The 144,179-nt window shown below is 40.7% G+C and overlaps 1 protein-coding gene across 1 annotated transcript; it reads left to right on the top strand.

The window, feature by feature from the left end:
- The first annotated feature begins 88,497 nt into the window (after nucleotides 1–88,497).
- Bod1l1 (biorientation of chromosomes in cell division 1 like 1) lies at nucleotides 88,498–143,739 on the top strand. Its single transcript, XM_059275815.1, has 27 exons — nucleotides 88,498–88,734; nucleotides 93,806–93,930; nucleotides 98,422–98,612; nucleotides 99,093–99,704; nucleotides 100,341–100,490; nucleotides 103,158–103,324; nucleotides 105,063–105,174; nucleotides 105,706–105,844; nucleotides 108,280–108,352; nucleotides 110,124–116,133; nucleotides 118,014–118,078; nucleotides 119,050–119,134; nucleotides 120,570–120,613; nucleotides 121,954–122,014; nucleotides 123,603–123,673; nucleotides 124,419–124,494; nucleotides 125,914–125,993; nucleotides 130,752–130,827; nucleotides 131,518–131,588; nucleotides 132,435–132,510; nucleotides 132,598–132,632; nucleotides 133,912–133,957; nucleotides 136,214–136,263; nucleotides 136,360–136,438; nucleotides 137,191–137,344; nucleotides 139,662–139,802; nucleotides 142,508–143,739. The coding sequence occupies exons 1-27, from the start codon at nucleotides 88,498–88,500 to the stop codon at nucleotides 142,623–142,625; spliced, it is 9,144 nt and encodes a 3,047-aa protein (XP_059131798.1). The 3' UTR covers nucleotides 142,626–143,739.
- Nucleotides 143,740–144,179: the final 440 nt, after the last annotated feature.

Below are 144,179 nucleotides of genomic sequence, written 5' to 3'. Positions count from 1 at the left end.
CCTGATAAGAGAGTAAAGGCACATACTCTTAAGGAGTAGCAAGACCTCATCCATACACATTAGCATTTGCTAGTTACATACATACAGGACAAGATGCCTAAGACTACTAGATCAAACTGGCTGTACCTAAAATCTAAAGTTGGATCAAGTACGTAAATCTACTCTTTACTACAGGATTTTTCTAGGATTGGGATTATTTCAAGGTTCTAAGCAGGTCTTCCATCCTATTATGGATACATGAGATGTTTTCACACAAAAAGATTTTTAACATTGTTGCTTTTCCAATATTCATTAAATAATGGTAATATCTACTATAATGAAAGATGTCACATACAATATATTGAGAAGCCCAACCAGCTGTAACGGGAAAAAGACCCAGTATTGACCAAGAAATCTGACAAGAGGAAACTTAACATACCCCATTAGCACAGAGTTCTCAACAGTGATGTCTTCTTTGAAAAAGCAATCTTATGTTTATCATAGAGTTATTAGCCAAGTTCAGAATATAAAGAATAGAACAATGCAAAGTAACAAAATTAAAGTGAAAAAATTTCACAGTTAAAAGGAAAGTTTCTTTATGGAGCATTTAAACTTAATGTCTAGTATGTTGTTGTACTGTAATATATAGTATATAATGTAATATGTAATATATAAATAGTCTGGTCCCTATCCCTGGGAGGTAGCTCCTAAACGTTTTGTAATTCATGTCCTTGGTAATACGAATGAGCAGAGGATCTTCTGCTAGACATAAAAGAGCTCTTTCAATCATACCTGAGCTTATGCTAATGAAGTTGACTCTTGGTGAACACCTAGATGACTTCAAGGTGAGGCACTAATTGCCAAAGGAACCAACCATATAATTGGAGGGTTGGATCTTAAAGCCTCCTTTCCCAAAAATCAGTAATGTGAGTGGGATTTGGGACTGAATTAATTACCAATGACCAAGAATTTAATCAACCATGACAATGTAATGGACACTCTGTCAAAACACTAAAAAGTGGGGCTTAGAAACCTTCCCAGTTAAACTGAGCTGTGGTGGGGCATGCCTTTAATCCCAGCACTTGAGAGGCAGAGGCAGGCAGATCTCTGTGAGTTTGAGGCCAGTCTAGGCTACAGAGTTCCAGGAAAGGTGCAAAGCTATGCAGAGAAACCCTGTCTCAAAAAAGAAGAAGAAGAAGAAGAAGAAGAAGAAGAAGAAGAAGAAGAAGAAGAAGAAGAAGAAGAAGAAGAAGAAGAAACCTTCCCAGTTGATAAATTCATGGACATATTAAGAAGGTCATGTGTCCAGACAAGATGAAAGCAATTTTCTTCTGTACTTATTCTCTGCAACCATGATAGGAATCCACTGCAGGTGTCAGACTGACCATACTGAGGACTATCTAAAACGTAATAAAGCACTATGTATGTATGTGGAGATGTATCTAGAGAAGAATGATGTATGAGATGAAGGACTGAGTGGGGAAAATCTAACCTTGAGCGAAGATGATCAGAAACCACTCAATCAAATGGGGTAAATCTCTCTGTGTCTCTTTTCTTTCTCTCTCTCCCTTCCTATCTCCCTCCTTCTCTTCTTACCTTCCTTCCTCCCTCTCTCCCTCCTTCTCTCTCTCCTTTCCTCCCTTGGATTTGGGATACATCTCCTGACCTTGAACATCAGATCTCCAGATTAATCTATTTAAACTTGCACAATGGCATCCCAGGTACTCAGGCTTTGACCTTAACTTAAAGTGACACCATTGACTTCCCTGGTGTGAGTTTTCTAGACTTGAAGCAAGCCACGAATCCAATATCCTGCTTGCACATCTCAATTATGAAACATCTTGGCCTTCATTAGGACATGAGCCAATAAATTCCCTTTCAAAATCTACTTCTATCCAGCTGTTTATCTATCTATTCACACACAGTTTCTATACTTTAAAAATAATTTATACAAAAACATGTACATAAAACTAGAAACAATGATGAGGCGGATTAGTAGGAAATACACTGTTTTCAATAATTTTTAAGTAATTCTGCTTCAAATTATATGTACATATTATACAGTAATTTAGACAGATAATAGATTGATCAATGACATAGATAGATAGATGATAGATAGGTAGGCAGGCAGATGATAGAAAGGTGGGTAGATAGGTAGGAAGGTAGGTAAGTAGGTAGATAGATAGATAGATAGATAGATAGATAGATAGATAGATGATAGGTAGATAGATGATAGATAGATAGATAGATAGATAGATAGACAGACAGACAGACAGACAGACAGATAGATAGATAGATAGATAGATAGTAGCAAACAGACAGAAAAATCCTATTGTTTGAGTTTCTCTGGAGAATCCAGACTAACAGAACATCTCCTCTATTCAGTGGCTCTTGAAAATAAGCTAGTAACAAGGAAATTGCTTTCCTGAGTTCTCAGAGCCATTCCACAAAATAATCAAATCAGAAAAGAGAGTCATGGGAACTACCAACTGTATATAGTGAGGCTGCAATTGGCATCTGAAGTAGTAGTCTTGTAGAGAAACCCCCAGATAATCAGATAGTGTTAGAATTGAACTGAATCACTGGCAATTGAGTTGGTGTACAGAGATTTAAAGACTTGGTTCATGTAGAGAGTTAAAAAAAAACTATACATTTGGGGATTAGAAATTATCTGTGAATAAAATAGAACTTAGAGTTCACATTGTTAAATTAAGTTGCTAACTTAAAGAAAAAACTAATAACCATGTTAGTTGGGTAATATAGAAATAAATATCTTTAAATGAGGCAAGAGGATTCTTTGTCTTAACAATTCTTCAGAAAAATGACTTTATAGACACGTTACAAACATGTATGGCTGTGCATAAAAAGATTTACGTAAAGAAAGGTTTGATTTGTCGTTGTTTGCATTGAGCAAGGAGAAAAAGTACAAGACAAATAGTCTTTGAGCCTGCACACACAATGTCAAATTGATGCAAGCAAGTGCCAGCCAGCAATCCCCTAGAACAGTGAATAAGATCATTGATTGTGCTAGTAGGTCCAACAAATAGTGTTCACTGAAAGAGACTGAGATGGGAGAACATAACTGCAGTGATCTGCCTCAATTTTGTTTCATATTATATGTCCATGGTTTTGCAAGAATTTACACAGAAAGTTCTACATAAATAGAAAATGAACATTTAGGCTGACCTATTTATTCTTCAGTGGGATGAACACTCTAACATTCATAATTTTGTACTATTTGTAGTAAGTATTTCAAAATAATCATTCACTTACTTTTAAAAATAGAAAAGGTTATATTTTTAGGAAAGAAAAAGGAGAGGCAAGAAATTTAAAGTAATTGTAAATGTAAAACAGAATTCCAATAGCATTGGAAAATAATTCTTACAGCTGAGCAAGGTGGGAAAGGCTGAGCAAATTGACCTCAAATTTCAAATTCATCTCAATTGATCAAGTAACCATCACTCACCAACCATGACAGATGAATGTCATCAATGCAGAGCATGACCAGCCTGAGTACTTGAAATTGCAGAATGAAACAAAAGAATATTTGGGCCATGTCCTCATGACACATAACAATGTCCTGAAATCAAAAGCAGTCAGGCAAAAAGATCCACTTACTCCCTGCCTACATGATACCTTCTCAATCTCAGTACAGTGAATGAACTACTGACTACTATTTAACATGCTATGTGGGATTTCTCTGTTCACATAAGCATGCCTATTGGTATCATTCTTGCTTGTTTCATGTTTAAGCTGTTATGGTGGTGAGACTTTATGGGGGAAAGGTCATGAGGCCCCAACACTACACCAAGAACCACAGGCAACTAAGGAATGCGGAAAGTAGAAGAAATAATCTTTCCCAGGGAAAAGCATGCCAAATTGTCCAATACCAAATGATCAGTCCCAGAAATACAGACACACAAGTAACATTATACAGACTGAGCAGGTTTATCTATTGAGAAATGTATATATAAACATATAATATATGTATACATGTGTGTATGTAACAAAAATTAATGTAAAAAGAGATAATGAATTTCAGAAAGCAAGATCCAGTATATGGGAAGGTTTGGAGGGAGAAAGGTAAGAAGGAAACAATTTGATTATATTATAATCTCAAAAAATATAAGAAATGATTTGTAAAATGGCTTGTGGCCACCAAGAATGGAGAAACATGATCTCTATGTTCAAACAGAAAAATAATATTAACAGCTGTTTGAAATTATAAGTGATAGGACGTTTAGGAAGAATAATAACCCTCTTAATTTGTGCCATGTTCATTTTTGAAGAATCATCTGAAAAGTTAGTAGCAGTGTATAAAGGAAATATCAGTGAATTTGGGGTCAGAAGAGTTAGATTCAAGTTTAAGATGCACTATGCAACATTGTTTAGGTGACTTGAATTTGACAGCTTTATATTTCCAAAAAAAAGAAACAAAAGAGGACTATAAAATTTCATAGGAAATTCATATATTTGTGATAAAGAGAAAGAGTGCCATATTTGTTGTGCCCATCTACAAAGTAAGACATACAACAAATACCACAAACTCTTATATATAAATATACACCTATGTATACACACACATATATATACATATATATATACAAATGCATGAGTTGTAAATATCACATAATTTTGTAGAAAATAAAATGTCAGCATTTGATCAGAAAAGAATATTAATACCATATAAACCAAAAAAATTTTAAGAATCTCTTACCCTAACATATAGCTAACCATCTCATATTTGTTACCCACATAACACTAAAAATGTTAACGTCTGTTTATGAAAGATTATGTACAACTTCACAAATCGTCTTCCCTACATACACAGATAAGTTAGCATCAGGATTTAAACCCAAGTTTATCCAGCTAGACAGCCCATTTCCTTCCACTGCATCTCTTAAATAAGTGGCCATGTGGACATATAAAGACAGATCAATTTCCCAGTACCTCTCAGATGTTTGAACATACAACTCCAAGAGACCTGGCTATGTAGTTAATGTCAGTTGTCTCTTAACCAACTATTGAAAGAGAAAAATCCCAAAATGAGTACCCTAAGAAATGCAAAACAGTGAGTGGATCTTTAAACACTTTGAGACATTGTTTAAATGGTTACATTATGGTATACACAATGCTCCACCTATTTTAACAGCATGTCTATCCATCATGAGTAACTACTAATTATTATGCTTTGAATGTGAAATCTGAACACACACACACACACACACACACACACACACACACACACACACACACACACATTCATGGGTTTGAAGACTTGGACCCCAGCTGGAAGGGCTGTTTTGTGAAGCTGTGGAATCTTCGAGATATGGGGCCTAGCTGAAGGAAGTGCATCTCTGAGGGGTGGACCTTGAGGATTATAGCTGGCTCCACTTCTTGTTCAATCTCTCCTTCCTAGTCACTGTAGTTTAAGCATGCAATCATATGTCCCTGTCGCCATACCTTCCCTGCTATGATGGACTGCATCCTGAAAGCATGTGCCAAAAGAAATTCCTTGACCTTTAAGTTACTTCTTGTCAGGTGTTTGGACACAGTAATGAAAGAAGTAGCTAAAGCATTAATAAATACAATATATTCTGATTTCTTTTTAGTTTGTTTCAGATGAAATTAGATTTTGTAACATAATCTCTCCTACCATACTTGTATTACATTCTCTGAATCTCTAAATCAGTTGTTCTCTTCAGGTTTACCAAGAGATATTGTTGCCCATCCATTTCAGCTTCGAAGGAAAAAAAGTCATAGTGCCTCTTAAAAGTGTCAGCTTATACCAGAATACTTTTCTTTATACCGTGACATCTTCATTCATCACTGTATTTATCCCATGTCTCCTGTTTACAGTGTCCTCTTCTTTATGCTATGCCCTCTTTTGCACCTGACCCTTCTAGCCCTCTGTGTTTCAGTGTCCTTTTTGTACCTGATCTGCATGCCCTCTACTATCTCTCAAATTCCTGTCCAACTAAATTGAACCTCTATGCAAAATCTCATGAGTCTCCCTTTTGTCCAACTTCCTTTCCTATGGTAAAAGCAACTATTCTTATTGTTTTAATGGATAGAGGAAGTGATTTCAATTAATATGAATGATACATTTGGGCAGGGAGAGATGAGCAAGCTTTACTTCATACATGTCAAAGTTAGCTATGATATTTGAAATGCCGTCATAGCCCCTGGCTTATTGGTCTACCCATGGATGTTACTGATTAAAAAAAAAAAATCCTCCTCTTCATTAGCCAAAGACCATGAAACCCTCATGTGTCCACCCTCACTTCTCGCTCCAGTAAGAGAAAGAAGGCTCTCCCCACAACTCACCTCTATTAGGATAAGAGAATTATAGAAGTACTCTACTTGCACAGCCTGGTTTACAAAAAAGGCCACATTTACATCCTGTATGCCTTTCTGTTGGAAAGACTTTACTGTGTGAGCCCTCTTTTCCCCATATCTTTCTAGCATGTGACAGGTATTTGGAGTTCTAGTGGGATAACTCAGAAACTCGTGCCTCTTAAACAGCAAGAACACATCATTCACATAAGGTTAGTTATCTATCCTCAACACTGTTGTCCATTCTGGGTATGGTCCACAAGGCCCCAATTCTATACACAAAACATTTTCACCACTGTGCTGCTCTCCTAGCTCATCCATTATTCCTTAGGAGCTCAATCATAGCCTCCTTTCAGAGACATGGTGTGATTAAAGGATGAAGAAGAAGAAAAATCATGGCTGTTAGTCAGAGAATAGAATGTCCAAAAACTTGTTTTGCCAAAACAAAATATTCAAAGATTCATAATTTAGGCTTTTTCTTTAGCTGTTTGGGGTCCTTGGAAATTTTTAAATAGAAATGGGATAACATAATTAAAGATATTTTGTTTATTGTGAGGGGTACTTTCACAGAGTAGAGCTGAAGACTTGAAGTGGGTAGTAAAATTGAATGACCATTATAACCATGACAAGTATTGCAACAGGTTTCAGAGTGAGAATCAGAGCTGGGGAAAATGCAGGAATGAAGACTAATAAACCCGGATGTCAAAATACTTACACAGTGACAATGGAGGGACACATATTCAGTGATCATAGACAAGTTGTAATTGTTATCTGTTAGGTAAAGTCACTAATTAAAATAGAAGTAAAATGTTGGGAACACACAAAGAAAGTTGTGGTGGTTTGAATAGACATGGCACCCATAGACTCATATATTTGAATGCTTGGCCAATAGGGAGTGGCACTCTTGGAGGTGTGACCTTGTTAAAGTAGGTGTGGCCTTGTCAGAGGAAGTGTGACACTGTGGGAGTGGGCTTTGAGGTCTCATATATGCTCAAGCTACACCCAGTGTAGAACAAAGTTCACTTTCTGTTAACTGCAGATCAAGATAGAGAACTCTCAGCTTCCTTCTCCAGCACCATGTCTAGCTGAATATGGCCCTATACCACCATGATGATAATGGATTTAACCTCTGAACCTGTAAGCCTGCCCCATTAAATGTTTTCCTTTTTAAGGGATGCCGTGGTCATGATGTCTCTTCACAGCAATAGAAACCCTAAGACAAGAGGGGTGTTTAATACATGCTACTCTTTCCTACCTTTCCTTCTTGAGTTCTGTCAACACTCTACAAAGTTGTTAAAGGATCATCAGAAGAAGTAGGAACCATGAGAGAAAGCTGAAGGATAAGTATGATGAATGTCATGTTTTGGGAAACTTAACAACACACCTCAATACACAGAGAGAGCTGAAACCATAGATTAGTCATGGCTTACTTTCTGTGGATTCCATGTGTGAGCTCAGAGACCTTCTCAACCAAGTGCCTAGGGTAGTCAATTTCAATTCAATGGTTTGGCTTCCAAGTTAAACCTATTTTTGTCCTAAAAGGCTATAACTTGAATAGGCAATATTACTGAACTATGGCCTTGGTGAAAAGAGAAAAAAGACTGATTTCCTGTCTTTAGTTTATCCTGGTATTATTATAAGGGGTCACAAATTTCAAAGTAGTTGGAACAAGCCTTTCAATTAAGAATTGAGAAAATTTAGATCCTTTTTGTGTCTCTGGTACAATACCCAAGCATATGTCCATATATAACTTTATGGTCACTTAAAGTGAACTGACACCATGAATTGATTATAGATTGCACAGCTAATAAATCTATGTGTTCATCTGAGGCCAATTACACATATGAAGAACATAAAAATAATCTTGTTGTTAAAGAGCACCAAACAAAGCCGCATTCAAAATCCTCCTTGCACTCTTGAACATTCTAGAAGCATAATACACTGCCTGCATTGGTAATGGATTTCATCTGGCCACTGCCTCCTCTAGGAACTTTCAAGAACATTCTTTCTATTGTGAATTTGCCAGACAAGGGGAAAAAACTGCAGCTTAACAACACCAGGGGCTGATAGTATTATCCTCCCAGAGGCCCTGTAAAGTTGTCAAGAGCATCTCCATTAGCAGATTACAAGAACCAGAAATCAGATCAGTTGAGGAATTTTTCCAAAGATGTCTATCTTTGCATCAAGGCCGGAAGGTCACCCCAAGTCTGTCCTTCCTATTGCAAGGTAACTCCACCTGAGAACACATGGACATTCTTAAAGCCAGATGGAAAGTCTGTGTTGCCTGGTGGTGGCTACACAGGGAACTTGTCCAGACTAAGGAGACTCATGCCTCATCATATTTTGTCTTTTATGCACAAAAACCACATGCTGGTTAACACACTTTGGTTAGCAAGAACAGTTAGTGAGAGGAAAACTATAGAAGCCAAAAAGCAATGTTAGTATACCTAGGAACTTTCCTAGATCCCAGAACTATGCACTAGGTTTTGATGGATTAAATCTTTGTCCCCATTTTGTCAGGTATTGGGGCCTACATGCTGGGTCCTAAGGTCAGAATGGTGTGTCCAACATGGTGTCAATGATGATAAGGTCTGGAGACCTGTTACAAAACAGTGTAAATAAACTTGAAGTATAGAGGCTGTCTTAGTTAGGGTTTCTACTGCTGTTAAGAGACACCATGACCATGGTAACTCATAAAGGAAAACATTTAATTGGGGCTGGCTTACATATGAAGAAGTTTAGTCCATTATCATCATGATGGGGAGCATGGTGGCATGCAGGCAGACATGCTTGAGGAGCTGAGAGTTCTACATCTTGATCCATAGGCAGCAGAAGGAAACTGTAACACTGGGCATGACTTGAGGATATATGAGACCTCAAAACCCATTTCCACAGTGACACACTTCCTCTAATAAGGCCACATTTATTCCAGCAAGGCTACACTTCCTAATAGTGCCACTCTCTGTGGACCAAGCCTTCAAACATATGAGTCTATGAGGACGACACCTATTCAAACAACCAGAGAGGCACTTAGGCATCAGGAAAAAAAGCAGTTATACTAAATAAAGGATTAAGGATGATTAAATATTTAGAGATGTTCAAATGCATGGTGAGGAATCTTTCTGAGTATAAGAGCCAAAGGGTCAGGTGGTATATCACGAAATGTTGCCATCCAGATAGGACATGGACACTGCAATTATGAACACTCAGCACTAATGCTAACCTGCACAAGACTAGGCCCCTCAACATCCAGTCATGGATACAGGAGGTTTCCAAAAGGCCCTATCCCTTCCTGGGGAGCTATTGACTGTCAATAGTTGCTTTGAGAGGGGGTGTCATTTTCTTCAGTTGCACAACCACTAGGGGACTAGCTGGAAAGAAGATGTTCAGAGAAAAGGGAAGGAAAGGGAAGGGAAGGGGTTAGCAGAGGGTATTAGGGATAAAATATCATCAGAATACATTTTATATATGTTTGTAACAAAAAAATAATTTTTTAAAATCTTTCTTTCTATGCTATGTTATTCTGCTTTACATTACAAAGGCTTCATCCCCAGAAGGCTGTTCCTGCAGGACATCAAAGACCCCAGCAGCCGCAGCTCCAGGTTCACTCTTGCTTACAGCTAACAATCTGAGTATTGCTCTCTATCCACCAGTGACCAAATCAAACTTTAGCAAATGCTGTGATAAGCTTTTCTGGATTCCCATTGCATCCTTGAGCCAATCACTGTACAAAGAAAGAAAAGGAAGGCAAGGCCAGATCATTATCAATCCCACCAGAGATGCACAGATACACCAAAATGAAACAGCTAGGATACATGCTACTAAAGGAAAACTTGTTCGTTTTGTTTTCAGCTTGGGATGTTTACAGATGTTGTGTTCTTAAAGATCATACACCATTTCAAACAAAATGTTTCTTATCCCAAATATCTTAACAAAATCAAAAGGTGAGAAAAAGTAGCTTCTCATTGAGAACCTGTTATGGAAAGACCCAGATACTGGGTTCAGCATTCTAGAAAGAACACCTGATAGAAGCCTCAGAAACATCAAGCAAGGTGGAAATCTGGAGCTTGCTCCTGTACTCCGAGCCATTCTCTAACAAAGTCATGATGCATTTTTCACTATGAGTTGCATTCCATAGCACAATCTCCTTTGTAATCATGTCTGATCCTCCCAACAGTCAACAAGGAAAATAAGGAAGGCACTGTTGTAGAGATTTGACAGTACCTCCTTCTGGTCAGTCCCTAGCAATACTACTCTGGAGCCATCCAAGGCAGAATGAGGAATCCACAAAGAATTCCTGGCAACTTCAATAGCACATCATTCACTCAGGTGAGAGGAAAACACTCCTGACTCATATCTTTTACTGGTATCCTTTAGGAAGAGATAATATATCCCCTCATAGCTTCCCTCTCTCCTCAGGCACCTACAATGGAATCTCCCTGCAGGACACAAGATGATCCCACCAAGAAGTATTTCCCCCACTAAGTGCACTGGGCCCTCACCAATGTCTGAATTGTCCTTTGAAACCAACCAAGTTTGATGAAGTTTACATGGCATATTTTAGGCTTACAATCTGCTGCCAATTATCAATGAAGATACACTGGAGAATGGAAATATTCAGCTCTTGGAATCAAAGCCATGCTGGGGTAGTTTTAATCCTGTCTGGTAAATTGTCTGGCATGTGGTGTGTATATGTTAAATTCTTTTCTTTCTTCATCTTGTAGTTCAGTCCAAATGTAATGTACTGGAAAGAAACCTGAACTACAAGCCAGAAAATTTGTATTCCAGTCTTCTGTCTGGCACTAGCTTACTTTGTGACCTTGTTAAGATGGCATAGCTTCAATGTTCCTTGGTTTTCTCATTCTTCAGATGAGAACAGAAATGCCAGGGGAGCCTATCTCCAGACTATCATGGGGATTAAATAAATGAATGCTCATGAATTCATTGTGAAAGTATAAAGAGCTACACAAATATTAGAGATCACATTGGGCCATACCTCTCATCAATAACCTCTGGGACAGCCTTTGGAGAGCATGAATATTGGCAGGAAGAAATGCAAAGTGGCTATTTCACTTTACAAGGTGACTGCTAAGCCACAGGCATTGACAAGCCTGAAGAGCACAGAGGTCAAAGACTAAGGAAAAATCCTTCACGCAACAGAAGATTTTTGTCAGAAGAACTGAGAAAAATGCCAACTCACATCCATGTCCTAAAAGCATGGTTAACACCCTGATCAACACTTGAAAGCAATTTAGAAAAGTCATTGTAAACCAGAGTCCTAGAAGCCTGGACTTGGAAGAGAACCTTAAAAGTTGTTAAGTCCAAATGCTTCATTGTCTAATTAAGGAAACTGAATGTTCAATCCACACAGCTAAATTCAAAACCACAGTTCTTTCTATGATGCTAAGTATGTCCTTGCAATATACATAAGAAATAAAAGAGTCTCAAAAATCTCAGAACACTTAAGTGAGATTTTTCCTGCCCAGAGACCCTCAAGCTGGATGCTGTACCTCCATGGAACGTGGAAATGGGGAGGAAAGGTGAACAAGAAGTAGATGTTCCACAGACAACGTAATTTATAAAATCAGCATAGCATCTGAGAAACTTCAGATGAAACTCATCAAATAAACAAAAGGAGTGGAGTATTTCTCACTGTATTGTATTGCTCAAGATCTCCAGTAAATTTTACATTTGCCCTGTTTAACTAAAAGATGACAGGGTTTCCCAAGATAAATAGCCTCAGAATTTTAACTTCCTTGCTATAATTTTCATATGACCATGTAATTTTTCCCCTCCACAAAAAACAAGAGTTTTGTCACTGAAGAGCTGCTTTGAGAATAAGGGAGACTTTGAGTGTGAGTCTTGACTCATTGAGATGTGATTGCTTCTCTTTCTTGGTTGGATACTGACATTGTTCTAGAATTATAGACTGTGATCATTAAAATAGACAAATATAGCCCAACAAGAGTGCTCAAGCCCATGCACATGTGCATGCAGCTAGCATAAGTTTGAAGCTGAGCCCTTGTCTTTCCACCAATCACCTGCAATGAACACAATGAGTGGCGAGGTTGTGGGTGTGGGGGTGTGTTTGTGTGTGCCCATGTGTGCATGTGTGAACATGCACTGGTGGTCAGAGATTGACATGGGATGCCTTCTCAGACACTCTCTGTCTTACTTTTTGAGACATGATTTCTCATTTAATCTGGAGATTACCAATTTGGCTAGGCTGGCTGGCTAGTGAGCTCTCAAAATCTGCCTAGCTCTACCACCCACCCCAGTGCTGGAGTTACAGATGCGCACCACAGTGCCTGACTTTTACAAGTACTTTACCAACTAAGTCACCTCCCCAGGTGAACACTCTTCAAACACCTTCTAACTAGCCTCAATCCTGGGAAATGATTAGAAAAGGCATCTAAACTTTCATAAATGAAGACTCCTTGGGTACTATCTGCTATAATTTGAATTTTTCCCTTCAAAACATTGTTCACATCCTAACCCAGATGCTTTATAATATATAACCTTATCCACAAACAGGGTCATTATATATGCCATTAGTTAAGATGCGGTCAAGCTGGAGCAGAGTGGGTCCTTAATATAATATAGCTGGTGTCTTTATTAGAGAAGGCACACAGACAGGCACAAAGAGAAAAGTAACAATTAAGGTAGGTGTTAGAGAGGCACCACTGTGAACCTTTCCTTGGAATGTGGAGGGTGTCTGGCAACAACAGAAGCAGAAAGGAGATGGAGCTGGTCATCCCCTGCAAAAGAACCCTAAAGACTGCATCCCAGCTGTCCTAACCACTCAGATTCTTGTACTTCATTGTATCAACAATAGGAACTCCAAGAAAAGCAAAACTTAGGATCAGAAAAAGGAAACGCAAGGAGAATGAATGCAAAGCAACCAAGCCAGAGGGGTTCCAAAGTCCTCTCCCTCTCGAGCTGGGTACTCACATGCTATTTTGAGAAATGCTTTTTTTTTTTTTTTTTGTCATGTGGCTCTGGGCTAGAAAGCAGCAGGAAAGACAACTTTATAGCTGACCTGGCACCACAAAATAATTAGCAAATGACCACAAGGTGCTTCTGGAAGGTGATTTAGTCCCACTGCCATTCTGCCTGAAAGAACAGCATGGAGCAGCCTGCCAGTCTGGAAATGCATTGCTCTGAGACAAGATGACTGCATTTACGAGCAGATATTACTGCACGTTGTTCTTCACAGTGAAGGACTGTTCTGCACCTGGTACATACATATTTGGCTCCCAGAGAACAGCTGCAGGTGTGAAATGAAGGTCACATCTATTCGAGTGAGTGAGGATGACAGCTCCAGTCCTGTTCCAAGGCCTGAGGCAACCAGTCAGACAGCTTCCAGAAAAGTCCGTTGTCCAGCATGCACCCCAGACCCACTCTATGAGCATGGAGAATGTGAAAAGCTATGATCTGCTCTCCAAGTATGTCAAGATACTTGATCCCCTACTCCTCATTGACTCTAGTGACCAAAGTTCCCATTCCTTAATGTAAGCCCAAAAGTACCTAGTTCATACAGATACATGTAAACAAGAGCATTCCTTTCCTTTTTACCTTCTAGCTATAGAAGCATGAGCACTGACCTTGAGTGTAGGAATAAGATAAGAAATAGCTAAAATGATGATCCTCACTACCATTTATTGACTGCTTTGACCTTCCAGGAACAATCCCAACTCTTAGACGTATTGCCTTTTAGTCCTTGCCAAAGCCTATGGCTCACTATTGCTACTAAACCACAGATGAGAAAATTGAGGTTCAGATGATTTACATGAATCTAAGGACCCACTGCAAGTCAAGGCCAAGGTGAGATTCAAGTATCCAGCTTCTACTTGTCATTCTTGTCTGCACTGTCTCCTACTGTGCTGCCTACTATACTTCACCTTCGAAATGGGGAGAAAAATTTCCAAATGGGGTCCCAGTTGAGTGAATCTCGATGGACATGAAATCATTCCTAGCTACCTTTCTCAGGAAAGGCTAGGACTCATGAATCACAAGTGCTGTCTTAGTTACTTTTTTATTGCTGTAATAAGATACATGACCAAGGCAACTGATAAAAGAAATAGTTTATTAGAGCCTACAGTTTCAGGAAGTGATTCCAAGACCATCATGGTAGAGAGCATGGCAAAAGGCAGGCAGTCAAGCACTGGAGAAGTAGCTGATAATTTATATCTTCAGAAAACAGCCCTGAGGCAAAGAGAGAGCTGGCTGGAATGGCATGGACTCTGAAAGTTCAAAGCCCACCTCCAGTGATGCCCATCCTCCAACAAGCCCACACATCCTGATCCTTCCCAAACAGTTCCACCAACTGGGACTAAGCATTTAAATACATGAGCCTATGGGTGACATTCTCATTCAAACCACAGCATCCCATTCCCTGGCCCCCACAGATTTGTGGTTATATCATACATAATGCAAAATGTACTTAGTCCAATTTCTAAATCCTCCATCAGTCTTTCAATCTCAACACTGTTTCAAAGTCTGAAGCCTCTACTCACATTCAAGATGACCTCTTAACTATAACTTCTTCTAAAATCAAAAAGTAAATTTCATACTTTAAACATACAATAGCACAGAATACACATTACTATTCCAAAAAGAGAGGAAAGGGAATATTGTGAGGAAATAGTGCACAAAGAAAAACCAAAACCTAGCAAGGGCAAACACTGAGTCCTATAGTTCCATGTCTAATGTCAATGGGCATATATAACTCAGACTTTCCACCATTGCTGACTGCAACACATTTCCTTCTCTTGATTCCACTTCCTGTCTGCAGCTTTCCTTATCAGGTATCCCACTGCTCTGGCATCTCTTGCATCTTGGAATCTCTAACACAATTCATTTTCACAGCTTCACACAATGGCCTCTCTGAGCCTCCGTGCAAAGACTCCTCTGCCACATGCCTTGCCTCAGCAACTTTCCTTAACAGCAGAAGAATATTCCACAACCCCTTTACTACTGTATCCTTCATGACTCTAAAGTCACAACCACATGGTCAAAGCTGTCCAAAGCTGCTGAGTTCTGCTGCCTGTTTGTGATAGGGCCTGGCCTCCTCCTTGAATTACATTTGCATAAATTTTTATATATAGCTGCCTTTTAGTGGAGGAAATCCCTTGGATATTTCCCTTTCACAAGTTGCAGAATTAGGTAGGTGGGATATTGCCCTGAGGTCACTACTCCCTCTTTCCATTTCTTTTTTTTTTTTTTTGGTTTTTCGAGACAAGGTTTCTCTGTGTAGCTTTGTGCCTTTCCTGGAACTCACTTGGTAGCCCAGGCTGGCCTTGAACTCACAGAGATCCGCCTGGCTCTGCCTCCCAAGTGCTGGGATTAAAGGCGTGCGCCACCACCGCCCGGCAACTTCTTTCCATTTCTTATCTCTTTCAGCACAAACAATGGTTCCAACATTAAATTTCCTGGTACTGTTTTTCGCCTCAAACTGTCCATTTTGTATTTCTCTTTGTCCTCCTTGCTCTTTTTCATTGTCAATCTGCATAAGAGTAATTATTACCAACCAAGTGACAAACTCAATATTAGACTAACTAATCTCTTGAAATCTCTTCTGACATTGTTATTAATCAAAACCATTTCAAGTTAGCCTCAGGCAAAAATCTTAGGACAAGGTCAAAAACCAGTCACAATCTTTGCTAAAATATCACAAGAATGGTCTCTAGCCTAGTTGTTAATGTTGTTCCCTATTAAAACCTCTTGAGTTGGGCATCCATAGTCCCCATTGCTCTCAGCACTACTGTCTTCCAAAATCTTATTAAAATGGACCATTAAGCCCTGATTACAGCATTCAACAATCTTCCTAGTCCAAAGTCCCAAAGTCCTGCACATTCCTTCCAAAAACATCATGGTCATGTCTGTCACAGCAATACTCCACTTCTTGTACCAATTTCTTGTATTATTTCATTTCTCTTTCTGTAATAAGACACCATGACCAAGGCAACTTATAGAAGAAATAGTTTATTAGAGATTACAGTTTCAGAGGATGGGTCTATGATCATCATGGTGGGAGAGCATGTTGCTGACATAGTAACATCTTGAGACAACAACCACAAGGCAAATAAAGAGGTAATTGTGAATGGCACGGGCTTTTGAAACCTCGAAGCCCACTCCTAGTTATGAACCTCCTTCAAAAAGGCCACACCTACTAACCCTTCCCAAACAGTTTCACCAACTGAGGACCAAGTATTGAAGCATATGAGCCTATGGGGCCATTCTCATTCAAACCACCATATGTGCTGCACTTTATGAAGCAAGTATGTCAAGCAAGTTTATCATTTACCATCTCCCAGTTTAGCTTAAGATGTTGATACAGCAACATGACTGTAGTGAATGATAATGCAGCATATATGTGACAACTGCTAAGATTAGTCTTAAATGTTATCACGGACAAGAATGCAGCAATGTGAAGTGATGGATGATGTCATTAGCTTCACTGTGATGATCATTTCAACTGTTCTACAAAATCAAAACATCACATTACAGTGGTAAATATATGTGATTTTTAATCTACCAATTATACCTTATTAAAGTTGGAAAATGGAGGGAAAGAGAAAGGAAAAGAGAGAGAAAAGGATCAAGGAAGAAAGAAAGAAAGAAAGAAAGAAAGAAAGAAAGAAAGAAAGAAAGAAAGAAAGAAAGAAAGAAAGAGAGAGAGAGAGAAAGAAAGAAAGGAAGGAAGGAAGGAAGGAAGGAAGAAAGAAAGAAAGGAAGGAAGGAAGGAAGGAAGGAAGGAAGGAAGGAAGGAAAGACAAAAGTTAGGATTAACAAAATACTTTTAAAACAAACAAGAAGGCTGAAGGGGCAGATGATAAGGAAGTCAGGCAGGGTATGCAAGCTGCTGGTTCTAAAATGAGGTGATTGCAATGGGGAAGCACAGAATGAAGTGGATCTGCACTGCCTGTGGGAACGGGGTTGGGGCAAAGGAAGTCACAAGAAACCATTGTAATTAAAGCAACACAATCACAGAGCAGACTCATCCTTTCCTAGACTTGTGAGCATCTGTGACCTATAGGGAGAAAATCAATCCAGAGCTTTGAACAAAAGTGACACATTTAAGGTTATTGAAGATCATTCCTCTCCCTTTGAGGACATATAAAATGTCTCACTTGCCCACTTTTAAATTAAAAATGAAAACTATTAGAGACTGGGAAGGGACTGGAGAGAAGAAGGATAGAAGCAGAGTGAACATGATCAATGCACAGTACAAAACATGCATAGAAATGTAACAGTGGCACTCACTGATTCTTACAATTAATACATAGTCATAAGAAAAAAAGGGATGTAGGGAGGGAAAAGGGAAGAAGGGAAGTATGACCGGGTGGTGGTGGCGCATGCCTTTAATCCCAACACTCGGGAGGCAGAGGCAGGCAGATCTTTGTGAAGTTCGAGGCCAGCCTGGTCTACAGAGTGAGAACCAGGAAAGGTGCAAAGCTACACAGAGAAACCCTGTCTCAAAAAAAAAAAAAGGAGAAGGGAAGTATGGTGATATTTTATTTATGCTGAAATGTGATTTTACTTGTATGTTAATAAATAAAGTTGCCTGGAGATCAGCGGTCATAGCCATTAAGCAGAAGTCAGGCAGTGGTAGCACATGCATGCCTTTAAATCGATCACATGACAGGCAGAGTCTCTGAGTGTTCAAGGACACAGCCAAGCATGGTGACACATGCCTTTAATCCCAGTACCAACCATAGGGACCTGGAGGTCTGTATAGACAGGCAGTGATGAAGAAGTCACATGGTTGGATTTAGAGCCAATGAGAAGGCAGAACAGAAAGGCAATAAAAAGACAGGACACAGGAAGAAGGTCTCTCTCAGGGGAAGTGATGGCAGCAGGTGATAAGCTTAAGGGACTCGTGGCTCTTGCTCTGATATCTTAGGCTTTAACTCTGTATTTGGCTCTGTGTTTCTTATTTACTAAGACAGTTTAGAATTTCATCTACAGGGAAGGAAAGAGTACTTCATTCCATGCCACAAATAGTTAAACAAATTACGGCATAACCACAAATGCCATGTCAAAACCATGTTCCTATTAAAAATTACATTTTTAAGAATTTTTAATGCCCTAATACAAGGCTGACAAAAGAAAGTTAAGCATAAAAAGCAGAATTCAAATGTACTTCTGCTACAGTAGCCAATTTCATTAAAATAAGTGCAATTCTGTTCATTTGAATGGAATGGAGATAGGCAGGAAATTCTCCCACATTCTTAAGAGTAGCCGCCTGTGTCCCAGTGGATGACCCCACACTGATGCACATATGGGCAGCGCTAATCGAACTCAGGACATTATTAGTAACAAGGATATTCAGAGGAGAACATGAAATCCAAAGACTGATGAGGTTGAGGCACTAGGGAGGATTAGAATGAGATAATGGTTGGTGGATGTGCTCAATACATTGTACATAGGGTTCGAGAGATGGCTTTAGCAAGGAAAGATGCTCTCCTCCAAGCTGAAGGACCTGAGTTCCCATCCCTGAGTCCTGTGTGGTGGTAAGAGAAAGCTAACTCCTAAAAATTATCCTCTGGCCTCCACAGGTGCACCATAGCATGTGAACTCACACACACACACACACACACACACACACATATACACACACATACATAATAAATAATACATATAATAAAATATATTTTAAAAATACATTGTATAAACCTATGAATTTTTCAAAGAATAAATGAAAATATAAAAAGAATGGTTATCTGTGTATAAATGAATAGCTGGTCATTTTTTTTGTTATAGTTTTGTGTATTTTATAAAAGTCATGTAATATTTTATATTATGAAAAATAATGTTTTTAGGTGATTTGGGGAAACACCAAGAATATTAGGGGTCTGCGGGATGGTAGGATGTGTGTGAAGCAGATGCAAGACCCCAGATTCAGTCCCCTGCACACAAAAAAGTAAAAATAAATGAGAATCCTAGGTAGTGAGTCACAGGAATAAAGTTCCCACTCTGGCTCTGCTTCAGATCTCTTCCCCAGCCTGTGTCCTGGTGTCATCTGTCTGTAACCGTAACCGATGAGGGACTGAGACAGTCGGGTGGCAGGGGCTTGCTGGCCAGCCAGTCCAATGAAATCAATAAGCACAAGACTCAGTAAGAGACCCTGTCTCAAAAGATAAGGTGAACAGTGATAGTGTTAGATACCCAACATCAGCCTCTGGCCTTCACATGTGCACACACAGCAAGTACACACACACACACACACACACACACACACACACACACACACACACACCTACCTCAGTGGGGAAAGAAGAAGAGGAGGAGGAGGAAAAAGAGGAAAAGAAGGGAGGGAGGGAGGGAGGGAGGGAGGGAGGGAGGGAGGGAGGGAGGGAGGGAGGAAAAGAAAACTAAGAGAGAAGCCAGACCAGCTGGTGTGAACTGGGAAGGTTTGCTACAAGATGAAGTTGACTTACAGGGACCTCCTAGTGCTCGTGGGGTCCCTGAACTCTTTTATACTTAGAATTTGCACAGATCTTCTATTGCTTTAATAATTAAACCTTTAAATATCTCACAGAGTGATTTCCCCCACACCAGTCCACCAGGATAGAAATTAATCTCTATGCCAAAGCAGGAGTGACCTAGGAATGTAATGAAATCAAACTGAGATCCACACCTAGTGCCCCAGGCCAGAAATGAATCACCCTGGAAATAAAGCAATTATTTGTGCTATCTGCCCATTTCACCTTTAGCCCTTGGTTTACGTGGGAAACAATTCAGTTAAAGATGGTACTGATTAACTCCTTCCCCCAAACACTCCCAGGTCCTTTTACTCTGGACCCCTGACATTAGGAACTTGTGAACAAAACTTTCCTCCAGTCTAAGCTGACAGCTGCTAGGACCTCAATATCTCCAGAGGCAGAATGTGAGAAACAGAAATTTTCACTCCGCTAATAAAATTGGGACTTTCATTTCCAACTGTTTGAAACACAATCATGACCTTAGCTCTTAGAAGATCATGCTGAAGTCTAGAGTGCTTCATGGAAAATCGGAGCCCATCACTACCAGAGAGCCAGGTGTGAAAGGGCTTCTTTGAGAGCCACGGGATGGCAGGACTACTATCAAAAGAATATTTTCAATTCTTTTCTTGGAGGTAGCATTTCACAGTCTACAATCATATGTAACCTTGGAGGATGAAGGACAGCAGTAAACTTCTAACTTTATAGGGACACAGATTTTGACAATGGTATGAGGAGAGTTGAAGGTTGAATTCCCTTCTAACAATGGTTTTCTTATTTCTGTGAGAAGCGGTGGTGAAATCAATCGAAGAAGTCAGGAGATCTTGTTCTTGGACCAGGTCACCTGAGTGTAAATTCCGCTTTAATGTATACTGGTCACTTAACGTGTGTGTCTCAGCGCTCTCATCTGGTAAATTGGACATGATGGTGGTACCATGTGTAGTCATTATAAAAATCTAATGATTAAACCCTTTAGTTTAAGGCATAGTCCTGGTCCTCTTTGATCAGACATGAACTATGATTGAATGTTTGTGCCTCAATGCAAAGTTTATCAATTGAAATCTTAACCCAATATAATAATGGTAGTTGGAAGTAGAACATTGGTGGGTATTTGTAACGTAAATGTGGCACCTTCATGAATGAGATTAGTGCCCTGCCAAAGAAGTCCAAGGTAACTCCTTTACCCCTTCCACCTCTAAAGGATACATCAAGATGTTGGTAACCTGTGACCTGGAAAGACATGTGCACAAAATCCAACCATGCTTCCTCCCTAATCTTAGACTTCTCAGCCTCCAGAACTGTAATCAATAAATTTCTGATGCTTATAAGCCACTCAGTTGATGACACTTTGGTAGAAAAGTCTAAATTAACTAAGACAAGATACTTAAAATTCCCTCCTCTTCCAACCTCTGAAAATGTGGGAAGGTTCACAATAAAGACAGGTATATTTTCCACAGTAGTAGATGCATATAAGGGAAGAAACTACTGACATATGCAAACAAAATGAAATACTCATTCTACTAGTCACATTAGAAGGTATCTGATGCCAAAAGGCCTTTCAACATGAGAATGTACAGATAGCAATATATTTCTACAGTGGAATATCCTTTTAGGGGTGAGAAGATTGAAAGCCAGGGAGCAGTGAAACCACCAAATTGGACTACTCCATGGGTAGAAAGAAAGGTTTATTGGAGATCAAGCTGCTGCAGCTCTCTCTTAGAGGTCAGAGAGAAGCAAAATGGCAGAAAAGCAAGTGCCTTTTATATGACAGTCATCAGAATGGGGGGTATTTGAGCTGATACAGGCTGTTCAGATTAACCACAAACTAGATGTCCTTGCCAAGGTAGGTGATTTTAGGGGTTGGATTAAGGGAAGTTCCCAGTAAACAGAAACCTGCCTGTAGGCTTCTGTTTAGCCAATAACAATCCTTCTGTTTACCAGGCCAGAGATCTTCTGTTTGGAATATTGTCACCAGCACAACTATTTGGGGGGACCACTTTGAACCTAACAGAGGACAATTGCAATGTATATCAATAGGGAAGATAAGACTCACATAGATAAGATAGTATAGAATAGAAGCTAAATATAAAGGAGTAAGTATGTCCTGTTTGATGCTGTAAAACAAAGTTCAAGTCAGGCAAAATTAGTCAATGATAATTGAAGTCAGAATTGTGGGTACTGCAGTAGAAATGTGATCTCAGGTAAGCTGTGGCTGGTCCCTATAGTGGCTATCCCAGAAATAAACAGGGACTTGGCATTGTCACAAAGGGAAACACAGATTAGGCTAGAAATGCAGAACATCTAACCCTTGGGCCCCAAGTCCTGGCACCAGTCCTGACCTCAAGGAAGGCAAGATATTAATGATGCTAGAATTCTCCAACTGATAACCACTCACGAATGAAAACTTAAGTTTTCTCCAAGGGAGTCTCACTGAGTGTACAAGCCACTTTTAAGAGCAGACCCATGCCCAGCAGCAGATAACCAATACAAAATGAACTCAATGGCATTTTTGGAACTTCTTTGTCTCATAATACATGGTTAAAGTGGGGATTTTGTTTGTTTGTTTGTTTGTTTGTTTGTTTGTTTACCTTACATGTCTTTTATGTATATATTATGGTTTCTGGTTTTGTGTTTTTATGGAATTTTTTGTGTATGAATTTATATGCATATGTTTCTTGTGCTTTTTCTTTGGCTCTTTTTCTTGTTTAATTATTTTTATCTTATTCTGGTTTTTGTTGTTTTATTTGATCTTATTTTATTTTATTATTATTTTGTTGATACAAAAGAAATAAATGGTGTAGATTTGGTTGGGTATGAAAGTGGGAAGGAGCTGGAAGGAGATGGGGGAGGGGAACCATAATCAGAAAATACTATATGAAAAAAAACCTACTTTTGTTTTTTACAGCATGCTAGAATTCACTTATTCATGGCATTTTATCCACGATCTGTACACTTTGAGAGCTGCACAACCTTCACAAAGCCCCTAGTTCTAGACTTTTGTGCAATCAGGAAGGTCAGGGTCTCCTCCTAAACCAGTCAGTTCTCACCTCCTCTGCCCAGGTTTTATCTGGCTCCACTCATGTTTTCACAGACCTACTTTCCACTTCTGCCCAGTACCTGAGAATGAAGCGTCAGTCAAAGTATCTGTTTGTCTCTTCTTGAGGCAGCTGCACCCCTGAGGGCTTCAGGGAGAGATGGAATCTGCTCTCCAGTTCAACATTCTCAGCACCACTATGGTGACTGTTCTCACTACTGAAGAAAAATCGCAGCATTCTTGAGAAACCAGTTCCTATTCTCATTCTTCATGCAAAAACTTCACCTAGGAGTAGGAAACAAATTATTTGGATGTATGCCTCCAATACATCCTATCACAACCTCAGCAGACATCACTAATCAATGCTGAGTATCCTCTTTGAAGAAGGGTAAGGTCTTGGTTTCTATATTTACCAAAGTTTATGGGTGAGAAACAAAACCTGTACATTGCCCCCACATGTAGTCCAAATACACAGAGGGATTTTCTTACTTTGTCCTTGGCCAGGAAGAGACTACTAACACTGATGGTGCCTCTGCTTTGATGAGTCACCAACTACTCAAAGAAGCCCTGAACTGTCCAGATACATTGTCCCCTTCTCCAAACAATAGGTCTTGTACTGAAAATTCCATGACTGATAAGTCTCAGCAACACATAGATGTGAGTCTGCCACTAAGAGAACAATACTTCTCCTTCTTTGATTTTTTTTATTGTTTATTTGATTTTGGTCAAGGTCCTAAGATCAATAAAACATACTGATAATTGAGTGTTAAGTTTAGTGAATCTTAACAATTGTACAGCCTCATGCAACTATCACCCTGAACAAGACAAAGCATAGCTCACACGGTCATAAGTTCCCTTGCTGGGGAAACACTTTTTAGCATGGTGAAAAGCCAGAAAGAATTATCTATCACTTCCCTTTGTGCAAGTGGAGTCAGATTTGTACCTGGCTGATAAAACATACTCCTTCAAGGTTCTACTCCAACTCCAGCTGTAATTTTCTATCTAAAACACAGAAGACTCTAACTCCCTTTCTATTGGTCCCTGTACTATTGAGTTTTATCTCTTGTGCTTCCCTGACCTTCTAAACGTTGTTATATTTCTTATGTCCTTGCTCCTCCACTCATCTTATTTATTGAAGGGCTTGCTTTTCAGAATTGAGCCTGGAGGTTCTTTTATAGCATTTCACATAAGTTTTATATATTGAGTGTCTTGTGCAGACCCATAAGCTCAAGAGACTGTGATGTGCCAATGCTAGGCTCTTGCTGTGATATTTTCTGTGTACTCTGAAATATTAGATTATACAACTTAAAATCCAGGGTTCTCACATTATGGCATATGAGACATGCTTTACATAATCTCTTCACAGGACTCCAAATTTGCTCAAATTCATAAACCCAAAGAACAAGAAGTTCTTCTTATACACGTTTTAGAGACTGGCCAAGCCTGGTGGCATAGGCTTGCAATCCCAGATACTTGAGAAGCTAATGTCAGAAAATTTGCAAATTCAGGGCCTGTCTGGGCAACAGCACGAATTCAAGGCCAGCCTAGCCAATTTAATGAGACCTTCCCTCAAAACGAAAAGTAAAAGAAAAAGATAGAATACCTGCCTAGCATGCATGAAACAATGGATTCAATCCTCAGTACCACAAAAAATAAGTAAATGATAAACAATTTACATAAGGTGAAGCTCATGAATTTTATATGTTTGGTTTGATAAACTATGACAAATATACCCATATTGTCACCATCCCAATCAAAGCCCAACTATCTTCATCATTCTAGAAAGTTCCATCTTTCCTAGTTAGTTGCATCTCCAAGAAATAACCACCATTCTAATCCCTACTCCATAGTTCTTTGTAATCCATTCTAAAATGACATGTAAATGAAACCATACAATGAGTCCTCTCTCGTTCCTAGTACATTCAGTCAATATAACATTTTGTGATTGATTTGTGTTTTATTACTACTTCTTTCTTTTATATTGCTGAATGGTATTCCACTGTATAAAAACATAGTAATTTGTTTATTCTTCTGGGGATAGTTGTTTGGGCTGTTTTCAGTTTGGGGTTTTTATTTATAAAACTACTAAAAACATCTTTGTAAAAATGTACATGATAATAGTATTTATAATAGCCACAACTCATTTACATGTCCAGAATTAAACTAGTGATAGTATAATATTACTAAGGATACTATGCAATAGAAACTATGTAATTATTCAAAATTATGTTTACTAACAATTTTTGTGGAAAGTATTTTTAATAGAAGGCTAAAGGTGGATAGTAGAATACAAAATTTCTTTTGCAATAGCATATTCTCAACTATGGTAACTATATTTCTAATAAATATATATATTATGTAAATACAAATGAAACATACTAGTATATTAATGAGAAAAATCAATGTGACAAAGAGTTATGAACTGAATCCTACTATTAATAAAACAGTCATTTGCAAATGATGGAGAATGTGCCAAGCTCTACTGTTCTAGATATTTGTCAATCTCTGTGCCTAAGCAAGTTAGAAATAAATCATTTGTGGATGTTGCCATGTATTAGCCAGCTGTGATCATGACAGCACAAATATGAAATACATCAAACCTGATTCTTCTGGAAGAAGACAGGCTAGGAATAATGAGACTAAATAGCAATGGTATCCCTTCCCTGATGTATCTCCATGTTCCATTCAGTGGCTTCACTGAGGACTCAGATCCTCATTACTTCTTACTCAGACTGTTTCAATAATGTAACCAATAGTCTCACCAGTATCCTGTACCACTGACAATGTGACCTTTCCAACCCACTCTCTGACCAAGGACCTTGCTGTATAATTCTGCAATGGCTCCTGGTGTCCACATAGTGATGTCCATACTGTACCGTGTCCTTCAAACAACAGCAAAAGTAAAACTAAAAGATAATATTTAAAACACAAAAAATCTATAAGATGTTTTTATAGATATTATTTCTGTACTTTTTCCCAGCCTTGGAAAAGTTGCTAAATAAGAAATCTAGATAGGCTTATTATGGAAATGTCCACATGAATGCCTATAATCAATAGAGACAATATTTTTGCCAGGGAACATTCTCCACAGCAGATTAAATTATTGTTTTTCTTAGGTTTAGAGTTACTATTTCTCAAATTTATTTCTGGATATGCAAGGATACTGAAGCCTTTTAAAACAATACATGTAAAACAAATGGGCCACTAGAGAAAAGAAGCCAGGAAGGGCAGATTAGACAGAGGATTGGGGTGTTTTCCTGCTACTGTATCAAAGCACACTTTTATGTTCTTCACCCTGAGATTAGGGTCCTACCTAATCTCCAACAGCCGTTGGTTCAAGAGAATAACCAACTTGACTGAATTTTACGTCATTTAAAAATAAATGATCAAACTTTCTCTTTTGAAATCTCTAATGTCCAGGCAAAATCATTCGTCTCTTGCTTTGGAGTTCATGCCCTGCTAGGTAATTATAGTTGATAAGACAGCTGTCCCTGGGTCCTTGTTTGGTCAAGGTTTTGATCATATTTGGTTCTTAATCTTTCATCATAAAAAGCTTTTTCATCATAGCTTTTTAATCAATCACTCTTGTTACTAGATTTTGAACTGGTTCCAGGGTAATAAATCAATTAGGAAATGTTTCAAAAGTGCTGTAAATGATTAAAGGTGTGCACAAGAGTTGTATATTACAGACAGAGAGAAGTGTACTTAAAAGTGAGCCTGCTGCTCTGGGTATGCCTTCTGCATGCATGGGAGTTTGTTTCTAATAAATTTCACAGAAACCTCACTAAGGTGGATTGATTCATTTCTCCTTTGGTATTTCTCTCATTTCATAGAAGCAAAAACAAATCATATTTCTTTGAAATACTTGTTCCAGTTGAAGGATAGGGACACAGCCCAATTTTCACTCCAGGTGAGGTTGCGTTTGGATGTAAAGACTTCCCGGGGGCCAAAGAACAGGATAAAGAGCAGAGCCACTAGAGACTGTGGCACCTCTATCTGTGGGGACCTTTAGGAATACTAATTTGCAAGCCAAACAGAGTACTCTTTAGTAAAACCTGGTAATAGCAAGCAAGCTTCAATTTAAGTGCCAATTATGAAAACTTGGTAATATCTGCTTATAAAGGAATCTGGTTCTTTAAAAATGTCAGGGCCAGGTCTGAAGAGATGGCTCTGTTGGCACAAGTGTAACGTGCCGGGTAGTCCCTACAAACACCAATGACCACAGTTCCCAGGGAAGTGGTGACAAGAGGATCATTGGGCTTGCAAAGAGAACCTGTCTTGGAGGACCACACAGAGAGTGATGCAAAAGGACACAGATGCACCAGTCTCTGCATGCCCCGCATGGATAGGCACATGCACTCACATACACACAGGCATACGCAACAAATAAATATTCAAAAATATGGAGGCCGTGCCTGGGCTCAGTGGAAAAGCATGTTGTTAAATCAGCAATGTCTGTGCTCTCTTATTTTACATTCAATTTATTGTTTTTCAAATTTTACTTACTAAGTTTAATGCTTGCAAAGTTATTCATTATAAGGTGGATGTAACTGATAGACTCATGGAAAAAAAAATAAATTTTGTTCTTGCCTCCTGAAACAAAGCCATGAGGAAGATTTAGGTGTATACTCACTCCCCTTTGGAAATTAAAAACTGACACCAATGCAACATGCACAATTCAAGAAAAGTGACAATGTAGGCACCAGGACTCCAGCCCAAAACTCCCAGTATAATTTAATTCTTTCTGCTTAGTCCTGGCCTCCACTCCATTGTTTCATGTAGCCCCTTATTTCAGACTCACAGCTTTCTAGTTCTACTCTTCTGATTGTCTAGGTCCATGATGGTATACCAGCCATACATTCCATCCTGCAGGTTCTGATGACTCCTTCAGAGAATGTCACCCTGAGTCTGTATCAGAGAAGACATCATACGTAGTTTGCCATCAAGTCTGACTTAGAATAATACAGAAGGTCTATAGTGGAGAAAAAGGGTCTTGCTGATGTGGAGAGAGGCAGAATAAGAATAATAGCATAAAGCCCAGTGGGATAGCAGAAAAGTACAAAAGTTCAGGGAACAATGAATAGACTGGTTGGTTTGGTTTATTCAAAGGAGCAGAGGAGAATGTGGTGCTTATTCAGACAGTACTGATGCGGCCTGAAAAATCATCTCATGGATTAGTCTCCACAACCACCTGAGATAGGAAGGCAACATCTTCCTTCCTTATAATAAAACTAATATAAATCACATAACCAATGTGAATCACAGCCAAGTATCTTGTCCAAGGTGGCTAGTGACTGGCAGTCAGAATTCTAGCCACAGGGTTTCTGTCCCCACACCTAGATGGCCTTCTGCTCACAGCCTTCATGATCAAGTAAACAACATTCTCAGTGAACATGAGTGTGAGATTTGTGGGAAGAATGGAAGTGACATGCACACTGGACTGAAGGGAAGACTGACTAGTTTTATCAAGTTGGCAAGTTCTCCTGGCCTGGCATATGATGTGTTGAGAAGGAGATTATAAACAACTCCTTCATAAACAAACCCAAGCCACAATCTTCCACAAGAAGGAAGACCCTCTACTTTAAAGAATGTTAGACCCTAGCAACATATTGCTTGCAGGCTCTCTCTTTTCTGGTGATTCCTTTTCTGTGTCTACTTCTTTTCCAACCTCTTGTTAGTTACTTCTTTATAAAAAATCCCCCTTTAATTGTTTCTACAAAACATTATTTCACATTATTTCATTTGTATCTACTCTCTCCTATAAGGTTAGAAGCATCATAAAAGACAAGACGTGTCCTCCTTCCCCTTAATAGTGTTGATATAGCTGTAATACAGTCCGGCCAATTAGATATAAGGGTGAGTCTGTTGGGAATAGTCTATAAGAGGACTTGTCACTCTTTGAATAAATGTCCTCTACCTCCTCTGGATACTATTCTGTTGTAATACCTAGAAATGTGACAGTCACGTTATAAACAAGGACCAATCACCTCTGCCAGTTTGACAATGATGTTCTTGCCTGGCATGGGCTGGGTGGAGAAGAAGATGGTGCTGCCACGATTTGTGTGACAGTGGCTTTGAGGAAGAGTTCTGGAAAATAAGAGGTTCTGAAATGGGAGTTTGTCTTATGAGAAAAACAGAAAGAAAAAAATAACAGCAGAATAAAAACTTCGCTCTAGGTATTAAACAGTTAGTATTAGATATCCTTGGAGACTGAAAAAAAAGAGTAGAATTCTTCAAATGTTTTAGTTGCCAATCTGCAATGGGGTGCCTCTCACAAATGATTTTGGTGATCCTCACTTCCATGACTCTACAACATGAGAAAGGGGATGAGGCACAGAACAAGGGATAAACGTCACTCATACACTTGGGGGCCACACTCTAGAACGGGAAACAGAGAACTAGGGCTGGAGAGCCAAAATTACCTTCTGCTTGTTTGGAGGAGAATAAAGTTCTACTGGAACACAGACAAGTCCATCTGTTTACCTGTTGTCTGTCGCTGCTTTCATGCTGAAATGTCAGAACTGAGTAATTGCAGCAGAGACTATATGGCTAGCAAAGCTGCTACTATTTTATATCTGGCTCTTTAAAGAAACCTTGCTGATCCCAGGTCTTGGCAGACTGAAAATACACCCAATGGTCACATCATATATAAAAATAATGAACATGGACCATGAGAATTCTGAACCACAGCCTGCAGCAACCAACACAGAAAGATAGATGCTCTCTCTAGCAACTGGCCCAGGAAGTCAAATAAAAACCCGGGAATGTCACAAGATGCCCAAGACTTGATTATTAACTGATTTTTCCCTTGTTCCCAACTTAGGATCAATCAAAGGACACCAATTATTCATCCCTAACCAAACACGTAAGATGTCCCACTTCTGCTCAGCTGACTGTTGCATCCCCAAACCAACAACCTCCAATCAAAGTGTATCTGCATCCCTCCTCTCTTTTTTTCCAGTACCCAAGCTTTCTCTCACCTCTGTTTGCCTTTGAGTTGGTACCAAAAGACAAATGGCAGTAGCTGACTTTTTAAAGATTTATTTCATTTTTATTTGTGTGTATTGTATGTGTGCATATATGTGTGACATGGGTAGTGCCCAAGGAGGTCAGAAGAGGGTGTTGGATCCCCTGGAGTGGAAATTATAGACAGTTGTGAGCAGGGCAATATGGCTGCTGAGAGCTCAACTCAAGTCATCCAGAAGATCAGTAAATACTCTTAACCAATGAACCATCTCTCCAGCCCCATAAATCAAATTTTTAACTAAAACAATGCTTAAAGAAGTAAAGTTGTTGCTCACCAGTAAGTCAAAGAGCACATATGCTCTGTGGTTGAGATCATTTTCATGCCTGAAATATGCACAAAAGACAGAAGATGTTCTCAGGAAGGACTTATAGATTGTATCTGGGTCAGGTATCTAGTAATTGTCTGACATTTGTTAGTTAATAATCATTAAATTTGTTTAATATAATCTCCAGAAAAATGGCTTTTCCCTAAATTAACATTTTTACCTTTTTAAAGCACAACCATAAGCTACTCATTTTAAAATATGGGCAAGCCATCTCTTTGAAAATCCAATTTCAAAAATGGCTCATCTGTTAAAGGAATGTGTAATGGATCTTTAGATAGATCTATCTTCAGATAGAGTCCTTGATTCAAACTCTATTTCCTAAGGTTTTACTGTTGGGATAATTTTAGTTTGTCTGAAGAACTGCCTAGTTTGGGCAAGGGATAGAGATTTCCATATATAATACACCTCTTAATGTTTTGAATGCTTTGATCTACATAGAACACATAATGATTTATGATATGCAAAAGAAAATGGTAGTTATACTTAATTTCTACTTGAGATATCATCAAACACCATAAATAATACTATTCCACGTGCTATTGTTTGGACATCGAATCTCACCCACGGGCTCATGTCTTAAATGTCTGGTCCCCAGCTGATGGTACTATTTGGGGAGGATGTAAAAACTTTAGGTAGACTTGAGTAAAAAGAATTGTGTGCTGGGGAACGGGTCCTTGGGAATGTGTTATCCTTGGCATTGTGCTCTCTGGTTCTGGTCAGCTACAGTGTGAACAGCTCCACTGCACATACCTACTGCCAAAGTGTTCTGCCCAAGTAGGGTCCAGGCAACCGTGACTCCTCTGGAACCATGAATCAAAATCAATCTTTCTTTCCTTAAGTTGTTGTGTTGAGTAATTGGTCACAGTATTGAGAAAAGTAGGTAACACAGAAAATTGGCGCCAGAGAAGTGGAGTGATGATTAAACATGGACATCCTATTCTTTAGACTTTAGAAATGGTTTGTGGGAGGAATCTGGAAGAGTTTGGATAAGTAGAATTAAAAAGACCTAAAATACCACAAGCAGAGTTTAATGAGTGATTCTAGTGGAAGCCACAAAGATTATAGTGGCAAAAGGAATATTAGATAGTGAAAGCCAGGTTCATCGCTTTCAGCTGGAAATGAACCATTAGGAATTGTACCAGAGACTAGGACTTTACATCCTAGCAAAGATTTTCTATAAACGTTATACACATCCTGAAACTTCGAGATGCTAAGTTTAAAGGTGATGGGATAATCATCTTAGTGGAGTAAACACTAAGACAGCAGAGAATTCGAGCTTTTGTAATGACTATAGCAGGCTGATTTTAGCCAGATTTACAGTGATAGACAGAAGCTAAATGCAAAGCAAAGTGACTTTTACAAACATTCGGTCTGGCCAGAAAAGGAAGAAAGGGATGTTGTGAACAAGGAGGGTATCATAGTTAAGGAGATTGGTGACATCAGGAAAAAATTAAAATTAAGGGAAAAAAATCAATAGGACCAGGGAGATGACTAAGTCAGTAAAATGCTTTCTATGCAAGCATGAGGACCTATGTTTGATGCCCAAAATCCACGTAATAGGACCAGTGCAGTACCATGTGCCTGCAAAGAATGAGTTGGGGAGAGACAAAGGATCCCTGGAACTTTCTGGTCATCTAGTCTATCTGAAAAGGTTTATTGGGAAAGACTGGAGAGAGAGGGAGAGAGAGAGAGAGAGAGAGAGAGACAGAGAGAGACAGAGAGAGAGACAGAGAGAGAGACAGAGAGAGAGACAGAGAGAGAGAACTGAGCAAGATACTCAACACCAACCACCGGCCTCATTATGGTCTCACTCTCACTCTCTCACTCTCTCGCTCTCACGTGCGCGCTCTCTCGCTCTCTCGCTCACACTCTCTCTCTCTCTCTCTCTCTCTCTCTCTCTCTCTCTCTCTCTCTCTCTCTCTCTCTCACACACACACACACACACACACACACACATGAACAACCAAGCATTTTGTTTGCACTGGGCAAAAAGTAAAGATGAATTACCCTAACACTATCCACCGCAGGCTCCAGAGTGCAAATTGTAAACTAATTTGAAAGCTCTCCCTTTGAGAAGAGAGAACCCACAGGGATGTCCTAGTCATATGGGGCCACTTAGGGAAGAGTCCCTGGCTTGTGCTGTTCAGGCACTTAGAGATCATTACAACCAAGATCCAAGGGGACTCCACTGCTACTTACTGCTCAAGCTGGTGACAGGCACTGGCATCATCATCATGAAGCTAGGTTTGCAGGTGTGCACAATGAAGAGCCATGGGGTCATAGAGGCTTCCACTCATATCTTTAAGCAAAGTCTGTAAGGCCAAAATAAGATTCTCCAAAAGGAGCCATGAGAGGGCAATGCATAAGGCTGTTTGAATGAAGCTTAGCTATAATGGAAGCTCAAGGATGTTGGATAAGCAAAGGTCATGAACGTCTGCTGAGGAAAGCCATAAGCAAAGAGTGAAAACAGTCCAATAGAAAGGCTGTCTAGGGTACAAATAACCAAACCACAGGGGCAAGGATGTCCAGGCTCAAAGGAACTCAGTCTTATGATACTTTATGCCCAGAATGTCAGACATGGACCTACAGAATGTAGTGTTTTCCCTGTTGGGCTTTGTTTGGTCTTCCTTTAGTCTGACTCCTTTTTACTGTCCTCCTGCCCCTCCCCTTTGGAGTAGAAATGTTGATTCTACTATTGTATGTTAGAGGTACATAATTGCCTTTTATAATTTTACCTGGCATGATGGTGCATGCCTTTCATCCCAGCACTTGGAAGGCAGAGGGCAGGTAGATCTCTGTGAGTTCAAGACTAGTCTATACTATGTAACAATTTCCAGGCCAGCCAGGGCTATATAATGAGATCCTATCAAAAATAATTAAATTTAAAAAAAATTACAGGAGTTAGTTCACAGCTAAATTACCTTGAGTCTTAGAAGATGTTTTAGACTTAGACTTTTGAAAAATGTCAAAAATCTTTTAGACATGGGGACTCTTGGAGAAGGATTAAATGCTTTTCACACTATTATCGAGCTATAAGTCCTTTGGAGCCAGGGTGTAATGCTAAGTTTTTAATAAGAAATGTCTTCCTACAGGTTCATGTTTTAAATTTTAGTCACTCCCATGTACTTTTTTTCAGGACTATCACTCCCTTGTATCTTCATATACACTTTCACCGTAAACTCTACTAGCCTATTTCTCCTTTGAGACCTCTGACTTCCATTCATCTGTCTGACTCTTTCTAATACAAAAATTCTCCTCTTATAATAAATGTACAGTAGTGCCTGGGTATCCATGGAGCATTTGTTCCAGTACACACACCCATATCAAAATACACAATGCTCAAATCCCTATATAAATGGTGCAATATTTGCATATAAAGTACATACATCCTCCCAAATACTTTAAATCATTTCTATATTATGTAGAATAACCAATACAGTGTAGATTATATGCAAATAGCTGTTACACTGTATTATTTATGGAATAAATAACACAGAGGGAAGTCTGTGAATGTTCAGTTACAGACACACTTTTCACATATAGTTCCTACCCCTGATTGGCTGAATCTGTAGAAGCAGAACCTGTGAGTAAGGAAGGTCAACTATCTTCCCTCTACTTGAGTTTATAATACTGAATTCCAGCCCAACACTTGGTGAGTCCAAAATATCCTATCTGCCACCTTTTCTCATTAGTTTCTTTTATTTCTTAGGCTGCCCATTTATATGGAGATTTTTAGGCCATAATTCTATCCTCCCCTGAAACTGTTCTTTGCTAGAAATCCCAAGACACTGACTGTATCCCGTTCTTCTCTCTGAATCATACTTATTATCATCCGAAGCAATTATTTTCATGAATGTTTCTCACTTCCCATCTGTATTAGTTTCTTAAGGCTGTGCTTATGAATCTCTACAAGCCTGGTGACTTTAAAAGACAAAATTGTATTATCCCAGAGTTCTGGAGGGTACCAGTGCAAATCAAGACGCAGGCAAGCTGATTCTTTCTGCAGTTTTTGAGCAGTCATACTCCCCATGGCTCTCTGCCAATTTGTGGAGGTTGGTGGAAATCCTCTGTGTTCCTTGGCATGTGGGTACATCACTCAGACTTCTTCCTCAGACTGGCAAGATTAATTCAATGGGCAAAAGTGTCTTCCATTGAGCCTGGTGACTTCACTTCTATCCCTGGGACCCACTTAATCATAATAGAGATTAGGTTACTACTGAGTGATTAAGTAACTACTTCCCTAAGTGAGATATCTATACCACACAGTCTGAGGCCCAGGTAAAGTTGAAAAAAAGACAGTAGAAAGACTGTAAGATGTGGAAGATGGGGAAGAGTTCTATGAAACTGTCCTCTGGATATGACATGGCCACTGCAATCAGAAACACAGCAGTTGTACCCACCCACCATGACATCAAAGCAGAAAGGGGCTGGTTAGAAAGAAGGGATGAGAAGGTAATTTGGGTACATGTAATCACAATAGCTTGTATAAAAACAGGAAATCATCAAAAAAAAACCCTTTAAACTAATAAGAAAGAGAATACCTAGGCCTGGGGATGTAGGACAGTTGATAGAATTCTTGTCAGCACAAAGTTCTGGGTTTGATCCCTCAGAACTGCACAAATCTAGATATAATGCAGTACACCTATAATTCTAGCACTTGGGAGGCAGGAGAATCAGAAGTTCTGGGTCATCTTGACTTAGTGAGTATGAGTCCAGCCTGTGATACATGAGACACTGTCTCAAACAACAACCACAGCAAAAATAATTAACCATACCTAGCTTATTTTACCTTAGACTTTACATGTGTGAACTAGTGTTATTAACAGCACAAATGATTGCATTTTTGTTAAATTCATTATCTTAAATCCTTAGCTTGGAGTCTAATTGGGAGCTAAATTGTTCCTTCTCCTGAGATAGAACATTAGTATCCTAATCCCAATACTTCAGAATGTGATTGCATTTGGAAGGAGGGTTTAAATCAGAGCAAAACAGTGGGCCACAGTTCAATGTGACTGGTGTCCTCAAAAACAAAGAAAATTCGAACACACACAGGGAAACCAGGGGTGTAAATATGGGGAAAACTTCACATGGCTACACTGAGAAAACAGTCCTCCAAGTACAAACAAGGGAAGCCACAGATAAGCCCGGAACTTGCAGCATCTTGTCTTGGTCCTATCATCTTCAGAACTGTGAAAAATAAATGTCTGTTGTTTAAGCCGGGTCTGTGACCTTTTGTTCTGGCATACCTGGCAAGCTAACAGAAGGGCCAGCATCTATTAAGTGCCAGGTTATATTTACCTATTGCTGTTGTTTTTACTCTTATGGGTACAGCTTTCTCTAAACCTGTGGACCCAGAAGGGCAGCTCCTGGTTACGTTAATATACTGTGCACTTGAAATGTATTAATCAAACTGAGATGAGTTGTGAGTACAAAATACAGAGAGTTAATAAGAAAAAAGCATAAATATCTCCCAAAGAACATTTTTTGACTGCTGCTAAATCCGAGGTATGCTGGATGAACTGAGTTACCTCAGCTATATTATTAAGTGAATTTCATGTGTTTCTTTTTCCTATTCTCATGGAGCTAACAGAGAATTTCAACTTACACGACCAGCATCATATTTCTAGTGGGTAGCACTGAATATAAAGCTTTGTGTGGGCAATCACCACCACAACCCTACTCTTGCTTTCTAGTGCCAAGAGAAGCATTCCCTCTGCAGGCCTTGGAGAACCTCCTAGTATCAACACAAAGCTCAAGAAAGAGAAGGATTGAAATCCAGCACATGTGGGGTTAGAAGTAAGTCCAGTGCTAACTTGCTTATGACCTGAAGCTTGTGACATTTCTCTGGGTCTCCCTGTAGCTTCCTAGATGAAGGGAGCAGTAAACAGAACTTGATGATAGACAAAATGTTCACCATTGTTCTGGGCACGCAATAAATGAAATCTTCAGGCTGAATGTTTGTGTTTCTCCAAAGTTCATATATTGAAATCCTAACAACAATAATAGTATCAGGATCTGAGGACTCTTGAGGGTTGACCAAATCATTCAAGTAGAGCCCTGTGAATGGGGTTTAAAAAGATCCTGGGAGTCCCCTCATCCCTTCTACTACATGAATGTGGAATTATAATTTTTAAGTATCATCCACAAATCAAGAAGCCAACCCTTTCACACCCAAAATCTGCTGGCACCTTGATCTTGGACTACCCAGTCTCCTCTCCACAACTGTGAGATATAATTTTCTGTCGTATATGAGCTACCCAATCTAGGTGTTTTTGTTATAGAAGCCTAAATGAGCTATGACAGCACACAACAATGCCAATGAGTCCTATTGCTGCCTCATGACACACAAAGTGTCCCATCATCTTCTTTGATGATGCTATAGGTGTTGCCTTCTCATGGAAGGAACACATGCATGCCCCATGTTGGAGCCACAAGCAAACAAAGAGCAAGCAAAAGATCAGCAAAAATGTGAAGAGTCATCTATTCTGGATGGTTTTATGTCAGCTTGACACAAGCTAAAGTTATCTGAGAAGAGGGAACCTCAACTAAGAAAATGCTTCCCTAAGATCAGGCTATAGGTAAGCCTGTGGGCATTTCTTAAATTAGTGAGTGATGGGGGAGGGCCCAGCCCACTGTGGGTGGTGCCATCCCAGGGCTGGTGGGCCTCAGTTCTATAAGAAAGCAGGCTGACTCATGGAACTGGACTAGGCCCTCTGGATACAGAAAATAGTTGTTTGGCTTGAACTGTTTGGGGGGCACCCAGGCAGGGGGGTGGGATTTATCCCTGGTGCATGGGCAGGCTTTTGGGAATCTGGTGCCTGTGGTGTGATGCCTTGCACAGCCTTGGTGCAGTGGGGAGGGGCTTGGACCTGCCTAGGCTCTGTGTGCCAGGCTCTGCTGACTCCCCATGGGAGACCTTGATTTGGGGGATGTGGGGATGTGGGGTGGCTTGGGAGGGAGGGCTGGGGGGTGGGAGAAGTGAGGAGGTGGGATCTGTGGATGGTATGTAGAGTAGGTAGAAAATTTCTTAATGAAGAAAAAGGGGAAGAAAGCAGGCTGAAAAAAAAGCTGGATGGTGGTGGCACACACCTTTAATCTCAGCACTTTGGAGGCAAAGGCAGGAGGGTCTCTGTAAGTTTGAGGACAGCCTGGTCAATGGAGAGAGCTCCAGGACAGCGAAGGCTACACACAAAGAAACCCTGTCTCTAAAACTAAAAAAGGAAGAAAGGAAGGAAGGAAGGAATGAATGAATGAAGGAACGAAGGAAGGAAGGCTGAGCAAGCCAAAAAGCAGTACTCCTCCATGCCCTCTGTGTCAGCTCCTGTCTCCCTGTTTGAGTTCTGTCCTGACCTCCTTCAGCAATGAACAGTGCAGTTGAAGTGTAAACCAAATAAACCCTTTTCTCTCAAGTTGCTTTGGTCGTGGTGTCTCATCACAGCAATGAGAATCCTAAGATATCACCCTTTCCTCTGCTAAAGACATAGGTCTCCAGTTTGTCTGAAATGACTGCTTTATCTCACATTGACCTTCATTACCCTCACTTTCTAACCTATATTTCAATCTTCTTTCAAAAGCTCAGTGTCTTCCAAGGGAAGGCCTGACTGAAGTCCTACCTTGATGAGACTGCACCCTAGGAAGCATCTGTCCTTTCTTTGTAACATCTGAAATAGACTCCAGGTCCCCCCTCCCCAATTTGCTTCCTCTATGTTGCTGAACAGATAGAATATTTGTGGAATGAGGCAAAGAGAACATAAAGCTACAACTTGGAGTAGTGATGGGACAATGCCAAGACACCGTCTACTTAGGCTTCATGCACAAAATTTTGGCAAAACAGAAAACACTTACAGCTTGGATTTCAAATCCCACCTAGTTCATGAGGATGGATTTCTCTCAACTCTTAAAAAGTATACATTTCCCAGGCAACATGGGGGAAAGTTTCTTCTTCCATAGGCCCACATCTTCAACCTCTCCAGAGTGAGTTGACCACAGCCCCAGTGATATCTGCAGAGTTGGAGATCCAAAGCTCCAGTATCAAGTAGCAGTTCAAATGAGAACTGAAGATGCTCTTTAGACACAAACTGTTAACATCTAAAAGTTAGCAAGTGCTGTCTCCAAACTTACCCTCAGGAGCTGGAGATGAGGATGCTAACTATGATGCAGGTTAGAGATGTGTACTGTGGATGAGAGTTAGACCGCATGACCATGTAGCCTGTAGTCAGCCCAAATAACTTCCTGGCCCTGCAACTTTGGACACTCCAACTTTTCCAGGCCTTAATTTCCTCCTGTCCAAAAACAGAGTTAACATTGGCTAAGGGCTTCCCCCATGCTAGAAACTATGGCAAGTGTTTTCATGCAGTATAGACCAAGACTGAACATATTTTTTTTTAATACAAAGCTGTGGATTCAGAACTTGACTGATACTTTCTGGATGTCTTTGTTCCCCTAAAACTTACATGCTGTAATCCTAGTCCCCCAAAGCAATGATATTAGGACCTTGGAGTTTCTGGGAGATGATTAGATAATGGAGCAAATATCAGGAACAAGATTAATCCCTTTATAAATGAAGCCCATCAGGGAGGCTAATTACATCTTCAACTGTCCCTCCTTTCCTCCAAATCCAATCCCCCAGTCTCATCCCAGTTCTGTCCCCTTCCTCTCTAACCCCCATCCAAAATAGTTCACTTAGACCTTCTTCTCCAACTTTCTCCCCACAACTCATCACATTATTCCAGCCCCAAACACCAGCAGGCACTCTCTGGGAACTGGCCAACCACCCTGCCAGGAAATCAGGTAGGCTAACTGCAGATCTTCACTTCTACTTCCCCTCCTCAAAATCCAATCCTCCAATCTCATATCCAGCTCTGTAGCAGACTACCTGCTGCAGCCTTGCCTCCCTACCTGACCATATCTCCAGTGGATCACATAGATCTCTTTCTCCAACCTTCCTTCCCCACACTCATCCCTTTATTCCAATCTCTAAATACAGCAGGCATCACCTAGGAACCCAACTAAGAAAGCAAGTAGCCTAACTATGGATCTTTTCCTCTCCCTTTTCTCTAAATCTAACCCCCCCCAAAATCTCACCCCCAACTCTTTAGCAGACTACCTAGTCTGGCCTCTCCTCACTCTCTGTGCCCATTCCCAAGGTGCTAAGCAGATTCTGGTGAACACCCTGCTTTCCTCCCTCCTGTAGACCCCCTTAGCACGTCCCCATCACTAAATGTCAGCTCCCAATACCTAACAACACATTTCACTAGGAACCCCCAGTGTTCACAGAAGAATTCCCTACTAGGCAACATGCAACTACCATAACCCCCTAAGAACCAGAAAAGGTGACAGAAATCTTGGAACAAAACCTTACCCAACAAAATAAGACCACATATCAGCACCTAGAATTATAGTCTTCCCAATCCCAGATGCCTAGACACCAGCTTAAAAACATAATAACAGTTCGAACAATATGTCTTCACTAGAGCCAGGCAACCCTACCACAGTAGACTCTGAGTATTTCAACACAGCTGAAGCATAACACAAAGACTTTAAAATAGCCTTTATGAATATGATAGAGGTTCTTAAAGAGGAAATTAATAAATCCCTTAAATAAATCTATGAAAACACATACAAACAATAGAAGGAAATGAATAAAACAGTCCAAGACTTGAAAGTGGAAAGAGAATCAATAAAGAAAACCCAAACTGGGGGAAATTCAGAAATGAAAACTTTAAGAACTCAAACACAAACCACAGAGGCAAATCTCACCACAGAATACAAGAGATAGAAGAAAGAATCTCAGGCATTAAAGACATAGTGGATATGGATATATTAGACCAAGAAAATGTTAAACCTAAAAAACTTCCGGCACAAAACATTCAGGAAATCTAGGACACTGTGAAAAGACCAAGTCTAAGAATAATATGAATAGAGGAAGGAGAAAAAAACCAGGGCAAAGGCCCAGAAAATGTTTTCAACAAAATCATAGAAGAAAATTTCCCTAACCTAAAGAAGGAGGTGCCTATCAAGGTACAAGAAGAATACAGACTACCAAACACACTGGACCAGAAAAGAAAGTCCCCTCAGCACATAATAATCAAAAAACTAAATTACAGAACAAGGAAAGAATATTAAAAGCTGCAAGGGGAAAAGATTAAGTAACATATAAAAACAGTCCTATTAGAATTACATCCGACTTCTCAATGCTGACTCTAAAACCAGAAGGCCCTGGACAGATTGCTATAGACTCTAAGAGACCACAGATGCCAACCAAGACTACTGTACCCAGAAAACCTTTTATATATCTTAAAAAGACAGTTTTCACCTTCATAATGGAAACAAACAAAAGAAAAAGGGAAAAAAGGGATATCTAAAACAATTCTGAACAATAAGAACTGTTAGAGGCATCACCATCTCCCATTTCATGTTGTGTTCAGGCATTAAAGACACAATATAAGAAATGGACACATTGAACAAAGAAAATATTAAATCTGAAAAACTTCTGGCATTTCAAGTTGTGTTACAGAGATATAGTAAAAAGAGCATGGTATTGGCACAAAAACAGACACATTAATCAGTAGTATCAAATTGAAGACCCAGATATAAACCCACACACCTATCAACACCTGATTTTTATAAAGAAGCCAAAAATACACACTAGAAAAAAGACAGCATCTTCAGTAAGTGGTACTGGTCAAACTGAATGTCTACATATGCACCACCCTGCACAAAACTCAATTCCAAACTAATCAAAGACCTCAACATAAAACCAGATATATTGAGCCTGATAGACGAGAACATGGGGAATAGCCTTGAACTCATTGGCACAGGAAGCAACTTTCTGAACAGAACACCATTAGCACAAGCAATAAGATCAATAATTAATAAGTGGGATCTCATGAAACTGAAAAGGTTCTGCACAGCAAAGGAAACTGTCATTCAGACAAAGCAGCAGTGTTCAGAGCAGCAGGGTTTTGTTGTTGTTGTTGTTGTTGTTGTTGTTGTTGTTGTTGTTTTACCAACTACATACCTGACAGAGGACTAATATCCAAAATATATAAAGAACTCAAAAAACTAGGTATCAAGAAAATAAATAATCCAATTAAATAGCAGGGTATATATCTAAACAGAATTCTCAAAAGAGGAAACTCAAATGGTTGAGAAACATTTAAAGTAATTTTCAGCATCCTTAGTCATCAGGGAACTGCAACTCAAAACTACTTTAAGGTCAGGCAGTGGTGGCACATGCCTTTAATCCCAGCACTCGGGAGGCAGAGTCAGGCGGATCTCTGAGAGTTCAAGGCTAGCCTCATCTACAGAGCAAGATCCAGGACAGGCACCAAAACTGCACAGAGAAACCCTGTCTTGAAAAACCAAAAAAAAAAAAAAAAAAACTTCCATTTTACATCAGTCAGAATGGCTAAGATCAGTATAACATGTGACAGCGCATGCTGGTGACGATGTGGAGTAATGGGAACACTCCACCATTTCTGGTGGGAGTGCAAACTTTTACAGCTACTATGGAAATCACTGTAGCAGTTCCTCAAGGAGATGCAAACAGATCTACTTCAATTCAGCTATGTCTCTCTTGGGCATATACTTAAAAGACACTTCACGCTACCACAGAGACACATTCTCAATCATGTTCACAGCTGCTCTGTTCATAATAGCCAGAAAATGGAAACAACCTAGATGTCCCTCAACAGAAGAATAGATAAAGAAAATGTGGGATATTAATCAAAGTGAAATTTGCAGGTAAATGGATGGAACTAGAAAAAAAAATCATCCTGATGAGGTAACTAAGACACAGAAAGACAAATTTGGTATTTGCTTATATAGAGATATTAGTTGTTAAGTCAATGATAACCAAGCTACAACCTATTGAATCACAAAGGTTAGGTATACAATAAGGGAGTGAGGAGGCAGGCAGACTGACCTCCTAGGAAAGGGAAATAGAATAAATAGTTATTGATGGATGGGTGGAGACTGGAACTGAAGGATCAAATGGAGAAAGTAAGGGAAGACGGGGCCAAGGGCGTGAATATTGGGAGAGACAGCTAAGACTAAGGGACATTTGAAGGGTTGCATAGGAACTTAATACAGTAGAAGCTCACTAAAATATATACTTATATGAAGGAGATCTAAATGAAATCACCACATAATGAGGGAGACAGAGCTCCAATTGACCATCTCTTGTCGCCAAATGAAACTTTCAGTACTGGAACTGGGTTACATCTAATTTAGATGACAAAATGGTCCCATAGGAACCCCCAAACAACCCACAATATTGCCAAAACTATATATAGGTTTCTCTCCACAAACTGAAGGCAAGGCCCCATTACTGAAGACAACACTCGCACAACTCCTTGAACATGGAGACTTTCGGCTGGTGCCTATACAGAGCCTTCACCCCTATATGCTAGTGTCTTTGGTACAGGAGGGTAGTCTGCATGCTACTAAGTGAGAAATGTAATTACCAACCCAGTCACAAACCTTTTCATCTACAATGCTGTCTTGTCTGCAAGATATGCTAGAGCAATGGTGGCACACTGCTCGTGGGAGTAGCCAACCAATATCTGATTTGACTTAAGGCCCATTCCATGAGATGAAACCCAAACCTGCCACTGCTTGAATGATCCAGAACCTGAGGTGAGATAGCCCAGGGACCTAGAGTAAAACCAAATATTGTTCTTTTCAAAAGGCTATAAAATGACTCCTAATGACATTCCACTATCCTCATAGATCAGTGCCTTGCTCAACCTCCTGCAGCAGATGGGAATAAATACAGAGATCCACAGGCAGACATTATGCAGATAATTAGAGACCTTGGAACACTCAGCCCTAAACAGGATGTCTCATCAAATCCCTCCCATCAGGCTCTGGGAACCCTACGGAAGAGGAGTCAGGAAGAGTGTAAGAGCCTGAGGAGATGGAGGACACCAAGAACACAAGGCCCTCTGAATCCATAAGATTGATACACATATGAAGGCACAGAGGTTGGGGCAGCATGCACAGGGTCTGCACCAGATGAGGTCTTAGAGCTGAAAGGAGAAGTGGATACTAGCCCCTATCCCTAACCCAGAAGTTATCTCCAATTGATAATAACTTAAAATGAAATTTTAGTTTTCTGCAGGGGAAACAAACCATTCTTTAGAGTAGGCTGCATTTTTAGTAGCAGATGGCCAACAGAAAACAAACTCAATGGTATCTTTAGAGGGTCCTTGTCTCATAAGGTTGTGTCAGGGTTTTTCCCTTTAAAATTTTTATTTTTATTTTTTATATTTATTTTATGTCATTTAAATATTTTCTCTTTTACCCTACAGGTCCTTTACATATATATTATGGCTTCCAGTTTAGTGTTTTTATAGGATTCCTGAGTGTGCAAACAAGTAGGTCTCTGCATCTGTATCTGTTTCTTGGGTACTTTTCCTTCTTTTTTGTCTATTTTGTCCTATTTCAATGTGTTAGCTTTTTATTTTATCTTACTATCTTTTATTTTTTATTATTATCCCTTAGAAGCCTGTTTGTTTTCTAATAAAACAGAGAAAGGGAGTAGGTTCAAATGGGAGGGGTGGTAGGGAGAAACTAGGAGGAGAAGGGGGAAGGGATCATAACTAGAGACATGTGATAGTATGTTAGAAAAAAATCTATCTTCAATAAAAGGAAAAAATAAATAAAGCCCAAGATAGATTTATCATCTACTCTACCATTTCAGGACACAGCAATGTGTCACATATGAACCAGAGAGTGGGCCCTCACCACACGCTAAATCTGCCAGCACCTAGACCTTAGACATCCTGGCCTCCTAAACTTTCACAAATACATTTCTCATGGGATTTTGTTTTATTTTGTTTTAAGATCTGAATAATTAGAGTCTTCTTTTTTAATAATTTAATTTAATTTTACATATCAACCACAGATTCCCTTGTTATCCCCCCTCCCCCCCCCACGTCCCCCCCAGCCCACCACTCATTCCCATCTCCTCCATGGCAAAGACTCCCCTGAGGATTGAGTTCAACTTGGTAGATTCAGTCCAGGCAGGTCCAGTCCCCTCCTCCCAGGCTGAGCCAAGTGTCCCTGTATAAGCCCCAGGTTCCAAACAGCCAGCACATGCACTGAGGACAGGTCCCGGTCCCACTGCCTGGATGCCTCCCAAACAGATCAAGCTAATCAAGTGTCTCACTTATCCAGAGGGCCTGATCCAGTTGGGGGCTCCTCAGCCATTGGTTCATAGTTCATGTGTTTCCATTCGTTTGGCTATTTGTCCCTGTGCTTTTTCTAACATCTTTACTTATGTGTATGTGTGCATGCCTGTGTGTGGGGGTGTCCATGAAGGCCATAAGCAATGCATCCCTCTGGAGCTGGAGTTATAGGCAACTGTGAGCCACTTGATGTGGTTCTGGGAATCAACTATGGGTCCTCCTCAAGGGAAGTACATACTTTTAACCACAGAGCCATCTCTCCAGACCTGTTTTAAAGTAATATTTTATTCTTTGAATGTTTATATAAATGTATATATTTATACAATGTATATTGATCAGATTCACCTACTACTTCCTCTCTCCACCTCATTCATCCTAATGCCCTCTCAATCCATCTTCCTCCAATTTCATGTTCTCTTCTAATTAGTGTTGCTCATATGCACACAGATATGTGGCCATAAGCTGGGACACAAGCAACCTACATCATCCATGTCCTTCAGCAGACATCAACAGCCAATTGAAGCATGAACCTAATTAGTCTTATCAATAAAAACCAGGAGTTAGATGTCAGGATAATAACCTGAAAGATCAGAGATGCAAAGGAGCTTTTTACCCCTCTGGATCCTTTGACTGATGGGGCTGAGATCCTGTCTCTAACCACCTTTTACTCCTGTCTCCATCTTCCAAGTGCTGGGATTAAAGGTATGAGACTCCCAAGTGCTGGGATTAAAATATGAGCCTCCCAAGTGCTGGGATTAAAGGTGTGAGCCACCACTGCCCAGCATCTATGGTTAACTAGTGGATAATTCTGCCCTCTGATCTCCAGGCAAGCTTTATTTGTCAGAACACAAACAAAATATCACACAACAGCCAATCACTCCACTAATAGAAGTGAAGCCTTGCCCTCCCCCATCCACGCTAGAATTTTGACTGGGTTGCCTTATGCAGGTTTGTGTGGGTAACCACCTATACTGGCTGGTTTTATGTGTCAAACTTGATACAAGCTAGAATCATTAGAGGAAGGAGCCTCAGTTGAGGAAATGCCTCTATGAGATCCAGGTGTAAGGCATTTTCTTGTTTAGTGATCAATGGGGAAAGCCCAGCCCATGGTGGGTGGTACCACCCCTGGGCTGTTGGTCCTGGGTTCTATAAGAAGGTGGACTGAGCAAGACATGGGAAGCAAGCCAGTATGCAGCTTCCCTTCATGGCCTCTGCATCAGTTCCTGTCTCTTGGATCCTGCCCCATTTGAGTTCCTATCCTGACTTCCTCCAGTGATGAATAGCAATACTGAAGTGTAAGCCTAATAAACCCTTTCCTCCCCAACTTGCTTTTTGGTCATGGTATTTCATCGCAGCAATAGAAACCCTAAGACACCACCACTTCTGTGAGCTGATGCAATGCAATAGCTATATCACATCCAGAAGTCAGCAACTCACAGATCTCCTACCCATCCACCAGCTCTTTCCTCCCACTTCTTTCATGAAGTTCCCAGAGCCTTGGATGGAAGAAGGTGACCCATCTACAGATGAACATCCAAGGTTACATACATTCAGCTTTTTGATCAGTTATTCGTCTTTCTTATCCACCACTACCCACTAGAAAAAAAAAGTTTCTCTAACTGAAGTTAAGAGCAACACAAATCTATGGGTATAAACATAAATATTTCTAATGCAGTTTGACAGCATGACAATTTAACAAAACAACATTAGGTTTCCCACTGAAGCCTGTGATCTCCAGATCCATGGGCTTCTGACAAGGTTTTCAGTGCCGGGCACTAAATCCCTTTTATGCAGCAGACTTTGTATCCAATCAGAATGGAGTTGGTTACCCTCATAACCATCATGCCACTATTTCACCAGCAGGTACATCTTGCCAACAGGGTCCAACACTGAGTAGGAGCATGGAATGTCTTTCCCTAGCAACCTGGATAATAAAATCCTGTCTCAAAACAAAACAGTGAAGAACCACAGGGAAAAACAAAACAAAACAGTGGAGATAATGTAGCAAATAGCTAACAATAGGGAAGCAGCTTCAGGACAGGGTAATAGGAAAAGCTTAGAATATTTTGAGGTGCATGCTAGAAAAAGATGACTTTACTTTAAAAGAATTGTTAAATGTAATTCTTATGAGGACCCAGGATGGAGAAAAAAGAGCCACAGAGAAGCCTCTGTCTCCCTAGAAGATACTTAAATGGCTCTGAATGGGATGGTGGTATAAACTGGATAGTAAAGGCCATCCTGATGATGTTTCAGACAGGGATGGGGATCCCACTGGAAACTAAAGGAGAGACCATCACCGTGCAAAAATATTAAGTTTCATAAACATGACTAGCCATGCTTTGTGGGAGGTAAAGCCTTCAAATGATGAAATGGGATATTTGGCTGAAGAAATATTTAAGCAAGTTGTTGAAGGTGCAGTCTAGCTGTTCCTAAATGTTTCTAGAAAAATACAAGAAGAGAAAAACGATTTAAAGAAAGAATTTTTAATCATAAGAAAGGAAAAGTTTAAAGATTAGAAAAGCCACAGTCTCTCCATACTCAAAAAAATGAACCATCAAACACAGAACGAAGTTAGGGTCAAGCAACCTTTTAATTAAAAGATTAATATGGATTACCCAGGATCTATTGTCCAAGACAATGGAATAATTACCTCAAAGGTATTTCAAAGATTGTTAGAGCTGTTCATACCTTTTCAGACCCAGAGATCTAAGGCCTGGAAGACAGAATCAATTATTAAAAAGGGCAATGGTACCCATAGAAACTTAGCATGGGCTGCCTGGCCCCTCCTTAAAGCTCTTCTCCCTACATACAACCCTCAGCCACTACAGCTGTGGCTCCAAAGTGCCCAGGTGTAGAAGGCACCTAAGCAAACCTCAGCAGCCTCCATGAGATGTATCTGCCAGGACACAGAACATGTATAAAAGGGCATGGCTACTTAAAAAACTGAGAGCGATGGAACTATCTAGAGCCTTGGTCATGATACAGGAAGAGAGCTGCTCTAGAGATCAGCCCAGAATGGCCTACTAGGCAATACCTAGCAGACCCATATAGGCTGGGTTTCCCAAATCCACAGCACTAGGACAATGATCCCAGTAGGACTCCAAGGACAGATGATTCCAGTCTGAAGGTTTAGGATTCACTCAGAACCTATCATCTCAATCCCTGTCCTGTACCATCTCACCACTGTGTTTTGGAAGCTCATAACTTGTATGATTTTACAGCTTCACAGCTGGTAGGAAAATTATGTCCTAGTGAATCACATCTTGAGAATCACATGTTCTATGTCTAAATATCATGTTTAAATGAGACTTGGGACTTTAAAGTTGGTGCTGGAATTGGTGGATACTTTGCAGGGGCGGGGGTGTACTGAAACGAAACGAATGTATTTTTAATGTAAGACAGACATGAATTTGGAGTGGATGCTCCAGAAGAGGAATCTATGATGCAGATATTTGTGTCCTCAGTGTTCATATGTGAACATCCTCGCCCTTTAAGTCATTTTTCCCAGCACTGTGAAGCAAACACTTGGCAGAAACAACTAAAAGGAACTTAGGTATGTTTGGCTCAGTTGCTAAGGGTTTAATCCATGGTTTCTTAGCCCTGTGTGCTTGGTCAGAAATTATCACAGCAGGAACATGTACTGAAGGAAAATCTTCACATCCTGGTTCCTAGGAAGAGGCCAGAGCAAGATATAACATCCAGGGACATGTTCCCTCCCGTACCCCTCTCCTTAACCCCAGGTAATCTACTTCCTCCAACTAGACCTCACCTCTTACCTTTCACAGTTTCCTAATATATCTCCATCAGATTATGGATTCACTGGGGGATTAAGCCATTCATTAGGTCAGAGCCCTCCTCGGGATCCTTGGAGAAGCCATCACAGATACACCCTGACGTAGGCTGCACTGACTCCCTAGGCATTTCTTAATCCTATCAAATTGACAGTCAAGATTAGCCATCTCAGTCACCAAGTGGATGGTATTAGAAGGCGGTGTCTTTGAAGGATGATTAAGTAATGGAGGAGGAAGTCTGGTGGATGAAATCAGTTCCCTTATTAAAGGGGACCAAGAGCGACCTTTCACCTCTTCCAATAGTAAGGACCTAATGGAGATGTCATTAGCAAACACCTTCCCAGACACAAAATCTGCCTGCTCCTTCATCTCATCCTCCCAGTCTAAAGACAATGAAAAATGTCTGTTGTTTGCATACCACATGCTCTGTGGTATTTTCTAACAGCAGTCAGAACAGATCAAGACACTGGTACAGGGTGAACTGCGAAAATTAAACAATTGCTGTGGTAGTGACTATTTTCACAGTTATAAAACATATTTCTATAGATCGAAGTTATATGATTAACAGGTTTTTCATCACCCGCAAAAGTGTAAGCACTGACTTGCTTTGTCCCCACTAAACTTGACCAAACTTCTGGAGCAGCTCAGCCTCTGTGTCACTGGTCTCTGTATCATGGATAACAATCTCCACTCAGCAAGACTGTTGGAGGACCCAGGTAGGTTCCATAGATAGTGGAAGCAAAAGACTGTGAAAGTCACTAAGCCCTGTGCACAGAAGAGATTGTTCTGATTCCTGCTGCCACCATTGAGTCGTATTCTGTCCCTTCCCACAGCAAACAGCCTAACAATATCTGATGGACTACAGGAAACATAACCACCCTCTTGATGGGCAAATGCATGTGATGAGTCATTGCCCTTTGCCATGTCATCCTACAGGTCTGAGTTTTGTGTCCTTCAGACTCCAAGAGTGTCAGTCGCCTACATACAAAAAAAAAAAAAAAGTCCACAGCAAAGTAAGCAGACCAAATACACCTAGCCAGTCTGTCTGTCACTTCTAGGTCCTGCCACACTTCAGGCTTTGGGAAGGGCACCCAGGAAGAAGACGTTTGCAAGGACGATAAGCAATTTGGTGACCTTCACCAAACAGTAGTGGTGCAGAGAAGGGGAGAGTAGAAAGGGAAGTCTGCATTCTAAAGATACACAGGAAACATACTTTTGACTATTGCCTGAATGTCACCTCCCAGGGACCTCTTCCTAGACTTTGTTACTAAAATAACGGAAGCCTTCCTACTCCTTCCCAGCTCTGTGCCACTATTTCCCTTGTAAAGGAAAACACAATAATTATACCTATCATTTAGGGCGGTGGTGAGGTTTAAATACACAAGTAAATGTTTTAAATGATGTGTAACTCATCATATTTCATAGTTGTCACATTTTTTCAGTGTTATTACTATGATTTACTTCATTGTGGCATGTGTAATATCTAGAAAATGGGATCTTGGTTATCTATTTATGTACGTGGTTATTATCTAACTTCCTCACTCAGTCTTAGGAAATGCCTGAGCTATATTTTCATTAAGTATTTAATGTATATCAGCTGGCAACCAAGTGCAGTGGCTCAGGTTGGAATCCCAGCATTTTAGAAGCTGAGAAAGGAGCTGAAATTCAACTGGAGCTGCCTGATGAGATCCCGTCTGTAAAGGAGTGTGTGTGTGTGTGTGTGTGTGTGTGTGTGTGTGTGTGTGTGTGCTCACAAGCACACAGGATTAATTAATGATTTAATAAACAGGCAACCAACACACTCACCAGTATCAGACTCATTCTCCATATCCCAAGAACATTTGTGTGGGACAGTTTCTTTGAACTTTAGGTTTGGAATAATAATGACACTGAAAAATGACCAAACTTGTCTATAGAGGGATGAGGGTTGAAGTGGAGATTAACGCTTAACGTATTTTGGTTCTACACCCATCGTCATACATGACCGATTGAATGTCCAGGCTGCTAGTCATCCATTACACAAATACGCACTAAGTTCCTGCTCTTTGCCTTACCATCTGAAAAGAGGAGCTGCCTTTTACCCTGTGTTATGTCCAACATTTGCCATTACCATATGCCCAAAGGAAAGCAAGATTCAGCTCAGACCTAAGACTGAAGAAAACCTGGGAGCTACAAGCTCTCAAAGAGCAAGGTCTAAGAATGTTCATGTCTTTTTTGCCACTGACCCCTAATTCCCCCATAGATGACCGTTCCAGCCAGAATTAAACTGCCTAAGACCAAGATATGTGGGTCCAGTTTTGTCAACCTGACGGTATGGCTTGCAGCTGCATTTGTTCCAGTAAGTATGTTAATAACCATTACCACAATCAGGATCTGTCGTCCATGGCTTACTCTTCACTTCCTAATTAGTCATCACATTTTGTTCAAGCTTAATGCTGACCTATTGTATTTAATGCCACATTCTGCAGGCAGCCAAGATCTGCTGCTCTGTTTATTGGAGGAAGTCAACCAGCTCTTCCCTTGTCTGCTGCAGTAAACACAGGAAAGGGAGAAATTAAGAATTTTTCCCCCTCTTATTGTCTAGGAACTCTCATTTGATATAAAGCCATTTCCTTCTTTCCTCATTCCTGCTTCCAGTGCCAAGCTACCCCAAATTGCTCAAGGCCCTAAGGCATTCAATATCTAAGTTCTCATACTGCTTTGCTTCCTCCCTAGCATAGTCACACATTCATATGCCCATGTGCACACACAAAATGTGATCCAGTGGGCACTGTGTCGCCTCATAGCAACCCAACTAGCTATCTCATATATAAAGTGGGGTAAGTAGACCTCATGATCTCAGCATTCCCAAATGATGGATTGACAGTTATAAAATGTCTGAGATGAAGGACATTTTTAGAGATAATACACTACAGTATCCCCATCTTTCTATCATTTTACCCCATTTTCACCATTTATGACACATCTATCCCATCACTGTTCAATTACCTTTCTTGAAGATGACATTCTAAATTTTAAATACAGTTATCTAAATAGAACATCTTGCTGGGCACTGGCCCAAGCCTTTAATCCCAGCACTTGGGAGGCAGAGACAGGCAGATCTCTATGGAGTGTGAGGCCCTCCTCCAAAAAGGTAAGGCCTCCCACGGGGAGTCAGCAAAGCCTGGTACATTCAGTTGAGGCAGGACCAAGCCCCTCCTCCTGCATCAAGGGTGAGCAAGGCATCCAACCATTGGTAATGGGCTCCAAAAAGCCAGCTCATGCACCAGGGATAGATCCTGATCCCACTGCCAGGGGCCCCTCAAACAGACCAAGTTACACAACTGTCTCCCATATGCAGAGGGCCTAGTCCAGTCCCATGAAGGTTCCACAGCTGTCAGTCTAAAGTTCATGAGTTCTACAAGCTTGGTTCAGTTGTCTTTGTAGATTTCCCCATCATGGTCTTGACCCCACTTGCTCATATAATCCCTCTTCCCTCTCTTCAACTGGACTTCCAGAGCTCAGCCTAGTGCCTGGCTGTGAATCTCTGCATCTGCTTCCATCAGTTACTGGATAAAGACTCTATGATGACAGTTAGGGTATTCACCAATCTGATTACTGGGTTAGGCCAGTTCAGGCACCCTTTACACTATTGCTAGTAGTCTAATCCAGGGTCGTCCTTATGGATTCCTGGGAATTTCCCTCACGCCAGGTTTCTCCCTTACCCCATAATGTCTCGCTCTATCAAGATATCTCTTTCATTGCTCTCTCACTCTGTCCCTCCCCAAACTTGACCATCTTTTTCTCTCATGTTCTCATACCCCATGCCCTCCCCTCCATTGCCCCACCTCATTCCCAGTCCACTGTTGTTGGGAGTACAAACTTGTACAGCCACTTTGGAAATCAGTTTGGCAACTTCCCAGAAAACTGGGAATCAATCTACCTCAAGACCCAATGATACCACTCTTGGGCATATACCCAAGGAATACTCAATCATATCACAAGGACACTTGCTCAACTCTATTCATAGCAGCGTTATTCGTAATAGCCAGAACCTGGAAAAAACCTAGATGCCCCTCAACTGAAGAATGGATAAAGAAAATGTGATACATATACACAATAGAATATTACTCAGCTGTAAAAAAAATAACACCATGTATTTTGCAGGCAAATGGATTGAACTAGAAAAGATCATCCTGAGTGAGGTAACACAGACTCAGAAAGACAAACGGTATATATCCACTCATAAGTGTATACTAGATGTAAAGCAAAGGATAATCAGACTACAACCCACAGCTCCAGAGAAGCTAGGAAACAAGGAGGATCCTAAGAAGAACACATAGATTGCCTTGGGAAGGGAAAACAGATGATAGCTCCATGAGGAATTTGTCCTTCTGTTGAAACGACAGTGTAGCGAGTGTTCAAAAGTACTGGAGTCGTGATTTCATCAAAGGAGACTTTCTCAGAATTGAGAAGGGTTATGCTCTCTCCTAAAGGGTGATACCACTTAACAGAAATGACAGGAGCATTTACTTTGGTAAAATGTCCTGGTGGCTGCTCTGTATGTTCACTGTTGCCAGGGCCTACCATCTTCCTCATCATCACCTTGTCCTGTGGACATGACCAGGAAGCCTGGCTAGGAAAGTGGAGACTCAGAAATACATACCCACTCACAGGCGTCGAGTGCTCTGATTTTTTTTTAAGAGTGCAGTGCCTTCCCTGGCACTTCCCCGAGTTCACAGCTCTAGGAATCCCTGACCTTGGGCAGTTCTGTGCAACCACCTTTTCTAAAGGAATCAAAAGCAACAAAGAGCCGTTTCCACTGTGTGCCCCTGCAGCTTTGAGGGAGACTTGTCCTTTCTTCCCTTCCTGTTTTTATAGGCATGCATGTGGGGCTGGGAGCAGGTGGACACTCTGTGAGAAAGCAAGTACATGGGCTGCTGTCGAGAGAGGAATGACTGAGACACACAATAGACATGCCGCCTTCCTCAGATACAGCGGCAGGTGGGGACAAGAGAAATGTAAATGCTTTGGCTTTGGATAGATTCTGGGCTCACAATTCTCCCTCTGTCATTTTCAAGCAATGCAAAACTGGACAAATTGATCACCCCCTCTGAGCATCAATCTCCTCATTAGCAAAGAGGCTTTAACGACCTGTAGTCTACCATGGTGCTGTAAGGACATAAGGAGTTATAGAAGATATGGTCCTAGGCACATCAATAAACACTCATCCATAACCAGTCACTTCTTCTCCGACCTTTATTTCTTTTATTTACTTTAGCATCCTTCACAGAGGGCCAAAATCAAACCTCTTTTTATTTCTTTGGTTGTTTGTTTGCCTTCCAAACCCTGAATCTCATCTGCAAAATGAAAAAAAAAAAAGATGTGAATTTCCATAATTTACTTTTGTTTTCTATGACTTGATTATGGCAAGTGATGTATGGGAGCTGAGGCGAATGACAAGGAGGGAGCATGGATGAAGGGGGGACGCCACAGCAGCAAAGCCAACCATCAGCCCACTCCGTACAATCATGAGCTGACTGCTGGAAGCGAGGGTCTCCCCTATAGATCTGGGGGACAAGAGAGTAACAACGAGACTCTATCTAATGGGGTGCATTTGCAAACAGATTGGAATTAAAGAATTATTGGTCTCTTTTGCTTGGCCAAGTTGGGGAGTAGGAACAGTGTGTATGAAAAAATAGAGAAACATCTCCCCCTGCTGCCTGGATGCTGGATAGCAGCATAGATGTAAAAAAAGAAAATGGGGGGGGGGGGGGATCGAACGTCCCAGGAAAAACACTCCCTAAATGTTTGCAGAGGATACCTTCTGAGCGAATGTTTGAACTTATGTAGTACATTGTCCATGTGGAAAGATACCTATGAGGATTGTACTAATTATGAAAGGATATTACAAGGAGTATGCTCTTTGAGGACATTTTATTATTTATTTCATTATTTCAACAAAAAAAAACTGTTTTGTTTTGTTTTGTTATCAAAATGACATAAGCACCATGAATTAACACTCTTGTTTCTACCCAAGACACTTTGGAATGCAATTGACCCCTACCTACATCCCCCAACCCCACCACCACCACCCACAACCCCCACCACCCCCTTGTCCCTGCTGAGTCTTGTCTCTGTGATCTGCGGCAGAGCCAAGCTTTGACTTTACTGAACATATAGGCTAGTGTTCAGAAACAGAAGGACTTAATGCTTCCAAGGTTTCTATTAAAAAGCTGAGGGAGAAGGGAAAAGCCTTTTGCTTCTGCTGAAACATTCTTGTAAAGGGCAGATGGAAATTCTAACAACACTGACTTTTTGCTGCTGGGATGCCGCTGTCACAAACACCTCCTGAAGATGGCGGGTCTGCCAGCCCTTGATGTAATCCAGGTTTGGCTTATTGTATTCCAGGGAGTTAGAAAACTGTCTTCCAATGTAGATAGTGAGCCAGCAAGCTTGCCAAGGTCAAAGAAAAATCCAATTACCCACATCGAACACTCACCATACAATCAAATTACACTAGTCAGGAAAACATTTGATCTTGCAACTGACTTTTCCAGAAAACTCACCTTTGAATCACTCTGAGCCACTCATCAGCATCCGGCTGACCAATTTCCTTCCAATAGCCAGCGTCAGGAAGACTTGTCTCTGTCCACCCACATCCACTTTGACTCACCCCAGTGGCCACCTTGTCGGCCTTAGTGGACAATTTCCACAAATAGATTTCTTACCATTAAAAAAAAATTATGGTGAAAGGAAAATATTAGTTTTAAATTCTGAATATACCCTACTCAAATAGAAATAAAAGGCATCTTCCACATTTATCAACGTCTTCGATGCCTCAAGACAGAGAGGTTGGACGGGCAAATTTTAAGACACTCTGAATCAGGATGGTACTGAAAAAATGGAAATTTTCATTTATCAAAATATTAATTAAAAACCAATATTACCCCCCTCTCTACTGCCCATCATCATCCTCTTCTGTTATACCATCATAGTCAACTGTTTATACAATTGCTGTGATTTCCAAACTAGATATCTTCAGAATCACTTGAGGTATTTAGTAAATAAATTCTTCTTGTCTCTTTAAAAAAAAGAAAGGAAGGAAGGAAGGGAGAAGGAAGGAAGGAAGGGAGAAAGAAAGGAAGAAAAGATATTTTGGTCTGCCTGAGGGTTTGTTCCTTGAATGACAATGTGTCTTAAACAGCAGAGGACAGAGATACAAGGGGAGTTGTGGTCCCCAAAAGAATCCCCAGAGTGATACCGCACTGCATAAATAGTCAGGTCATTGTTCTTTGCTGGCACCCAGACTCACAGCCTCCTGCACTAAAAAGCAGCACTCAATCCCCAACACATTGTGTCTTAGCTTTTCTCTCACCATTTTCCTGGGATAGTCTGCTAGGACAGGCTAGCTAAGAAACAAAGCACACACACACACACACACACACACACACACACACACACACACACACACACACAATCGTTAACCAACGATGGTAAAACGAAACTCTTCCAAGCTCCCTAGCAAAATACAAACTTATGGGATAAGATTGACTCTGCCCACAAGATATCAGCGAAGTTACTGCTTTAATCGACCTCAGGTGGTCTAGAATCGAGGACCGCAAGAGAGGCATTAAGCCTTTAATGGTGCGTGGTTAGGGTCCTATAAAGTTGAGCAGGAGCGCTTTCGAGCTTGCTGGAAGCAACAGTGCAATGTGCAGCCCTCCAAGCCAAGCCAAAGGCAGCCGCGCACCAGGGTTGCGAAGGGAGGTTGACTGGTCCACAGTGCAGCCCCTGATGGCAGGCAGCCTGCAAAACATGGACTAGGGCGTGTAATTAATTACAGGCACAAGCCTTTTTGAAGCCCTCCAACGAGCACAGACCACCTAGGGGCTCTGCAGTCCCTGCTGAGGAAGCAAAACAAAGATTATCACCCATTCAAGGCTGGTTTCACTGTCATAGGGGGAGCCTGCATTCTCAAAGATCTCTGAACCTCTTTCAGCTCCTGAACCCCAGCGACTCCGCTGACTGCCGTATCCTCCAGCGCCCCCTACCGGGAGAGTTTAGCACCGCGCTTGCTATAAATAATGAATGTTCATCAAAATAAGAATCCTTTTGTTCATCATAGTGCACATCTTGAAGGGTGTGTTTAGAACTGAGAAGCAAAAGATAGTAAACGCGGCCCTCAGAAACACCACTTGCACGCAAATCTTTGTCGTAGGGTCTGCAAAACAAGACGACGTCTATCAGACATGATTGCCATGTGTGCTTGGGTAATGTGAAGGAAGAATCTCCTTAGTGCAGTCCCCACTCTTTTTGCCTGTGAAGTCCACATGATAAATGCAATCTATAACTCACAGGATTCTAATAGACTACACAAATCCAATGTCCAATGCATTTTTCAAATGCATCTAATGCAAATGCTCAAAAACTGTCACCTCCTTCCTTCTTTTCAAACCAATTCACGTCCTTCTCCCGTAAGTAAGAGCCAAATTAAGAGCGTGTCTGAACTGTTCAATGCAAGACATTTCATCCTTGGATGTGGCCCAGTGCCCAAGAGGGGGAAAGTGGTTAGAAGGACACTTTGCCCTAAAAGAAACTGACGCATTGGAAACAAAGAAGTGTTTGTCTTAGAGGAAAATTCAAAGGGAGACACTCTCTAAGATAATAGCCTGAGAACGTTTTGACACTTGTTTATTTTTTTATGGGTGTGTATGTGTGTGAGTCTGCATGTGTGTCTGTGCACCCCATGGGTGCAAATGCCCACAGAGGCCAGACGAGGATGATGGAACCCATGGAACTGTAGTTGCATGCAGTTGTGAGCAGCCTGATGTGGGTACTGGGAACTGAACCCCTAGGTCTTCTGCATGAACAGCAAGTGCTCTTAACCACTGATCCATCTCTCCAGCCTGAGAATCTCTATTGGCACATGAGTAGATAAGTTTTAAAGGGTATCAAAAGTGTGATAATGTCTGCTGTTCATTGAAAACTGTGTCAGCTATCCTGTTCATGCCTAGACAGAATTAATATTGTGAAAATCACCATCCTAGCAAAATAAATAAATCAAGATCCCTATCTCACTCTTCACAAAGATAGAAAAAAATCTTAACATTCATATGGAACCACAATAAACCCTGAATAGCCAAAAACAATTCTGAGCAAAAAAGAATAATAGTAGAAGCCATTCCTGAATCCAAGATCTGCTATAGAGATATAATAATAAAAACAATATGGTACTAGCACAAAAACAGATATGTAGGCCAATGGAATAAAACAGAAGACCCAAACATGGATACCCAAAGCTACAAAGAAACCAAAAACATATACTACACAAAGGAAAGCACCTTCACTAAATGGTACTGGGAAAACTGAATGTCCACATACAAAAGAAGGAAATTAGAACTGTATCTATCACCTACACAAAAATTAGCTCCAAGTGGATCAAAGCCCCTGTGGTAGTTTAAATGTAATTGGCCCCCATAAGCTCACAAGGAGTGGCACTATTAGGAGATGTGACCTTGTTGGAGTAGGTATGGTCTTGTTGAAGAAAGTGTGTCACTGTGGAAGCAGGTTTTGAGGGCTGATATATATATGCTCAAGATACTACCTAGTGTCTCAGTCCATTTCCTGTTGCCTTCTGATCAAGATGTGACCAGCTTGATGTCAGCCTGCATGCCACCATGCTCCCCACCATGATGATAATGGACTGAACCTCTGAACTGTAAGCCACCACCTCAATTAAATATTTTCCTTTATAAGCATTGCTGTGGTTATGGTGTCTCTTCACAGCAATAGATATTCTAACTAAGGCAGCCCTCTATTTGAAACCTGAAATTCTAAAACTGCTGGAAGAAAACATAGGGAGTCCCTATAAGATACAGATGTAGGAAAGGATTTTCTGAATAGGACTCTATTTGTCCAGGAATTAAAGTCAACAATTGACAAATGAGGCCTCATAAAACTAAAATGTTTTTGCACAGCTAAGGAAATAATCCATCAAGTGAAGAAGAAACCCACAGAGTCACAAAAAATCTTTGCCAGCTATATATCTGACAGAGTACTGTTATGCATAATATACAAAGAACTCAAATACAAAGAGTCAAGAAAACAAATGACTCCATTAAAAAAATGGGCAAGGGATCTGAACAGACAGTCCACAAAAGAAGAAATAAAAATGGCTAAGAAGTACCTCAAAAAATGCTCATCACACCTTGGCACAGGAGACAACTTCCTGAACAGAACACCAATAGTACAAGCACTAAAATCAACAATTAATAAATGAGACCTCCACTGACTCTTTTGCCTACTTATTGGATGCCTTTCCTCCTACTGGGTAGCCTCATGCAGTCTTGATGTGATGATATGTACCTGGTCTTATTGTAGCATATTGTATGGTATTTGGTTGATGTCCCTGGGAAGCCTGCTCTTTTCTAAGGGGAGATGGAGTAGACATGGATATGGGGGAGAAGGGAGGTTAGGGAGAGAAAAACTGGGAGAGGGAGGGGAAATTGTAGTCAGGATATAATATATGAGATAAGAAGAATAAATAATAAATAAATACGACCTCATGAAACTGAAAATCTTTTGTGAAGCAGAGGACACCATCAATAGGACAAAACAGCAGCCCAGAGAATGGGAAACATTCACCAACTCCACATTGGAAAAAAGGCTAATATCCAAAATATATAAAGACCTCGAGAAACTATACACCAACAAACCAAATAATTCTATTGAAAAAATGGGATACAGATCTAAACAGAGAATTCTCAACAGAGGAATCTCAAATGACTGAGAAACTCTTAAAGAAATGTCCGACATCCTTAGCCATCATGGGAATGCAAATCAAACTGTCTCTGAGATCCCATGTCAAAAACACGGATGACAACTTATGTTGAAGAGGATGTGGAGCAAGGAGAACACTCCTCCACTGTTGGTGGGAGTGCAAACATGTGCAGGCACTTTGGAAATCAATATGGTAGTTTCTCAGAAAACTGGAAAATAATCTACCTCAAGACCCAGCCATACCACTCCTGGGCATATACCCAAGGACACTCCATCCTACCACAAGGACACTTGCTCAACTGTGTTCATAGCAGCTTTATTTGTAATAACCAAAACCTGGAAACAAGCTACATGTCCCTCAACCAAATAATGGACAAAGAAAATGTGGTACATATACACAGTGTAGTATCGCTCAGCTGTTAAAAACAAATAACATCATGAAATTTGCAGACAAATGGATAGAACTAGAAAAAGTCATCCTGAGTGAGGTAACCCAGACTCAGAAAGACAAACATGGTGCGTACTCACTAATATGTGGACATTAGCTGTAAAGTAAAAGATAACCATGCTACAATCCACAGACCCAGAGGCTAAGTAACAAGGAGGGCTCAAGGTGGGACACATGAATCTCCCTTGGAAGGGAAATTGAATAGATATTGCAGTTAGACTGGGGGGGATGTAAAGTTGGGGAAGAATGGAGGAAAAGAGTACTGGGAAAGACTACTGTAATTGGGGGTGCATTTCAGGAGTGAGGTAGAAACCTAGGGCAATGGAAACTTTCAGGAATCTATGAGAGTGACCCTAGCCAAGACTCCTAGTAATAAGGGATGTGGAGCCTAAACTAGCCATTGTTTGTAACCAGGCAGAGCTTCCAGTGGGGGGAACTGGAAAACAACCCAGGCACAAAACCTTTAATCTACAATTTGTCCTACCTGCAAGATGTGCTGGGGTAAAGGTGGTGCAAAAATTGTGCAAGTGGCCAACCAATAACTAGTTTAGATTGAGACCTATGCCACAAGAGGGAGCTCCCCCCCCCCCCCCCCGTCACTGCTTGGAGGGCTAGGAACCAGAGGCTAGATAGATATCCCAGAGACCTAGGATGCACCCAAACCTGACCAGCAAAGAAAGAAGCCAGTGAAATGATTCCTAATGATACTTTGCTATACTCACTGGAGCTTAACATAATCATCATCAGAGAGGCTTCATCCAGCAACTGATGGGATGCAGAGATCCACAGCCAAACATTAGGTGGAGCTCCAGGAATCCTGCAGAAGAGAGGAGGAAGGATTGTAGGAACCAGAGGGGTCAGGGACACCACAAGAAAATACACAGAATCAACTAACCTGAGCTCACAGTGGCTCACAGAGACTGATCTAACAATCAGGGAGCCTGTAGGGGACTGATCTAGGTCCTCTACATATGTTATGGCTGAGTGCCTTGGTCTTCTTGTGGGATTACTAACAGTGGGAGTAGGGGCAGTTTCTAACTCTTTTACCTGTTTGGGGGACCTTTATCCTCCTACTGGATTGTCTCATCCAGCTTTACTACAAAGGGAGGTGCCTGGTAGTCTTACTGTAACTTGAAATGCCATATTTGGTTGATATCCCTGGGAGGCCTGCCCTTTTCTGAAGGGAAAGGTGGAGAAATGGATCTGGGGGAAAGGGGATGTGGTGGGGGAGGGGCTGGGAGGAGGGGAAAGAGAGAAACATAAGGATGTACTATATGAGAGAAGAATAAAATTTTTAAAAGTGCTCATCATCCTTAGCAGTTAGGGAAACGCAAATTACAACAACTTTAAGATTCCATCTCATACTAGTCAGAATGGCTAAGGTTAACAAATACTGCTAAGAATGTGGGATTATAAACTGATACAGCCACAATGGAACTCAGTATGAAGGGTCTTCAAATAGCTAAATAAATAAATAAATATTATAACATATGACCCAGATGACTCCCTGGCATATGCCCAAAGGACTTAACATCCTAATCCACAGTTACCTATTTATCAGTGTTCACTGCTGCTCTACTCACAGTAGGTAGGAAATGGAAATAACTTAAATATCCTTCACAGATGAATGAATAAGGAAAATGTGATATATTTATACAATGTAATACTATTCAGCTGTAAAACAAAATAAAATCATGAACTTTGCTGTAAATAGATGGAACTAGAAAAGATTACATTGAGTGGGGTTGATCAAAACCCAGAAAGACCAATGTTGCATGTTCTCTCTCATCTGTGGTTCCTAGCTCCAAATCTTGATATATAAGTATAACTCTGTCAAAGAAATGTCTCTTTAGAGTAAATGGAGACTATTATAAAAAGCCACAGCTGGACACAATGCAGAAATCAGTGGATTGTGGGGAACCCCAGTGACAATTCTAAGATATTTTGGAAATGTGTGGGATGGTTGCCTCAATGATGAGAGGGCATTTGCTGGCACTGTAAGCAAAGCAGATACCTTGTAACAGTGATACCAGGAACAGTCCTTCATCATGAAAAATATGCTACATAGACCACATATACCACAGTGCACTCTTATAGTAGAAAAAGATGTGTGGATAGACTGTAGCTCCATCTTACACCTCAAACCAAAGCATATTTACACAGATTTTTTTTGTTTCTGCTATTGTTGTTTATGGAGTGTTTTATTTGGGGGAGGGCAGTCAAGCAGTTAAGACCATGGCCTAATGGATGCTAGGAAAGCATCTACTACTAAACTACATCACAAGTCCTACATGCTAATACAGTGAATTTTCCAGATTCAACTGAAGGAAGACTGTTGAGAAATCGTACCAACAATTGGTCACCATGTAGAAATCCTTATCACTGACAACAGTACAACAGACATGACTTCTTTACAAGATACCTTGCCACCTTCCCTCTGAATGTGTACCAATCCTGTGTGTACTTCTAAAAGCCTGTGTGCTTTATAGAGCCTTTAAATGTAGTTGCTCCTACACATTCATGCATTGAAATACTCATTGCCTTACTATACATTATTTTCTTTTTCTTTTCCCTTTGTAGAATGAGCATCATATTGACCTTAAAATTAAAGCATGTTGACAAACAAGTTGTATGATCTGTGAACCTCATTTCAAGGCATTTAAGGAGGCACTATGGAAAATTTGTTTTAAGGAGGAAACTCAGGGCACAGGGAAAGTTTTGACCTCTTGTCTAATATCAAGATGCTGATATCTGGTCAGGGCCAACTTGTGTCATAAAATAGGAGGAGGATGGGTAATAAAAGAAAAAACAAGACAGGTTAAGTATATAGCATTAACATGTATTATATTTTGAAGGACACTGTCTCAACCTAGTGAAAAGGCAACTCACAGAGAACAAATATTTGCAAAGTATCTCTTAAGAGAGACTTTGGCGCACTCAGCCCTAAATAAGATGTCTTCATCCAACCCCTCCCCTCAAGACTCAGGGATCTATGTGGAAGTGAGGGTAGAAAGATTGTAAGAGCCAGAGGTGATAGATGGCTCCGAGGAAACTGTCTTCTGGACACAACAAGACTGAAACACATATGAACTCACAAGGCCTTCACAGGTTCAAACCAGACAAAATTCCAGCACTGAAAAGGAGAAGTGAACACAAAGTCCCACCCATTTTTTTTTTAACTAATCTGCTGGGAAAAAGGGAAATGAGTTTTCTCCAATGGAGTAACACTGGGTAAATCAACCACACTCCAGAGCAGACCTCGTTTTCAAGAGTAGTTGGCCAACACAAAAAGGACTTCCTGATTCTTTCTATGCTTCCTCTTTTGTTTTGTTTTGGTGAGTTTGTTGGTGTTGGTTTTTTTGTTTTTATAACTTATTGATTTTCCTCTTCTTAGTTTGTTTGCCTGTGTTGATTTTTGTTGTTTTCTTGGGGGTTTTGTTTATTTTTTTTAAGAAATAGAGAAAGAAACAACATGAAGGTGGGTAGGTAGGAGTGAAGAGGATCTGGGAAGAGTTGGGGGAAGGGAAAGAATATGAACAAAGAGCATGGTATGAAAATTAAATAAACTAAAAAATAAATATTAAAAATTTGAAAATAAGTAAAAATATATTGTATGATAATTTTTAAATAAAGGAGATTAATAATGTATTTTCAAAATCCTATAGCTAAAAATCAGTTAAGAAAAGTGATTTGAAAATGGGCAAATGGACTGGAGAGACAGTTCAGAGGATGAAGGTGCTTGCCACGAAGACCAACAATCTGAGTTCCATTTCCAGGTCCCATGGAAGAAGAACACTGACTCTCACAAGCTGTTCTCTGACCTCCACACATACATCATGGTGCACACACACACACACACACACACACACACACACACACATAAGTAAATAAAACAAATGTAATTTTTAAAGAAAATTAATGAGGAAAGGGCTGAATGAGTATTTCTTTAGAATTCACCAATGGCTGGCAGATATGAAAAATGCTTATATAACCACCAGAAAACAGGATTTGAAATAACATGTTACAAAGGTCATAATATCCATTATGAAAAGGTCAAGTTTTTTTAATGGACTGGTTGTGAAAGATGTAGAGCCCTAATATGGTGCTGGTAGGAATGGAAAATGGTAGAAATGTAAGGTTCCTGAAAACATGTAATGGAACTGTTATGTGATATAGCCTTCCCATTCTTGAGTTTACCCCTAATACAGCAACACTAATAACAACCACAGTAAGAACCCAATTGCTTTCACCAAAGAATGACTGTGGATGTAAAATGTGGTGTGTGAGTCTTAGATTTGTTTCCCACTGCTGTGACAAAAATACCCTGACAGAAGCAACTTAGGGGAGAAAAAGTTTGTTTTATCTCACGATTCCAGGTTACAGTCTGTCATATTATGGAAGTCACCAAGGTGAAAGCTTGAGAGAACTGATTACATTATATCCACAGTCAAAGGCAGAGAGGAATGCATGCAGGCTGGTTTATGCTCAGCTTGCCTTCTTCCTAGACAGTTCAGGATCCCTGCCTATGATCATGCCACCTCAAACAAACTCATGTTTGTTATACTTGCTTAGCTGTCTTCCAAGGCTTGGGAAGGGGCAGTTTGGGAACACAAATGTCACATATTTACCATCGTGGTCACAAACCTGCTTTGAAGAAGTCAAAGATGATACAGTGTGACCACCACATGAGGTGGTCTTCTCACCTCAACACAATCAAGACAATCCCCCAAAGACATGTTCTCATGCCAACCTGATCTAGACAACAATCCCTCATGAAGCCTCTCTTCCCAGTCATTCTAGATTGTGTCAGGTTGACAATTAAAACTCATTATCACAGTGTATGTAAGAATATTGCTACGCCTTTAATCCCAGCACTCGGGAGGCAGAGCCTGGCGGATCTCTGTGAGTTCGAGGCCAGCCTGGGCTACCAAGTGAGTCCCAGGAAAGGCGCAAAGCTACACAGAGAAACCCTGTCTCGAAAAACCAAAAAAAAAAAAAAAAAAAAGAATATTGCTAATCTTTTAAATACTGAGTAAGTCCACTTAAGTAAGTATCCTAAAGCAGACAAATTAATACCGTCAAAAGCTAATATAGTGTTTCCCAGAGTGTAAGACAGTAACTAGAGTGTATTCATTGCTTCGTGTGCACAAAGTTTCATATTGAGAAGATAAAAAATAATTTCTTTAGGTGGATGATGGTGGGTTTTGCAAATTAATATGAATATCCCTAATATCATTGAAATATATGCTTATAAATGACAGAGGTTTCAATTTTATAGTTTTGTTTTGTCAGAGATTCATTCTTTTTAAAATTAGAATACAAAATAATGGATTTAATTATAATACATTCACAAGTGTATATCATGTACTTTGTGCATATTAACTCCCAAACTCACCCTTTTATTAGGATCCTAATAAAACTATTATAATAGTTAACTTGCTCCTGTAAGGCAAGTGTTCATCTATTCATGGGGCAGAGCCTCCTAAAGATCACACCTCTCAATGCCACTCCATCAGGGATTAAGTTACCAACACATGACTCCAGGGAATCACATTGGAAATGCAATAGAGGACATCCTATTTCTGAAACAGTGGGCTAGGACAGCCCATCTACTATTTTCCCAGCATATTATACCATAATTTCTAAAGCCTTGAGGGGAAGAATGGGTCAGTTCACAGCCGCCCAAAGAATTACTCAGCCAATAATAGTAGCTCATTTCTCTCCAAGATGCTGAGAAGATTCAAGAAGTACCATATAAACATGTTTATGAACAGCCTGATACTCATTCTTCTAGATGAATTTCACACTGTATCATCTTTGACTTCTTCAAAGCAGGTTTGTGACCACGATGGTAAATATGTGACATTTGTGTTCCCAAACTGCCCCTTCTCAAGCCTTGGAAGACAGCTAAGCAAGTATAACAAACATCCCTGACGACCTATAAAATCCATTTGTACACCACGCTCCTTGAGGCCCCACCACTCTATGAGAGCTGCCACATGAAAGACAACTTGACATCCTAACCTATTTCTATCTTTGTGTTATGTGTAGCACTAGGGGCAAGGACTTGTCAAGATTTTTTTTTAAATGGAAAAAACTGGTATTTATTTAGCATTTAAAACTCGGCATACTCAAACTGAAGTTTTTATTGCATAGTACCTTTTACATTTTAACCAAAACACCTTATGGAAGAAAAAGTCTAAATGACATTAAGCAGCCAAGAAAAGTGAGACACAAACTTCCTTTGGTAAGCAATAACAATGCATAGGTCATACGCAGCTCAGCTGGGTTTTTATCCAACGGGATTTCAACCCAAGTTAAAATCCAAGCTTGTCCACATCACAGGTCACACTTCATCAACTGTGGATAGTCAATATATAGTTGACCTGGGGACATAGACATATAACCTGTCATACACCTGTACTCACAGCAGTAGAGACCTGACAGCAGCAATATCAGCAGTTCAAGCTCATCATCAGCTACACAGGGAGTTTGAAGACTGCCTGGGATACTGAAGACTGTCTCCAAAAGAAATAGAAATGTCATATCTGAGTTCTCAACTTAACAACTACAGACAAATCATCCAGAACAAGGAAAGAGACATGAATTATCTCATCCCAGGTTAGTTTTTAAAAAAAAAAAATGCTGTAGAAAATGATTACATGCCAAGAAATAAATAAAAATGAGTCATCTGATGGCCAAAAGAGGGTAAGACAGAATCGTTGGTCTGCAAGGCTAACAGCTTACTGGCTGATGATGCTGCAGATTTGCTTTCTCAAGCACCATCACATTAGGTATTCTACTAATGGAGTCAATAGTGCCCTTCCGCACCCCACGTGAAGTGCACACGGGCCTTCTCTGCAGAGCTGTGTTTTTCTGGCTTTTCTTTAGGCTTTTCCTCCTGTCTGTCCCAAGGACTTCATCAAAAACAGACAGAAGGAAAACAGAGGCACACCGGACAAAGGAGAACTCTCCCAGGGAGGACTGAGAAGAGTCCACTGCCATCTAAGCACATCCAGGCCACCATTTTCAATCTAAAACTATTTGAAGTACCCTCTCAACATCATCCATGGTTGGTGACTAAGAAAGGACCCTAAAACTGATCTTCCCTTGGGCAGACCAGCATGCACATAGTTTTTTAAATGCTGGGTGTTGCTAAAGCCCTAAAGCAGAAGTGTTTTCACTGTTCAAGTCACTTTGTAGGCTTAGTGGTGCTAAGTACTGACCTCTCTCTTCCAGGATCCTCAATAACAGGTACCTAACAGACCAAGGCACACCAGAAAAATCATACTATACTGCTGTATGCTGTGACGGCTAAGCAAGTACCTCATGACTCCCGCATTTAATGATTTCTATTTATTTCAGGGGGGCAATGCATTAATATAGACATTCCTCGATGTTCTTATGATACTTAAAAAAGCTTTGACTCCATCCAGGGAAAAACAGGAGAAAAAATTCCAAAGGGCACCGGGCCAGTATCTGTTCTTTCAGACTTTTCTCATATGTAGAGCAGGAGAGGAGTGAGTGGGAAACACTGGCCCACATCCTGCATGTCCTGCAGAGGCCCCAGCACCCTAGTCAGTGTGACTTATACAACTGGTGCTGTGGCCCTATCCTGGAACCTACTGAACTGTGCTGACCAGGAACCAGGATCATCACACTGAAATCAGTATAGGAGCTGAAGGAGGCCACAGAACATTCACTGATCCATGGAACAACTCTAATTAGATCAAATCAGCAAAACTACTAATGGTGACAGTCATTATCCATTATAAAATGGATCTCTCCCCACATTTTATCTCATTGCTTATTCTCACCAGTCCTGTAAGACACGCATTCATATGGAACTTGTCCACAGGTCACAGACTGAACAGTATGGATGAGATCCTAAAACGGGCTGAAGGTGAGAAAACTTGAGAGTTCTGAGTAGTTCTGATAACACTTGAACTTAGTTTTGTACCAAGTTGGTCTTTAGTTCTAGAAATAACCATCCCAACAGTCCTCTGAGTTGCACCTAGGTAAAGGAAGTCCACTCTGACCCCTGGATTAGAGGATAAGGACATTTTTAGAGGACTAGAAGATGGGTCCTGGGATGCATGACAAATCTTCTCTCAGATATATTTTTTTAAATGTGAATCTATACCTATAGAGAGGGAATATTCTGGGATAAGAGGCTTTGGTACATATTACCTTTCTCAGTTAGGGTTTCTATCGTTGTGAAGAGACACCATGGCCACGGCAACTCTTATCAAGGGAAAACATTTAATTGAGGTGGCTCTCTTACAGTTTCAGAGGTTCAGTCCATTATCACCATGGTAGGGAACCTAGAAGCATGCAGGCAGACGTGGTGCTGGCTGCATCTTGATCAAAAGACGACAGAAAGTAGATGGTGACAATGGGCGGTATCTTGAGCATAGGAAACCTCAAAGCCCACCCTCACAGTGACACACTTTCTCCAACAAGGCCGTACCTACTCCAAGAAAGCCACACCTAATAGTGCCACTCCCTATAAGTTTATGGGGGCCAATTACATTCAAACTACCACATTACCTCTGCTAGAGTACATCTGATGGGCCCATTCAGTGTCAGTTGGTGAGAAGAAATAGAACAAAGTCCAAGAAGAAAAGTACAGAAACAGGACTGAGGGCTGGGTATCCCAGGCCTACATGGCTGAAACAGAGTATTCCACCTTGGCAGAGATGCTGTAGCCCATTGTGAGAGGCTCTCCTGGGTTCTGGCCTCTACCTTGGGAAGTGTAGTTACATGTGTGTGAAGTAGAGGAGGTGACTTTTTATGAGCTGCAACCCTGGTAACCCAGGTCTGTTTTATAGAAGAGTGTTCTTAACCAAGAACAACCCAAGAGAATAGTTACCATCTACTGTGCTGAGGAACCACTGCAAAGGGTGGAATTAGTAATGTCCAGAACACAGGAACTTCACCACTACAGCAAGGGTAGAAGAATCCCCAGAATTCTTATTCACCTGCAGATTCCCAGTGGCCATTCTTAAGCATTTCATGAAAAGGCTCCTGAACACAAGAGATGGGGACTGCTGCTAATCTGAACAGGTGGAGGGCTGGAGAATCCTCCTGTATTTATATGAGCTATCAAGGTTTAGGTTTAGCCCAGCTTCTAAACATGGGAGCTAACTGAGGCTCACAGAGGGTTAATAAGAGGAGCTTAGCATCCAATGTTCACTGCACATGGCGTGCTTCAAGAACAGACTGATGCTTGGGCTGAAAAGTAGTCCAGTTGAATCTGCCTTTTAGAGTGCAGCCCAGAAATCAACTGTTTCTGAAAATCTTTCCAAATGATTATATGTGGACAGGTTATATTGCACAGAACTAACCTGAAGGGTGTGTGTGTGTGTGTGTGTGTGTGTGTGTGTGTGTGTGTGTGTGTCTGTGTGTCTGTGTGTCTGTGTGTAGAGAGACAGAGACGGAGACAGAGAGACAGAATAATAAGGCTTCTGTATGCTTGTCACTTACCTGAATGTCTCTTGGGTAGAGGTTGGGGAGCCACCTTGTGGTGGGAATTATACCAGCTGGCAATGCAAAGGTCTTCAGACATCCCCATAATGGACTCTATGAAATAGTGCTTCACAGTGTTATTTATCTCTAAATACTCAGTAAATAATAATTAACTATTATTAATGGAGAGCCTATACACTATGTCCTAAGCAAGAACTTTAATAAGAATCGTCTCACTTACCCGCTCCCTCTCCCACCCCCTTGTCCCCACATAAACCTGGCCGTATTATCCTTAATGTTGTGCTATGGACACTGAGACCTAGAGGCATGGGCAACTGGTCAACCCAAGCCACCAAGAAAACAGTGATAGAACTGGGAATCAATATCAGCAGTGGAAATCATACCAAACCTCACTTGCTAGCTAGTAAGGATGTGCTATAGGGATTTAAAAAATATCCAAGGTAAAATAAAACAGGCAAAGGGATATAACAAAAGAGAGAGTGTGTGACTGGTGAGACCAAGAGCTCTTGAGCTCAGATGTGCTTTGTTGCTCCTGAGAACACTGAGTTCAGTTTGGACTTCCTGAAGGAAATGCAGGGGGCTGTGCTGGCTGCAGATGGAACCCTGCAGCACTGACCAAGTGAGCAATTTCAAGCATCAGATTCCATGTCTGTGGATGATGTGGATGACATTAGCATCGTACTTCCTCAGACAAACTAGCTGGGAATACCAATTTACATTTTATTTCAAATTTATTGGTAGGGGAATGATTTCAAAATAAATAAATAATAATACCTCAAAAGATTCTCTTTTGGGTGAAAAACAAGAATAACTTAATGAACACTACCAGACTACAGTTTTAAAAGAATAGTACACTCTGACCAAAGAAACAGGTAGGCTAACTGTTGTTGTTTGTTTTTTACTCTTTTGGGGGCCTGTCACCAAGCTCTCAAATAAACCACACACAGAGGTTTATTCTTACTTAGCTTCTTTCTTGCCAGCTTTCCTTAACTAATTCCATCTACCTTTTGCCTCTGGGCTTTTCCCATTCACTTATTTCTGTAAATCTTACTTTTATTCCATGGCTTGCCATGTAGCTGAGTGGCTGGCCCCTGGAGTCCTCCTCCTCTGGCTCCTAGCTCTTTCTCCTCCCAGTTTTCTCCTTCTATATATTCTCTCTGCCTGCCAGCCCCACTTATCCTTTCTTCTGCCTCGCTATTGTCCATTCAGATCTTTATTAGATCAGGTGTTTAGACAGGCACAGTAACACAGCTTCACAGAGTTAAACAAATGCAACATAAACAAAAGTAACACAGCTTAAAATAATATTCCTCAACAGCTAACTCCAGATTTTAACTTCTCCCTCAGCTTCTCCAAATCCAATTCCCAAGTCTCATCCATAGCTCTGTAGCAGAACACCTGCTGAGGCCTCCCTTTGAACCCACCCACCCGCCCCGATCTCCAGTGGACCAGACAGACCTTCCCTTCCTGACCTTTCTCCCCCTATTCATTGCTTTATCCCTGACCCCAACTCCTGCAAGCATTCCCTGGGAACCCACAGGTCACTCTGACCAGGAAAGGAAGTAGGCTAAACTGCAGATCTGCATCTCTCTCTCTCTCCATTCCTACAAGTAGAATCTCCCAGTCTTATCCCCAGCTCTGTAGCAGACCTTGTGCAGTGACCTCTCCTCACTCTGCCCTCATCCCCAGTGGACTAGGCAGATCTTGATGGAATACTCTGCTTTCCTCACTCCTGTGGACCCCTTAACACCAACCCAGGCCATCTGAATTCCTAAGTGTCATCTCCTAGTACCCAAAAACACATTTTACCTGGAAACCCCAATGGCCACACCTCTCAGGACCCCAGAATAGTTTCCTACCAGGCAACACACAGCCACCACTCTCTCCTAAGAACCAGAGAAAGCAGCAGAGACTGAGGAACAAAACATCCATCCAACAAAGACCGCATATCAGCAACTAATCTTCCCAATCCCAGATGCCTAGACACTAGCATTAAAACACAATCAATAATAGTTAAGACAATATGTCTTCACTCCAGCTCAGTAACCCTGCCACAGTAGGCTGTGAGCTATTCCAACATAGCTGAAGCACAAGAAAAAGACCTTAGCCGGGTGGTGGTGGCAGCGGCGGCGGCGGCGGCGGCGGCGGCGGCGGCGGCGGCGGCGGCGGCGGCGGCGGCGGCGGCGGCGGCGGCGGCGGCGCATGCCTTTAATCCCAGCACTCGGGAGGCAGAGGGAGGTGGATCTCTGTGAGTTCAAGATGGAAGAGAGAATCTCAGGGATTGAAGATATGATAGAAGAAATGGATACATTGGTCAAAGAAAATGTTAAATCTAAAAAACTCTTGGCACAAAACACACAGGGATTCTGGAATACTATGAGAAGAAAAAAGTCTAGGAATAAAAGGAATAGAGGAAGGAGAAGAATCCTAGCTCAAAGGCCCAGAAAATACACTCAACAAAAGCGTAGAAGAAAATTTCCCTGACCTAAAAAATAGGGGATGCCTATCAAAGTATAAGAAGTATACAGAACCTCAAATAGATTGAACCAGAAAAGAAATTCCTCTAAGATCATAACAATCAAAACACTAAATGTATGGAACAAAGAAATAATATTAAAGCCTACAAGGGACAAAATCAAGTAACATATGAAAGCAGACCTATTCGAATTACACCTGACTTCTCAATGGAGACTCTAAAAGACAGAAAAGCCTTAACAGATGTGCCACAGACTCTAAGAGACCATGGTGCCAGCCCAGACTATTATACCCAGCAAAACTTTCAATAACTATAGATGGAGAAGATAAGATAATCTATAATTTAAAAAAAAATAAAACAAATTTAAGCAATATCTGTCTACAAATCCAGCCCTACAGAAAGTGCTAGAAGGAAAACACCAACCAAAAGAGGCTAACTGGCTAACCACAACTAAGAAAACCGGGAATAAATGACCCCAGACCAGCACATGGAAAGAGGTGAAAGACACACACACACACACACACACACACACACACACACACACACACCCCAAAACAATGACAACAAAATAAAAGGAACCAACAAATATTACTCATTGATGTGACTCAACATCAATGGTCTCAATTCCTCAATACAAAGACACAAACTGCCGGACAGTGGTGGTGCACGGCTTTCATCCCAGCAGTCAGGAGGCAGAGACAGAATCTGTGACTTTGAGGCCAGCCTAGTCTACAGAGTGAGTTCCAGGACAGGCTCCGAAGCTACAGAGAAACCCTGTCTCGAAAAACAAAAAAACAAACAAACAAAAAAAGAGACACAATCTGACATAATGGATGCAAAACATGACTCATCCTTCCTCAGTCTCTAAGAAACACACCTTAACATCAAGGGTTGGGAAAATGGACCTAAGAAGTAAGCTGGTGTGTCCTTTTTAATATCTGACTAAATAGACTTCAAACCAAAACTAATCAGAAGAGACAAGGAAGGACACTATCAAAGGAAAAATCCATCAGGAAGATATTGCAATTCTTAACATCTTTGCCCCAAACACAAGGGCACACAAGTTAGTGAAATGAACAGTGATGGGGATGTCGTTCTGTATGCTGTGAATATGTGTTGCTCTGATTGGTTGATAAATATAGCTGTTTGGCCAATGATGAGGCAGAATAAGGTTAGGCAGGACATTCTAACTGGAGATATAGGAAGAAAGAAAGAAGAGCAGAGGAGATGCTGCTAGCCACCGCAAGGAGAAGCAAGATGTAAAGATACTGGTAAGCCACAAGCCATGTGGCAAAGTATAGATTTATAGAAATGGGTTAATTTAAGATATAAGAGCTAGCTAACAAGAAGCCTGCCATGGCCATAGTTTAAAAATAATATCAGCCTGTGTGTGTTTATTTGGGTCTGAGCAGCTGCAGGACTGGCGAGTGAGGGAGATTTGTCCTGACTGCAGGCCAGACAGGACACAGGAAAACTTTCAGCTACAGAATACTGCTATTAAATATTGACCCCCATGCACTAACAGTGGGAAACAGCAACACCCCACTCTCACCAAAAAACAAGTCACCCAGAAAGAAACTAAACAGAGAAATGCTGGCACTAACTAATGTTGTAAATCAAATGGACCTAACAGATATTTACAGGACATTTTACCACAACACAAAAGAATAGACCATCTTCTCATCACCTTGTGGAACTTTCTCCAAATTTAACCACATGCTCAGACACAAAGCAAGTCTCAACAGACACAAGAAAATTGAAATAATATCCTGAATCCTACCTGAACACCATGGGTTAAAGCTGAATATCATCAACAGAAATAACAGAAAGCTTACAAACTCATGGAAACTGAATAACTCACTATTGAATGAAAAACTGGTCAAGACAGAAATTAAGGACTTTCTAGAACTGAATAAAAATGAACACACATTTTCAAATTTATGAGACACAATGAAGATGGTTCTAAGATGGTTCTTTTCATTTCTAAAGGAAAGGAAAGAGAGAGAAGATCCAAATTAACAAAATCAGAAACAAAAAGGGGGACATAACAATAGTCATAGAGGAAAGCCAGAGAATCATAAGTATATACTTTTAAAACCTCAAAATTGGATATCTAAAAGATATGGATAATTTTCTACATACATACCATTTAGATACATATCATTTACCAAAGTTAAATCAAGATCAGATAAACAATTTAAACAGACCTATAACCCCTAGTGAAATACAAGTAGTCATTAAAAGTCTCCCAACCAAAAACAGTCCAGGGACGGGTGGTTTTAGTGCTAAATTCTACCAGACTTTCAGTGAAAAGTTAATGCCAATATTCCTTGAATTTTTCAACAAAATAGAAACAAAAGGAACATTACCAATTTAATTGAGGTCACAGTTACCCTGTTGCCCAAACAACAGAAAGACCCAACAAAGAAAGAGAATTACAGAAAAAATTTACTTATGAACATAGATGAAAAATATTGAATAAAATATTCACAAACCAAACCCAAGAACACATCAAAAAGATCATCCACCATCATCAAGTAGAATTCATCCCAGAGATTCAGGGATGGTTCAACATATATAAATTGATCAATTTAATCCACCATATAAACAAACTGGAAAAAAAATCCACATAATCATCTCATTAGAAGCAAGAAAATTCTTGAACAAAATCTAACACCCCTTCATGATAGTCCTGGAGAAATTAGGCATACAAGAAAAATACCGCAACATAATAAAGGCAGTTTTCAGAAAGCCAATAGTCAGCATCAACTTAAATGGAGAGAAACTCAAAGCAGTTCCACTAAAATCATGAGCAAAATGAGGTTGTCCACTCTCCTTATACTCTTTTCTATATAGTACTTGAAGTCTTAGCTAGAGCAATAAGACAGCTGAAGGAAATCAAAGGGACACATTTCAGAAAGGAAAACGTCAGAGTATCTTTATTAGCAGATGATACAATAGAATAAAAAAGTAATCCAAAAAATTCCACCAGGAAACGCATAAGCTGATAAATACTTTCAGCCAAGTTGATGCGGGATACAAAATTAACTCCCAAGAATCGGTAGCTCTCCAATACACAAATTACAAATGGACTGAGAAAGAAATCAGGGAAACAACACCTTTCACAATAGACTCAAATAATGTAAGATACCTTGGGATAACTCTAACCTAGCAAGTGAAAGACTTGTATGACAAAAACTTCAGGTCTTTGAATAAATAAATTAAAGAAGCTATCAGAAGATTAGAAGATCTCCCATGCAGATTCAGTGCAATCCCCATCAAAATCCCAACACAATTCTTCACAGACCTTGAAAATATAATTCTCAGCTTCATATAGAAAAACAAAAACCCCAAGATAACTAAAACAATCCTAAACATTAAAAAAAAACTTCAGGAAATATTACTATCCCTGATTGATTTCAAGTTGTACTACATCACTATAGTAATAAAAATAACATGGTAATAACACAAAAACAGATACATTGATCAATGGAATTAAATTGAAGACCAACACATACATCCACACAACTATGGATACCTGATTTTTTGTTTAAAAAAATTTTGAAGCTAGAAGCATACATTGGAAAAAAACCAGCATCTTCAATAAATAGTGCTAGTCAAACCGGATGGCTGTACTTAGAAGTTTCCAAATAGATCCATACACATCACCCTGCACAAAATTCAACTTTAAATGGATCAAAGACCTCAATACAAAATGAGATACAGAGAACCCGATAGAAGAGAAAGTGATAAATAGCCTTGAACTCCTTGGCACAGGAAAAGACTTTCTGAACAGAACATCATAAGCATTGGTACTAAGATGAATAATTAATAAATAGGACCTCATGAAACTGAGAAGCTTCTACACATCAAAGGACCAGCATTAGGACAAAGTGGCAGCCCATGGAATGGGAAAAGATTTTTTCTAACTACACATCTGATTGAAGGCTAATATTCAAAATATATAAAGAACTCAATAAACTAGATATCAAAACCCCCAAATAACGCAGTTTAAAATGGGGTACATATCTAAATAAGGAATTTTCAAAAGAGGAATCTCTAATGGCTGGGAGACACTTAAAGAAATGTTCAACATCCTTAGCCATCAGGGAAATGAAAATCAAATGTACTTTGAGATTTCATTTACATCCACCAGAATGCAAAGATCTATAAAACAACTGACAGCTCATGTTGGAAAGGATGTGGGGTAATGTGAACACTCCTCCATTGCTGGTGGGAGTGCAAACTTGTACAGCCACTATTGAAATCAGTATAGTGGTTCCTCAGAAAGATGAGAATCAATCTACCTCAAGATTCAGCTATGCCATTCTTGGGCATATACCCAATAGATGCTTCATCCTATCACAAAGACATTTACTCAATGGTATTCACTGTTGCTCTTGTCATAATAGCCAGAAATTGGAAACAACCTAGATGTCCTCCATGGAAAAAATGGATTTTAAAAAAATGTGTTGCATTTATACAATGTAGCATTACTCACCATTAAAAAAAAAATGACATCATGAAATTTGCAGGTAAATGAATGAAACTATAAAAAAATCATCCTGAGTAAACTATTCTAGACTCAGAAAGACAATTATAGTGTGTATTCACTTATATATGGATATTGGCTGTGAAGTCAATGATAACCAAGCTATAATCCATAGAAGCACAGAGGTTAGGTATAGAGTAAGAGACTAGGAGGTAGAGATAGCTTTCCTTAGGAAAGTGAAATAGATAGTTATGGATGGATAGGGAGCTAGAATGGGAGGGATCAAGTGGGGAGGAAAGGATGGAGGTGGATGAGGGAGTAAATATAGGGAGAGACAGCTAAAACTAAGGGCCATTCAAGGGGTGGCATGGAAACCTAATACAGTAGAAGCTTCATAAAATATATACATATATGAAAAAATCTAAATGAAATCACCAAATAATGGGAGAGACAGAGTTCCAGGTGTTCTTCTCTTGTCACCAAATGAAGCTTTCCAGTACCGGGAATGAGTTGCATCTAATTGAGTTGTTGGTCAAAAGGATGCCATGGGAATCTCCAAACAACCCAGGCTGTTGCCAAGACTATAGGTTTTTCTCAACAAACTGACAGCACAGCCCCATTGTTAAAGTCAACATCTACAGGACTCATTGAACATGGAGAAATTGAGCTGACACCTACATAGAGCCTCTATTCCTACATTCTAGCATCTTTGGTACAGGAAGGTACTCTGTACGCTACCAAAATAGAAACATAAACAACAACCCAGCCACAAACCCTTCATCTACAATGTTGTCCTGTCTGCAAGATATGCTAGGGTAATGGTGGCACAAAGTTTGTTGGAGTAACCAACCAATATATGATTTGACTTAAAACCCACTTCCCAAGCTGGAACCCATACCCAACACTGCTTGGGTGACCAAAACAAGAGACTAGATAGCTCAGCATCCTAGGGTAAACCAAATACTACTGTTCTAAAAAGAATTAAAATTAATATTAAAAATAATAGCAATAAAAATGACTCAATGATATTTTGCTATACTCAGAGATCGGTGCCTTCTTCAGACATTATCAGAGAAGCTTCCTCCTGCAGCAGATAGGAACAAACACAGAGACCCATAGTCAGATATCATGCAGAGAGTGAGAGAACTTGGAACACTTAGCCCTAAAAAGAATAACTCTATCTAGTCCCTCCCGCTCAAGGCTCAGAGAACCCCAAGGAAGAGGAGGAGAAAAGAGCATAAGAGCTAGAGGGAATGTAGGACATCAAAAAATCAACTGCTTAAAATCAACAAGATTGACACATAGAAACTAACAGAAACAGATGCAGAAGGAAAATAATAAATTTTACACCTTTATACAGTACCAGGGAGATGGCTCAGTTGGCGAAGATACCTGCTATGCAAGTCTGACAACCTGAGTTCAGTCCTGGATGCAAAGGTTGAAGGAGAAAATCAGTTCCATAAGGTTGTCCTCTAACGTGTGTAGAGGATACACCTACACTGTGGCACATGGACCCCCCCACACACACACACACAAACACACACACACACATAATAGTAATAATAACAATAATAATTAACTGTAAAATATAATCAGAAGTTTCTCTCCTGCCTGCCAGTTCCTGAATAACCATTCAAAGGCTTAATATTAATTATAAATGTTTGGTCAATGGCTCAGGCTTATTATTAGGTAACTCTTACATTAATTAACCAATTTCTATTAATCTAAGTATTGCCACATGGCCATGGCATTACTGGTCTGCTGGCATGTTGTTCCTTGGGTGGCTGAATGGCATCTCCCAGACTCTGCCCTTCTTCTCCTGTATCTCTGCTTGGATTTCCCACCTGACTCTATCCTGCCTTGCCAGGGGTCAAAGCAGTTTTATTTATCAACCAATGAGAGCAACACATATTCATAGTGTACAGAGGGACATCCCACAGTAAAACACACAGAAAAGTAACATTTACCTAGTTTTGTACTACTAAGAGACAGCAAGATGACTCCACTTGCTTTTGTGGCTGTAGATATGGGATCTGGACAGTAACCAAGCCAACATGGGTAAGAATTCATATCCCATGCCCATCTTCATGGTCCCTGCCTATGAAACCTGGTGACAAGTGATACAAGTCTATGCTTGTTTTTTTTTTTTTTCTTCTTTTTTCCCCAAAGAGAAAGGTATTTTTTGAAGTAGTTCACTTGGGTACAGTGACATGAGTGTGACTTGGCATGAGGGCTCTCGGTTGAGCCTTTTTACTTTTCCAGGTATTGTACTTGTCCTTTGTATCATTTGCCATGAGGAGAACCGAAGGGTAAGAGCAGAAAGAAGAAGATCCTAGAAAGTCTACTGTTGGAGGTGGATAAAGGTCATCTTTTGTCCTGTCCGAGAACTTGACTTTATGACCTTTGAGATTTCAGGTCCTTGTAGTCAGGGAACAGGCTGTATGGTACATGCTAGGCAGGGAGTCTGAAATAGGAAAATGTCAAGCAGTGCTCTCTTTAGGTCGCAGGCAGTCTTTTTTGTGTCAAGGCTTTACTGTTTTTTTCTTAGCTATCTTTGGGAGTATAAGTCTTTGGGAATGGAGGTTGCTTCTTCCGTAACTACTCTGTGAATACCTCTTTCAAAGATTTATTCTAAGCCTAGAGGATTACCAACTCATCTTTCTTTGAAAAGATTTATTGGGTTAAATCTATATTAGAATAAATGCATGCATTTTTAATAGCTTAACATGGTGAAAATTCAAATTCATGTTCAATCAAGAAGACTCCTGGCTGCTATTCAGACATTTTTAAAAATAGTATTCTGAATCTCACCTTCTAATTGTCTCTTACTCAGGTCACAAATTGGTGTGAAAAACACTTAGAACAAATTCTACCCAATATCAAAAAAGTATGATTGAAAATTTAGTGTTCCTTTTCTAGTAATTACTATTTATGCAAGTTTCTTTAAGTAAGTGGCCATAGTCGCCTTCCAACTCTCTCTTGCTCCCTTTCGAGGCACACTGTTAAACTCTATGGGAATCATTCTTCAAATCTTTGTAGCAAAATGGTTCTAGCTTTTAAAAATTCCTAACTAACCAATTCATGGCCTCCCTGAAGCAAGGAAAGCCCTGACATAAAAAAAAAAAAAAAAAAAGGAACCCAACTATCTTGAGGACTATCAGATTTATGTTGGCGTTTTGATGCAAGCCAGCATCAATTAATAGGAAGTGCCAAGTCAAGATTCCGTTTGTTTACAAAGGGGGTAAATATTGCCACATGTGAAATTTGTCAGCCTCTGCTTCATGCTGTGTGTTTCTTACACTCTCTTGTGATTTGAATACTCTTCTGTCACAGTAAAAATGCACAGTCCATACAAACAACACTGCTCATTTCAGGTAGGATCCCCTTTGAGAAAGTTTCCCATATAACCAAACAATGTCTAGAGACAAACGTAACTAGAGCATTGCTGTGCAGGCAGGGCACTTGCTTGCCTATTCTTCCCCTGTGTTTCACTCTGTCCTAGAAGACCAGCTTTAGCAGGAATCTTAAAAAGTTCTTATTAATAAAATCAAACCTGAGGGCCAGTTATTTGGGTGAATGCTGGAAGGTCAGAGAAGCAGAACAAGCCACAGCCAACCTCACCTTGCTAGTTCCTCAGCTGATCATGTTTCCTCAGACTGGATACCTCTGAGTCCTCATCCAGAATGAATCTCAGCTGAACTGCTGCTCGAAAGCCTGAAAGCTTAACCAGCCAAATGCTTCTAGTTTCTGGTCCTCATGCCTTATATATCTTTCTGCCTCACTCCCTGGGATTAAAGGCGTGAGTCACCATGCCTGGTTGTTTCCAATGTGGCCTTGAACTCACAGAGATCCAGAGGGATTTCTGCCTCTGGAATGCTAGGATTAAAGGCGTGTGCTACCACTGCCTATCCTCTATATGTAATATTGTGGCTGTCCTGTTCTCTGACCCCAGATAAGTTTATTAGCATGCACAATATTTTGGGGAACACAATACCACCACAACCAGCTCTACCTATGTGGCTGAGGACTTGGTTTTTTAATACTCCAGAATTCTGCTTACAGTGTGCCCCTTGGAGAAGGATACCAGTCACCTTAAAATTTTCCAAAGAGAGACTTCAATTGGTGTAGTCTGGGTCTTTTTCTTGCCTCCAGCCTACTCACCAATATCAACAAACTTTTCCTAGTTTTCTACAAAGAGCTGTGGTACCACTGAATTATCACAAGTTCAATTAAAATATTGGTAATTGCAATTAGATGGTACCTGAGGAAGACCAGCTGGTCTTCTATCAAGAAAATTGTCCCCACAGACATATCCACAAGCCAATCTGATGTAGGCAATTCCTCAATTGAGATTCCCTCTTCCCGAGTGTCTTAATTAGGGTTACTGTCCCTGTGATGAAACACCATGACCTAAGGCAAGTTGGGAGGAAAGGGTTTATTTGGCTTATACCTACCTCCACACTGTAGTCCATAATTAAAGTAAGGACATGAACTCAAACAAACCCACACATTGCAGGATAAAGCAAGATGCAATGAGAGGAATCAACCTTTGGGTGAGCCTCAAGTGAGCTATTTCCATAAGCAGCACATAAATCTTAGGTTGAGCTTTCAGCTTAAAGGTTATATCACTGTGCCTAATGGGTACATGTTTCTGTGACTGTTACATGGTATACTTACATGATAAAATCCCCTACCTCAAAAAAGGGTTCCATTCCAATTAAACTTCCTAATACATAATGCTTAGACAATCTTACTTGTGGAGGACTGGCCCCCACATTTATTTACCCCAGGTACCCTTGAGGAATGAGGAATAAGAGACTTAGTTAGAAATGAAGAGGGGAAAGAAAAAGATAGAAAATACAGGACAGACTCAGCCCAGAGCTTTATTCCAAAGGGCTATTTATAACAATGCCAAGGGGAGGGGCAAAAGACCTCCCCCTAGCTAGGTACAACCAAGTGTAGACCCTTACAAACACCTGATACTCAGGCTTGTGGTCCAATCAACCTCTTATGCAGTCCTGCTGGGTACAGCCACTAGGAAACCTAGCGGGCTCCAACACTTACTCCAACTTCCTTTTAGTTTATAAGAGTTGAACAAATCTACCAACTAAGTTCATTTAAAAACACAAGATCCAACAAGTGTCAGAACCTGCCAATGAGTCAACTGGGTAGCTGGGTGGAGGCGTGTGGACTGTAGAGACAATGAAGAAGACAGAACAGAGCCAAGAGGACTGCCAGTCAATACCAGACAATGCCTGAGTTTATTTCACAGCCAGCTTATATACAAACTTGAAGGACAGATATTAAACAATGCACAGCACAGGCATTCAACCACTATCTATCCTGTCCTTGGGTCAAGGAGCAGGTAGTTTCATTTTCTACCATGATGTACCTTTAGCTGGCATCAGCAGCCTGCGTCTAACTAGATAGTGTGTTCCTTGTTGTGAGCTAATCAGGACTTTCTCACAGCCCTGGAGCAAGCAAGCTTGAGCTCTATTGACTCAGAATAGACTTCAGATTCAAACTAGGAAACTGAGTCACTTGTGGGCTCCCATAACCAAGTAGGATAAAAGTTTACAATTTTAAGGAGAAAAATAAGGAGGCACTAAAAGAGGAAAGTGAAATTAAAGGAAAGAAGGGTGCAAAGGGAAAAAAACATAATTTGATACTCCAGCTAATTTTATGTTTCATAATTGTAGTAATTCAACTTGCACAATTTGGGGAAATGATATTCCCAGATGTTTAGGAGTGTTGTTGTTGTGTGTGTGAGTGTGTGTGTGTGTGTGTGTGTGTGTGTAGTATGCTGTGTTAAACTAAGAGTCATACCTGATAGAGGTATTTGTCACTAGAGGTAATAAACGGGCAGCATATTTTAACTGAATTTTAGAAACTTCTAAGATAAGAAATGACGAAATTGCTAACTTGCCAGAAATGAAAGAGAGTTTAAGAAACTATGTCAAGGACACGCCTTTAATCCTAGCACTTGTGAGGCAGAGGCAGGTGGATCTCTGTGAGTTCAAGGCCAGCCTGGTCTACAGAGTGAATTACAGGACAGCCAAGGCTATTACAAAGATAAACCTTGTCTTGAAAAACCAAAAAGAAAAAAGAAACTATGTCAATTTTTAAAAGATGTATAAAAACAAGAATTATATTTTATAAGTTGTGTCAGACTCTGAATTCCAAAGACCTTGTTTTCAGCCATATACTCTATCCTGTTCCAACATTGCCTCCTTCTTCATCATCCTCTCCTCCTACTCTATTCTCTAGCTATCGCCAAGGGGAACAAAATTCTATTCCAAAGGAAAGTATTATTACCTAGTTTCAAATTTTATTTATTCTTTGAAATTTTTACATATGCACACAAGGTATCTTAACCATATCTACATTTTCATTCTCCACCTCCAGCTCTCCCCTAGTTCTCCCATCTTATTCCCCTCCCAACTTCATGTCCTCCTCTTATAATAAAAAATTTTCTAAATCCACTGAGTCCAGTGAGTGCACATGGTCATGGAGGTCTGTTGCGAGATATTTGATTACACTGTGTAAAGATATGTCATTGTGATTGGTTTAATAAAAAGCTAAATGACCAATAGCTAGGCAGGAGGTATAGGCAGGACTTTCAGACAGTGAGAGCTCTGGGAAGAAAGAAGGGGGAGATTCAAGAAGAAGGACATGCAGGGGAAACGGTAAACACTATGAGCCACATGGCAGAATGTAGATTAATAGAAATGGGTTAATTTAAGTTATAAGAGCTAATTAGAAACAAGCCTAAGCTAAGGCTGAGCTTTCATAATTAATAATAAGTCTTTGTGTCATTTTTTTGTGAGCTGGCGGCTCAAAGAAAAAAATCTACCTACAGGGTCATCCACTGGAGTATGCAGTTATTGTCTGTTTCTAAGAAAAAGCCTAGAGGGAGAAAAGGTTCTGATATCTCTGAACAAAGATGCCCCTGAAAACTTTACCTATAAGGTTGATATTCTTGTTTTGTATGACTGCTTATCTGTGAGTATATGAGCATCTTAAAAAGTACAGTATATGATACTTATCTTCAACTACATCAACTGAGATTCCAGAGTAACTGAGTTCAAAATCCCTCTAGTAACAGTTCTAGCAACTATCATTTGTTGGGATACTTTTATAATTAAATCTTCAAAAAACTGTCCAAGACATTTGGAATTTGGCTTTATATAGTTTCCTACTGACAAGAGTACTGCTGACATTTGATGCAATGAAGCTGTAACTGAGGATATTATATTCTCTCAACAGCCATGATTTTATGGCCCAGGCTTCTTTATTTGATTCAAACGTTCATGTTTAAAAGATTCGAAATAGTCTCACTATCCTCATTAAATGGTTTCTCTCGTTGTTCAGAATTTTAAAACACTAGCTTTTAAATTGGTAGATTTTAAATCTTCCAGTACAAAGCTTGATCATGGGGATACCCTGATTTCAGACACAAAACCCTTAAGACTAAGATGATAATAATAGTAACTAGGTCCAACCAATGGGATTACTATATTGCTATTGATTTTAGAAATAGTAAACTACAACACATTCCTAGATAATAGTCAATGCTTGCACTTCTTGTTGATGGTAGGCTTGCCAAGATTGGTGAAATTCGTGTGAACTCTATGAGGTAGAAATGTTGAACTAGAAATGTTAGAACAAACTGAACTTACTTAAATCAATAAAAACATGTCTTTAAAAGGAAGGTGTCTTAGGGTTTCAATTGCTGTGAAGAGACACTATGACCATAGCAATTCTTTTTTTAATTTTATTTTATCTACTTGACCTTTTTTTTTTCATTTATTTTACATACCAACCACAGTTTCCCCTCCCTCCTCTCCTCTCATTCACTCCCCCGACTCCCATCTACTCCCTTCCTATCCACTCCTCCCCCATTCCAATTCAGAAAGGGGCAGGCCTCCCATGGGCTTAAGCAAAGCATGGCTTGTCAAGCTGAGGTAGGACTGAGCTCCTACCCCTGCATAAAGGCTGGATGAGGTACTCCAACATGGGAACAGGTTCCCAAAAGCCAGGTGACCACCCCAATTCTTATAAAGGAAAACATTTCATTGGGGCCTGGCTTACAGTTCAGAGGTTTAGTCCATTGTCATCATGGCTGGAAGCATGGTGGCATGCAGGCAGGGATGGTGCTGGAGAGAAGCTGAGAGTTCTACATCTGGATCAGCAGGCAGGAGGAAGACAAAGTGAAACACTGGACCTGGCTTGAGCATCTGAAACCTCAAAGCCTGCTTCTAGTGACACACTTCTTCCAACAAGGCTGCACCCACTCCAACAAAGCCATATTTCTTAATAATGCCACTCCCTATAAGCTTTTGGGGGCTATTTTTATTCAAACGACCATGGAAGTCATGACCATAGTTAATGCATATAGAGAAAAATGGTATTTCAAAAGCTAGGGAACTTGTAACCTAACAGACTATATCCTAAGAATCCATGTTCCCCAATTAAAGTGAGTTTTCAAAGTATCCCCTAGTACAGTTGGGGTGTCAGGGGGGAAACTAAACAATACTAACAGCACATAAATGAAGTATCTGCCTTAGAACTCTCTTTTGTGTTTTGTTCTCTTTTATTTTGTTTTGAGACAGTGTCTAACTGCATACCCTGGGACTGGGACTCACTATGTAGAATGTAAACCAGGCTTGTCTTAAACTCATAGAGATCCACCTGCCTCTGAGTGCTGGGATTAAATGTGGGATTAAATGTGCCACTATACCCAGCACTTTTATGTTTTTTAACTGGGTTACCACAGTAGGTTACCTAGCTGTCTTCCTTTGACTTGACACCCTTTATCCTTTTCGTCTCCTTCATCCCTACCATTCCTCCTCATTTGACCCTTCTCACCCTCAATACACCTGCTCTCTATCCTCCTGTAACCTACATAGTACTATCTACGCCACTATAAACCATCCCACACATACTGTCCATTTTTAGTTTCTTGGATTCCCAGGGTACTCCAAAATGAGCACACAAAATGTAAAATGGAGAGACTGGAACCTGCATTATGAAAGAAACCATGTAGTATTTGTCTTTCTGAGCCCAGGTCAACTGGCTCTGTACAGTATTTTCCAGTTTCATGCATTTTCTTGCAAATTTTATAATTTCATTTTTCTTTGAAGTTACATAACATCCTATTATGTATATGCATCACATCACATTTGAATAAGAATGACCCCCATATATTTGAATGCTTAGTGATCAGGGAGTGGCAATATTTAAGAAAGATTAGGAGGTGTGGCCTTGTTGGAGGAAGTGTGTTACTAGAGGTGGGCTTTGATGTTTCAAAACCTCAAGCCAGGCCCAGTGGCTCTGTCTCCCTGAGGCCTGCAGATTGAGATGTAGAACTCTCAGCTACTTCTCTAGCACCATGCCTGCCTGCTTGCTGCCATGCTCTCAACTGTGATGATAATGGACTAAACCTCTGAAACTGTAAGCAAGCTCCAATTAAATACTTAATAAGAGTTGCTGTGGTCATGGTGTCTCTTCACAGTAATAGAACAACGACCAAGACAACATCTTTTACCAAGTGTCAGTTGACGGGCCTGTTGGCTGATTTCCTATCTGTTGTGAATAGAGCTGCAATAAACATGGTTGTGAGAGTGTCTCTGTAAGTTGTAGACTCCAGTGGGTATGTGCCAAGGAATGATATGGCTGGGTCACATAGAAGATCAAACTAATCTGCAAAGTGGCTGCACAAGGGTACACCTTCATGGGCTGTTTCATATTGCCACAGAAACAGAAAAATGGCTGCAACAGGTGCCCTTACCTTTGAAAGGCAAATAATGTATCTTTGTGCCTTCAGTGTTCTCACAGAAGCTGTTCACAGAGTGGCTGTTCACAGTGTTCACGTGTGGGGGCGGGGAGGGGGAGACGCCTTTTTTTTTTTTTTTTTTTTTTGCATGCACTATTGTCAAAATTGTATTATCATTTCTAAGGAAACAATACAGAGCAAACAAAGCAAAAGAGGTCACTGGCAAGAAACACTACTTTAAAAAGATTTCTGAAAGTAAAAACTGTTAATGTGCCCCCCTTCCCTTTTCTCCAGGTAATTGCAATATTCATCCCTAGACTCTGTCCTCAAACAGAAAGAAAAGTGCTTTTGAAAGAGGCCAACAATACAGATCAGTGACCCGGATTCTTTTCAATGTATCCGGGAGGTTTTTCAAGGCTACGGCATTGCTCAAGCTACATTGTATCTAGTGTGTGCAATCAGTATAACTGGAACTCCCCGTGTGCAAACATGCTACTTGTTAGATTTCTTCAACAAGCCAACCACCACATATTTTAGGATATCAGTTGTGAATTATCTAAATTATTATCAATTCATACGTTCAAACATTTTGAAAAAGACTTAGGACCTTTTATATATATTATATAAATAATATTATTTATTAGCCACTAAACAAATTCTTTTTAGCAGCAAATACCTTTTTTTTAAATTAATCTTTAAAGATTAGTCATTGTACCTAATTAAATTTGTTAAGTTTTTCAAGTTTGGTTTTGTTTTGTTTGTTTTTTGTTTTGTTTTGTTTTGTTTTCGAGACAGGGTTTCTCTGTGTAGCTTTGCACCTTTCCTGGAACTCACTCTGTAGCCCAGGCTGACCTCGAACTCACCAAGATCCACCTGCCTCTGCCTCCAGAGTGCTAGGATTAAAGGCATGCACCACCATTACCTGGCAAGTTTTCCAGTTTTATGGATGATTCTCACTTAGCTATTTCAGAATAGTTGTATAAATTATATATATATATATGTATATATAGATATACATACATACCAAATAAACACTGTCTTTTCATATTATATACACACTTGACAACATACACTTAACAACATATTGGATTGCACTTTGGTACACTAAGGAAATACAAGTTATAATCTCATCGTGTTACCAAAATGTATTTTGAAAATGGATTACATTTTCAAATGGTATACACATCCTTAGTCCCAGCACTCAGGAGGTAGAGCCAAGTGGACCCACACAGTGAGTTCAAAGCCAATGAAACCTACATGGCTAGACTTAGTTTCAAAACAAAAAAGAAAAGGAAAGGAAAAAGAAAGAAATGAAATTATACTTTATACCGATTTAAACTTGACTGATCTTTTTTTTAAGGTTTTTTTTGTTTTGTTTTGATTGGGTTTGGTTTTGTTTGTTTGTTTTGTTTTGTTTTGTTTTTTAGGCAGCCCAGGCTGGCCTCAGACTCAGAGATCTGCCTGCCTCTGCCTCCCAAGTGCTGAGATTAAAGGCATGGTCCACCACTGCTCAGCTTTAAGAACAATTTTAAGAACATCTTTAAAGACTCGGCCCCAGGACAGGCAATAACAAGGCTGTATAACATTGTACAATTTACATCGTTTCCTGATACGCAAATTGAAATTAGAAGAGTGTCCTAGTTAGGGATACTATTGCTGTGATGAAACGCCATGTCCAAAAGCAACTTGGTGGGGATCGGGTTATTTCACTTGCACTTCTACATCACTGTTCATCATCATCAAAGGAAGTCAGGATAGGAACTCACAGGGCAAGAATCTGGAGGCAGGAGCTGATGCAAAAGCCATGGAGGAGTGCTGCTTACTGGCTTGCTTGCAATCAGCCTGCTTCCTTATAGAACCCAAGACCACCAGCCCAAGGATATCCCCACCCACAATTGACTGAGGCCCTCCTACACCAATCATAATTAAGAAAACGCCCCATAGGCTTGCCTACAGCCAGATCTTATGGGGGCACTTTTCTCAACTGAGGTGTCCTCCTCACAGATGACTCTAGCTTGTGTCAAGTGACCAAAAAAAAAAAAAAAAAAAAAGCCAGAATATACAAAGACCTAATCTTAAGTGTCTTCCAAGGACTAAACCCCTTATCGTGAGTACATGCCATGCCTGAGACACAATGCTACCTACATAAGCTTCACCCACTCTTACGGTACCGAGCAGCAAAACCCTCATAGCTAAAATTCTGTCTTAAGAGACAGTAATGGGAGGCCGCTTGGTTAGTGCAAGAGAGGAAACCACACCAGAAGAGTAGCAAGGGATGTCAAAGGGAAAATGGGATGGGTGGGTGGAACAGAAAAGCGAAGACCCTGAAGTTACCCTTCTGGAAAGAAACTGAATCCTAGACTCCCGAGAGTTCTCCCGCAGTCCCACGAACGGTTCACACTGTAAATGCTTACGGATTTCCACCACCCGGAGAAAAAGAAGCAAGTGCGGTGGGGCCGGCAGCCACACAGGTAAAACTAGGGCAACCCCTCTCTCCTCCTGTCTACTCTGTGCAGACCCTGAAGGTGCAACGCAGGCAGGCTTATGCTCCCAACCAGCGCTCCGCTCCGATACAGCGCTCAGCTGCCCTGCCTCCCAGCGGCGGACGCCACCACAGCCAGTTCCAGACCCGGTCAGCCTCACGAGGGCGCTCACGCCTCCAGGCGGCGGGAATTGGACCATGGCGGCCCCCGTAGCCAGACCATAGTTGCGGCTGTCACCGCCTTTTCCTCCTTTCCCTCAGTTCCTTTTCACTTCCGGGGTTGTTCCAGATCCGCTGGTTCCGTAACAACATCCCGTTGGCTTCCCTCAGGCGGCGGGACCTGTGTAGTCGCCTCCCCCGGAGCGCCTGCCCGCCTGGGCTCGCGCGCTCCACGGCCCGGGCCGCCATGGCCACCAACCCGCAGCCGCAGCCTCCGCCGCCCGCGCCGCCGCCGCCGCCGCCGCAGCCACAGCCTCCACCGCCGCCGCCGGGCCCTGGGGCTGGCCCCGGAGCGAGCGGGCCGGGCGGCGCAGGTGCCGGCGCCGGGGACCCGCAGCTCGTTGCCATGATCGTGAACCACCTCAAGAGCCAGGGGCTCTTCGACCAGTTCCGCAGGGACTGCTTGGCGGACGTGGACACCAAGGTGCGGGGCTGGGACGGCGGGCGGCGCGGGGAGCGGGGTCCCGCGTGCTCGGAGGGGCGGCTTCCCGAGACCGGACCCTCGCGACTGTCTGGCTCACAGGGCTCCTTTTGCAGCCGCTTCCTTTTTCCTGACCTGCAGCGCTGTGCCATGCACTCTGCAAGGCTTGCAATGTTCATTCATCCCCGTGCCCTTGTGTTCCTTTCGTAGGCTAGTGTTTCTTGAATACCTACTATGTGCCGGGCGCTGCTTGGCCTCTGCAATTGCACGGCGGTGGTAAGCAAGACCGAGTCATTGTTCCTAGGGAAACTGGTTTGGAAGCACTAGGGAAAACGGGACTCGGTTTAATGTTCATTATTATTTCTCGTGATTTATCCCTCTATTAACTTTGCACCCAAGTTGGTTTTTGCCCTCCTAAAGTTTCTTCGGTTGTAAAAAGCCACAAATTTGGCGTTTGCATAAGTCGTAAAGTGGTCATGGAGTGATTTGCAATGTGTTTTGCAGGATATTGAGGGGCGGATAAACATGCAAAGGTAGGGAGGCAAACCTGGGCAGACAAAAAAGTGGGTTGGGAGATAGGACTGTCGTTTGATCTCTAGCAGTGACTGCCTGATTTAGTAGTTAGGTCAAGGCAGTTTGCTAAGATGAGAAGAGGCAAAGAGAGATGGAGGTAGAGAGAATGGAGCCGTTCAGTGGGGAAAGCGTGGAGGAGACATGACAGCAAATGCTGAAGTGGAAGAAGAACGGGGGGGGGGGGGGGGATGCGTTAGGAGAGTGAGCACCGTAAGCCAAGAGTCAGCAACAAGGTTCCGTATCCAAAAAGAAGGGGAACGGAGGAACCCGGCACTGTCCCAGAAAGGGGCTTTAACGGAGTGAACCGAGGGTGCAGGAAGGAGCAGTCAGTGAAGTTGGTGTGAGTGAAGTTGGTGAAAAGCTAGGGGAGTGCATCTGGAGGCGAGGTGTTGGTTCCTAGTGTGGGCTTCTTGCTGCTTGCATTTGGTTTAGTGTATGTATTTGGTTTTGCTTTGAAGTGGGTGAGTCCATTTGATTGGAGCTATGAAGATGAAAGTTTTTTTCAGACTAGCAGGTCTGAAGAACCTGGTTCCCTTAAAATTCGGGTGTTTATAGCACCTGCAAGTCCTCAGCTTTGAGGTCGACTGCACACTGTTCTGCCATCTCCTCTAGAGAAATTCCTCCTAAGTACCTAAGGATATCTTCTCCTTCAAGGACTCTGGTGTTGGACCCATTCCCTTAGCCTTTCTAAGGTGTTAGAGGTTTTATTCACAGGGACGTTAGTTTATTGGGGTGTGTGTAGGAAATATAATCTTATTTTACTTAGGGACTATCATGGCCATATTTTAAAGTCATTGCTATTGCTTTTTGAAAAATATTTTAATGAGAAAATATTAGGCATGGTTAGGTAAATATTTCCCCGTTTAAAGCTAGTTGTTTACAAGCAGCAAGTGGGTATTACACTTTGATATTCTCAGAAACCTGAGTGTCTGTGTTGTCATTGTGTATATTGCATATAAAAGTTAAGTTTTAATATACTGATGAAGGAGGTACAGTCTTTCCAACTCAACCTTTTATTTATCCCATCCCCATTAATTGTTACTACTGTGTGTCTGTAGTATCCCTGCCAAAACTCTCAAAAGTAGATTATTAAAATGTTCCTTGGGGGAAAGAAGAGAAGTTGGTATGACAGTCTAAGAAAAACTAGGCCCTTCTCTTTAAATACACACATTAAAGTGCTGTGTTCAGTAGTTCACAGTAGTTGACTAGAGGCAATTTCATGTGGTTCAACCTCATGCTCTGGATAGAGGGCTGAGGTCCACCGAACATTCTTCTCTAGGTAAGAGAAGCTTGAAGCTAGAGAGGAGCAGAACTGAAATGACAGCTTCTTCTCAGAGAGTGGGCACAGGAGGGCATAGTTACTGGAACTTTCCATAATCACTCAGTCTCTCTTCCCTTCCCTCCTTGACTTTCTCCTCCCTTCTAGCCCTCTCTTCCCTTCCTCTCCCTTAGATAACAATTGTGTTGGTTTTAATTTAAAATATTTGTAATTAAGTCACATTTCTATTTTTTCTAATATGTAAAAAGAAAAAGAATACTACTTAAGAATGTAACATTTATAACATTACAATGAGTAGGCCAACATAGAGATAATAATCCCTATTCATACAAAGGACAATCACTTTAATGGAACTCTTGAATCTCATCTGCCACTCATGAAGTCTGATATTCTTCACAATTGAACACAAAAGACTGTCCTGCTTTCTACCTAAAAGTCTTACATGTAGTGCATAGGCTGTTAACAGTCAGTCAGTCATACATGTGTAAGAATCAAGACACTTGATAGCTTCCAGGTGCTGTCCAAGAACAGAGTGTCCACCTCAGTGTATCTACACAAGAATGAGATGTACCAATGTCTACTGCCACTCCTGGAGCCATAAAATACAGTCTAGTAAATTTTGGATCTCAACATAATTGTTTGGGGGATTTCTAGTACTGAGAAGTTAGTAGTGAGTTTGAGCAAAGGGTCATGATCTGACTTATATTTTAGATGAGGTGATAATTCATGGCCTACTTTGGACAAATGTTTTGATGACCCTAACTTTGGAACATTTAACGTACTCTCTTAGAAGATGGATGTGAGTTAGGCTTGGGTAGGCAGGAATATCAGGAAATGAGACGCCTTGGAGCATGGGGGAAAGAGTAGTAGAAATAGGTTCTGAACACCCTCTGATGCTGGAACTTCTGGTGGCATCTGCAGACTTTGCTTAGCAGAAGAACTTGTTGATTTTAAATTTAAGGCAGAATCTGCCATGTGGCACAGGCTAGCCTTGAACTCAGTGTGTAGCCCAAGCCGACCTTGAAACTGCCATCCTCCTGCCTCAATGTTGCAAATGCTGAGATTACAGACATGTACTATCATGCTCTGCTAACGGAAAAACTTAGAAAAAAAGAAAATTTTTCCTTTGGGGGAAGTTGAAATTTGAATTTATTTTGAGGGGACTAAAAAGCTAAATATATTCAAGTCTAATAAACACTTGTTAAAAGAAGAAATATACATTATAAATGTTAGGGAGAAAGAAATTTTCATGTTGAAAATTTCATGACTAAGTGGAGAAGGCCATAAATAAATAATTGGGCGACTTCCTTGGGAAAGAGAAAGTAGACAAGAGCAAGAGTTGGAAATTGGAAGTGATAAAAGAGCATCTCATAAGGCTAGGATCTTCAATTCTGTTGCAAGGTAGGTACCTAGTTATTGGAGGACAGCGTTTTAATTACTTATCTGCCAAGCAGTGTAGACAAGAGCAGGGCTACACTGCAAAGGAGATAAGAATTTCTGCTTTTGCAAAATACAGTGCCCTGCAAAAATTGTTGAATGGTGGTATGTATAGAAGATGGCAGGAACTGTGAAAGAATGGCTGTATAATAAGCCTGCATTGGATGTCGCAATGACCTGTGATAGGATGAACTCTGAAGGTGAGAGTTTTGTCAGATGGACAGGTAGAGGGAGTAGGTATATGGAAATTGGTTGCTGGGATATATGCTTTTAAAGGAGAGAGGGAGAAGTGGCACAGGGTGATACTGTGCTCTTTTTCTTAAAATCATTCTAGGTCACCCACCTATATTGAAGGAAAAAAAGAGAGAGAGAGAGAGCCGGGCGTTGGTGGCGCACGCCTTTAATCCCAGCACTCGGGAGGCAGAGCCAGGCAGATCTCTGTGAGTTCGAGGCCAGCCTTGGCTACCAAGTGAGTTCCAGGAAAAGGCGCAAAGCTACACAGAGAAACCCTGTCTCAAAAAACCAAAAAAAAAAGAAGACAGAGAGAGGAAAGATAACCCTGAATGAGTAGGTAATGGTAACGGGACTGACTGAGACACTAACTCAGAACCATTTCTTCCTTTCCTTTTTGGGTTTTCTGTTTTTTTTTTTTTTTTGAAATGGTTTCTCTTTGTCCTGGAATTTGTTCTGTAGACCAGGCTAACCTCGAACTCAGAGATCCACCTGCCTCTGCCTTCAAAGTGCTGGGATTAGAGATGTGCACCACCACCGCCCTCAGAACCATTTCTTGAATAGGGATGACTTGATTTCATTTTCATCCTCCTCTTCCTTCTTTTTTTGGGGGGATGTGAAGATAGGGGTTCTAAGCCTTGGACACTGTGCACCTTTTGAGCTGATTAGTTTCTGTAGGGTCTGTCCTGAGCTGTGTAGAATATTCAATAGCATCCTTGCCCTCTCCTCCTCAGTTAAGATCTAAAATGCTTTAGACATTACCAAATGCTTGCTTTCAGGAAGAGAGTTTAAAATCACTCTTGCTTGAGAACTACTGTTACATCAGATTTGGATTATAGTTCAGTGGTCTGTCCCTGAGTAATTTCCCTTGAGTCCATAACTTTTACCTCCTATCTTACCATCACAGACTTCCATTATTTTAGTTATTGCATACTTTGCCAGGTGAGTTGTGTATCTGTTTATGCTCAGCTAGTGAATCCCTGTGCTCATATGTATAATGAATTCCCACTCTCCAACCTCCTTGTGCCAGCACCAGGTCCCAGTCTGTGTCTTCATTCCTGTTGCCCCTTGTGCCCCCTTCAGCTACTAAATAAGACTACCAGTATATGGTCCCAATGCTTCTGACCTTACAGTTTTCTAGTCCCATTATTACTTTCTTCTGTTGTTGGCTCTGGCCACAAAGAAGGCCAGTCTCCTCCCTAGTTACATCATGCAACTTTGAAACCAATTTTCCAGGTCAAATGCCACATTATCACTCAAGACTTCTTTCTTGGGCTTCACTGCCTTTCTTTGTTTCCAATCCTCCAACATTAATATTTGTGTCTTGTTTCTCCTCTTTTGTCTACAAAAAAATTTGTCTTCTCTATCTTACTTTATTTCCAAACAGCTTGTCTTAGACAAAATAGGCAATATTTGAAAGTTATAACTGAGAAACTTTCCATCGACACTGTAAGAAACCTTAGGCCTATTAAATGTACTAAAATTATTGAACCAGTTATCAATATTGTATGAATTAAAGGTTTCTAGCGTTTATGGTTTTTTTCTTTCTTTTAGCCTGCCTATCAGAATCTGAGGCAGAGAGTTGACAACTTTGTTGCAAACCACTTGGCAACTCATACATGGAGTCCACACCTTAATAAGAACCAACTGAGAAACAATATCCGACAGCAAGTTCTGAAGTAAGTCTGAGTAGAGTGCACAGGTTCAATTTAACATGCTGCTACTTACTTTGTCTGAAAGCAAACAGAAGTACATTCTCCTGATGGTAGTTTTGGAAGGTTGATGTGCCTTGGTCTAGTATAATTTTGGAGTATGGCCTCATCATTTCATATTTCTCCTATACATTTTAACTCTTTTCTTGTAGTGGCATATCTTGAAGAAAATCTGTCCAAGAAAAGTCTCTATGTAAATATTAATAGATGCAAATGCTATGATGTCCTAGACAGTTATAACAGTTTTTTTGTTTAGCAAACAGAACATGACAGAATCCTGAAATTTAAAAAAAAAAAAAAAAAAAAAATTGCTTGTTTGAAGGTGTTTTGTTTTCTAAATATGTAGTATGTGGCCAAAAGAAAATACGTTTGATCTGTCTGGTCATTTCTGCATCAGCATAAGGAACAAAGAATAAAAGCTGCAATATTTGAAAAAGTCTGGAATATTTACTTTTAAAAAAGGACAAACTTGATTTACAATCTTTTACTTGTTTTTGAATATAAATATTTGCTAAGACAAAAAGACTTTCTATCCCAGTTGTTTAAAGAGTCCCTATTCTTCCTGCTTTGACAAATATTTATACTCAAGAACATTTATAAAATATGGCTTTAAACAGGTGAGCAGTCTAACTCAAGCCTATGTAGTGTGATAGTTCCAAGCCCCAGAAATAAAAATTCACTAAAAAGTCCATTTAGCCCCAGGTAATACTAGAAACCTGGAGCCTGGGAGCTTAGACTGTGTCTCCCTGTGTATAAGAAAAGGAAATAGCACCAGCTTTGTTGTCTATGTTTTAAAAGCTGTTTGAGAACCTGTAAAAGAGTCCAGGTGAGATCAAACGATGCCATCGGAAGGCTGCTTAATACCACCTGTTGGTTAAAAAGTCAAAGCTGTTTCCTGAAAAGAAGATGCTAGAAGGAGTCTATTGAGTGGCAGGGCAAGAAGGCCCCTTCTTTCCACAAAGGCCTTCAGTAGAACAGTGGGCAGAGTAGCACCTCAGTGAGAGCTGGAGTGGGGGTGGGGGCGGCCATGGTGCCCGACTCACATTTATATGCAGTGCTGCTGATAATCTGGGGCTCTCTTTCAACACTTCCTAGCTGCTGCCCTTCTCACAAATGACTGCATTGCTTCATTACCATCTGTTTAGAAGGCTCTGGCATCCTTTGTGCTGATCCAGGCCACAGGATGCTACACATCTTGCACTATCTTATTGTCTCATGCTGAGAGTCTCAAGCAGAAGACTGGTTTTCTGGAGTTTCATGTATACTTTGGTGTTCAAAATCTGTAAAGATGAGGAAGCTGTCATTTATTTTATTTTAGGCAAAGGAAAGAGAAATGTAAAAATCAATCATTTACAATCCTAATACCAATAACAGACATCTTTACCACATTTTCATGCCTGGTAAAAGGTAAGGAAGCCACTGATTATGGCAGTGGTGAACACTGGTTCTGGCTTCCTCTATACTAGAGACTGAGAAGGAGAACGGCTGTATTCTGGATAACTTAGCTGCTACTCTTCCTAAGATTTCTGTAAACTTTCCTCTTGTTATCCTCTGGTTACGGAGCTCAAAGAAAAACTTTGGGAGTAAGTTCTCTCCTTCCACTATGGAATCCAGGAATTGAACTCAGGTCATTGGGCTTGTACAGTAAGTGCCTTTAACCCCTGAAATATCTTGCTTGCCCCATTTGCAAAGTTTTATGTTAGTGATAGTAACATATTAAAGTTTTCCTTTTCCCTAGAGAAAGATTTGTTTTATTTTGTTTGTAGTTTTTTGTTTCTTGTGTTTTTTTTTTTTTTTTTTTTTTTTTTAAGATTTATTTATTATGTATACAGTGTTCTGCCTGCATGCCAGAAGAGGGTATCAGATCTCATTACAGGTGGTTGTGAGCCACCATATGGTTGCTGGGAATTGAACTCAGGACCTCTGCAAGAACAGCCAGTGCTCTTAACCTCTGAGCCATCTCTCCAGCCCCTTCTTGTGTTTTTTTTGAGACAGGGTCTCACTATGTAACTCTGGCTATCCTCAACCTCACTCTGTAGACCTGGCTGGATTCAAACTCAGAGATCTGCCTGCCCCTGCCTCCTGAGTGCCAGGATTGAAAGCATGCATTATTACATCTGGCTTAGAAAAGGATTCTTTAGTTGCATGCAAATGAATCCTGTATGGATAGACTAGCTATAGAAATAACTAATCTGAAGCAGGTTTTCATAAACACTGGAGAAAATACTCAGCTGATTGACTAAGGTTAAGACATTGCAGTTGCCATTTGTGTAGCAACTTAAGACGGATCAATGTAGTCACTTATCTTTTGATTCAGGAGGAAGGAAATTTTTATTCTGCTTATGTATTCATTTACAATGCAGAATCTGAAAATGCTGGATAGCTTTCTGTAATGATCTTGACAGAATTTTAAAAGAGAAGGACTTGATTTGATTTATGTATTTACTTTTTTTTCAGTACTAAGGGTTGGATCTAGGTTTTCATAAATGCAAAATAAGCACTCTGTCACTGAGTTACTTCTTTTTAAAGAGTCTCAGTATGTATGTAGTCATGGGTCTCAAAGTCTGTATGTAGCCTAGACTGGCCTGGAACTGGAGTGCTAGAATTACAGGAACTACCACCATGCCTGACTTCAGCCCTCTTTTATTTTCTTTTTATTTTAAGAAAAGTTCTCCAAATACCTAGGCTGGTCTTGAACTCTTACCCTGAGTTTTCCCTGTTGCTCAGGCAGGTAGTAAGCTTGTGACTCTCCTGCCTCAGCCTCCTAAGTAGCTGGTATTATAGACATGTACTGCCAGGCCTGCAGCAAAGTAACTTTAACCAGGAACATATCTATTGTCAGCATTTGTCTTTACCTATGGACCTAGAGCTAAGACTTTCCTGTCTGAGGAAGCAGCTAGGGAATACCCCAAGGCAGGGAGCCTACAAAGAGCAGTGGATCAGTACCTCTGGACCGAATTTTATGTAAGATCAGAGCTGATCTCCATGGGAAGGAAGACTACATTTAGGAGTATTTTGCTTACAAGACAAGAAGCCAAAACATAGGCAAACAGAGAAGGCAACTGAAGCAATGTTTTTAGGTTCAGTGGATTTTGTTCTTTCATTTTGTGCCTTTGTACTTATGCCTTACAGCAGAACTTTTTAATGATTCTTTCTGCTACATTTGCAAGTCACCTTTAAGGGGACAAAAAGGACACCTTTAAGATACAGCACTGTTTTCAAGATTTGTGTTCTGTTTTTTAATCTTGGAACTTTAAAGGCAGGTAACCTACTTTGTTGCATGTCAGCTCATTTTTCTTTATGTCCCACATAAATAGAATTATAGTACCACATGGCTGCAAAGTGCCTTAGGAATTGAAAATCCAGTCCACCCTCACTTCAGACAGGTACACTCAGGAACAGCATTTGACAGTTTCAGGACCAACTCCTCTCCTATTCTGTCCCTAAAGATGGAGGCCAAGAAGCAGGAGGTGACTAATGCCTCTGTCTCCCAGTGCTGTCCTGGGTCTTTGATTCCTCCTGGTGCATTCTAGTGTTCTTAATAATAACATGTTCTTAAATTTATTGTGCTAAGGTGTCATTTTACAGAAGTGCTGCTTCTGTCCTTGTCACTCCTCTGTCTGCCTTCTGTGATGTTTCTTTAACGTGGATCCCCTTTCCTTCCTCCCTCTTCTATACAAATCAAGACTCAGCTCAAATGTCTTCTCTTAGTGGAGTGTCCCAAATTATCTTGGACATAGACAATAATCCCTTACTCTTCTTCTCTCTCAGGACATGGTGTGAGTTCATGCTTAGCCTCTTGTATTTTAGTTGTCTCTGTATCTTTAACCAGTGTCCAGGGCCCAGGTCTGGTCTGTAGCTGCCTGGTGGCCAGCATGGTGCCTTTTATGTAGAAGGCATTCATAACCTACCTCTTGAATGACTAAATCATCCTGTTTTATTGCCGGAAGGTAATAAAAAGAAAGCCAGACATCTTGAGTTTTATTTTTGTTTTCCTTGTTTCTTGTTTCTTAATTTGATGAAATTATACTTTGTGTATATTCTTCACTTTAACTGGAAACTCTAAGACTTATAAAAAAAAGTTTATATTTTCTATTTTTAAAAAAAGAAAGTTTCAACATTGAGAGATTTACTTTAGGCCTGGAACTCATCAGTCATGAGGTGCTCTTGTGTTCCAGGGATGGAGGCTGAGAGAAGCACCACCTCTCTTGTGTTCTGTAGTGCTGAAGCAACTTCAAAGGCCTTTTATATGTGTTAGTTTTTCCACCAGTGATGCATTGGTGGATCATTTACAAATGTCTTTGTAGTATAGCACACCTAAAACCACTACTGTATTAAACTGCCCAAACAGACTATTGAAGGTGGAACATATCTATAGTATATACTATTTTATTTAAATATTTTATGCAAATAATATAAATTATTTCTTTTCCTTTCTGTGAATTACCTGTGTTTCAGATCAGGAATGCTGGAGTCTGGTATTGACCGAATTATTTCTCAGGTTGTGGATCCAAAGATCAACCACACGTTCAGGCCTCAGGTGGAAAAGGCTGTGCATGAGTTTCTGGCCACACTGAATCACAAGGAGGAAGCGACTGGCAGCACAGCTCCTGATGATGAGAAGCTGGACTCTTCCGTCATTACCCAAGGTGCTTTGGTTTTACTCTTGTCAGTTGCTGTGCTCTCCTTGATCTGATTGCCTACCTAGGGATATTTGGTTCTTTAACACCTTGCTCCATTTAGCTGCTCCAGTGAAATTATATGTACCTTCAATATTGCTCAGATTCGTCAACTGGCATGACATTTCTTTTTCGAAATTAATTTTAGAAAACATTTTAATAATAACGAGTTTATGTGTGCATGGTCACTGTAAGAGAGGAAGTAACTGAAAAAAATTAGTGAAGACATTCTTCTCACAACTAGAATTTTCTCAGATGTATTGGTGCCCTTCCTATCAGACACTGTACTCAGGAGATTGAAATTTGTGAGTATGTATGCCAGCGCTGTACCTGAAAACCTACAGGAACATGCATTTCTGCCCAGCTTCTAACAGTGGTGTGTTGTGTAGATGAAGTGGATGGGTGTGCTTTTTGAATGAATTTATTCCAAGTCTTATCTTCTCCTTGAAGGTGTTCCTGCTCCTGGGCCCAGTGCTAATGTAGCCAGTGATGCCATGTCAATCTTGGAAACCATAACTTCTCTTAACCAAGAAGCTAATGCTGCCCGAGCTTCAACAGAAATGTCAAATGCCAAGGCCAGTGAGAGAGTACCCAGAAAACTCTCATCTCAGCCCAGCACTGACATCAGCACTGACAAAGAGAGAGGTGCAGAGGATGGAGCTGATAAAGAAAAGGCTATCCCTGATTCTGGAGCCGAGGGCATGGAAACTGCTCCCAAGTCAGAAGAACCTAGTGATCTTTCTTGTCCAGTGGAAGAAACTAAAAATCACACGAAAGAGAATAGCTTACTTTTACTGAGTAAGGATGCTCAGCAGGAAGGCAGTGATCAAAAAAATAAATCAGTGGACAAAGGGGAAAAGAAACCAGATAGTAATGAGAAAGGAGAAAGAAAGAAAGAAAAGAAAGAAAAGACTGAAAAAAAAATTGATCACTCCAAAAGAAGCGAAGATACACAGAAAGCAAAAGATGAGAAACAAGCAAAGGACAAAGACATAGAGAGCATGAAGCTTCCTTCTGAAAAGATCAACAGCAGAGCCAGGGCTGCTGAAGGGACAAAAGAAGGTGTGTGCACTTGTCCATGTTTCTTTCAAGAGCAGACTGTTCCTTAGGGGAACAGGGACAGTGTCACATTTGGCTTCGGATTTTAATGATTTGTTTTGATGCTTCCATGTCAGACTTGAAAACTTGTAAAACTATAAAAGTAATAAGCTGGGCATGGTGGCACACGGCAATAATCCCAGCATTGAGCGTGATGATTGCAGAATCCAGGCCAGCCTGGGCTAAATAATCAGGCCTCATTTGGACTAGGGGGAAAAGAGGCAATTAATATTTATAATTTCTTTACTATACTGATGTGTCTGTTCACAAAGAAAATTAACGGAAAAGCTACAAACTTTGTAATTTGTGTTATCATTTATTCACACTGTTCCAAGCAACTTAAGCTGTGTGTGCTAATTTTCAAAATACCAAGTAGTAATAATCAGTTACTTAAAATTTACATTTGTGCATATTTTTACATTGCAAATTAAAAGTTATTTTTGCAAGTTACTGTTTTACCTTTGTATTTTATTAAGATAGCTGCCTTTCTGATAGCTGATTTCTTTGACATCTATTTAAAGCAGGAAATTTTTAATATTTAAGGCTTAGGTTTTCAATGTGTTCTTATGACCAATTGTTTGTTTCATTTTCTTCTTTAAGATTGCTCTTTGATGGATTCTGATGTAGATGGCCTCACTGACATCACAGTTAGCTCTGTCCACACCAGCGACCTTTCATCTTTTGAAGAAGACACAGAAGAGGAAGTTGTCATATCTGATAGCATGGAAGAAGGCGAGATTACATCAGATGGTAATGCACTTTTCTCAATGTCTCTGTGGTGTTTCTATTAAGCATTATTTGTGTTCTGTTCTAGTGCCTACTTCTTGACAGAGTGTGGCCTAGCAAGAGCCTGCTACCTTGTAATTGCAAGATTGGCTTCTGACTGAACTGTAGGGTTTCTGTCTAATCAACCTTGTACATGTTACTACAAACCTTAGTTCTCTGTGACCAGGACCATCATCTGAGACTATTGCACATAGAGCTGCTTTTGTTATGTATAAATGACACTTAACAGAAGAAGTACAAGCTAGAAGACTGCCCTCACTTCTGGCACCAGTTAGAAATTCAGGAGCCCTAAAAGACACCTTCTGATTGGTTTAATAAAGAGCTAAAGTCCAGAAATGTCCCAAACAGGAGCTCTATGCATATTCTCTCTGGAATTGTGGGCAATTTTACTTCCTTGACATGCATTTCTATACTAGGAATAATATATGATCAACCGCAAAAGTTCACCAGTACTTTAGTTTGAAATTCTTACTTGGGCTCCAGGATATAGTCATAAAGACTTTCTTGCCTTTGTGTCTCTCAGAAGAACTTGCAGCAGGATCCAACCCCTGTTCCCCGATCCTAACCATAGTAGACTTTGATTTGACCTTAAGAAAAGCAGGCAAGCAGAAACACACCAGTCAAGTGCAGCATCCTGAGAGCATACAGATGACCTCTCAGAAGCTTAGGACAAATGTCAGCTCTCTCTGGGCAAAGCTGAAGTCTTTATTATACAGTTGCTTGTCAGCTAACCCTTCCTAAGTGCTCACAGTCCAGAGACTGTGTCTTAGCTCCTGCAGCGCTGGCAGGAGGCACAGCAAAGGGAACAAAGCTAAAGTATGTCCAATCCAAAGTCACAAAGCCACTAGCCAGGGCAGAATCCAAACCTGAGTCTACTTGGAGCTTGTACATCATGCTGCTCTTTGCCCTGCATGTTGAAGTTTTACCTACTCTTACTAGTAGGCAGCATTCTTTACATTTCCTGCTAGCTTTGCATAGAATGCCTGTAGCCAGCTCCCAAATAATGACACAGAGACGTTTTATTAATTGTGAAAGCTTGGACTCAGCTGTGGCTTGTTCCCAACTAACTCTTAAAACTTTAATTAACCCACTTATTTTAATCTACAGTCTGCCACATGGCTCGTTACCTCTCCTCAGTACTGTACATCTGACTTCCTTCTCATATAGCTGGCAAAACTCCTGTGTCTTCTTTCCCAGAGTTCCTATCTCTCCCTGGAAGTCTTGTCTATCCTCTCCTGCCTAGTTATTGGCCATTCAACTCTTTATTAAACCAGTCAGAAGCTGCCTTAGGCAGTGAGGAAGGTCAGAGACTCATCTTCACATGGTGTACAAAAAGATTATCCTAACAGATGCCTAGGGAGAAACTCGGGGGGAAAAAGTAGAACCTGCTAACTCCACAGATAATTTTCTTAGTCTTCATGTCTAACTTTTATGTGTTTCTCCAGGAGAAACCAAGTTATATATTCAAAGTAGGATCCAGCAGTGCACCCTAACTGATGTTGGTCCTCACTGTACTGCCCATGAGGGAAGACTAGTTCCCATCCTGAGAATTTCCCCTCCTGAGTGATTTCTCTACTCTGCTGATGCTTTGGGGTCTGTTGGGATGCTTTCTTGGTTGGGACTAGATTTTATGTGCATAGGCTCTAAAATTAAGAAGCTCACTAAGGGCAACAAGTAATAGGAAATGAAAACATTCCTTTTTTTTCATTTCTACTGTGTCAAATGGAAAGATTGCCTTCCTCGTGTAGAGGTTTTAGTTTAAGGTATAAGAACTGTGATTGACTCCTGCCTTTTCCCTAAATTCACAAGTAGGCATTAAGATGTCAAGTATGAGCTGGGTGAGGTGGTGCACAGCTTTAATCCCAGCACTTGGGAGGCAGAGGCAGGTGGATATCTATGAGCTCGAGGCCAGCCTGGTGTAAATAATGAATTCCAGGACAGCCAGAAGACCCTTCGTCCAAAAACTAAAATAAATAAATAAGATCTCCAGTGTGCTTTAAAGTGCAGCTTCAAGTGAATTTCCTCAACAAGGACAAAACCATTCATATCCAGTCTACTGACAAACGAGAATTAACTATTTGTCAAAATACATTGTTTAAATAACTGGGAGGGGCAAAAGGCTAAGGTGGCTCCTGACTTAATAAACCCAAATGGCATAAAGAGGAAAGGGAAACTTCAGCTGAGACTGGCAGGAACCATCCAGTAACCTCTGAGTGGGTCCTTCCCATCAGATCATACCTCAGGTAAAGGCCTCGCAGTGGTGAGTCCAGTAAAGTGTTACTTGGCTTCCATGTTGAGCCTGCAAAAGCATTCTGCTCCAGGTGCAGAGTGGAGCCTAGTTCTCAGCATGCCCTGCTTGCTCTTTGTTAAGATCAGTTCTGGCAACTTTCGTCTATACTTCATTTTTCTTTTAGTAACACAAGTACAGTGTCTAATTTTTCTTGGTCTGACTTTATATTGGAAGTGATTTGTAGTTTTTTAAAATGTCAACTTCTGAACTTTCTCATGCAGACACTCCTTTGGACCTTTAAATATACTTGAAGTATATTGGTGTTTTTTACTGCTTATGTGACATGTTAATGCTGTTGCTAATTACAGAAGCACTCATTCTTTATATTGACTTCTTTCCAGATGAAGAGAAAAACAAACAGAATAAAACAAAAACTCAAACCAGTGATTCTAGTGATGGAAAAGCCAGAAGTGTACGGCATGCTTATGTTCACAAACCTTATCTTTACTCAAAGTACTACAGTGATTCTGATGATGAACTCACAGTAGAACAACGGCGGCAGTCCATTGTAAGTCCAGTTGATCCCTTGCTGATTATCAGTGGTCCTCAACCTTTCTAGTGCTGTGACCTTTTAATATACAGTTCCTCATGTTAGTGACTCCCAACCAAACCATAAAATTATTTCATTGCTACTTCATAACTGTAATTTTGCTACTGTTATGAATTGTAATGTGTAACCAGAGGTTTCTCCAGTCCTGCCCAGCCCCGCAATCAGGACGAATCTCTCCCACTCACGTCCCGCAGCTGCTTGATCCCAAGTAAACACACAGAAGCTTATATTATTTACAAACTGTCTGGCCTATGGGTCAGGCTTCTTGCTAGCTAGCTCTTTCATCTTAAATTAACCCATTTCTATTAATCTATGTATTGCCACATGGCCGTAGTGTTACTGGTCTGCTGGCATGTTGCTCCTTGGGTGGCAGGCTCGTGTCTCCTTCTACTCTCCTTTCTCCTTTCACTATTTCCTGCATTTTCCCACCTGGCTCCATCCTGCCCTGCCATAGGTCAATGCAGCTTTATTTATTAGCCAATGAGGGTAACACATATTCACAGCATACAGAAAGACATCCCACAGCAGTAATGTAAATGTAAATGTAATGTAAATATCTAATATGCAGGATGTGAAAGGGCTATTTGACCCTCAGAGGGATCACGATGCCCAGGTTGAGAACTGCTGTGATTTAGCCTGCTGCACCAGGTTGACAACATTTGAGTAATAGTCTGTCCAAGGTACGAGTATGCACAGAGCAGACATGGCCTTGCCCTCAGGGAACTTGCCTTGGAACTACATAGACTAGACACAAAGGTGATTATATCATTGTTACTGTCAAAAGAGAAAAAATGCAGCAGTCTGTTTCATATTATGAAAATGCTTGTATCCATATGGCTCATTTCATATAAAGATACAGTGTGCAATTAGTATAGTATTAAGGAAAATGCAGTCCACTGATTCCCTGGGCTTGAAAATGCTTCCAACTATCAAGTCCCATTCAATTAATGATAGATTCTTAAACAAAATTCGTTGGTTCTTAAATGGCTTACAATTTAAGAAGCATTAAAATAGGAAAAATTTCTTATTTCAAGATGAGGGGATGTTGCAGAAAACACTACAAAGTGTGATTGCTAGCTAGCTTTCCTTCTAGGCTTATTTCTTAGAGAGAATATTGGATAAGGGCTTTGCACCTGCTTAAGATTCTTGAAATTTTGGCTCTGAGCTCTGAGCCAGAAAGGAGTGGTAAGAATAACAAAACAGTAATTAAAAGTTTTCTTATCTGTTCCTTCTATCATCTGGTAGCTGTCAAAATAGAACAGTCATACCAGTACCTGTGTACACATAGTGTATGTCTCCTTTTTATTTTATTTTTTAATGATTCATGTGTATGTTTTGCCTGTGTGTATGTTTGTGTACCTAGTGGCTGCAGAATTTAGAAGAAGTTGTTGGATCCCCTGGAACTGGAGTTAGTGATGGTTGTTAGCTATCATGTGGGTGCTAGGAACTGATCCTGGGTCCTCTGTAAGAACAAGTGCTTTTAACGACTGAGCCATTTCTTTAGCCTTATGTATGTGTGCATATCCCATTGATGTGCAAGACCATCAGAAGAGCAAACTAAAACTTTGTTAGCAGGGGCAGCTTTGACTACTTGGATTGCTACCTCAGAGGTGCACTCTCAGGTTTTTCTCGCATATGTTTCTCAGAATGTCTTTGCTTTTATCTGGTAACGTGTCAGGCAATTTTATGGTTTTAGGCTAAAGAAAAAGAAGAGAGACTTTTAAGAAGGCGAATCAATAGAGAGAAACTTGAAGAAAAACGAAAACAGAAAGCAGAGAAGACGAAGTCTTCCAAAGTGAAGAGCCAAGGTATAGCAGATAGTGCTGCTATTTGAGAGTACCTTACGCACGCCATCATCTTCTAGTTAGTCTCATATTGCTTGTGGCATATGCACATAGAATAAAGTGATCTGTTCCTAAGTGTGGAAGCAATTTATCCTGCAATAGTGAGTGAATGGATTTCAGGTAAGAGTAGTTGAGTGTTTCTGGTAAAGATCGTACAGCTAGCCTATACCTTACATCATCTATGCTTTTTCTCTTTCCTTTTCTGTTCTTGTCTTTGATGCTGGGGATTGAACTCAAGACCACAAACTTGCTAGAGCTGTACTTACAGCCTTTGTGCTGACATTTATCTAGCAGAGTAAATAGAACAAAATTGAGGTCTGTTTTTCCTAGCAGAAATTGAGACCCATTAAAGGTATTTTGTGTTTTAAAGTAATTATAAAACCTTAATGAAAAGTAAATACAGCATTGTTACAAAGCTGTCTTCTAAAGTAAAGCTTATTTATTTATCTCTGTATTTTTATTTATTTGTTTATTTATTTATTTATTTATTTCTAGGCAAAAGTAGTGTGGACCTAGAAGAGTCGTCAACCAAGACTTTGGAACTGAAAGCCCCAAGAATTAAAGAAGTCCTTAAAGAACGGAAAGTTTTAGAGAAAAAAGTAGCCTTAAGCAAAAGAAGAAGAAAAGATTCAAGGTACATTTTTATCTGCTGTGTTCTAATTGTCACATTAGTGGTGTACTTCCAGAAGAGGGCATTGAATGTGGTCATAGGCTGTCTTAAAAAGTAGCCAGGTATGGTAGTGCACACCCTTAATCCCAGCACTTAGGAGGCAAAGGCAATGGGATCTCTGTGAGTTTGAGGCCAGCCAGGTCTTCATAGAGAGTTTCAGGGTTTCCAGGGCTCTAGAAAGAGACCCTATCTCTCCATTTAAAAAAAAAAAAAAAGTCCTTTTCACTTAGTCTCTGCGACTTTGATGGGTTTGTGAGTTTTTGTGTTAACTACCATCTTTTGTGCAAAGAAACATCTCTGTTGAGGTCTGAGAGCTACACTAATCTATAGATGTAGAAATAGCCCTAGAACTGTCTATGTAGACCAGGCTGGCCTTGAACTCACAGAGGTCGTTCTGCCTTAGCCTCTCCAGTGCTAGAATTAAAGCTGTGTGCCATCACACCTGGCTTTTTTAGAGATAAGAATTTATAGGGTACTTTGGTATTGTATCTATTTAGCAAAATAATGCTACTATGTTCACCCCTGGGTCCCATGAGCTCCCCAATCATGCATTTTTTTAAAGTCAGATTTACAATACTAGGCATGTGTTTCTTCTTATAGATCAGGCCTTAAATCCAGCCGAAATTAGTTACACCTAGGACATTCATGCCACTGTTGTACCTATAAGCATGTCTTGCCACACTAGTCATTATTGTAGCTCACAGGGTCCACAACTCTGTAGGACTATAGAAGACTCCTTCCATCCCCAGGAGCCTTCTGGCACTATGAAATCTAACCAGCAGGGAAGATGCTTTCAGAGTAGTACCAGCTTGATGTCTCCATGTCCTGGGACCAAGGTGTATGGTGTTTTCAGTAATAGGATATTACTGTCAAGTTATGGTGGCCACTAAGATTGTTGGAAATAGCCTATATTTTATTGGGAATCTCTGAGACCCCCCTCCCAACCAACAACTTGAGGGGAGGCGTCTCATACCTGGCACTAGGTTTTTATTTGGCAACCTGTGGCTTTTAGGGGGAGCATTATCCTCTGTGGATCCCAGAGACAGAACTCAGGCCACCTGTCTTGGCAGGAAGGAGCTTTACCTGATGGGCCATCTTGCTGACCTTGACATTCTTAATTGAAAAACAGAAACTAATGCACTCATGAGAATGATTTGTACTACTTTGTGATAGAAAATAATTGTAGTGGGGGAAAAAAAAGACTGTAACAGAAAAACAGGATAAGGAAAACAACAACCTGTCAGGGAAAAAAAGAAAGTGGTCATAGAAAGTCTCACCTTGAATAGAGATGTTACTATGTGTTTATGATAGTCTTGGAGTTCGTTTTTATCTTCTTTCACTGTGTTAAGAATATAGCATTTTAAAGTAATGTTTTAATTAATTTTGTGAAAATCTGATAGAAGCTTTAGACTCTACCCCAGAAAGTATACAGACATAAGCATGAAGCTTCCCCTGAGTATCAGAGAGTGGAGTTTATGGGCCCCTGGAAGTACTTAGAGAAGTATCTTGTCTGGGTCTATGGTAACCACTTACTAACCGTGGTTGCATCTGTTCACCAATCTTTTCAGCATCTATTTTTTAACATCATCCCATCATTTTTCCCTTTCACATAAAGTCAGGTTCTTTTAATTTTTGAAGCACTCTATTGTCATTGCTAATTGTTTAAAAATTACAAAGGCAGAGAGACTCCTGAAAGTAGCTATGATGTGATGTGAATGATGGGCTACAGGTTTACTGTTTTATTAAATTATAATTCTTTTTTTAAGTTTACTTTTTTATTATTTTATATGTTTGTGTGTACACATGCATTTGTATGTACCACATATGTGCAGGAGCCTATGGAGACTAGGAGATGGTGCAGGAGCCTATGGAGACTAGGACATGGTGTTGGATCCTCTGGAACTGCAGTTAAAGTGGTTGTGAGCTGCCGTGTGGGTGCTGGGACCCAAACCCAAGTCCTCTAAAAAAAACAGCAGATGCTTTTAGTGGTTGAGCTCTCCAGCCCATCATTGCAACTATGTAAATTAGTCATAAACTTCAAGACAAGCAGATTTACAGAACTCAGAGAGAGGCGTCAGTTCTCAGTTTTATTGTACCCTGTTCATCTTGCTCCAAATCAAAACAACCTCCCTGCTACTCAAAAGATGGAGAGGCTTTCAAATGTCTGCATAGCGGATGTAGTGTTCACAGTGCAGCACATTAGGAATTGTCCTTGTAGCATGTTTTCCTTTAGCACCAGGAGCAGTTCCTGCCACAATTGGATTGGATTGTGCTCTCTGATGACTAAGAGTAAGGTTTAAATGAAGTGAGAAGTCACAACAAAGGAAAGATTTTCTGTCAACTTCTTGTGAGATTCTTAGATTCAGATTGGAAAGTCATATTTGATATACTCCCCTCAGGAATGTTGATGAGAATTCTAGAAAGAAACAGCAGACTGAGGAAGAGTCCAAAGAAGCCCTCAAAACTACTGAGGTACGTCTTAATGGAACCCTTGTTATTTGCCCTTTTGTTAGGGGTGGGTCATTCATGTTCCTTTGCAGTGAAACAGCATAATGGGATCTTTTCTGTATTATGTCTTAAAAACCACTCTGTTCAGCATTCTTAAGCTTTGTCCCATCTTGGCCTGAATTCCTTGTTGCAATGAGTTGATTTTGTTTCATCTAGGTAGGAAGCTCTCTTCCATACCCTCTTCACCCTGTTTCTTATATATAGCAATAACAAAATTGTTAATAAGAAGAAAGAGGAGAGAAAGCTAAAATCTCCTTAACAAGTCCTCTACTTTATCTCTTTGGTTTCCTGTCCACATTCACATAGGGGGGGAACTATGCTAACAAAAAATAATTTTTGAGACTTTGCTCACTTTATGTTACCTCCTAGGCTTTGTAATTATTTAGTAATTGATTATTGTCATACTGAATGGATACATTCTCATTTATACTAGCACTTGTATTTGACACTAAGATTGTTCCAAAATGTGCTGATTTTAAATTGTGAAAATAAGCCTGGTTGTGGTGGTGCATATCTTTAATCCTAGCACTCTAACACTGTAATCCTAGGACGCAGAGGCAGAGTTCAAGGCCAGCCTGCTCTACAGAGTAAGTTCCAGGACAACGAGGACGACACAGAGAAACCTTGTCTTAGGGTGAAAATACATATAGTGAATACATTTCTTCCCTGGCTTATTTTCTTGGGACAGATTTTGGCTTTAACTGAGTTTAAATATATCCATAGTTCTATAGCTAATCAATTCATGTTTCTGGGATAGAGACACTAATAACTTAGTAATTGTTAATAGCCAGTAAATTTCTTTATTCAGAAACTAAAATCATACATCCTGATATATTACTATATATATTTAAATGTTTAACTTTTTTGTGATAGTTTTTTTGTGGAAATTATCTCATGAAGTTTTACATGTTAATGTACTAAGTGTCAAAACTGGAGTGGAGAGGAAAGTTCAGGTACTGTGCATGTTCCCCCAGCATCTCCCCATAACACATGAACATATATGTGTGCATATGCTTATCTCACATGTATATGCTTACATTGTTACTCAGTTACTATGCATACATTTGAGATTTTATAAATAGAGTATACAAATAGCCTAAATTCACATGGCTTCTGTAAGTGATTTTAGGTTTCTAGATTTAAAAATAAGCCTTTACTTCTTTATCAACATGTATATTCTTTTTTTTTTTTTTTTTTTGGTTTTTTTTTTTTTTTTTTTGGTTTTTCGAGACAGGGTTTCTCTGTGTAGCTTTGCGCCTTTCCTGGAACTCACTTGGTAGTCCAGGCTGGCCTGGAACTCACAGAGATCCGCCTGGCTCTGCCTCCCAAGTGCTGGGATTAAAGGCATGCGCCACCACCGCCCGGCTGAACATGTATATTCTTATACTGAAAAGAACACTTAGGTTGCATTTATTAAGAACCACTGGGTATTAGTGAACTATAGTCATTTATAGAATTGAAGACTTCCTAAATGCATGGACCAGTTAGATGGAATAACTGTTCTATAAAGCTGGGAAGAATTCAAGACTTTGTGTGATCATCTAGACACTCCCATTGCAGTGAGTTTCACCTTCCAGATGTCTAATACCTACTGAGCAACATCATCCATGGATCCATCCACCATCCATGGATCACAGGAAGGGCTTCAGGAAGTCTAGTGCTCACATACTAAATATACCCAATAGTAAGTTTGCATATAAAATGTGTCTCATAAGAACCCTCTGCTTTCTAACAGCACTGTGAAAAAGAAAAGGCCTCCTCCAAGGACCTGAAACATGCTCATGGGAAAGGAGAACCAAGTAAACCTGCCCGGAGGCTTTCAGAATCTCTGCATCCAGCTGATGAAAACAAAACTGAATCGAAGGTAGAAAGAGAACATAAAAGACGAACATCCACCCCCGTTGTAATGGAAGGAGCTCAGGAAGAAATGGAAACAAGAGATGGAAAAAAGCAAGCAGAACGCTCAGAAATTAATGTGGATGAACCCCAGAAACAGAAAAGCACTCTTAAAAATGAAAAGTCTCAAAAGAAAGATGAACCTGAAACACATGGGAAAGGCCTGCCTAAAAAAGAGGCAAAGTCCACCAAGGAGAAACCTGAGAAAGAGAAAGCTCAACCAGAAGAAAAATTGTCTTCAAAACACAAATACAAAGGTGATGGTGTGCATAAAATAGGTGATGAGACTGAACCTCACTCTTCTGAGAAAGGTGTAAAAGTAGAGGAAAATGCTCAGAAACAAAGTCAGCAAACCAAACTTTCTTCCGATGATAAAACTGAACGTAAAAGTAAACACAGGAATGAAAGGAGATTGTCAGTACTGGGTAGAGATGGAAGGCCAGTTTCTGAATACACTATAAAAACAGATGAACATGCACGTAAAGATAACAAGAAGGAGAGGCACCTGCCGTCTGAAAAAGCCAAGGCAGAGCACAAGTCAAGAAGGTCAAGTGACTCTAAACTGCAGAAAGAGGTCGTAAGCTCCAAGCAGCACGGTGTTACATTGCAGAAAAGAAGCGAGAGCTGCTCTGAAGAAAAGGGTGACACAGACTCCACCAACGCCGACAGCAGTTCAAAGCCAGAAGAGCCTCATAGAGAGAGGCGGAGAGTGAAGAGCTTGTTGGAAGAGAAGCTCGTGTTAAAGTCTAAATCCAAAGGTCAAGGCAAACAAACAAAAGTGGCCGAAACAGAGTCACAAGAAGGTGTCACAAAGCAGGGGACAACTCCAAAGCCTGACAAGGAGAAGACTACAGAAGACAATGACCCAGAAAGACAGCGCAAGTCCAAACTTGAAGACAGAGCTTTAGAAGAAACTGTCGTTGAACCTGCATCAGAGAGTGCTGCATCTTCAGCACATGGTGCTCAGAAGGACTCTGGGCACAGAGCTAAGTTACCCTTGGTAAAAGAGAAGCATAAGGCCGATAAAGACTCCACCTCCTCCAAAGTTGAGAGGAGGCTCTCAGATGGGCACAGAAGCAGAAGCTTAAAGCACAGTAATAAAGACGTGAAAAAGAAAGAAGAAAATAAACCAGATGACAAGGACGGTAAAGAAGTGGACAGCAGTCATGAAAAGGGCAGAGGGAATGGCTCAGTCATAGAAAAGAAATTAAGTAGAAGGCTGTGTGAAAACCGAAGAGGAAGCATATCCCAGGAAATGACCAAGGAAGATAAGTTAGCGGCGACCATTTTAGGCACTGCCACTAGTTCTTCCCTGCAGAGACCAAAAAAAAGCAGTGAAACCACATTGATCCCTGAACAAGAGCCAATGGAAACTGATTCTGAGGCAGCTGTCGAAAATATGTCTGAACTGTCTAAATCCCGGGACATCAGCAGTCATAGTTCTCAGCAAGATACTGACTTTGAAAATGTTACAAAACATAAAGCTGTTGCTGGGGTTTTAAAGGATGAGTTAAGAGCTTCCACGGTAGATTCAAAACCAGTAGCTGTGGCCTGTAGATCAGGGCGTGGACTAGCAGTTACTAGCAATTCTGAAAAGCATGCTGACCATAAAAGCACCTTGACCAGGAGAGTGCATGTCCAAAGTGCTACATCAAAAGCAACTAGGGAGAGAGAGCCAGTTCAGCGAGGAGCCCATGACGTAAATGTAGACTCCGAAGGGAGTCGGAGAGTGCTCTCTAGGGCCCCATCAGAAAATGAGAGGGTACAGAAGAATTTGAAAGGCACATCCAGAGCCACTGAGGAATGTGGCACTCAAGGGGATGCTTCTTGCGAATGCTCTGCAGACTCAGACCTCTCATCATCCTCAGGCTCCACTGTTGTACCTCAGAAAGAATCTCATGATTCAAGTACAATTCCTCCAGTTGACAGAGAAACCATTTCTGAAGGTGGCACAGCTGGTGCCTCCCTTGTAAATAATTCTGATAGCCCTCACCAAAGTTTGACTGTTAAGAAGTCAGAAGTCCATAAGACCAACGGCAGCAAAGAAGGTAGTGATGGTTCCACAGCAGATATGCCATCCAGAGCAAACGTCGGTAGCAAAAGGCACCTTTCTGAAGATGGCCAGGCCACATTGCTGTACGGTAAAGAAGGCAAAGCAAGCATACCTCTGGCTGGCAAGTCAACGGGCATGACTGGGGAATGTAAGAACGTTAGCAAGCAAAGGAACTTGATGGGCACAGCCAAAAAAGAGAGTGATCTGAACGTAGAGCCTGATGTAAAACAGGACAGTGCTGCAGTTGAGAATGTGGTAGACCTGAGTACAAGAAAGGAGGCTGAAACAGTCAGACGTAAGCATAACAAAGATCCAGACGAAAGTAAAAAAATACCAACTGATGCTGAAAGGAAGACTGAAAACAATGAGGTAGACACCAGTGCTAGGCGGGATAATGCCTCCGTGTCACAGCAGAGGCATGGGAAAATGGAGAGGGTGGCAGCTGGATCTGGTAGACGAGACAAAGCTTTCATTGCTACTAGTACTGAAGGGAAGGACAAAGGCATCACGTTAAACCCGGTGAAGGCTGGGGATGCCACGACCACTTCATCAGAAACAAGAGCGAAGGGGATGACCTTACCTTGCACCAGTATTGAGGCAGACGAAGGCTTTATAATGGGTGCATGCCCTAGAAACCATCCTCTTCAGGTTGGGGCAGAAGCCAGTGAGTGCACTGTTTTTGCTGCAGCTGAAGAGGGGAGGGGTGTTGTCACAGAAGGATTTGCTGAAAGTGAGACTTTGCTCACAAGTTCCAAGGAAGGAGAAAGTGGAGAGTGTGCTGTGGCTGAATCAGAAGACGGAGTAGCAGGCCCCTTGGCAGCTCATACAGTTCAAACTGAAGCCAATGTGAACAGTATTACAACAGAGGAAAAAGATGATGCAGTAACCAGTGCAGGCTCTGAGGAAAAGTGTGATGGTTCTTCGTGTACAGTTGAGGGGACTGCTACTTTTATTGGTGAAGTTGAAAGCGATGGAGCCGTTACAAGTGCTGGAACAGAAATAAGAGCAGGATCTGTGAGCAGTGAAGATGTTGTTGGCTCCCAAGAAAATAGGACACAAGTTGATCCTAAAAAAGAAACAGAAGGCACTGTGACATGTACTGAAGCCAAAGGAAGAAGTGATAACTTCCTTTTCTGCTTGGTAACTGGAGTGGGAACCCAAGAGCAACGTGTAGTTACAGGTGCAGATGTGGTCCAAGTAAATGATGATAAGCCTCGAGAGGCAAGTGCCAACCCAGAACGAGACGGTTCTGGAAATGATGGTACAGAAGGTGAGAGTGCCGTCACCAGCACAGGCATTACTGAAGAAGATGGGGAAGGGTCAGCAAATTGCACAGGCTCAGAAGACAGCAGTGAAGGCTGTGCCATCAGTTCTGAAACAGAAGAAAATGCAGAGAGTGCAATGGACAGCACAGAGGCCAAAGACATAACCAACATCCCTTTGGTGGCTGCTGGTCCCTGTGATGATGAAGACATTGTGACCAGCACGGGTGCAAAAGAAGAGGATGATGAGGGGGAAGGTGTTGTGACTAGTACTGGAAGAGGAAATGAAACTGGACATGCCTCAACTTGCACAGGGCTAGAAGAAAATGAAGGAATGTTGGTTTGTGAGAGTGGAGAAGGGGGTAGTCAGAGTGGCCCTACAATGGAGCATGTGGGTGCTGAGGCTGGGGCAGCCACTAGGAATCCAAATGACAGTAATGTTGATAGTGTGAGTGGTGCAGAGAAGGAAAGCAAAGACACTGATATCTGCTCCAGTGCCAAAGGAATTGTGGAAAGCAGTGTGACCAGTGCCTTTGCAGGAAACAGCGATGGGCCACCAGTTCTGGGTGGTAGTGAAGGTCCTGTGGCTAGTGCAACTTCTCATCACAGTGATAGTCAGCTTACCAGGAAAGAAATGGTGGAAGATACAACTATTTCCACTGGGTTAGTGAGGGGCAGTGATGATGTTCTTGTATCTGGTGCAGTTCCAGAATGTGAAGTTGGCCACATGTCACCCAGGGAAAAAGATGAAGGTATCATCACTTCTGTAGAAAATGAAGACTGTGATGGCCTTATGGCTTCTACAGCCAGTTCTGATATTTCCAACAAGGACAGCTTAGCTGGGAGTAAAAGTCAAGGCAATGGCTTGATGATTTCTACTAGTACAAACGATTGCACCCTTCAGGTAAGTGCAATTGTAGATGTGAGAAGAGGGCATTTGTGTACTCTGAACACTGAAGAAAATGTGGAAGGCACAGGAGTACACATGGAAGGCTTTGAGGCTCCTATGCCCAGTGCAATTTCAGGTGAGGAGAACCAGCTCACTTCTGCTAGCAGAAGTGAGGAGAAGGATGAGTGCGCCATGATCTCCACAAGCATAGGGGAAGAATTCGAAGTTCCCATTTCCAGCGCAGCTACCATCACATGTGCTAGAAGTGAGCAGCCAGTTGTAGCAGCTGAGGAAAGCACTCCAGGTCCAGTCTTGGTAAGCACCGAGGACTTTGAGGCACCTATGCCTAGTGCCCCCACTGAAGCTGCAAGTCCTCTTGCCTCAACCAGCAAGGAAGAAAAGGATGAGTGTGCTCTCATTTCAACAAGCATAGCAGAAGAATGTGAAGCCTCTGTCTCCGGTGTAAGGGAAAACGCACCCTCTGTTACAGATGGGAATGCAGTTATCTCAACCAGTTCAGTGGAAGACTGTGAAGGCTCTGTGTCCAGTGCTGTCCCTCAGGAAACAATCTGTCCTTCAGTCATACCAGTAGAGGAGACGGGTGACACCGCCATGATTTCCACCAGCACCTCTGAAGGACGTGAAGCAGCCATGATTGGTACTGTCCCTGCAGGTGAAGACCAGGCCACCACTGTGAGAGGGGAAGATTTGAGTGATGCTGCCATTATCTCCACTAGCACAACAGAGTGTGTGCTGATGTGCACTAGCCTAAGCAGACATGAAGAGAGTCAGCCAGCCACACACAACCCAGAAGGAAATGGTGGTCATTTAGCTACAAAGCAAAGTAAGTGTGAACTACCCATGCCCAGCCTCATGGCTGAGAATAACTGTCAGTGCCCTGGGCCATTCACAACAGTCAAAGAAGTGGGCCACTTGATGGCAGTGAGCACCAGGGTGGGGCATGATAGACTACCGGTCTGTGAGCCCTCTGCAGGGCAAGGCCAGCCAGGTACTGCTTCATGCATAGGAGAGGAGGAGAGACATGGCAAGGACTGCCTTGGCCAAGACCTCAGTTCGAAAGAAAGGAATGCATTGCTGAGCTCTGTTCAGAGGGAGAACAAAAGTGCAGAGGCAGAGGCAGCAGGAGACAGCACAGCTAGTGGTCTAGCAAGAAGGGGCTCAGAGAGGAATGCAAACTCAGTGTCTGACAAATTGTCTGAGACTAACTGTCTGAAAGGACCAGAACAGACATCTGAGGACTCCTCTGGCAGTAGTCACTGTCTGGCAGCAGTAAATACTGGTGCTAAAACTGATGACGTGCTGCCCATCAGAGATGCTGCATCGGAGTATCCTTCTGAACAGCAGGCACCTGAGAACAACTTGAAAACTACCACCAAATGTATTACGAGCCAACAGTCAAAAATGACTCCTTCCCACACAGCAGGCCTTCCAACTACCTGCCTTGTAACTCCATCTACTCCAAAACGGGAGGGGGGCTTGACTGCAAAAAGTGACCACAGTGGCACATGGACTAGTGAAAGGTCTGCTGAAAAAACGGGACATGTTCCTGGTACAAGGCAGTCACTCCACAGGGAAGGAAACCTTGATGTCACTGTTCTTCCTGAGGAGAATGCATGTGGCATAGGTGAGAGTCCATTTATAATTATATATTCTAACACCTAACCAAGGTGATTTTACAACATCCTGTGTTTTAAATATTAAAACTAGACCCATTGCTCATGTGTCAGTGTAGAAGAGGCAGGAGGCTGAGGGCAGGCACCTAAACGTGTTTATCTTCATGACTGGCCAGTTTCTCAGCCATCTTCAGGTTTCTTGTTTGTTTGTGCCTTGGTTTGTTGGTTCCTTTGGTTTGGTTTGGTTTGGTTTGGTTTGCAGTATCTTGGGGGTTGAACCCAGGGCCTCTTGTGTATTCTACCACTGAGCTACATACACTTCCAGCTCCTATGTTTATTCCTAAGAGTGCTGTTCGAGTAAGATGCATTAACTTACAATTTAGAATATTTGGGGGAGGGCGTACCTGTTCCTTTTTGAGAGATTTCAGAGTGCTGGTCTTGTGGAAATCAGTAATCACTTTCAAAGGTATAGTTGCAGTTATACTATCCAGTTTCAGATGCCGTGCACAATTACTACTGTGCTAGGCTCTAGGGGGGCAGAGAACCAATGGGAAGACAGTTATGAATTCTGCCTCGTGTGACACTCATTGGCAGTGATTCTAGTGTGACAAGTGTTTAGGGTGAAGTGAAGAATAGTGTATTCTACAAACTCAAGAGTTTCTGATAAGACTTGCAGGGGCCGATGAACCTTGATTCATCTGCATTCTAGCTTTATAAACATGGCATTCTGGACCTTTAAATGGAACCAACCTTACTTGCACTTAGTCTAGCTTCAGAAAACTGATGCTAGTAGATTTAGTCCTGTTTGTTATAGGTACTTAAAGCAGCATTAAGAAATGTCTTAAGGAGTTGTCTCCAGGGAGGAGCACACCAGTTGGTTGGTTATCCAGTGCCAAATGGTCAGCTCTGAAAATGTACATACAAGTAATGCTATACATACTGAGCAGATTATATATTTGGAAATATATATATATATATAAGTACATACATACATAGAGAGAGAGATGTAACAGCAATTAATGAAAAAAAAGGACTTGAATTTGAAAGAGCTAGTAGGGATATATGGGAGGCTTGGAGGGAGGAAAGTGAAGAGAAAAAATTATGTACTTATAATCCCAAAAATAAAAGAAAAAAAATGGAAGAAAAGAAGTATGCTAAGGGTTGAAATAACTAACTTTTTCCATTGCATTTAGCCTGGAATGAATTGAGTTCTCTGAAGGTTTTTGTGACTCAGTTTTCCTGCACTCTTATTCCTCCATCTGTTTTCTGTCCCCTGGAAGGGCAAATAGAAGGGCTTTTAACAAGAAAAGAGCTGCAGGCTCTTGGGGAAGTGAAGGCTTTTCTTTGTTAGCTTCTGTGTGAGCTAAGGGAACCAGAAGCCACAGCCACAAAGGGATGTGATAAAATTGCCCACCTGAGAAGATCCCATTGTCTTGGGGTCTACCTGACCGGTTTTAATTTTGTATTCAGTTTCACTGTGGCAGGAAGTAAAGTGGGTCTATAAATCACCTCTTGATTGGGCATTTATAAATCTCTGTTGTTCACAATGTTGCATATATAGTTTTAGGGACAAATTTGATGGAGCTGGCTATAGAACAATACTAGGAAATATGATAGCTCCATAAATAATATTTTATCTCCCTTTCTGGTCAGCTAACTTTTTATGCAAGCAAGAAATAATTCCATTTCCCACAAATGAGCAAATAGCCACTCTCTTTTTCCAGCCCCTTTTACCCACAGAGTACTTCTTTTTCTGCTTTTTTGCTTACAGTGAAATAAATCAGCAAGGGTAGGCGGCTCTGAGTGTTAGGTAACACACCATTACTTGTCTGGGTGAGATGTATTTTGCATTCACATTTTTAAATTGTATTAATTTTTTGAGTTTCATTAGGTAATATGGAGTCACCACCAAAGGCTATCGAAGAACCAGGACTGTCAGCTAATTTGACAACTGAGGTAAGACCATTAGCTCAGTAAGTCTTGACTGGAAGTGGTGTGTGCTGTTGGCCATGCATACATAATCAGTGTTCAGCCTTTTCTCATACTCGTGACACATGGTGGTGTTATTGTCACCCTGTGGGTAAAAAGCTAAGAACTACAGTAATCGTAGTAAAAAGTGTCATTGTCAGTTCCGTCTCCTCAAGGCAAACATGGAGTCACCTTCAGTTTCTCTGTCATCTGTGTTTAATATGCTGTCAACAAAACATGAGTCCATGACTTTCTCTTCCCATAGCTACCACCCTCACCTCAGTGACTGCTTTAATGGCTTCCCATTCGACTTGGACTTCTGTTCCAGCCCATCTTATGGTTGACATACCATGCACAATGTTTGTCAAAACAGAAATTGGGTCTTGTCGTAGCTCTGCTTAAATTTCCATGGTTTCATATTTTGAATAAAATTGTTCTTATTTTTATTATACCTGTACTATACACAATTTTCACTCTTGTTTCTTATGAAAGACAAGCTGGCAGTGAATGGGGGGTTACCCCAAAAGGGCTTTGGGCAGGTAATAAGGAGCATTTGTAAAAGGACACTGGTGCAGAATTCTGGAAGTAGAGTTCAAGTTTATTGGAAGAGAAAGGAGAGAAAAACTAGGCAAAGAGATGGGATGGGTGATACTGTGGTACACCAGGCTCCCAGCTGTCTGGCAAGGTAGCGGGACCAATCAGGAAGGACCACGTGTATTGTGCTAAACTATAGTTTTAATCTTTTGCAGTAAGAGAAATATTGATGGGTGAAATGTGAGATTAGACTGATCATTCCTGTATTTTTAAATGTTGATGTGCTCAGTTTTCAATTCATGGGAAGGTAGATTTTAAATTGCTTCTAGATGTTGGGTCGGGGGGGGGGGGGGGGGGGAGTATTGTCACCACAGTTGCCAGCTAGTCTCACCTTACTTATTTTTGTGGTGATTTGGATTTTGTAGGCATCTGTGCGTTCAGAGGAAAATACAAATCATGAAGTTGCAGCAGCGTCTGAAAACCCCTGTGTTGGAAGGCCGAATGGATCGGGTAGGCTGCTTTTAGCAGTTGTTCACACTGTCTGTCCCTGCATGTATTTTGATGTTTCGTTGAAGCCTAAAGTTGGTAGATTTATAGTAAAACACTGACAGACTATGAATTTGCCTCTCACTTTTTAAAATAGTTCAGAGAAAATTCTTCATTCTTTTTCCTTTTTTTGTTAAAAATTTATTTAAAATTTTGTTGATGTGGATGAGTGGGTGTGTACATGAATGCATGCAGGTGACTTGGGAAGCCAGAGCTGTCAGATCTTCTCCAGCTGGAGTTAGAAGCACTTGTAAGTCACTTTATAAGTGCACTGGGAACTGAACTTGAGTCTTCTGGAAGAGCAGTACACCGCATAACTGTTGAACTCTCCCTTGAGCCACACATTCTTTCGTTTTTAACATACACTTTTCTTATCCTGTTTTATGGAGGGTTATTGTTTAAATATGACCTCTCCAAATAATCGTGTCGGGGACAGGTGCTTTATTCCTGCATGTTTCTCCATGCCCCTACTGCCCTTCCCGGGACTATTGCAGCGTGTTCCCAACAACCCATCACGTGCCCACTTGACCACCTTGGCTCTCAGCCCTAGAACTCTGGCTTTTGCCCTAGTGACAACACAAAACCTCTCTCAGCTTGCATCACCTTTTAGTCTACAGCACTCTCTGTTGTGAGCCACAATGCTTTTAGGGGAAAGTCTCAGAATTAGAAAGGAAATGGCCTTAGGAGCCTTCTAAACAGAAATTCACATAATCCTCAAAGACTACAACAGATGCTAAGTCATTCATGCTGAAGTTAAATAATCCAAAACATGAATAAATTAGTTCAATGTGTATGGCTGTTTCAATAGTGCATAACGTTCACTGTCTAGAAGGAAATATTTGTGCATTCTCAGTCTTTGGTTCCCATAGCTAGCTTTAGACTGTTTTACTGTGTTTAGGTACAATTCAATAAGAGATCTATTTACTTAGAAGGAAGCTGTTTAAAAGAAAAATGTATATTCTGTCATTGTTGAGGAGAAACAGTAGGCTTTGTACTTCAAGTTCCAAAGATTATAAACAGACCATTGCTGTGTGAGGGGAAAGGCTCTAACCTTTCATCTGATGGCATTATTTTTAAATGAGCCAGTGTTAACTGCAGCTTAGCAGATAACATTAAGGTCTTTCACCTTTTCTTTAGCTCCAGATGACTGAAATAGTTAAGTCACTGCATGACTTAATGGGCTACAGACATTATTATAAAAACACAAGCTGTTTTTCTGATAATATGCAGAACTCAGATTGTAAAAACTGATTGGTTAGAGCTTTATGATCCACAAGAATACAGGTCACTTGACATTGTCTTATTCAGTTCCTCTGCTCTGGAACTCTTTAATAAAATGTGTTGCTCCACATTTCAAACACAGTGTTGTTTCCTTGTGTCTCATTTTGTTTTTGAACAGGTGAGCAGGTGAAGGAAGCTTCATTGGTGAGTGAATCACAAAATGTAAGTAACTGTAAAAGTTTGGTCTGTTGATGGTTCGTTTTTTGTTTGAGGATGAGGAGAGAGGAGAACTAGTATGTGAGGAGTCTGTACCGGAGGCCATCTGGTAGTGTGTTCTCCACTCATGCAGACAGCAGCTTTCCCTTGACCTCTTCCACAGTCACCTACATGCTATGCTAAAGAACTCTGAGCTTGCTGCTTTCTATTACAATAGAATTACACATTCAGTTGTAATATCTTAAATCTTTCTGGCTATAGACAAAAGAGTTTTTAGTTTGAGAGTTAGACTTCACTTTATGCTGGTAGAAAGCTTGTCTGAAGAGACTGAACTGTGATTGTAATAAACATTTTCCCCAGTTGTAATTCTCATAATTGCTTTGAATCCCTCGAAAGTTTTATTTTTGTTTTGCCTCAGTGTATATGTAGGGAACATGACACCAGAGGTGAACATTTGATAAAATGCTCACAAATCTCCCTTAGCCATGCTTTCCAGAACATCCATTTATTCTGGAAGAAATGGAGAGTTTTGCTTACTTCTAGGCACTGTGACGTCATCGGAGTCTTTACCTGAACTCATTGAACTGCCTAGCTTTGTACCTAGACGCTCACAGACTATGCTGTAAAGGAGAAGCCCCTGTGATGGGGCTCTGATTTGCCCTCCAAGCTGAAACCTACAGCACCAGACAGTGTGTGTCACCCCATCACCCCAAATCCCCAGCAGAGTACAACCTCCAGTAGTCATGAGGGTCTGTAGCTAGGGTTGTAAAATGTTGTTGGACATCGAGACTGTGTAGTTTACAATAAAGTATGGTTGACAAAATTTGCCAAATAGGCAATTTTATGACAAAAAAACACTTCAGAGTTTTGATGGGTCTTGCTGTTGTTTGAGATTTTCTAACTTTTTGAGACACGATCTTGCTATATAACCTGTTACTTGATATATAGACCAGCTGGCCTCAAGCTTATGGCAATCCTTCTGCCTCACCCTCCCCAGTGCTAGGATTTCACATGTGTGCACTGCACACAGCTCAGAGTTTTTAAAGATAAAGAAGACTTGTGAGAGCTCTTTGAGTGGAAGAGAATTCAGAACTTTAATTTTTTTCTTTCTTATTTTGCTTTTTCCAAAATCATTTTAAAGATCATGAGAATAAACATTAAAGCATGATAACTTACTAAGTTAGAATTTTTTCACAAAGAAGACCCTCTGTATCCTTGAGCTTCTGGGTAAACTGAAGAGAACATGGCAGTATTGTCGTAAACAGCCAGGTTCCACACATGCCTTTTTATCTGCTGTTAAGTTTACTTGAGACTATCCATAACGAACCCTTTTATTGTATATTTAGGTTGAAAAATCAGACTCAAAGATCAATGAAGAAATTCACTATGAATCTCGAAACAAAGGAGGTAAGTTAATGAATTCCACAGTGGTAATTTTAGTACTAATTATAATTATCATTTATTGAGAGTCTTCTATGCTCTATTACTTCACAGTTGTTCTTGTGTAGTTTATGCAGTCCAATAAAGTGAACACTAAGCATCATATTTTTAGTTAAGGAAATAGCTTAGAGAGCTTTAGTAATTTGGACATATGACTAAGAAGTGGTATTTGACCTTAACTAACTACAGGACCTTTACCAGTAACCTCACAGTGGGTTCAGTCCTGTGTTGGAGCAAAGTACATAGTCTCCTGTGATTTTTATGGTAGAAATATGAAATGCTACGCCATACTTCTGGCTGAGCATTTGTTAATTAACTTCTCACTGTCTTAATGTAACAACAGATCAGGAAGTTGCATTTATGTGAGTCAGTCCTTGTTACACATAACCTTTGAAGGCCACTAGCTCTCAAAGAGAGAATTTTTTTCTCAGCCAGCATGTGAAGTTTTGTTGGTTTCTGCTAATTTTGTTGATTCTGTAATCCAAGATTGGAGAAAGATTTATATATTATACACTTAGTTCTCATAATTGCCTTGAATTGTATTTTAGATAACAGTAAAACAGTGACGTTGATTGATAGACACTCAAGCACATCACAACATTTATCATACCTTAAGACTTAGCATATTTGTCTCACTCACCTATTAAAATGTTACAGATGTAGTGAGTCCCCATAATAGGATTTCCTAGTCACAATCTCTTTCTCTTTTATCCCACACAAAGGGAACCACTGTTCTGCATTTACTAGGTATGATTTTAGTTTCATAAAATACGTAGCATATGTTGCCTGGTTTAGGTGAATGGTAACCACATTTTATAAACCATTTCCACTTTCTATTTGCCTACTTTGCAGTATGTTCTGAGGTTCTATCCTCTTTATTGTACATAAGTCCAGTTACTTTACTGTAATGCTAGTTAGTATTCCATTGTATGAATATGCCATGGTTATTTTTTTTTTTTTTTTTTTTGCTTCTGTTACTGGTGAACATTCCAATATTTTGCAGCTTTTCTTAGTTACAAAGTACGACTTTGCATGTCTCTGTCCTTCAAAATATGAGCAGTGTCCTGTGTCTCTAGATTTGCTCGGTTATGAGCACATCTTCAGTATACCGAATGCTAGCTTTTCTTCAAGTGGCCTAGTTGTCACTTCACACTTGTGTTGTGCTGACCTTGTTAGGCTGTGATGCTTGCTGATCTGATGGCTGTTGTGCAGTACTTCATGGGGATTCTTTGGAGACTCCTAACACTGTTTGGCTACAAAGCTGAAGGAAGGCCTTGAAAGTCTGCTGGGCAAAATTCAGTTTTGTGGCACTGGCATAGTCCGTTCCTGCTTGGGCCTGTTTATTCACATTTAACACTGATAAACAATGGAACTTCCCTAACAGCATTTTTGGGAGAATACCTCAAAAACCACCTGAACTGTCGTCCACCGTGCCTAGTACACAACTGCTACACAAAGGGATGACTAGACAGTTTTTCCCAACCACATGCACAAACACCCAAATGTTTTATTTCAGAGACTTACGATGGTTTTTCTAATTGTACTTACTATTCAGAAATGCTCAGTGGTCAAAAAGACAGCACGGAAGCCCTAAGCGGTGGCAGCATTGAAGCAGATCCTGAAGAGGTGTGTTGCATAGCTTACTTACTCAAGCGTTTGTGTGTTGTATGTACGGTTTCCGCTGTGTGAGCAAAGGTGTTAGAGAGATTCTTATTTCAAAAAAGAAAGAAAGAAAGGTTCTATTTTTGTTTTGTTTGTACTTTGATCAGTTATTTGAAAGTTTCATGTATGTTTTGATCATATTTGCCCTCCCCACTTCTTTCCCGCCCTCCTGTCTTCTCCTAAAAGTTCTTCAAAGCCAATTTGTGCTGCCCAACTATTATTTCTTTGTATAAATTAAATGGATGTTAGAGTGGTGTGTATCACATATCATTTGAGCTTGCTTACACTGTTGTAATGCTTAGGTGCTGTGTCCCTGTTGTGTGTTCAAAGTGCACTGGTTTGCATTACCTTTCATGGTGATTACCTCAGTCTAAGTAAAGGTGCCAACATTTCTTTTTCTTTTCTTTCTTTTTGTTGTTGTTGTTGTTTTGCTTTATTGAGGCAGGTTTCTCTGTGTAGCCTTGGTTGTCCTGAAACTCTCTCTATAGACCAGGCTGGCCTCAAACTCATAGAAATCCACCTGCCTCTTCCTCCCGAGTGCAGGGATTAAAGATATGTGATACCACCACCCACCAGGTGCCAGAATTTCTAATAACTTTTTTTTAATGTACTTACTTACTGCAAATGATAGAAATTATTACTATGTGTCCTACTTTAACTGATTGGATGCAGATCCTGCTGCCTGTAACATGGCCATTGTCAATTCCAGGTTGAAGAAGAAGAAGAAAGACACATGTCTGGAAGAAACAGAAAGCAGCATTACCCCTCCTCAGAAGATGAACTAGGTATTCACATGAGCTTCTGTACTAGATGTCCAAAAAGTTATATTCATAGCTAATGACGTGGGACAATAAAACAATCCATGAAGATAGTAACTTTGCTTTATAAATACTTTTGAGGCTAATTTGAGACACCAATAGGATCTTTTCAGACATAGATCCAGAAATTAGACTATTTCCTGGAGAAAACCCAACTTGAGGACATGTCACAAATCTCTGTTATAAGGGCACATAAGTGGCACTGAATGCTATGATTTTTGCTGTGGGCAGATACCAAGCAAAGCTAGTGAGATATTTTAGCCAAGGCACATGAGATAATGCATCTGTGTCACCTTGTTGATGTTATGGCCTGTAACACAGCCAGATGATAGAACTTTCTACATTAGTGGCTGTCCCATAGTTATTTATCTGTATAATGGCTAGTGGGTACTAGAGGATGGTGGGCATTTGGATATGGTCAGTGTGGATGAAAGACTGAATTTTTTTCATTAATATTTTTTTTCAGTGTATTAGTTAATATGGGCCACAGTAATAAATCTAAATACATAATGGCACAGCACCATGATGCTTTCTGTCTTAATGCTGGGCCTGATGGCATGGACCTGGAAGCTCAGCTTCTCGAGAGACTGAGCAGCAGGACATTAGGTCCAGGCGTAGCAGCTACTGAGTAAGACTGAAATACATGTTGCTAGTGACTGCCATGTCAGACAGTGCCTGACACAGAGTAGAAATTCATTAAATACTTAAGTGAACATATGAGAAAATACAGTTTTCTCCTTTTTAAGTAGAAGCATGTGATTATTTTGTAGTAATAAATAACTCACATTTTACATTCGGATACTATACATGGTTCTTTATGTGCAGTCCCAGGTTATCCTCATAGCATCTAGTAAATATAGGCTAAAGCTGAGAGGTTTCCTTTACTTCCCCCAGCAGCCTGCTCGCACAGCCCAGGTCCCGCTCAAGGCCATGCTTCTTGGGTTGAGCTTTTTCAAGGAAGTGAAGTACCAGTGTCCCTGGGACTCCATGTGCCCAGCCCTTCCTACTAGACCTCATGGTACCATGTGGACTTCAGGGTGGGATTGTTTTTTGTTTTTGAGACAAGGTCTTGAGATGTAGCCTAGACTGGCCCTGGACTGACAATACTCCTCCCTGCCTCCATTCCTGAGTTCAGGGGTAAACTATCATGCCCTGATAACATTTGGAGATTTTTTTATGCTCTCTTTCTTCGGCAAGCCAAAGACCAATGCTGAGTGTTCAACCATTGCTGAGTGCTCAAATCCCAAACATTTCAAATATATTTAGAATAACTTTGGGCTTTAGTGTATCACAGACCTAAAAAAAAATCGGCAACTGCCCTAAAATAGAACTGTATTTCATTTTCAGTTAGTTTTTGTTCTTTTGTGATTCTTTTGTGATTTACAGATGATAGCCCAGATGTCCTGGTTTCCAGAATAGAAACAGCACCGAGACAGTATTCTGAAACTGAGCCACATGACACAAAGGTATTTTTCTACTGATTAGTTCTAAATTTGGAGGGAGGGAGATAGCCTAATTGCATCACTGTGAATACTTACAATTTTTATTCTATTATCCTTACATCATGTATCTAACAATAACCAGCTTGTTATAAAAGATATATAAATTTGCTACTTTATAATCATAAACTGCAAGATTGTAGTAGTATGACAGTTAGATTTGATGTTCACTTATGACTTTGTTCAGTGATCTTGCTTATTTCTCAGCATTTCAAGATGCTTTCTTCCAGCTCTGATGTGCTTTTAGCATAGATGTACTTGCACCAGTGGTGATATGTGTTACTTAGAAATGTTGATATGTTACCTCTGAATACTTTCTGCCTCAAGTCCAGCAGCCCTGGATCTGCACTTTTCCCATAGCTCTTACATTTGTGCCGGGATTTAGAGGAGCAGCTTGTGGGTCCTTGCCTTCCCTCTGCTCCCCTTCCTGCTTGTCCCAGATTTGCACACTTCCTGCTGGGGACCTCTTGAGTAATATCTTCTGTCTCTCTTGCCCATGTTATTTTTCTCCACCTAGTTCTAGTTTTATGCAAATATAACAGCTGACTTCCAGCGCACTACAGGAATTCTTGTGTCTGCAAGAACTGGTGAACTAAATAAAAAGAAAGGACTCTTAAAAACCAAAGAAGGAAAAGTGGCATAGTACAATGAATTTCAGTGGGTGTGTACCTAGAAAAGAAATAGGCTTTTAATTCATTCCTCATTGCCTTGTTCACAACTAGATGATAAGGTAATACTTTCAAATTAATAGAGAAGCAGTTTGAAGGAGATTTCCCCCCCCCCAATTTCATATAAGTTTTTAAATAATGAATTTAAGTAAAATCTGATAGCTCAGCGATAAAGCATTTGCATAGAGTGCATAGGACCCTGGACTCTATCTTCAGTCCTTCAACATAAAAAAGCATCCATAGATAATATTTTCAATATTATATAATGGTATTTTCCTGCACAGAAGCTGTGTTCAGAAGCTATTTAATGTCCCATTTTACAGTAATGCTGTCTGTAGACTAGTCTACTAGGTTGGGAGTGATTTTTTACCTTTCCTATGACAGCTCATGAAATAAAGATGTATCACTTTTAGAAGCAATAAGTCATTGGTATGGCAAGACTAAAAGAAGTTAAAAATTGAATTTGGAAAAATTCCAGGCACTGGGGAAATGGAAAACAGAATAAAAATGAGTTCCTGCATGTCATTGGGAGCTGGTGGAATTCTTGAGGGACCCAGTGCTTGTTCTGTAAGAATCATCCCTAACCGGATATATAGTCTATCCTAGACACGAAAACTGGACAGCATCTTCAGCCACATGTGAACTGGAGCAAACATCAACTAACACAGACACACCTCTGTCCTTCCACCTTTCAGCACTTGAAAAGGGTCAAGGTTGGAAGTCACTAGATACATGAGGGCAAATTAAATAGCTTGCTCTAGAGACAGCTGTTAGGCGTTTTTAGGTGGGCTGAACTTCCATATTCTAAGCCTGTGCCCTCCCAAGCTGAAAGAGTGGTAAGCCACTAGAACAGCTGTTCCCAACCTGTGGGTCGCGACCCCTTTGGGGACGTTGAATAACCCTTTCACAGCAGTTGCCTAAGACTATCAGAAAAAATTATGGTTATGAAGTAGCAATGAAAATAATTTTGTGGTTGGGGGTTACCACAACATGAGGAACTGTATTAAAGGGTCACAGCATTAGGAAAGTTGAGAACCACTACTCTAGAATATTAATTAAATGACAGAACTGCTTTTAATTCTACTTTCTGTTTAAAATTATTCTAAAATTCTCTGTGAATAATGTAGAAACTAGCCCTGGTGTCTGCAGTCACTGAGCTACATTGTCAGTCATGGTCTGTAACTCCTTGTCTTGGTCCTGGTCATGTAGTATTTTCAAGATACCCTAGGGAAAGCTGGGAGTTCCGCAGGTGAGAGAACTTGAGAATGATCTGCGTTTAGCATCATGTGATTAGAATTTACAGGTAATCAGTTAAGAGAACTTGCAGGATCTGTTAGCTTAGTGTTAACTGGAATGACCCTCCACACTAGATACTTAGGGCTCCTACAAAGAAACCATTCATTATATAGTCACAGACAAATGAAAAACGCCTGAGCTCACACTGCTATCACTAGGAGATAACACAAGCTCCTTGTCTTCCTTATTACTAGGGAGAAGGGATCTGCCTCAAAGTAGGCCAGAAACTCAAATGTTTAGAAAGCCTTAAGTATGGTATAATGTGAATATTTTTGCTTTGTATTTATACCTCCTTAAGTTTCTGAAAAGTGGGCCAGCAAGATGGCTTAGTGGGTAAAGGCACTGCTGTCCAGTCTGACAGCCTGAATTCAAATCCCAAGACCCACACAGTGCAAGGGGAGAAGTGACTCCTGAAAAGTCCTCTGACCTCCATACATGTGCCATGTGTGTGCACTTAAGCACATGCAAAAAATAAATAACATAAAACACCTGGTGACACTGAGTGCCTTTGTGAAGGGAGGGATGTAAGGCAATCCTAGACCCTCCAGTGCCACAAAGAAAAAAGAAAGGAAAGAAATGAGGATAATAATGGGTCATTCAAAAAGTAATTTAAATTTAAAATAATGGAAATTACTTATAGTTATATAAAAGACCATTAAAGCAGTAAAATTGAAACTTGAATTTTTTAATCTTGATCTCCTCCTACTTTGGCTACTTTTTTGAGCATGTTAGTGCTGTAAACATTTTGTGGAGTTTTGTTTTGTTTTGTTTAAACTGTAACTTAGGTTTTAGTTGACATAAAAACTGTGTGTGTGTGTGTGTGTGAAAAGAGAGAGAGAGAGAGAGAGAGAGAGAGAGAGAGAGAGAGAGAGAGAGAGAGTGTGTGTATGGTAAGATACCGTGTTGCAGTGTGGTACATATATAAGTGCAGGGTTCAAATAAAAATGAACTTATTTGTTTCTTTAAATATTATTGCTTCATTGTGGTAGAAAACACTCAGCATTCTGTCTTCCCGTTTTTAATATAATACATTGCCACTATCTGTGTCATGCTACTGTGTAGAACACCAGAATTGATCTTCCTATTACTTAGTAATACTTGACTAATCAAAAGACATTTTCAAAACACATGCCAGAAATAGATTTTTTTGTTGTTGTTCTCATCCCTTTCCTACTCAACAGAAACAGCTTTTTTTTTTTTAACTCATCAAGTTCAATTTGTACTACCCATATATTCTTGAATGCATGGCCTTCCACTGGAGCATGATAAACCTACCAGGGGAAACACTTTAAAGAAAACTGACTTGTAGCTAGAGTTTTCCTGCCTGGCCCACGGTCAGGGCAAATCTCTCTCACCCGCCAGTCCCACAGCCACTCAGACCCAACCAAGTAAACACAGACACTTATATTGGTTACAAACTATATGGCCGTGGCAGGCTTCTTTTTAACTGTTCTTACAGCTTAAATTAATCCATTTCTATTGATCTATACCTTGCCACATGGCTCGTGGCTTACGGGCATCTTCACATACGGCTTATCATGGTGGCGGCTGGCAGTGTCTCCCCTCAGCCTTCCACTTCCCAGAATTCTTCTCCTTGTCCCGCCTATACTTCCTGCCTAGCCAATGGCCAATCAGTGATTTATTTACTGACCAATCAGCAACACACTTGACATACAGGCCATCCCACAGCACTGACTCTCCCTCTCCCAGTAGCTATTAGTTGCCAATAGTTGGACTTCAGATCTGTCTTCCCTCTCCATGCTGGGATTTTATTTGGCCTGAGATTGCACCACAGGGCTTGTGATTTCATATGTGGTGCTTCCCTGCTGTGTCCGAAGTACACTGTTTCCCTGTAGCGATCCACCACCTCTGGCTCTTACAGTCTTTCTGCCCCTTCTTCTGTGAAGATCCCTGAGCCTTGGGAGGAGGGGATATGATGTAGATGTCCCATTGAGGGCTAAGCAGTCAACAGTCTTTTATTCTCTGCACTTTGGCCAGTTGTAGATCTCTGTGTTGATCTCTATCTACTACAAATAGAAGCTTCTCTGATGAGGGTTAAGAGGTGCATCTATGGGTATAATAAATAAGTCATTAAGAGTCAGTTTAATACTGTGTCCATTTAGCAGAAATAGTAGTAGGTTCTCTAGTCACAAGTTCTTGGCCCGGCAATAGTCCAGGTATGAGTTTCATCATATGGAGTGGGACTTTAATCAGAAGGTGGTTGGTTGCTTCCGTGATGTTTATGCCACTGTTGCAACTTATGGCCAGTCATTGTTGTAGCTGGCAGGGTTCACTTGATGTTTCATGCTCAAAACTGATTTCAATTAAACGTGAATAATTTAACTGTTAGGGATTACTACTCTAAATTAGCTCATCTGAATCCCCAGATGTTCTTTTTGGCATATTCCCTTACTCCTTCCCTATACCTTTCTCCTCTACCACTCCATAAAGAAATGTAATTTATAATAATTCTTCCTTTGAAGTTTCTCTTAAAAAGAAAAAGTACATTTTAGAGGAAGAAAATAAAACTAACCCTGACCTTGGTATTTTGTATCTAAACTTGCTTTTCTGCCTTCAGTTTTTTTAATCTCTTTTTAACAGTTCCACTAACTGCAATAATGGTTATGTTTTTAAAAACATTTATCAAACTATTCTGTATGACAACTAGGACATTGTTGTTGAGAGAGACTCAGGGGAGTATGAATGGAGACAAAGTTAAATTTGAAAATGAAGTCTCTGGTCTTGTTCAACTTCTCCACAGGAAGAGAACTCTGGGGATCTGGAGGAATTCTCTAAAACAAGTTCAAAAAAAAACAGTACTGCCCTGGACGACAGAGGTGGGTGAAAGCCCTGCTTGTGGGTGCTGGGGGCTCAGCCAATGCTAAACATCACTGTGGGAGCCCATTTTCAGGTTCCTAGTGGCTTTACCCAGCAGGTCCACATAGAGGGGATGATTAGACCACCGGCCTGAGTGCAGGTGTCTGAGATGGTCTGCACTTGACTGTGCTGGGGGAGGTCTTTTGCTCCACCCCTTGGCATTTCTGTAAATACCCTGGGGCAAAAACAGTCAGGGCCAGTTGGAATAGGTTCCAGGCCCTCTTGAGGGTATCCTGTATTTTCTGTTTATCTCCACATTCTAAATCCTTCTATCTAATATTTCCTGCTGCTCTCACTCAAGAAAACTCTGGAGAACTGTGGGGTTGGTGGGTGGCCGTCCCACACTTCACCTGCTGGGATGTCCTTTTGCCCATTTGCTCCCCCCCCCCAAGATAGTACAGTACCTTAGGCTTAAGTTTGTAAAGTTGGGGATCATTTTAATTTGGATCCTTTTCTCAAAGTATGCTGTTTCTTAAATAACTGTAATCAGGCTTATTAGTTTTAATAATGAAGGTATGCAAATGAAGTATGTGTGTGTATGTGCATCTACGTGTGCACACGTATGTGTCTGAGACTGTGCAGATCCTCTGAGGTGTGATGAAAGTTTATCTGGTTACCAGCATTGCATTGAGCTCTGCCTTTTCCCCCAGATGACCTTAGTGGCAGTGAGGGTACAGGCGAAAAGATTGAGCTGAATGAAGATGATATCAAGTCACAGGAGGTGAGAATTGGTTTTCCTATTGATTCTCTCCAAAATGACATCCAAATGTGTCCTGTGCCTCTACATGAGTTTTTCATAAGTACTTTTCAGCCAGTTTTAGTGCAGTAGGACACTGTTCCAACAGTATGCTTTATTAATGTCATTCTGATTAATTGTGTTCTTTTTGTCTGATTTCATCAAAGCGTTTATGTGAAACCTACTTATGTCATCATTACATAGGGTCAGTCCAGTACTCTACAGGGACACTGTCAGGTTCCTGGCCTAGCAGCTTAGCACTGCAGGAGCAAATGGGGAAATGGGAGCAGCAGGAGGAGGGCCAAGGAGACCCAGCATGGTGAGGCAAAGTCACGGGTTCACAAGAGGCTGTGTCTTTACCAAGTCTATGCCAGCCATACCTGCTTCCAGCCTAGTCATTCACAGGGAGCTTCTGGGTCAGAGAATAACAGTGGCCTGAGAGAGCCCTCTAAGTCCAAACTAGCCATTGCTAGTTTACCAACTCTTTAATTTAACAGTTTCTTGTGAGAAACTCACTAGATTTTTTTTTTTTTTCCCTGTAGGAGATAACATTTGACCACAAGTAGCTTGAACCAAATCCCAGTTTAAGTGGACATACATAGTTCTTGTCTGGGACAACACTCACTAAGCTCTTGTTACTCCTGTGGGACTCTGGACTCATAGGACTGTCACACTCACTAAGCAGGGGGACTGCAGTGAGAGTAAATGCAAGACCTTCAACATCATGTCTAAGCCGGGTTTTATTCCTGTTAGTAACGGGACTCTGAATTGATACAGTGGGGAGTAAGTTATTCTTTGACTACTGGGGATTTTTTCTCATGTCTCTCTTAGGACGATCAGCCGATAATTATTAAAAGGAGAAGAGGAAGACCTCGAAAATACCCGACAGAAACAGCCTTGAAAACGAGTAGGTGTTTGGCTCATTTTCAAGTCATACACAAGAACTTTCTGAACTGACCATCTAAGTAATTTTTTATTATTATTATTATTTTAGAAGAAGATTCCAAAACAGAGACTGGCATTACCTCTGTAAGTAATTGCAAAAGATGAGAAAAAAAAAAAACATTCAAATACGTGCTCTTGGCCTGTGAACATCTAGTGTTGTAAACTACTTTAAGTACTTCAAAAGACTTTCTTAAAATGTGGGCTAGCCATTCAGATGATGCCTTGATTAGTAGTATCTTCCTATGGACAGAGTTTTAATAGCCATTATTAAGCCTGTTCCATCAATTCCTAGAAGCTCAGTTATGTAAAATTAGAGAGCCTTGGTTAAAATACAGAAGTTCACTGTTTTGTGTGGTTTTGAGTAGTGACTTTCCATGGGAAGTTTCTGATGACTTTTGCTGCCTTATGATTTTCTCTTGAATTGTTTTTAGACTGAATATACACTGATTTTAGAGCAGGGGAATTATTAATGCTGTTTGTGTGGGTGTGGGTATAGTGTGTGTTCATGTGGGAGCACACATATGTGAATGCATGCATGTGCATATGCACATGAAGGCCAGAGATTGACATCAGGTGTCTTCCTTACAACTCCCCATCTTATTTTTTGAGGCAGGGTCTCTCCATTATCCTATAGCTCATGATTCAGATAGGTTGGCTGACCAGTGAACTCCCAGGATCCACCTGCCTCTCCCACCAACTCTGGGTTACAAATGTTCATCACTGCACCCAGGTCTTTACACAGGTGCTGGGATCCCAACCTCTAGAGCAGGCACTTTATTAAGTCAGCCATCTTCCAGTACTGCTACTTTATTTCTTTGAATGTTCTTCTCTTTGACTCTGAAGAACATACCCGGTGAAATCATTATATGAGGATTTCATTCCATGTACTTGAATGGCAGTGAGTAGTGGCCTAGAAAACATCACTTTGGATTTAAACCTCAGCTTTGTCACTTCCTCCCAGACCTGTGGCCTGCAGCCAGTCATGTGAGCCTTCAAGACTGCTTTCTTGGCTGTAAAGAAGCACAGTGCTGTAGTACCTAAAGTACTTCTCTCCTAGTACATAAGACTGCAGAGTGCGAGAGCCACATGTGAAAGCGCTTGTTGGCCTCAGGGAAAACTGACAGTTTGGACATTTCACTATTCTGGCAGTCTCCAGAGTTGCAGCACGGTGGTGGGAGGATACTCGTCAGAGATTATTCGGAAACATGGGCACCCATACGTGCCAGCTCTGCTGGACCAGCCACAAGAAATAGGTCCCCATTATTCTGATAATGTATTAAGTAAATGTCTTAAAATTTACTGGTTGCCTTCCTATATGATAATGACAAACTGTTCATTTTAATTTTTACTCATTTAAACTTAGGTAGAACAGTCTCCACCTAGCAGCAAACTGAAAGCCAGCCAAGCAGGTATGTACCAAGAATTCCTCAGCCTGTGATCTAAGGAGCTACTATGTTTTCAGTTCATGCACAAGGACTGTTCAGAGTAGTTTTCTAAATAAGAGATTTTTCCTAATTGAGCAGGGAATCTAGCCTGGATGTTAAGGGAGATTTTGTTGTTTCTCCATGAAATGAGTTGACTTTTGGTTAAAAAAGAAAGTTACATTTACTTACTGTTTTTTTTTCTTTAGTCGGAGTTTCAGTCTGGGGCATTGTCATCACAAAAGGGCAAGACTGTAGAAAGCAAAATAGTGAAGGAAGGCTGAAGAGAAATCACTGCAGTAGCCAAGCTGTAGATTGAGGTGAAATGGAAGAAGTAGCTCTTTGGAGCACTGTTACCATGGAAGCAGAGGCACATCCCAAGAAACTAAGCTCAGAGGAATAATAATGTCTGAAAGAACCCTCTGTACCCTACAGACTTGAGATCTTAAAAAGATGAAATCATTTCAAGTATTTTGTCCTCATTCCAAAGGGAAGAAAAATATCACAAAATATTGATACTGCTTGCCCCTGGATGGGAGGCTAATAGAAATAGAAGCATTCCTTATTATTTAGTCTGCCTTGTTCAGATTTTTTAATGGGTTGTACATTTTAATCTCCTAGCTTAAGGATTTTTAAATGAAAGAAAAAACTGTCAGTGGGCTTAAGGTTGATAATATGAAAAGAGGGTGAATATGGCAGCTGTTTGTGTAACTTGGGAAAGCTTACAGTCTGGTCAGCAAGATACAGCAAGTACATAAGCGTGTATACAGGTTTTACACACCTACTTATCTATAAGCTTTGATCATGCTTCGTGTTTTTTCTTGTCTCTTGGTAAATGAAGGTTGTTCTGTTGTTTGGGTTTTCTGTTTTTTGTGGGTTTTTTTGCTTTTGTTGTTGTTGTTTTTATTTTTGTTTTGCTAAGAGAGGAACAATCTGCTTCTGTTTAGTTTGTAACCTGCTTTTATTATAGTATTTAAATCCTTAGGAGAAGTCTTCATACCTTGGACTCATTATAAAGATTGTGATCCATGTGATTATGTGGTGATTTTGCTTTTTTGTTATTTTCTAAGTCTGGGTAATAATGACCAGCTTAGGACAGACTTCTTTGATCTTATTGGAATAACTTTTCTATGTTCCTTAGTGTAATGAACCTTCAGAAAAGAGAAAATACTCTTCTCTTCATCTATGAGGAATAGACCCTTTGAAGCCCAGAGTGGTGGCCTAGGCTACAAAATTAGACACTATCCCCACCCCCCAAAAAATACTCTTGAGTTTTTGAGTACTAGCCCATAATTTTATATTGAAATAATATACTACATTATCTTTCTGTTTCTTACCATAATGTGTTCTCAGAAAATTGTAACATCTACATAAGACAGATGTTTAAAGAATAAAGTGTAGTCTACCAACAGACTTATAACGCATTTATTGCCTTGTTTGTTTCCGTGATGTGTGTATCTGGAGTGAAAAGAGTCCAAATACCACTCTACTCCTGAACTGCACGACTGAACAAGTTATAGAAACCAAGTTATTCAAGCCGCTTCATCCAAACTGTAAACTGAGGTTGAAGTATTTATAGAGCAGTACTGAGATTTAGAAAAAGCATCTCTATTCAAAAATCTGAAATGCTTCAGAATCCCAAACTTTTCCGGTGTTGACATGATAAAGTGGAAATTTCCATAGCTGCCCTGTGGATTGCTCTCAGAATACAGACACACCAAAAATACTGCATAATATTACGTTCTAGCCATGTGGATGAGGTATATAGGAAATATAAGTGCATTTTATATTTTTTTTTAATATGTATGTGTGAGAGTAGGGCAAGGTGATGTACTTGTGTGCATGTATGTCTGCCCCTGCACATGGAGATCGGAGGAAAGCCTCAAGTGTCATCGTCAAGAATGTCATCTGCTTGGAAATCACCAGTTAGGGTAGACTGGCTGGCCACGAGCCACAGGCATTCTGTCCACCTCACCAGCATGTTGGTTCGAGGGTCTGAAATTGGGTCCTCATGCTTTCAAAGCAGGCGTTTTACTGACTGAGCTAGCCACCTCCCAAACCCCCAATTTTATCTTTACATGTGGGTCACCTTCCTAAGATCTTTCTTTATGGTATTTGCTGATATTCCCAAATCTGGGGGGAAAAAATCCAAAATAACTAATTGTGTAACAGTGTATTAGCATTGGAATAAAGACAGATAAAACAGGTCAGACCTGCTGAAATTTAATTTCTGTTTTTTTAAAGATGAGACCAATAAAGAAGCAGCCAGCCTACAAGAAAGAAATACAAGCAATGTAAGTGCTAGTTTTCTAATTAAAGTGTCTCTTGTAGAAATAAACTTAATAAATGCTCAGCTAACCACCCTTTCAACTTTAATACGGTGCTTCTAGGATGATAGTGAAGAAAAAGCAAGTATGCGGCGGAGAGGAAGAAAGCCCAAACGCTCATTGACTTCATCAGATGATGCTGGTATAAGTCTAATTCTCTCTCTCTCTTTAGAAAACAGGCCAATTTTTTTAAAAAAAAGAAAGAAAGAAAAAGAAATGGGGGAGGTGCTTAGTCTTACTGCAACTTAATATACCATGTTTTGCTGATACTCATGGGAGACCTGCCCTTTCCTAAACAGAAACAGAGGAGGAGTAGATTGCAGAGAAGGAAGCCAGGGGGAAGGGTCCTGGGAGAAGAGGAGAAAGGGGAAACTTTGGCCAGGATGTTAGACAGACAGACAGATAGATAGATAGATAGATAGATAGGTTTATTGTGAAAAATGGAACAAAGTAAATAGAGGAAAAAACAAAAAGCACAAGAAATAGATACATCTATACATTGTTAATTACAGTCTTATTTTTTCAAAAATTACGCTTTTTTAAAAAGTACTTTTTAGATGAAGAAAAATCAAGCCGGATGCAACTAGAATTAATGTTGCATAAATGTGTGTGAAATGGCTCTAATCCCTGCCAGAAATGGCACAGCCAGATGCTTTCCTGAGTTCGTGTGAAGTTTTTGCAAATGCTGGCTGTGAGCTGCATAAGTAAACTATCCCAAATGTGTTTGAGATTAAGGTAAACAGTTGTGAATTGCAAGTACTGAGACCAAAAGGAAGTGGAAAAGCACTTCTTCTGCTTCCAAGTTGCTAAGACCCTAAGTTCTACTCCATGACTGTCCTGGGGAAGCGTCTTTGGGAATTGTATAGTCCAGGTGTTACCCTTCTGTCTGAACAGAATCCTCAGAGCCAGAAAGAAAGCGCCAGAAATCAGTTTCTGAAACATCTGAGGACAAAAAAGATCAGGAGTCTGATGAGGAAGAGGAAGAAGAGGAGGAGGATGAGCCCTTGGGAGCCACCACGAGATCTACCACTAGATCAGAGGCCCAGAGGTAATGGGAACAACCAAGAGCCTCCAGAGCCTTCAGCAGCTGCTCTGTCTGGAAGCAGCTCTGGGTGTCATGGGACTCTGTTGAAGCCATTTCCTTTCCGTGTTCTCGTCTCTACTGTATCATCTCATGGAGAATGTGTTTTCTGTCTCAGTTGCTGGGAGATTACTTCAAAGTCTTTGCCTGGTTTAAGAGCTTGTTTGATGAAACCTGTCAATTCTCTCCAGACATTTTTAAGCATCTGCTTTCTCAGACACTGTGCTGAGGACCATGAGGGAGCCCAGAGGCCCACACACAGCCATCACCTGTGCTGACCCTGATGAACTGCCTGAGTTTGTGTGTTCCCCTAAAGTATGTTCTATCAAACCCTAGTAGAGTCACAAAACTTTGGGAGTGGGGAAGGAGGACCTAGCATGTGGTCACATGAGTTTGAAGAAGCCAGTGAGTTCTCTCTGCTTCTTCTGTTAAAGGACATGAAATAAAATTAATTATTTTAGGCTTGGCAAGGTCCTAAAGGAAGGAAACCTATTGTAGTATTTGCCCACAAGACTCGTCCCCAGCTCCTCCCTGTCACTGCACCTGTTAACACCAGCAGTGCCCCTTCCTACTGCATTCTTTGAGAGATAATGTGTGGCTGCACTGCATAGTTCTCCCTATTGTTCACCACTGTTGCCAGAGCAGGAGTATTCCAGTTTTACTGTCATTCATACACTTTTGACCTTGGCACAATCTTCTGTAACTTCGTTCTCCAAAACTAATCAAAAAGGTCTGAAATATTTACTTTGAAGATTTACCATTAACATCTGTCCCCATAATAATAAAATAACACTGTATCATGTTTACAAAAAGACTTAAATTCATCCCATTTCTAAAGCATCCAAACTTAGACATTATTAGCCTTTAGCAACATGGTTTGATTTCTCAAAAGAGTGAGATTATTTAAAGACAAAAGACAAAATCAAGGAGCTCATATGACTAAAGTTAAAATAGCCTAATGTTTGGGCTTCTGGAGGGAGAGGGGTTGCAGAGAAGGGACAGCTGACATGAATAGGAGTCACTGAACCAAGAGTTCTGCTGAGAGAGTGAACATGCCAGAGTGCAGTACCCTATCTCATTAGTACCTCTGCCTCCCTCTTACACAATCCTAGAAGTCCTTCAGTGTAGTGGGCTCAACTACAGAGCGTTGCTTAGACTTTCTGTCTTCCAGACTATATCCAACAATCACTAGCAGGTTTGCCTTCAATACAATAGCCAAATTGCGTTATATACATGTATGGTATTGTTTTAAGAATAAGGAAAATACATTTCTAAAAGAATAAGTCATGTAATTTATAGGTTAGTGATCATGAGTTATCAGTGTTGTCAGTGTTCTTTAGGAACATGATATTTACTAACAGATGCTTTTCTGTTAGGTTTAAATTTCTCAACATCTGTTGGTTGGTCCCAGAGCTCTGGTATCTTTGTGGTTTCCTGGGTCTTCAGTGTCGGATGTACACTCTGATCCTCTAGTACTGCTAACCTTGGGCTCCTAAGCCACAGCAGCTCCTCTGTGTTGGTCCTGCTCTTGCACAGACCTTGGGCAGGCGAACCTCTTCCTCCCTGGCCTTCTCTTCCTGTGCACTATAGAAGCCAGCCTCCCTGTGACTTCTTGTTTCAAGTTCATCTCTTTGTCCCTCGTAATGATTCCCCTTACATATTTAGGGCAGTTTCCAGGCCTTCTTCTTGTCCTGAGCTTCCTTGTCACCTTATCATTGTTTGCTCTCTAGTCTATCTCTCTCTAAGAAACAAATGCTCTACACCAGGTGTGGACCAAATAATCCAGAAGGCTTCTTCTGATCTTATAGATACTGATTTCATCCAAATTGGAGTTTCTAGTTCTTAGTTTGTATACTAAAAGTAAATCCATTTTCTTCCTTTTCTGGAAAGTCAGCTCTTTCTAATCTGATTTCTTTCTTGTATAACTGACTACTTGGAGCATCAGCATTTAGTGCTGTGTGCCATGCTTTCAGTAACTTCAGGGTCTTACTCTGTTTTAATGAGCTCTTTGGTGCCCTTGTCTGCCAATATATTTGCTATTTTCAGAGTCATCTTCTAAATTATGGTAAAATGTGCAAAGGAAAAGCAGAGACAGTGCCCTGAAGGTAGAGTTAGTCCTGGCTGACACTGAAGTCTTTACTAGCAATGATCAAGAGACCCTGTCCCTTTGATTCTTTGAGTATCCATAGCTGTCTTGCCTGTGAGAAGTCTCTTCCTTTCCAGTAGTCCATGGCCTAGAGAATCCAGTGCTACCATTGCCCAGTGTCTCTATAATGTGTTTCAGAAAGCATCATAGCAAGCCATCTACACGTGCAACATCCAAACTTGGCATCCCAGAAACAGTTTCTCCTAGAAATCGCCAAAACTTAGCAAAAGAGAAGTTACCTACCATCGAAAAAGTTAGTAAATCTCCCCCATTAGGAAGGTAAGTCCCTGCCTGCGCTTCAAGTTGTTAACTCCCAAGTAACGTTTTTCCTATTTTCCTAAGAGTATCTGTCTCACCAGATAGCTGTCTTGGGGGTTCATGGGTTTCCAGAAATCGGAAGGCCTAAAATGAAAGTGCCATCAGTGGCTTTGCCATGTAGCCCAGCCATACAGGTTTGTCCTTGACTCTTGTGAGCCTTACTGGCCAACTCTCCTGTATAGAGACTGAAGTCAGGCATGTTTCTTCTCAAGTGATTGCATGTCTGAATGCTTAGTTCAGTCTGCACAGTGTGGGGAAGCACGTCACAGCTTAGAGTCATTTCAGGTTTAGAGTATTGTAGAGGTAACAGAACAAATGCGCTCTCAGACAGCTCCCTGCAGCTTGCACCTTGCACCGCAGCCTGGTTCACCTCTGCTTCCCACAGTCCTCCTTCTTTGCCTCTGCTGTGCTAAGGCAGTGGGTGCTCACTGCCTGCCTCGGTGAGTCAGGTCCGTCCTTTCAAGCCCCTCTCCTACAGGGCCTCCTCTCTGCTGCAGCCCATTCTCATCTTCTATTGCATCTGCAGTCGGCACTAAACAGTTGGTAATGGCAGGTGGCAGTGGTGTAGGTAGCCTAATTTTGCTTCTCCCCCTTAACTGTTGTTTCTTCCTTGATGTCGGGAACTTGTCTTGCTCTTTGTATATGGTAACATTCATAAACAAAAGATGATTCCATGAATACAAAGATTGTTCTGCACTCTCTTACAGTGTCTGATCTTCATAGCACACTTGTAATATGTGTGTACTCTTACCCACCAGTCTTAGAAAGGAAGAAAATTCTCTCATCCTTGTTGGGTGAGATGAAATATTCATCCTTATTTTCTATGTGTGTGTCAGAGTAGCAGGACAGTCTGGATGCACATTTCTCAGAATTGAGTGTGCAGAGAAATCACATAGTGGACATGCCAAGTGTGTCTGTTAAGCATTGGGCCTGTGAGCCTGTACTTCCAATAGGCTTCTGGGTATAAGGAAAGGGCTTAATCAACATATCAGCTCCCACAAATGGAGAGAAGGAGCCTGACTAGAGATTCTGCTCCCTGCTAACAACTCACAACACAACACTGGTTCCTGTTCCACAGCAGCTCTACAGTAACTTAGTGTTCCCTGTGGCCAGTGGCTTCCCATATCACAACTTGTAATGGGTTATTAATGGACATCTTCCTTAGCTGTACTCAGATCATTCATAGATAACCTGTAAGAACCATTCATTTGCAACACCATTCAACTCAATATGTTTTCTTTTGCTGTCAGAAGAACAACAAGCATGTCTTCTCAGCAATAAACATGCATTTCTTCCTGTCCTGCACCTTTAGTTTTCCAGTTCTTTAATTTGTCTATAAAAACTTGCTGCTTGCTTACCATATGGTGAGCAGATACTGGCAGTCTGGTTAGATACCATGTTTAATATTAGCAGCTGCCCAGAGAAATGTCTTTTCTAATGACAGAAATGAATGTGTGTAAGACTTTCAAAGTCTCGATTGCAACCCACAGCTAATGTGTCACAGTGCAGCTGGTGCTCAGATTTTAGCTACTGTAACAGACAAATGCTCACTAGTAAAACTTTATAGGTATGGTGACAGTGGCATTTTCTGTCATCCTCTGCTACCACATTGCTATAACTATTGATTGTAACCCACAGTCTGAAAAAGCAGAGGAGATGACTTATAATGGCTAGTGCTATGGTAAAAGTCTAAAGCACTGTATAGTTTCTAGGGAGGAAGCTGCTTGTGTTGTGGCTCTGTACTGTGGAAGGCTTCCCAGAGGAGGGCTTTTGAACTGGAGTTGAACAAAAAGAAATTTGGTCAGGAGGGTTGTATAGAATAATAAGAAAAAGGGAAGAAGTGGGCATATGGCTCAGTTGGTAGAGTGCTTGGCTTGCCTAGAGGGCATGAAGTCCTGGGTTGGATTCCCAGCACTGCATAAACTGGGCATAATGGTGCATGCATGTAATCACATCACCATCAGAAGCTGGGAGATCATAAGTTCAGAGTCATCTTATGCTTCCTATGCTACATAGGGAGTTCAAGGCCTGCCTAGGCTACGTGACACTTTATCTCAAAAAGGAAAAAGAAATCACTTGTCAAAACATGGAGAAAGATGAGTTATTTGTTTGAGCATAGCAGTGCTTGGACAGCACTGCAGTCTGGAGTGCTCAAAGTAGAGAGCTGGCTGTGTGAAGACATGCACTAGGTGCTGGACTGCTTTGTCCTCAAAGCTTCAGAGAGCCAACAAGAGCTGTACATGTCTGAGGATGGTGGCATGATTGAGTTCAGTTACCATGCTCCTCGAAACCCCCTACCATGCCAGCTGGCTTCCCTAGTACTACCCTGTGCAGCATGGTTTCAACTGTCGGATGCTAGGTTGACATTCTGCTGTGTTCCTGCTCATTGCTTCAAGTGGGGACTGTGTGTATCAGTAGAACAAGGGTCTAGGAAAGGATGGTGACAAGACCAAGGTCAGCACCTCAGGGTGGTAGGGCTGGGACAGAATGCAGGCTTCTGTGCTCCTCCAGAGCCCCATCTGTGCTCTGCTTAAGGTTGGTAAAGAACCAGACCGTTCCAGGCATTTCTAGTATTAAATACCGGTGTCATGTTTTAAAGAACTCCCAGGTTATTTGAGGCAACCAATTTGAACTCTCCTCATTGTCTTGGCTTTTGTTAAATGCAGATCAAAGGTGCAGCTCTCTCCTTCTGTCAAGCGCAAGAGAGAAGTCAGCCCTCCTGGAGCTCGAACAAGAGGCCAGCAGAAAGTGGACGAAACCCCTCTGAAAAAGGCGAAGCGGTAATGCTGACTGCCCTGGCCCTGGCTTCCTGAAGAACAACCCAGTGGAGAGAAAAGGGACAAGCCTCGCCCCATGGGCTTTTTCTTTTTTAAAACCAGAAAAGGATTTGCATGTGCTATAAGTTCCTAGGTGCAAGCTTGTTCTTATGATGTTTTAAACAGCTTTATAAACCATTGTTCATAGACGGTATTATGTACAGTCACTTCAGATACAAGAAAACAAGTTTACTTTGTATCTGAACTCAGCAAAGTAGGTATATATTTTAACAGTGGAAATTGGGGTTTCCCAATGTGACACATCACTAATGCAATCCTTCCAGCCCATCAGACACCAGGCTGCCCCCTGGGGATCTGTGTATAGTATATAAACATGTAAAAATAGGCTGTATTTTAATCAATGTATGATGCTAATCAATGAACACTTTATTTATTTTACAGAGAAATCTTATCTGTGAACTTTACTATATATCTGTTTATTTTATTTTATTATTTTTTTTAATGAAAAGAGGGTTTTAAATGCTATGCAGTCGTTAGTAGAAGAGTTCTAGGACTCTGCCTGCCCTGTAACTATCTGCATATGGCCTGGCAGGAAACAGAAATTCACGCATGCATCCAAGTAAAGTAGTTTAGGTGAAGAACGGACTCCGCTGCTTTCCGTCCACAGTCGTGACTGTTTTCTAAGAATGTAACTTGTTTTTCAATAACCCTTGCTCTGTGGCTTTACCACCAGCTCCATTAATGTAAATGACTGGTTCAGGTAAAGCTGCATCCTACACCCTCTGGGGGTCCATTCCTCTCTGTGCTGTTCCCAAGCCTCTGCCACTGTCTCCATCCTGTCTGTGAAGATGAGATTGCCCCAGTCTACTCAGCTTCAAGATGTCATGTTGTTTTATACAGTTATTTCAGCATAGAAACTGGTTTTATCACCAGGTTCTTTTTTAAACATGTTTTAACTCCCATAATGAACAAACTGTCCAACTTAAGTTTTTCATAAAATAACGTTTTCTTAAGATCAGATCTGTTTCTTGCAATGATATGATGAGTTGCCAAATGATTGAGATCATTTTAAATGCTCTGTTCATAGTCTTGTTTTATAATTAAAATTTACATTCACTGTTGTGTGGGTTTTTCATTGTTTTGGGGTTTTTTTTCTTTTTTTTTAAATTTGGGTTTTATTTTATTGTTTTGACTCTTAATGTAAGGTGGATATTCTTGTCATTTTACATTGTTTCTTACTGAAATTTTATATATAAATTATAAAATGTTTCCCTAAAACTTGAGTGACAAGAATTTTTTTTCCTGGTGTCTTAAAAGCCACTTATAGTTAGAAGTAAGACTGGATTCCAGCAGTCCTGCTTCCTAGAGTAACAATGTTAGGTTGATTGGGTCATTAGCAGTGCACACCTGAACACAATCTCATTGTGAAGCCAGCGCTCACTAGTTTAGAGATGCCTGGGGACTGAGTTGGATCTTCGGGGAAAAGCTGCCTTCTAATGTGGAACCGAGCAGTAGAACTGAATCAGGCATGTTCTGGTGGGGTAGTCAGCTACCTCTTCGT

This window comes from Peromyscus eremicus, chromosome 10 (genome assembly GCF_949786415.1).
Source record: "Peromyscus eremicus chromosome 10, PerEre_H2_v1, whole genome shotgun sequence".
In the NCBI taxonomy this organism is placed as follows: domain Eukaryota; kingdom Metazoa; phylum Chordata; class Mammalia; order Rodentia; family Cricetidae; genus Peromyscus; species Peromyscus eremicus.
The sequence above is the reverse complement of the archived record's forward strand: the minus strand, read 5'-3'. Positions and strand labels throughout refer to the sequence as shown.

Coding starts and splice junctions, on each gene's coding strand:
- Bod1l1 (XM_059275815.1), top strand. CDS start 88,498: ATGGCCACCAACCCGCAGCCGCAGCCTCCGCCGCCCGCGCCGCCGCCG. Junction 99,705..100,340: donor TGCTGAAGGGACAAAAGAAG/GTGTGTGCACTT, acceptor TTCTTCTTTAAG/ATTGCTCTTTGATGGATTCT. Junction 132,511..132,597: donor AGAAACAGCCTTGAAAACGA/GTAGGTGTTTGG, acceptor TTATTATTTTAG/AAGAAGATTCCAAAACAGAG.